Source organism: Carettochelys insculpta, chromosome 3 (assembly GCF_033958435.1).
Source record: "Carettochelys insculpta isolate YL-2023 chromosome 3, ASM3395843v1, whole genome shotgun sequence".
Classification (NCBI taxonomy): domain Eukaryota; kingdom Metazoa; phylum Chordata; order Testudines; family Carettochelyidae; genus Carettochelys; species Carettochelys insculpta.
Genome location: NC_134139.1, coordinates 48,810,287 through 48,954,465, shown reverse-complemented (window position 1 = coordinate 48,954,465; position 144,179 = coordinate 48,810,287). Strand labels below are relative to the sequence as shown.

Here is a 144,179-nt window from a genome sequence, read left to right as displayed (position 1 = left end):
TGAGAGATCCAGAATATGATGCAGGTGGTATCCACTAACAACAAGAAGTCCTGTGTCACCTTAAAGACTAACAGATATTTTGGAGCATAAGCTTTCGTGGTATCCATTGACTTTTTGCCATTCCCTCTCATTGTAAACTAATCTAATCTGCTGTCCACAGTCATCCTAATATCTTTTTTAGCATTGCTGCTTTCCATATATCACCCTCTAACTGAATGTCTTAGACTTGAATCATTATTCACCAGATAAATTAGTTTGCATGATATTTCCTGTCCATATATTTCTATCCTCTGGATCCCTTTTATGCTATCTTTGTCCTCACTGGCATTTTAAATAGTTCCAGTGCACTTTCATTTAATTAAATTATTTTTTCTTTCTCCTCTCATCTTCCAAATACCACATCAGTTGCTCTAGAGATGTTTCATTCTCACAGAGAATTATGACCTCAGGTGAAAAATAAGCATCTGATAACTTGATGAGAAACAAAGATCCTATTTTTATCCAAATATCCCTAGTTCATCTACAATAACAACTGACTTGTCTCTCAAATAAATATTCACTTTTCCAGAAGACACCAGCTGCTGTACTAAAGGCAATAATAATTTCTCCCGTTTCTGTATCAGCATTCATTTCACAATGTGTTATACATTATTCAAAACATTGGTCCTCGTCCTCATTGGCCCCAAGAAACCTGAGAAATTCCTCACTCTTTCTGATCATGACCTCCCAGAATTGTTGGAACAATACAACTAGCAAACTCAGGAAGTCTCAGAGGGGTAGCTGCTTTAGTCTGTAGCATCACAAAAAACAAGCAGCCCTGTAGCACCTTAAAGACAAACAAATTTAGTTAATAGGTAATGAATGAGCTTTCGTGCCTAAGACTCACTTCATCAGATCTGGAGCAGAGATGAGAGCCAATGCTTTGCTAGTCTTTAAGAATGGCTTGTTTAGGTGAACTTCAGGAAGGGGATTTGTATATGATGGCCACCAAGCTATCTCAGGAACTGGCCTACAAATAGGGGACTTGTTCCTGAAAAAGATCAGTCCCAGAGTCATCAGAAAAATACAGTTAACTCCAACGCAAACAGAACATTCAAAATAAAACATAATCCTAGCGAGAAAGGAAAAACAGAAATATCTGTTTCTGTGTGTATGCTGTACATTTGAAAGACACTCATAACATTGTAACGGGGAAGTATAAGAGTTTGTTCACAGAAAGTCAGGTGATTGAGTGAATATTGTAATCAATGGGCTTTTCTGTCTTTTTTTTTTTCCATTGTTACTCTAGTTGCTATTTGCAAATTATCCATGAGGAAAATCACTATTTTCTTGACTATATTTGTCATTCAGGATGATTCTTGGTCCACTGCTTATTCACAAACAATTGCTTGCAAGTATTCAAATTGTGAGCTGTTTTAATTGGCTACACAGATCATGTGATTTTTATCTGTTCCTGGATTGAATGAATGTGACTCTTAGATTAGGTTTCTGTTGCAAACATACATGACTATGCAATCAAAATCACTTCTGCAACATTTGCGTGAGTTAGTGGTTCCACAAACATCCTTCCTGCCCGCAAGCTCTTTTGTTAGAAATACATGAGGAAAGAAGGAGCAGGAGATCAGCCAAACACAAATTCATTTAAATGGTGCATGAACAGTCCTGGGATTTTTTTTTAATTGTCTTACAGTATGTGCAAAAATATCCTATTCTATTGAAAACAATATCCATTAGCTTTAATTTGTATTAATTCACAAATCAACCCCAGCCAAGGATAAAATCAGCCAAAATTAATATTGGGTTAGGTTTTTGCCTTCCTGATTTATACAGGTTGAACCTCTCTAATCCAGAACTCTCTCACCTGGCAACATCCATAATCCAGCATGATTTTAGTCAGTCAGGTGACTACTTAGCATGGGTGTACTCAAGTTTCCCTTGGTCCCATAAAGTTCATTTACAGCCATCAGTCTTGGCTCTCAGTGTTCTGAGCTGTAATTTACCCCAAATGTCTTCTAAAAGTCCAGTAGGCAGTGGAAGTATTAGTAATGCTGCTAGACAATATTGACCTCCTGTGGTCTGGCAAATTCTCTTGTTTGGCACCAGTCAGATGCCAAGGATGCCGGACAAGAGACATTCAATGTGTATTGTGTTTATGGTTCTGGAATAAGCTAAAGTAAATGTGTATGACTACCAGGATTCCCACAAGCATCAGTTTCAAATGAGTTTCCCTGCACTATATCACTTATATTGCACTGAAGGATGCTGGTGAGAACATGACTTTGGGGATACTTGGGAGTATGTCTGTGCATCTCATGAAGCTGTCACAGTGAGCACAGAAAGGGTCAGGATGACCTGTTGTTTCCAATACGTGCTGGTTTTGCTACAGGCTTGGAAATGTGATTGCAAGAAGGTAGCTGGCTTATTTTTTGTCAGTCTTGTTTGCAAGAAAAATGTTAATTGAGCCCTGCTATGGGAAATGCTTCTTACCTCACTTACAGACTTGGTGGAGTTGTGAGTGGTTTTTTAGCACCAGAAGAATCTGTGGTCAGGGGTTTAGCAGTCCTTGAGCCCTAGGAATAGCCAAGAAAGGGGAGAAGCAGCAGGGCCAACAACCTTGCTGGGCCCCTAGGCAAGGTGGGAAGGGAGCTGGCTCTATGCTCCTGGAAAGGACATGGCCTCGGGTGGAAGGGGCAGGGCTGGAACGGCCAGCCCTCAGCACACCTTTCCCCGCATCTTCCAAGGCAGCCCTCACAGCTGCCCAGATCATGCCATGCAATGTTCCAGCAGTGATTAAAAGAGCCCAGGGCTCCAGCCACTGCGAGGCCTTAGGACAACTGCCCCCATTGCCCACCTTCCCCTGTCCCACTCCCCCTTGGTCGGCAGGCCTGGGAAGAAGGATCAGGCTGTTGTTCAAGTTATTTATTTTGTATGATAAAGTTGAACTCCAGAGATTTCTGCCACTCTAGAATGGGTGTAGATAGTGTTTTGGTACTAGCAGGCTGGGAACACCATCTGTTCCTGGGCTCACCGATGAGCACAGTGTGATGTTGATTTACCCGCTCTTTGTCTGTAAATGAGGGCTGTCAAATGATTTAAAAAATGCGATTCATCACAAGATTAAAGTATAGCCATGATTAACTGTAATTTTAATCGCACTACGAAACAGTAACAGAACAACAACAAATTTATTGCAAATATTTTTGGATGTTTTTCTACAGTTTCAAATATATTGCTTTCAATTACAACACAGAAAACAAAATATACAATGAAGATTTTATATTATTTTATTATAAATATTTCCACTGTAAAAAAGCTAAACAAAAGCAGTAGTCTTTCAATTCACCCTATACAAGTACAGTAGTACAATCACTTTATTGTTAAAGTGCAGCTTACTGTAGATTTTTTTTTACATAACTGCACTCAAAAATAAAATAATGTAAAATGTACAGCCCTACAGGTTGAAGCGTGATGGGTTGTATGAATATTTTGCATATCTGGTATATACATACCTGACAACAGTGCCATGTGAATGCCTGTTCTCACTTTCCAGTAACATTATCAATAAAAAGTGAACAGCTTCCTCTCCCATCAACGTAAACAAATTTGTTTGTCTAAGTTGCCTGAACAAGCAGTAGGACTGGGTGGACTTGTATAAGGTGAATTGAAAAATACTATTTATTTTTACGGTGCAAATATTTAAATGAAAAATAATAATGTAACCACTGTATGGCTGTGCCTACACTTACCAAAAACTTTGAAATGGCCATGCTAATGGCCAGATCGAAGAATACTAATGAGGTGCTGAAATGCATATTCAGCACTCCATTAGCATGCCGCCGGCTGCAGCACTTCAAAATTGCCACGTTTCACTCCTGCGCGGCTCACTTACATAGACCCCTTTTCAAAAGGACCCCACCAACATGGAAATCCCCTTATTCCTCATGAGATCATTAGTGGCATGCTAATGAGGTGCTGAATATGCATTTCAGCACCTCATTAGTATTCTTCAATCTGGCCATTAGCATGGCCACTTCTAAGTTTTTGATACGTGTAGACGAAGCCTATGTGTTGTATTATGTTGGAACAGAAGTCCATATATTTTAAAATATAGAAAAACATATATGATATATTTAAATTGGTATTCTAATATTGTGTAACAGAGCAAGTAAAATTGTGATTAAATGCAACTTTTTCGAAATCTAGTTGATTTTGTTTTGCATTAGTTGCGTGCATTAACTGGGATTAATTGTGAGCTCTACCTTAAATGAATAACTCTCTGTTTTCATTCCAAAAGCACAAGACCGTGGCAGGTCCAATTTCCCTCACAAGGGTCTGTGCACACACAGTATTAATAAAAGACTTTGTTTCCTTCAAAGAGCAGTGTTGTCAGATGTGAGAGCTGGGTCACAAATCACTTCAGCAGACATCAGCCACATTTTTTCTGGCCAGTGCTGCAGTACTAAGGCTGGTGAACAAAAAGATGTAGGCGGGCAGCCACAGGAGGGTGGGAATCTCACTCAGAAGATGCCCTGTGTAGGAAATCACCTCAGAGGGGTAGATGGATTAGTCTGTAGCTTCACAAAATCAAGCAGTCCTGTAGCACCTTAAAGACTAACAGTTTTATTTATTTAGTAATGAAGTTTTTGTGGGTAAGACTCACTTCTTCAGAGTTGGAGCAAAAATAAGAATCCAGGGGGAGAAAGTGGAGGAGAAGCAGAAGGAGAAAAAGGGATCGGGGCAGGGCTGTCAAACTGTCTTTAGCACAAGAAGCGAGCCTGTCTGGTGGAACAGGAGGAAGGAGACAGGATGCCAAGGCCACTAGAGCCTACTTATGTCTTGACTGCAGGGTACAGCCACTCTAGTGCCAGTCTGGTAGGTTTGAAGCCTGTATGAACAGTACTTAAGGCTATTCCTTAGTTTCCTCCCTCCCCACTCACCACACCAGCTGTCACTTAGAGCAGTGAAACCCTAAACAGATGACACAGGAGCATAGAAATGCTCACAACAAAAACGGTGAGTGCAGTTCTTTCCTCATTTACATCAGTATGACTCCACTGGGCCAGATCCACAGCTGGAGTATATTGGCATAGCTCCATTGACTTAAACAGAGCTCTGCCAGTTTAAACTAGCTAACAAGATAACCCCAACACCTTCATCCTCAACTCCAGTGGAGTTACTGTTAATTTACATGGGATAAGTTAGAAGAGGATCAGGCCCCTGTTTTCTGTCATTGGAAGAGCATGTGGAGGGACCTTGAAAATAGAGCAAACACTGATCTCATCCCAACGAGCCTTTGGGTGACTTTTCAAAGGAATTACCAGAGATTTACTCTGACTCTTCATTACCTTTGGCTTAAAGGAAGACAAGCTATTTCTCCTTTTGGGGGAGTTATCTGAGGCATCTTTCTTTACTGGCCTTTTGTCTCTTTCCTCCTGTGTGCAGATGAGAGCTATTTTTCTTCTCCCTCTGCTCTTTTAGAAAAAATTAGGCTCCAAATAAATCAGACAGTCTGGGGAATTAGACTTCCAGCCTTAGGTCTCCAGTTCAAATCACATCTGTGTTTTTACTCCACGGATCAACTTTCAGGTAGTTTTGATCCTTTACTGACTGACTGATCTCAGTTCACTAGCTACAGAATCCATGTCCACATCAGAGAAAACATTACAACCAGACTAGCATATTGGTTTACAGAGTTAGCACTATCATCACAGACAGACTAAACCATGGAAATAGTCCTGCTTTTTCATCCCCAGCAGTGCTTCATGTACTCCAAGGCTGAGAAAGGCATTTTTGTGAGAGGTGTGTGTGTGCTGGGGGGATAGAACACAACTTGTGCTGTCACTTGTCTGTTTTGCGCCTCTCTTGAGGTCATGTGGATGAGTCAATCTCCACTGCTGTCAAGCTTGCATCAGTTACTAGCTCCAAATCCATTTTTAAAAGAAAAGAGAGTGTTCACTTTCTTAGCAGTGACATTGGACCTCCAAATGAAACAGCAGTGCTCAGGAGGGCAGGAGTGCTACTTGAAAGGCGATGAAAACGGACAAGGACCATTTGCTGAATTCTCAATTCAAGAAAAGAAATAGCACAGCAAACACAGCGAACAATAAAAAATTGAATAATTAGTTTTGCTAGGTCTGAACTCTTATGTTAATATAATATGCGCGTCCATGGTGCTGTCCCACCAAGGATAATAAACTGCTTTGCAAACATGAATGAAGCCTCACAGCATCCCCTGAATCACAGGTATTACAAATCCTGTGTTCCAGGAGACAAAAGTGAAGCCTGGAACAGCAAGTGACATGGTAGAGGATGCTCAGAAAATTATTGGCAGAGAGAGAAATGGAACCCAGATTGCATCATTCCCAGTCCTGTGATTAAACCACCCAGTGCTGCTCTATCTCCTTGAGTATATCATAATGAACAGCAAAGTCTGTGACAGAGCTAGCGTAGGTTTTTTTGTTTGTTTGTGCCAGTACATGTCCGTACTGAGTAGCAACACCTCAGCAGCCTCAGCCGTGGGACTGGCTGGGGCGGGGAGGGGTGGAGCCAGCTGAGTACCAACTCCTCTTCTTTTTTTTTTTGTACAAAATAGTCTTGGACCGAGCAATGACACTTCACTGAACTAGGAGTTAGCTTTAACCCAGCTTCAGGCCCTCTTGCTTGTGGACTCCAGGGAAAAGCGTGATTTTGGGAACCTCCAGTGTCAAACGGAGAGCGGTGGAGTTTTCTGTTTAATTTACTTTCTTATTATCCCTTAAGAAAAATACCCTGCTGAGACAACAGTTATTTATTGTGTCCTGCTGAATCATTTCCCCCATCTCACAATCCCTAAGGTCTCTGAATCAGTCTCTGAATTTTACATTTACCTTTCAATGCACAAAATAAAAGGCAACCCATTTAAAAGAATTAAGGGAATGTAATACAGGCAGTTCTTTTTCTGCTGGTACTTGGTGGTGGTGAGTACCAGCACCTCAGCAGCCTCAGCTCTGGGATTGGCTGAAGGTAGGGGGCAGGGATCTGGCTGAGTACTGGGCTTTTTTTTTTTTTTTACACAAAAAAGGCACTGAACACAGATATTGACTATTTATTAAATTTCCAGAACATTCCACTCAATTCAAATCAGGACAAGCAAACTGTTTCAGCTGAAGTAAGATTTCTCCACCTCCCCTGTCATTGCTTCTTTTACTCCGGAATCTTTATCCACAGATTTAGATGGTGTTAGCGGCTTTCCTGAGGGTCTTTCATATCGCTGAGCCTCAGCGCTTTCATGGTTTATCTCAAAATGGAATCACTGAAAGACAGAAAAATAGGCTGCCCTTGTAAGAATTCCAGCTCGTGTGAAAGGTGTGTCAATAATCCAGATGAACAGTTACTTAAAAACTTTCAACATTTTGATTAAATGTATTTTCATCAACATCTTGAATTTCCACCAAGACATGGATGACTTTTCGCAATTTGTTTGCGAAAATATTAACCTTTTTAATCAGTTTTACAGATAAGCTTTTGAAGTTTCAGCTCTCCTTATCAGGGAAAGAATCAAACAGAATTCTTGGATTCTCTTCCTGGCTCTTCTACGGACTCATTGGGTGCATCTACACTAGGAACTAACCTCTAAGTTAGGCACTACATGGAAGTAGCCAGCAGAGAGTCCACACACATTTTCCCTTACTTCAAAGTTAACTTCAAAGTAGGGACCCCAACTTCAAAGTCCTCACTCAATTCCAGGAATGGAGTAGCGCCCTTCTTCGAAGTTTAACTTCTAAGTAGGGTGTGTGTAGACATTCTACTTCAAAATTGCTTACTTCGAAGTTTTCCTTCAAAGTAAGCAACTTCGAATTTATTTTTGTCATGTAAACACAGGTATTGTGTGACATTGGATAAGTCACTTAATCTCTCTGTGCCTCATTTTCCCCAACTGCAAAATGAGTATGATATTTTTTGCACATTTTTGTACAACATTTTGAGATAGACAAGTGTGAGATAATTTCTAAGACCCTCATTACCACCTGAACTGAATCTCTCAGCCTTTTGAGTTTTACCAATCAGTAATTCCTAACCTCTTAGTGATGCCATGTGGGCATAACTATTATTATGTATGAATAATTATTTTCTGGTGTCAGGGCTCAGAAACCCTACGCAAGATCCTGATCCCCCCGCCCTGTGACAAGCATGGTACGTACATGGCAGAAGTCTCAGCTCCTGCCCTGCAGAGTTGAAATCTAAATAGACAAGACAGGCAAACAATAGAACAAAAAGCCAAAGATACACCGTTCAGAAATTACTAACCCAGACACGTTTAATAAAGCAAAGCAGGCTGCTCAACTTGAGACACAGAACATGAATACTCAGCTAGCATTTATAAAAGAATATTGAAGTACACTAATATCAGTAGTGTCCAAAAGTACTAAGCAAGGCTTTATATATTTTTAAATACAATAGTTCTTGAGGTTTCTTTATTTATGTCTCTGCTTTGAACATATAGCATAACACCACATAATTCCCCTTCAGCCCCGCCACTGAAGATGAAGGTGCCCTAACAGAATTGACTTGCTCATCGAGGTGGCAAAATGTTAATTAGTTTTTATAGAAGATACAGCTATAGAATTTTAAGTGAATGCATTTTCTGCTAGGGTGCTGGGAAAACTCACCTCAAGACAGCTTATGTTAGCTTATGACACTGGTGTCACTAACAAAGCCTACCTGCTGGTGGGATGACCTGCTTGGTACGGTGTATCACCTCATGCCCCATATCCAAGAGGTTATAGTGCAAGGGAGCAACATAGAGAGAAGAGATGGGGTGCTACTATTTTGCATGCGGCATTAAGGCAGGTTCCGCAAGCCAACTGTTTCCATTGCCTGAAGGCTAACAGGAGAAGGGGCAGATCTTGCAGGCCACATCTACACTAGTAAGTTCTTTCAAACCAGATTGCAAAGGGAGACATCTGAATTGGAGTTCATCCTCAAATTAGGTAATTTTCACCTCAGATTCTAAGATATCAATTACCTTACACAGTACCCGGACAGTTTCCCCACCTTTGTAGTGATCCCAGCCAGCCCACTTAACTCAATAGACACTAGCAGAAACTATTTCTTTTCACCCTCACCTCCTTCTGTCCTATGTAGCTGATTCATCACATTTTATTTATTTTTCTACCTTTCTGTTAAAGTCTCATTGTCTCAGTAATCCTTTCTGAGGATTTTCCAGATCTGAAGAAGTGGGTCTGTCCCACAAAATGCAACACCTAATAAATTCTATTGTTAGTCTTTAAAGTGCTACAGGACTGCTTTTATGCTCCTCCCAGTCTGGAGGAAGAGTGCAGGATTAACCCTATAGGTCCTAGCACAAGCAGGTAACTCTGGAGTAAGTCTGGTAGAGAGAAGGGAAGGGCAGGGAGCAGAGTATTGACCACGGCCAGCCAGATCCTTTGCTAGAGTCAGCCATGATTAACACAAGCTGAGGAAATGCCACTCAAAGTCAAACCTGCACTAGCCAGGATCTTCTACCATTTACATATGACAGCGTGTAGCAGATCACGCCATATAACCAGCTGGCCGAGTGGTCAGAATGGCTCCACAGTTCTCTTCAGTTTGTTTCTTTTGGCTGGGGTCCTGCTTGTATGTCAGCGGTGTCCAATAGGAATTCAAAGGTCACCACACTTGTGGTTGTTGTCTTTCCATACTCGCTACATTATAGAAAATTGTTTAGAGCCAGGCACTCCAAGCCCCACCACTAAATAAATGGTCTCCCCCAGAGCCAGTTACCCCTTGCCCCCTTGTTCTAACTCAAGGCTGGCAACTCACCAAAGCCACTGGGGCAGCCACACGCTTCTCCCACCAAGCAGTGGCATGCATGCACAGAGCAGGCAGACAGCACTCCCCACATGTAGCTCTCAGGAAGAGCTGCATTTAAGGGCTCCAAGATCTGCCTTGAGCTCAAGAGCCGCGTGTTGGCTACCCCTCTATACACCACACCATACTGTCCTATTCACCACATGTGGCAAGTGGCAAACGTATTGGACACCCTACGTCATATATATAGAACAGGCCTCTCCCTCTGCTGTATCCTGTCTTTTGCCCTTAACCTTCTATCATGTCAGATGGGACCAAACCCTGAACAAGGCTCCTAAGAGAATGTTACAGGTCATGGACCACTCCTTGTTTCACCCCAAGTTCCACACCCTCCTGGGACATTTCCTGCCAGGCTATGGCTCCAGTGTGTGTCCGTGTCTTTTGAGTTCCCAACTCAAAATGAGATTGGCAGAATACTTGTCATCACTTACACATAGACCTTTCCAATGCTATAGTCTCAGTGACTCGGACTTTACAGTCAGAAGAGACCATTGTGATCATGCAGTTTAACCTCCTGCTCATTGCAGGACAGAGAAGCTCACCCACCCACTCCAGAAATAGACTCCTAACCTGACTGAGTTACCTACCCATCAAACCCCGGTTTGAAGACTTCAATGTATAGAGAATTCACAACTTATACTGGTTTAACCTTGCAAGTGCCTGATGTCTGTGCTGCAGAGGAAGGCAAAAAACCTCTGAGCTCTCTGCCAACTTGACCAGGGGAAAACTCCTTCCTGACCCCAAATCAGACTCTAGGCAGGTGAGCAAGACCCACCAAGCAGACACCTGGGATAGAATTCTGTCTTGTAACTCAGAGCCCCCCTCGCCCACAGTCACATCTCCAGCCTCTGGGGACTTCTGCTACTGTCAGTCATGGCTGGGCTACATGCCATTGCATGCAGTCCCATCCTACCCTAGCCTGCATAAAGTATCATGTTGAGGCTGAAAGCCAGTTTTGGTTTTTGTGCCCACTGTTGTCTTTGGAAAGCTGTTTCAGAATTTCGCTCCTCCGATGAGAAGTCCCGTGGCACCTTAGACTCTGTTAGTCTATAAGGTGCCACTAGACTTCTTGTTGTTTTTGCAGATACAGACTAACTTGGCTACCGCTCAGATACTCAGAAACCTTCACTTAATTTTGAGCCATTCTCCCTACAGCTCAAGGAATCACTCTGACTTGCTGTTGCTGCCTGTACCTCCTTCCCCCTTGTGCCTCGGCTACCCCTGCACTTTTAAGCTGTCCCTCCGTAACAGGGTATGACTCACCACCATGATGCCTCCTGCTGGTCACTTGGCAATTGGCAAATTGGCCTTTGGACTGTGCTCTTCCGGCCAGTGTCTCATCCACTGTTACCTGTCCATTTGTTCTCACCATTTATGTCACCACCCACGTCCTTTCCAGACCATTGGGGCCCTTTCCTTAGGCTACTGACCTGACACAGTGCCCCGACTCTCTCTGGGGTCCTCCCCTCCCAGGGGACCCCAAACACCAATACCCACCTTGCCTTTGCAACCCACTGCCAGTTTTCTTCTAGAGCCTTACCTCAGGGACAAACTGAAGTTTGAAATGGCCACTCATCATTGGCAAGGGGGTTCTGGACCTGCTGCCTTCTCCTACCCTGACTGCCTCCCTGCAGCCCTAGTACCCTCAGGCCTTCTTTCAGGCTCTGCAATCTGGGAGCTTGCCCAGCCAGAGTTCCCCCAGCTCTGCCTGCCTTTCACCAAGCTCTGCTCTGTGTTAGCACCTGTAGTTTCCCTTGCAACTAGGTCCCTCTTGCCCCACCACTAGAGCAAGAGCCTTCCCTCTCCCCCAGCTTCCTTCTTTTATACCACCCTTTGCTGGGCCCTAATTGGTTGCTGTACTGCTGCAGTTGTTTCCTCTTCAGCCCCAGCCCTCTCCTGGGGCTGGCTTTAACCCTTACAGGGCCAGCACAGGGCAGACACCCCATCACACTCTCCACTTGAACTGTTCCTGAAGAGGCTGAGCAATATGGCCTTCCTGGCCCAGAATTGCCTCTTGCCTTGATCTGATTTCATATGGGATCTGTAAGCCCCATCACACAAAGGTTGTTCCATAATTAACCCAGAATTTCCTGGACTTTGCCAGTTTAAACCCATCTTTGTGTTAACCCCTTGTCCACTAGATTCCGCTGCTGCCCCAGCATAGTGGGAGAAGGCAGTGGGTGTTCCTTGACGGGGCAGTATTCATTAGAATAGCATGAGTTCCCATCATACCTAGTACACGAGGCAGCAAAGAGGCAGAGAACAGATTTTGGAGGGGAGGTCATTTATTTTAATATTTACCATAGCACAGACCAGACAGTGAATGCTGCAGGATCCGTTATTCTTCACAATAAAGCAGCCAATGGCTCCCGTTTGCCCTTTAAAATAAAACCAGTCCAGTAAAACAAGCAAAGAGACAAAAGCACTTGATCTCCTGTTATCTTGCCCATCTGTGTGCTTTCATCTTGGCAACTCTCCAGATGCTCAAGAAAGAGACTCCACATGAAAAGTGAACAGTTTGTGCAAATTCACCAGCACCCTCCCCATCCTGTCCCCTCCTTTCCTGGGCCCAGAAAGAGACAGAATAAATCACTCGATGAAATTGTATGTGAAAGTTTATGGTACTGAATCTTCCCAAGGCTGGAGGCAACCCCAGATGAGCCTGAATGGCTGCCTCTCATACCTAATCCCATGTGCTCCCTGCTGCTAGTGCAACGTATATAACTGTGAGCCAAGTGCTCCAGTTGATGGTGTTGTGTATAACATGCATGCTGAGGCAGAGATCCAAGAGGACAAGAAACTGACTGAGCCTTTGAAAACTCCCTCCTTCAAATAGGAGCCCCATACTGAAGAAGTTTGGGTTTCAATGTTTCTGAAGAGGAACTGAAGAAAAATTTAAGGATCTTAGTTGCTTCTGTCCCTCACTCCCACCATGGCCGCGTGTACACTTGCATTCCTCTTTTGAAAGAGGTATGCAAATGAGGTAGCCCAAAAATACAAATGAGGTGCAAATTTGCATATCTGACTCCTCATCTGCATATTCTTATTTTGAAATAGCTTCTTTTGAAAGAAGAAAACCAGTGGGCCATTTCTACACAGGCCACTTCCTTTGGAAGTGGCATGCTAATACATGGAGTGAAAGATGCTAATGAGGCATGGATGCAAATTCCCTGCGCCTCATTAGCATAATGTCACATGATTTGGAGTCCGGAAGACCGTTCTTCTGGACTCCAAAATGCTGTGTAGAAGCGCAGCCCCGGGGGGGCTTCCGGAAGGAAGTCCTTCTTCCGGAGTCCCCTTCTTCCCAAAAAATTTTGGTAAAAAGGAGTCTCTAGAAGAACTTTCTTCCGGAAGCCCCGCAAGGGCTGCACTTCTACACGGCGTTTTGGAGTCCAGAAGAATGGTCTTCCGGACTCCAAATCACATGACATTATTCTAATGAGTTGCAGAAATTTGTATCTGCACCTCATTCGCATCTTTCACTCCGTGTATTAGCATGCCACTTCCGAAGGAAGTGGCCTGTGTAGAAATGGCAGTGGAGACATGGCTCTTTCAAAAGTAAACCCCATCTTCCAAAGATTTCTTCTTCCCTTTTTTTATGGGAAGAAGGATTCTTTCAAAGATGGGGTTTACTTTTGAAAGAGCCGTGTCTCCACTGGTTTTCTTCTTTTGAAAGAAGCTATTTCAAAATAAGAATATGCAAATGAGGCATATGATATGCAAATTTGTGCCTCCTTTGCATTGTCTACTTACCTCATTTGCGTACCTCTTTTGCAAGAGGGATGCAATTGTAGACACAGTCCATGTGTTGCATCCACTGTAAGACAGGGTTCAATCTTTCCATTGACCTCAAGGGTGCTATTTAATAAATAATGCAAGGCATTACCCCTTCTCTGGAAAGTCCTTCTCAGTCCTGGACCAAGATAATGTGTGCTCAAGGAACTGAAATTTAAAACAGTAATTCCTACTTGGCAGAGGGCAGAGAATAGTACTAAACCACCAGCCTTACAGCAGTGGTGGACAATAATTTTAATGGGGGGGATAGGGTCTGGAATGGAGGTTGGCTGCAGAAAGGAACTCAGGTATGTGAGTGGGGTGGAGGAGGGGCTGTGGTGTTGGGGAGGGAGTTTGGGTGAAGGAGTTGGCTGTAACCTTGGACAGAGGATGGAGGTGTAGGACGGGGTGCAGGGTCCAGGATGGTAGATGGCGGAGGAGAGGATTCTGACCTGGTGGAATGGTGTCAGAGGAGGTGTGGGGGCTAGAAGGGAGTTGGGACCAGCAGCAGGGGCACAGGAAGGGGTTCTGAGGGTTTGGGTTGTGACCTGCAGCAGGAAGCTGGAGAGCAGGCTGGGGTCGGGTGCCAGCTGCAGGCTCTGACTGGGAGATGCTTACCATAATAGGCACCTCCCTGCCAGCAGCCCAGTGGGATCCTCCGCTCTCTGCTTGCCATGGGCCCTTGCCGCAAGTACAACCCAGCCAGTTTCTGGTTAATGGGAGGTGCAAGGATTGTGCTGGGAGCAGGCACAGTGTGAGGAAACCCTCCTCCGCCGCAAGAGGCAAGCACTGCAAAGAGATGCACACACTTGTTCCAGCAGCTACCTGCTTTCATTGGCATGTGGGGCCACAGCAGACAGGGAGTCTGCCCAAGGGTCCTGCTGGGCTGTGGGACATTGTCAGCCCAGAGTATTGGGGTGGGCCAAGTCCAAAGAGTTTGGCAGACTGGATACAGTCCAAGGGCTTTATTTTTCCCACCCCTGCCTGATAGCAACTTTTACCTCATAACGGCATTGAACATGGACATGATACTTCACAAACAGGTGAAAAAAGACACATCCCTGCCCCAATAATCTGGACATCTACAGACTAAACTGTGTGGTAAAGTCACAGTCGATTGTAGTGCATATCTGAAATTTGCTCTCCTCAAGCCTTTGTGCCAGGAAGACTCCAGTGAGGAGCATAGATGCCAAACAAGTGGGAAGAACAGAAGCAAACCTGGTGTGACCTGCAAACAGTGTGCCAGAACCAGGCAATTCACAATGATGCGAGTTCACATAGCACATTTTCCCCATCTTCCTTCTGGATGTTTGTTTACCCTCCCAAGTCCCACTGAAATCAAAGAGTGTCCTTCCATTGATTCTAATGAAGATAGGTCGATCACTTTGTAATTTCCTTGGGGCAGAGGCCTTGTCTTTCTCTCCATCTTTTAAGAGTTGCACAGGTGAGTGAAACTATAGAAACAATTGATTGTGTGGTTAGCAGTGTTTCTGCTAGCTCAAGTGAGCTAACGCAGAGTCAGTCCTACTGTTCTGGCAGGTGTAATGTGCTGGATCTATTTAAAAATAAAGATGCCCTTTTCTTAAATTTAGTTTGTCAGGAGATCTTATGTTCCCAGCATGCATCTCCAGATACCAAGGGTAAACACATTCTGCTTTTGCCTGGGTGTTTGTTTGGAAATGATTGCTGAAATGCCAGCCTGCAACCCAGCTGCTACCTGTGTTTGTTCTGTATTTGAGTGAGGCTTCCCCCACTTCCCCCTGCCCCACACGCACACCCCTTCTGAGATATACCTGTTGCTGTTCATAAGTAATGCCAGTGTTTGTTTTGCTGTGGTTATTCTGTAGAGATTTATCAAACCTTTAAATTATCCACTATCCTTCACCAATCAGTAGTATCATAGAATCATAGAATGTTAGGACTGGAAGGGACCTTGAGAGGTTATCATGTCCAGCCCCTTGCTCTCGTGTCAGGACCAAGTACTCTCTAGACCATCCCTGATAGACACTTATCTAAGCTGTTCTTAAATATCTCCAGAGATGGAGATTCCACAACCTCCCTTGGCAATTTATTCCACTGTTTGACCACCCTGACAGTTAGGAACTTTTTCCTAATGTCCAACCTAAACCTCCCTTGCTGCAGTTTAAGCCCATTGCTTCTTGTTCTATCCTCAGAGGCCAAGAAGAACAAGTTTTCTCCCTCCTCCTTATGACTCCTTTTTAGATACCTGAAAACTGCTATCACGTCCCCCCTTAATCTTTTTTCCAAACTAAACAAGCCCAATTCTTTCAGCCTTTCTTCATAAGTTATGTTCTCTAGACCTTTGATCATTCTTGTTGCTGTTTTCTGGACCCTTTCCAACTTCTCCACATCTTTCTTGAAATGCAGTGCCCAAAACTGGACACAATACTCCAACGGGGGCCTAACCAGCGCAGAGTAGATCAGAAGAATGACTTCTTGTGTGTCGTTCACAACACACCTATTAATGTGTCCCAGAATCATGTTTGCTTTTTTTGCAACAGCATCACACTGTTGACTCATATTTAGCTTGTGGCCCACTATAACCCCTAGATCCCTTTCTGCTGTAGTCATTCCTAGACAGTCTCTCCCCATTCTGTATGGGTGACACTGATTGTTCCTTCCTAAGTAGAGCACTTTGCATTTGTCTTTATTAAACTTCATCCTGTTTACTTCAGACCATTTCTCCAATTTTTCCAGATCATTTTGAACTTTGACCCTGTCCTCCAAAGCAGTTTCAACCCCTCCCAGCTTGGTATCATCTGCAAACTTAATAAGCATGCATCTATTCCAATATCTAAATCATTGATGAAGATACTGAACAGAACCGGTCCCAGTACAGACCCCTGCAGAACCCCATTTGTTATACCTTTCTGGCAGGATTGAGAACCATCTGACCCTCCCTCTTAGCGGGACCCCACTCTTTAAATACCCCTCTGAAACCACCCCTCTACTCGTGCATCTGATGAAGTGGGTCTTTGCCCACAGAAGCTTATGCTGCAAAATATCTGTTAGTCTATAAGGTGCCACAAGGCTTCTTGTTGTTCTCGAAGCTACAGACTAACATGGCTACCTCTCTGATACATATCTCTGAGTACAATTATCCAGCCAGTTTTGTACCCACCTTATAGTAGCCCCATCTAAGTTGTATTTGTATAGTTTATTGATAAGAATATCATGTGAGACCGTAACAAATGCCTTACTAAAATCTAGGTATACCACATCCACCGCTTCTCCCTTATCCACAAGGCTCGTTATCCTATCAAAGAAAGCTATCAGATTGGTTTGACATGATTTGTTCTTTGCAAATCCATGCTGACTGGTCCCTATCAGCTTACCACCTTCCAAGTGTTTGCAGATGATTGCCTTAATTACTTGGTCCATTATCTTTCCTGGCACAGGAGTTAAACTGACTGGTCTGTAGTTTCCAGCATTGTTCTTACTCCCCTTTTTATAGATGGGCACTATATTTGCCTTTTTCCAGTCTTCTGGAATCTCTCCTGTCTCCCATGATTTTCCGAAGAGGATAGCTAATGGCTCAGATACATCCTCCATCAGCTCCTTGAGTATTCTAGGATGCATTTCATCAGGCCCTGGTGACTTGAAGACATCTAACTTTCCTAAGTGATTTTTAACTTGTTCTTCTTTTATGTTATCTTCTCAACCTACCCCTTCCCCACTAAGCATTCCCTATATTGGGCATTCCTTCATCAGACTTCTCAGTGAAGACCGAAACAAAGAAGTCATTAAGCATCTCTGCCATTTCTAAGTTCCCTGTTACTGTTTCTCCCTCCTCACTGAGCAATGGCCCTACCCTGTCCGTGGTCTTCCTCTTGCTTTTAATGTATTTATAAAATGTCTTCTTGTTTCCCTTTATTCCTGTAGCTAATTTGAGCTCATTTTGTGCCTTTGCCTTTCTAATCTTGCCCCTGCATTCCCGTGTTGTTTGCCTATATTCATCCTTTGTAATTTGTCCGAGCTTCCATTTTTTATATGATTCCTTTTTTATTTTGAGATCATACCTGATCTCCTGGTTAAGACAAGGCAGTCTTTTGCCATATTTTCTATCTTTCCTACGCAGAGGAAAAGTTTGCTTTTGGGCCTCTAATAATGTCCCTTTGAAAAACTGCCAACTCTCCTCCGTTGTTTTTCCCCTCAGTCTTGCTTCCCATGGGATCTTACCTACCAGCTCTTTGGGTTTACCAAAATCCGCCTTCCTGAAATCCATTGTCTCTATTGTTCTCCCTTCTACCCTTCCTTAAAATTGTGAACTCTATGATTTCATGATCACTTTCACCCAAGCTGCCTTCCACTTTCAGATTCTCCATCAGTTCCTTCCTATTTGTTAAAATCAAATCTATGGGTAGGAAAGAAGCATATAAAGGAACTAATCCTGCAAAGGTCTGCAAGCCAGCAGTGGTTGTGCCCATTTATCATCTTGCAGGATCAGTCCTAGCAAGAGAGGAGTGAAAACCATTGCTGGGTGGTAGTGTTCTTGAAAAATGATTTTCTTTTTGTCAGAAAAAGCCAATGTATCGAAGCTGAAACAATTACTGGGAAAGGGTCAGTTTCAATGAAGTTTTCAGTGGAAAAAGCTTTTTAAAAATAGTTTCAAAATTGTCACAGCATCCTATTTGATGTTTTCTAAATGTAAAGAGATCCAGTTTAGAGTCAAAATGATGGCATGAAATTGAAGTTAATTTACAATAAAAAGTGGGACAAAATTACAAGTTCAAAACAGAAACAGACTATTTCATATTTATCGCAACAAAAGGTTTCAAGTGACCCAATCTGAAATGTTCTTTGGTTTGTCAGTATGCAAAATGATTGAGATTTCAGCTTTTCCACCTGATCTGGAACAGGAAAAAGTTATCAACATCTCCACAATTCTTGTGAGATGGGTAAAACAGTTCCCTACCCAGCTCTAATGAAATATCCCTTCTGCCTGTTGCCATTTGTTTGCCACTGGGACAGACTCAGAGAACTGTATCATTCAAATTGCTCAGTCGTCACAGACCCACCAAACAGCTAGTCCTTCTCCTTGCATTCAGATTTATTACCATGTGGCACTGACTTTTATGGGACTTTAATGCTTTTGCCTTGATTTAGATTCTTTCCAAATACCACAGTCTATTAAAAGCATCAGTTCATCAAAGTCCACCAGTGTTAATTTAAAAGGAAAATTCCCACAGGATTTTTTTTCTAATATTTTTATTATGAAAGCAAGCTTCAGCTTGAACTAACAGAAGATTATAAATGGGAGCCTAACACTAATTAAATCATGGATTCCAGTGACAAGGCCTGTTTGGCTGTAATAAATGTTGGTAAACTTTCAACAAAGACTACATTGCAGAAGATAAGCTCCCACAATGAAGGGTGGGTGGTATGAAATCCAAAGATCCCGGAGCCACAGGAGATTCTCTGTTGCATATAACAATAGCTATTGCTTTTACAATGGTTGAGGTAAAAATCAGAATATTTCACAAGCCTCATTCTCTATATAGTACAATGTTTAGGCATAAACTATTATAGGGTGACTTGCCTGACCTGTAGGTTCCTGTGATGGTGAGCACCAGCCCCACACTGGTACTGAGAGGGTTAATCCAACTCCTTGGGCTGAGGAGGCCACAGCCCCCATGGCCTTGTTGGGCGTGCTCCAGCTGGGGATCAGACATAAAAGGTAGCAACCCAGCTCAGTCAGGGTGGATGACTGGAGAGGAAGATGTGTGATGGAGTTACCTGCCAAAGAACTGCTGATACCTTGGCTGGAAGGCACTGCCTAGTGCTCAGAGACAGACCCGGAGGGTCCACTTTGTGGAGGAATCCAGTGACCCCAATGCACATGGATGGCTGCCCCAAGATGGGAAGTGACCCAGGAATGGTGAGGGAGGGGTACTTTCCACTTGACTGAGTCAGCATGTTGTAGTTGGATTCTCCACTGGCCCTATGGCGACCCACCCTTCTGCCATTAAGGACCAAAGGTGAGGCCTGGAGTGCGAAAGAAAACTGCAGTGATTGACTGTGACCATTGGGTACCACTGCCCTGCTGGCACAGGCCCTAGTGTTTGACTTGGGCCACTAGGCCTTGCTGCCCTGAAGACAAGGGCTGCACTCACTGATTTTGGCAGTGATTCTGTTCACTGGGCAGCACTGCCTTAAAGGCAAGAACCACTATACCTGTCTCTAGCCAGTAGGCATAACTGTCCAAAGGCAAGGGCCACAGCAAGTGAGTGCAGAAACAGACTTAGACCATAGGGCCATGGTGTCCCAGATGTGAGGCTGGGATCCTGGGGAGCATACATACCTCCTCTTCACTCCAGGTGGGGGCAGGATGCAGTAAACCTTGACAGTCCCCCGATGGTGAGTGAGATGCTGTAGTCTGCCCCGGGGAGCCAAAGGGTGGGGGAAGGTGGCTGCATGCTAACCTGTGTTCGAGTCTGTGCCCAGTTTCTAGCATCTCCAAAGTCTTGTTGTGGCGGTTAGAGATTATCAGAGCATAGCATTGCTCCCACCAATATTCCCACTGTTGCCTCCGACATGCCACCTTGCTGCTTTTTTTGGAACCTAGGAATCTCTAACCTATTCAGCTAAAAAGGCGGCATGGTTCCCAGGACTGGTCTCATTGGTAGCTGGCTGTATGAGTAGTTGGACCCCCAGCCTACACTGTAGAAGACAGGTCCAGGCTTTCATGTGACAAATAGACACTGTTTAATCCAGTCGGGTGTCCTGCACTGGCACCTCCTTGATGACAGCAATGGGGTTATTTGAATGAGGAGAGAGATAATCAAGCACCAAAGAATTGTACCCTCTGGTGACGGATACTCAGAACAAGGATAACAGTGTAGAAAGGTGTTTAAATGCTAAGCAGTAGATGATAGTTGTATTAAGATGTGATAAGCCAGATAGAGGCAGGGCTAAGTGGATGCCACAGCAATCATTTATTGTAAAGCAGGTATACAAAGGCAGAGCACAGATGAAGAAAAATTAGCAGTTCCCATCTGGGATTAAATTAGAATTGTTATGCTCAATTTCTGTGACACTCATTGTTTTTTGAAGGCAGCTTATGTTCTGGTTTTGATTTCTAGTTATAGCAAAAGACACTCTCATTGCTATGCAGGTTGCTGAATAGTATTCACCTTTTAAGCGCACTGCAGGTGGCTGGACCTTAAAATGAATTTAAATAGTGGACAGAATCCACAACTAGTGGCCAGATTTGTTGTGTGTGCAAGGAAGTCTCAGACTGAAACCCTCATGATCATGAAATAGCATTTCAAACAGGACACCTAAACATGAACCCAAAATAAAGTGCCTCCATTTGGCCTGGCTTATAAGACTCTAAACAAATCTCAGTTCACACATTCTCAGTAGAGACTTGTTGGAACTTCACAGCTAAACTCTGAAAATAGATTAAACTCTGAAACTGAGCAACACACTCCAGCTCAGAGCAAAAAGGCCAAGCAGACCTCCCCCTCAATTTCAGGTCTGGATGCAGTTGAGCATCAAAACTGAGAGTCGAGACACTGTCTCTCCTGCACTCTGAGACCCCATTTCTGGCACCCAGACAGTCTGGAGGAATGTACCGGGGACCAGAACTAGAGCAGTATGTGGGGAGAAGTAGTAGATTGGGACAAGGAGCCTGCAAGCAGGGAAATGGGACTGGAAGTTGGCAGGAGGGGGAAGGCTGAGACTGGTTGGGTAAGGAGATGGGGGACAAAGAGTTGATAGGTTAGAACAAGAGCTCAGCAACAAGACTGACTCCAAAACAGCAGAGGGAACAGGAGTATGTCAGCTATTGTGTGGGGAACATCACTTTTGTATCTAAGTGGTTCATTAATAATAATTGACTTATCTTCACAACAACCCATGTGACGTGAGGAGTTATTGTTATCCCCATTTTACAGAAGAAAAACTACAGTGCCTATAAGATACGAAACCCATAGAAACAGTTTCCCATTGAAATGTGACCTCTAAACCCTCACCTTCTGTCATGCTGGCAAGATCTGGCATAGACATGGCATTGGATAAGATACTCATTTTTACTTACGTTATATGGCTATCACAAATGTTCACTGAAATGGTGTCTTCCACATATCATCACCACCCTCCTTAGGCTGTCTATAATTCTTTTCAAATATGGATCTCAAAGGGCTCTGCACAGGGTGGCAGCAGTATGATTCCAATTTTACAAATGGAGAAACTGAGACAAGCAGAAGTTAAATAATTCAATCTTCTAGCTGGTGCGGAGCTCAAGGTAATTGAGCATAGTTCCTCAGCCTAATGAAATGGTGGCCTCAGCAAAGAAAGAACGTGCGCTGTAGGAAACAGAATACTGGGGAGGAATTCAGTAGAGCCAGGTTGTTTCCTTTTATCTGGGCATGTGGATATTCTAGAAAGGGAACTCAGTGACTTACTATCCACCATTTTTTGGTCAGCAGTGGAATAAATCCCTAAGAAATGTAGGGGATGGGAAAGAAGCAAATGGGAGTCCCCTGATGTGACTGACTACATGGGGTTTATGTGAAATATGCGAATTCCTGTGGTGTGTGTCATTTTCCCTCAGAACTTGCCCTGGCTCCCTTCCTTTTGCACATTCAGCATTTAGAGCATAATTCACATCCCTGCTCTGATGGCTTTGGAATGGATGTGTTTCTGGCCCCTGCTGCTGGGAACAGCTGAATCTCACAAATAGGCAAAAAATGTAAATTTGACTCCTTAAATTATTTTTCATTGGAGTCTTTTAGTGAAACTTGCTGTGCTCCTCCGAAGCTACCTCATGCAGGCTTACTAAGGGTCATTTGCCTATAAAATGAAGGGCTGCAGAATTCACTCTCTGACAAAGACACAGACACTGGGGCTTGGGAAGGTGAAAGGCAGCAGCCTAACAAGTCTGTCACTCCTAGGACAGTGTCAGTTCTCCAGAGGTACAATGTGCTGCACCTGCTTGCAACATGTTCCACTCTTATGCACTGTAATGGACTAATTCACAGTGATTGAGATCATATCAGTTCCCATTCTTATTTACAATAGTGCCCCTTTACCCTGATGTGGCAGTGGAAGTGTGCCTTAAAGTGAGTGAAAACATAATTAAACCCTTAAAGGGTCCTTCACATTTCTCAAGACATCAGTGTAAAGGAGCATGAGGCCTTCATCTTCGGGGCTATATAGTAGGTCCGGAAAGCCCTAACCGTTAGGGCTGCCAAGTATGGAGATGCAACTGCCAAAACTGGGCATGAGTCAGAGGAATAAATCCCTACTCCTATTCAGGCTAAACTCCATTTATGAGAGGACCTGAGTCATGGCACAACTCCAAGGGGAACCCTTCAACTGTTAAGATAGGGAAGGAGATAGTGCCTCATGCAGTTCCCAGTTGAGTAGGGACCTTACCATAGAATCCATCATCAAAACTGCCCTATGCATTGAGAGATGCCAAAGACTGAAAAGGTTGTGGTGACTGACCCCCTTTCTGGTCCATAAAAATCATTCTTCCAGGTCACAATGTTATTGTTTGCATATCTTAGTGCCTAGAGGCCCTATATTTTCTAGGCACAGTAAATGCACATGTTGTAGAAGTTTCCAGTGCCTGTCCTCCAAAGGCTTACAATCTACATGGACAAGAGATACAAATGATGGAAGAACGGAAGTAACATTATCCCTGTTTTATAGATGGGCACCTTAGACATAAAGGCTACGTCTACACTAGCACACTACATTGAAATAGCCTATTTCGAAGTAAGGACATCGAAATAGGCTACTTCGACGTGTATCATCTACACATCCTCCAGGGCTGGTGCTGTTGACGTACCATGTCAAAGCAGCGATGGGGAACATTGAAAGGAGCCACCCCGGAAGGAAATGTGGAGCGTCCACACACACAAGCGCTCCCTGTCGAAATAAGGGGCCAGCAAAGCCCCAAGCCACTCCCTTAAAGGGCTCCTCCCAGACACACTTGCCCTGCACAGCACAAGATCCACAGAGCCGACAACTGGTTGCAGACCCTGTGCACGCAGCATGGACCCCCAGATGCAGCAGCAGCAGCCAGAAGCCCTGGGCTAAGGGCTGCTGCACACGGTGACCATAGAGCCCTGCAGGGGCTGGACAGAGCGTCTCTCAACCCCTCAGTTGATGGTCACCATGGAGGACCCTGCTATTTCAAAGTAGTGGGACACAGATTGTCTACACACGCCCTACTTCAACATTGAACTTCGAAGTAGGGTGCTATTCCCACCTTCAGATGGGAATAGCGATTTCGACATCTCACCACCTAATGTCGATTTCAGTATCGAAATAGCACACGGCACATGTAGACGCGACGCGTGCTATTTCGATGTTGTGCCGGCTACGTCAAAGGAGCTGGCTAGTGTAGATGCACCCAAAGTGACTTCCCCAAGACCTGTTGAAGAATTAGTAATCAAACCTGAAGTTCTTGAGTTCCCACCCACAGCCTTAACAGCATTACCACATTTCACAGATAAAGCCATTTCATAAGGAAACTAGAGCAGAACAGTTTAAAATACATTATAATTTATGAAGATCACCTTCATACAATGAACTTTTTTTTCTTATTTGTGGAGGGACAGATGACTGAGAAGGAGATTGAAAAGAGAAGTTAATAAATGCACCCAGTTCCACATAACAAATCTATGTATCTGTTAATTATTAGCTGTATAAGTAAATACTGTAGCTTTTGCTGCTGTCATAAATTACTGGCTTATATGCTATAAAAACCATGACGAATATAATTTGAATTACCATTACTGGCATTTATAAGGTACCTGTCACCATCTCTGCATGCATTTTACATAACTGACTGTTCATTAAGAATTATAACTAGGAGCAGCAAAAAATCATCATATTTCTCCACTATAACTCACAGGTTTCAGGGAGACAAGAAGGGTTTGGCTGGGTGACTAAGACTAGGAGTTCATAGCTACCAATTGGTAGCCTAGATGTAGAGGTGTATCTTGCAGTTCTTTCTGAGCATGACCAGACTAGAATTTTAATGGCTGCTAACTCCACTTCAGACCCTGGGAGCTGTGACACAACCCCACCTCGGACTGCCTGGTCAGATCCCGCTTACCCATAAGGAAGGCTGCTGTGAACTCCACCATCCCGGAACAGACAGCTAGGTGCATCCAGATCTCATCATCACTGATGAGGGCTGGAAGAAGATCACCATGGTGGACGACACAATGCCCTTTTGAGACCATGTCCCCAGCCTTCTGCAATGCTGATCCCAAAAGCTTGAGAAATATAACCCTCTGTTCAACACAGGGCCTACAAGGCCCAGACCCACACATTGATCAGAGCCCTGGGTGCATGGAACCCCAGTAATGAGTAAGTGCTGAAAGAATGTGGAGTCAGTCAACACTATACTCAGTTCATGAAGCAACTCATAGCGTCGGATGCCATCAGGTGGTTGAGAGACATCTACGTAAAACACATCAAGGAACATCAGCAATACCAGGAGGATAAGAAGGAACACCAACAAGATGCACAGCCAGAAAAGTAGCTCAAATATTTCCAGGCTGGACTATATTTTCCAAAAAATAGCCTATCCTAAATTCTGACTTACTGAGGAACAATCTCCATTCATTGATATATTTGCGTTCCGTGAGTGATGTACCTGGATATTTGGCTTCTAATATCCAAGGAGTATGGTTAAACTTGGTCACCTATATCTTGCTTATTGCCAATTATATATCATATGTCTGATATGGCTCTTAAGCAAAACTTTAATCGTTGGTAAGCCAAACAATGACATCCAGATGTACAGAAACTCTTTTTCTCAACTGTGTACTTACATACAATTACCTTAGAAACATTTTGTAGATGCTTAAGAGATGCAGACCTATTATCCACCATGTCCAGCTGCCCGCAACCAGGACCTTCATCCTGCGGCTAGTCATTTCCAGCATTCCAGGTGCATGTTGGCTGTGTAACTGAAATAACTTGAGCACCCACTCTGGACAAAAGATCTCATTCATCATCATCATCATCATCAATAACCATGGGCTCAGCGCCCATTGATGTCTGATGCCTCTCTCACTATTTCCTTCCATCTTCCCCTGTCCAGTGTGGAGTGGCTTAGTTTCTGTAGACTAGCTCCACACCAATCTACTATATCATCTATCCATTCTCTGTGGGGTCTGCCTCTCCTATGCAAACCGTCCATTATGCCGAATACCAGGGTCTTGATTTTTCGTGCATCATTCATTCTGCAAATATGCGCAAACAGTTGTAGCTTCCATTTTATAAACTTCTGCAGCAGGTTCTCTTTCAGCTGTATCTTTCTATATAATTCCTCACTGGTGACCTTCTGCATCCATCCTATTCTCAGAATCTTTTTCTAACAACTCCTTTTGAACACCAATATTCTTTTCAAATCTTTCATTATCACCCCTATCCATACAACATGCTGCTGAATATACATGTTTTCAAGATGCTCAGCTTTGTTCTTAAGCTAATTGCTTTGCTTTTCCAGATCTTATCCATCGCCTTCAAACTTGTTCTTGCTTTTGCTATTCTAGTCGCTATTTCCTTCTTACAGTCTAGATCGTATGTTAAGTTGCTCCCAAGATATGTGAACTTCTCTACATTGGCCACACGGAAAAATATGGAGCTGTTACAAAGTGGTGCCTAATAGCATATTTAAATTTCCATGAGCCCCTAGAGCTCAGGACAAGCACTGCTAACCTACTGGTTGCAGAAGGAATATATAATAAGCTATGTGGGCATCCATGTTGTTGCTGGCCCCCAGAGTAGATGAGGCATCTGATTTAAAACTATATAAGACAGAGTGTTAGAAACCTGCCTCTTTGGAGTGGACGAGCTAAGCATCTAATTCCAGCTCCTTGGGAATGTGAGTTAACAAATTGTATCTGTTGTTGGCAGTTCAAGGTTGCTTTTGCCACTTGTTTCTGAATTTTGGCAAAAGGCGTAGGGTCTGCCTGCACTGCAGTTAAAAGCCGGTGTCTGGCTCAGCTCAGCTGACTCAGGCTTGCTGAACTCTGGGCTTTAGGACCCTGCACAGTGGGAAGGTCCCATAGCTCGGGCGGCAGCAACTGGCTCTCAGCTAAGGCTGCAGGGGAGATTCATTCTTTCTCTGCATAAATGGTGTAGGGGCCACAACATGGGACAGTTAACCACACCTAGGTTTGTGGGTTACACACATAGCATGTCTCCCTTATCAAACCATGGCACAACAGTAACCCTGGGGTAAAGGCTTTTGGCTATTAGGATCCAGCTTCTTTCTGACCATGACGCAACAGAATTTGTGGTTAGATACATCAGGACTTACTCTGGCAATTTCCCTTTTATTACCATTGACACTTAAGGCCAAAATTCAGCCCTCCTCAGTTTGAAGGAAAATGGCATCAGCTTACAAGAGGGTTGACTTTCATCCCATATCCCCCAGCTGATGATATTCCTCAAAGAAATGAAGCACCAATGTAGTTAGTATGGACTACCTAACCGTGCTCTCTCAAAGTCCAGTAGCTAGCCTCCTGAGAGCATAAGAATCTTTCCCAACTCAAAGAAGATATTCCTTCAGCTCAAGTGGATAGCAGCCTGTATTTTACTGCTGCAGATCCCAAGTCCGATCCTTCCTGAATATTGCTGTATCATCAGCAAAGAGTTTTTCCTCATGCCTTAATTTTTATGACCACCTGTTTGCCATTACCCCAATATTTGTGTCATCTTCAAACTTTACAGTGCTGATTTTATTTTATTCAGTGACTATTTTCATGTTTAGAAATGTTAAATAATGTAATGCCAAGAACAATGCCTGCAAGACACCACTAGAACCACACTAACTCTTTGGTTCTCTGTTTTCAGTTGTAGATTGAGATTTAACAGTTAGTCAGTTTTCAATCCATTTAAGTTGTGTGTGACAGGATGAGCCAGGTCCTGATGCCAAAAGAAGGCCACAGAGAAATCTTCTAAGGAGGCTAGAGTGGCGGCAGAGAATCCAGCCAATCAGGGGAAAGGAAGGCCTAAAAGAAGAAGCTGCAGTGTCTCTGTATCCTTGAAGAGGTCTGAATGGTGGGTGTGAGGGGGGTGGCAGCGGCAGCAGCAGCAACAAAAACAAAAACAGCAGCACCACAGCACAGGGAGCTCCATGGGGAGAGCTATTGTGGACTATGGGACTTGAGAAACTAGCCCTGAGGCAAAGACAAGGAAGCTGTCTCCAGCAGGGGAAGCCCTGGAGGCACCACTCTCAGTCAGTATGTGAAACAGACAGAGAACAACTGAGGGACGCTAGCACATGGCACCAACATGACCCTGGTTATACATACATTTTGGAAGGGGTGCTTGATTCACAGAGGTATGTGACTTGGCCAGAGGTCTGAGTAGCTGCAAAGGCTGATAAACTGAGGCAGTACAGGCACACACACTTGACCAGATAAGGACATTCAAGGGAGGTAAGTGCCACCCTGTTACAGTGTGTCATGTTACTTTTGTATCAGGCTAGTTTCTTAAGCAAAAAGCCAAGTCAAATGCCATACAAAAGTCTAAATATATCAGACATTTTCCTCTGTGTTTGTGCAGCTCCCAGAACAGTGGAGTTTTATTCCTTGACTGGGGCTTCTAAGTGCCACTGCAATGCAAATAATAAATAGTAATAAGAATAATTGACATTAATACATTTGTCAGCTAAGCAAGTAATCTCATCAAATATAGCCAAATAGAGTGATAAAATATATTTTCCATAAACTAATGTTGATTGTCATTAGTTATATTTCCTCCCTTAACTTCTTTATTTAACTGAGTTCTTCCTTAGGTGTTCACTTATTTCCATGTAGGGAATTTGAATTACGGAAAACTGGAAAAGGGAAGCAGGTTCAAAATTAGCAAGTTGCAGGAGAAGACATGTGGCCTGGACCCTTAAGAAACTTGAAGGTTAGCATACTGCAAAAATCCAGCAGAGAATAGGCAACTTCTAGTCTCAGAAGTACTTCCTCAGCAGGTGGTGGTGATGGGGAAATCAACATCACCTGAAGTCTGGCATTTTCGCTTTGAGTTTAAAATTAGCGCAGGAAGATGCTCTATTCTAGATAGTTCGGACACTTATCCTGCTGTATGTCACTCCTATAAGAGCTTTCACAGTTGGCATCCACATTCTGTACTTGTACCCTCCACAGGTCAATGCACTGGCTTTGCACATAAAATTAACACCCATAGACATGCCATTTCACTGCAGCTTTACCAACAAAAGCAGCACTTCCCCTGCAAAGCACCATGCCAGTAAAGCTAGAGAAATTATTAACGTGTAGTCTCTTTAAAGAATGAACATTTTTTTCAGGAATCCCTGATGCCATCTCTCTGTAGTCTTCAGCTGAAGCAGATGTTGGAGGAAACCTACAGCTAATTTTCCTAAGTGTGCAGCAGGAGAAACGGTCAAGTGTAATTGCACTCTGAGTCAAGGTTAATTGTGTTTGAAGGTCCCCCCGCTGTGAAGAATTGAGGCCATAATACAACAACTATAAATTGGAAATCATGATGAAGACTGATAGGGAAATTGAAGATGGTGAAGGCACGAAAAGTTTGTAAACATAAAAATTGGGTCAGATTTTATGAGGGCTTCCCATCTTCATGCTTCAAGCCAAGGACTGAAAGTTTGTGGGGGATTGAAAAGAAATTATCTACCCTATTCTCCATGGTAAAGTTGTACCGTTTTCCAGGTTCATATTGGCTTTTTGGATCCAGTACAGGCTGCACTGTAGATGGACCAAGCCTCTGATTTCATTATGGAATCTCCTGTGTTCCTAAGAGATGGTCATGTCTGATCACCTGAAAATAGGGAAAATATTCAGCTACTGGTCTTCTGCAGCCATAAGGTACAGGAGCTGAAGGTGTGGCTTGTAAATTGACTGATAACCAAATGGCCCAAGCAGAACATATGGACAGTTTGAGAAACTGGAGCCTGAATACTAGGTAAGGTCAAAAAAAATAAATGTGTGAATAGGAAACCAGGCCAACATTTAGAATGTCATCTTAAGCAGGTATCGGAGGGGTAGCCATGTTAGCCTGTATCTGCAAAAACAAGAAGTCCTGTGCCACCTTATAGACTAATAAGTTTATCAGAGTATAAGCTTCATGGGCAAAGGCCCACTACATCACATGCATGTGAGAAAGTAGATCTTTGCCCAGGAAAGCTTATGATCCAATAAGTCTGTTAGCATATAAGGTGCCACAGGACTTCTTGTTGTTTTAGCTTGAGCAAGGGACTCTTGTCACGACGCACCAAGCATAAAGAATCTCAAACAACCAGTAGTTAGAGGAATAAGCTTTTATTGAGAAGAAATACCAGTGAATGTACAGATCTAATAAACACAGACACCTGTTAGAACAAGTAGGATGAATGTAAGGTAGGAGAAACCAGGGGTGTAGATGATGATGATCGCAATGTTATACTTCATTTTTGCACAGTAAGCCTCATTTGAGCATTGAATGCTGCTCAGTTTCCCTTCAGAGGCCATCCATGGCTTCAGAGCTTTCCCACACGCGTACTATAATGATACTTCTAGTACTGCCTTGTGTTAATTCTATGGCCTGTGTTCTGTGAAAGGTCAAATGAGAGAATTAAGTTTTAAATTATCTGTAAATCTGTGGTGAGGGTGCCTACTTTGGTTGACAGGTAGACTTAAGACATCTCCTGAAATAACAATTTCTTTTGGCGTTCAGGATTGGAGTAAAGGTATCTATTCCCTGCATGGCCCATGAGAAGGCTATTGAAATCAATCTATGTGAATTTGTAGTTTCAACTTTTATACTTCATGAAGTTTAAACGTTAATTGTGCAATCGTTACATTACCTTTGTGTCATTTGTTGTGTATCATGGCTTGTAGAAGACAGAAAAAGCCTACTAAGACCTCACAGCCCTAACCCAGATATTCTGCAAGTCTGTTCACTCCACCATTCTCATTAATTTCTCACCTCTCTTGTACGTACATTTCTGTAGTAATGGTACCTAGACCACCTCCCTATTTTGCTGTCAAGATGCTCTGACTATGGAGAATTTTTTTCCTGATATCTCTTCTATGTATTTCAGATAATTTCTTCCAGTCCTGTTGTTTTCTGCATCTGGGAATAGTTCCTCTCCTCTGCTGTTATTATTTTCATAATTATTAATCAGAACATGTTTTCTATAAATAGTAGCAGTTCAAATTATAAATATTTGAGGGTGAACATAAATGGTCAAAGAATAAATAGTTTTAAACTCTATTCAACGTATTTATTTTGGGCCCACCACTTTGCAGTATATTCATGCCTTGGTTGGGAGAGGAACAGAAAACGCTTTAGTGCACAAAATGGACTCAGCTGACACCATGTGCATGAGACTCACAGAACTATAATCCTGCCTTTTGCTTTTAGAAGTTAAGCTATTTTCAACACGGTAAAAAGACTCAGGAGGATAGCCGTGCTAGTCTGTAGCTTCACAAACAACAAGCAGTCCTGTGGCACCAGAGAGATTAACAAATGTATTGAGTTGTGAGCTCTCGTATATCTGAAGAAGTAGGTTTGATGCAAGTGGAGTGGAAACAGAATACAGGGTTTATAAGAGCAGGGAGTGGGAAGGTGGAGGAGAAAAAAGAAAGTTCCCTGGCAAAGAGGAAGACATCTGAGTTGGAATTCATTTACACGTTTAACACCTTCAACCTTGGCCTGAATAGAGATCTTAACTGGCTTATGCAATACAAGGGCAATTTCCATACCTTTGATATTTGCAGGAATGAGACACATCTAATTTCCTTTTTTTCTTCCACTGTCTCCTTTCCCCCAACCCCACCCTCAAGTGAAGATCCCTGCAATATAAACCCTGGATTCTGTTTTTGCACTCCATTGAAGAAGTGGGGCATGGCCGCAAAAAACTCATGACCCAATACATTTGTTGGTCTCTAAGTTGCCACTGGACTGTTTGTTGGTTTTTTAATAGTCTGTGATTGTGTGTCCCCACACATGACTTGAACAAGAAATATAGGCCAGTTAATCCAAGATGCTGGACCTGGAGGCAAGCCAGAGACTGGTGAGGTATAATGACTGGTAAAGCCTGGTTGGGGGAGAAGCTAGGATAGGTATAAAGAGAGAAAGTTGATGGTAAGGACGGGCTGCAGAGAGTAGGGGAGTTTGCAAGAAACAAGGAGTTGTAGGGGGAGTGACCCCTGGGATCTGGAATGAGAATGAAGATTCTGGCAAGAACACAGGAGGGGATAAAGTAGATCCAGAGGAAGCTTGAATGGCAAGCCAGATGAGGATCATAAAATAGAGAAGAAAGGTAGGAAGGGGTCTAGGGAGATGGTGACAGGATTTGGGAGCAAGTGGACAATAGCTGCTGGAGAGAGGATTCCTGGACCGGAACCCAGGTTAGTGGGCTGGCCTGGGTTCCCCTTCTGGCAACTGAGAAAATGGCACAGACTGCATTCAGTAACTTGGAAGACTGTCTAAGGGTACATTTCAAAATCTTTTGTCTAGACGGGTTCTTTCAGATGTCCCAAGCAATGGATCTTCCACCAGTTTTCCTAATAACTTGTTCCACAGGCTTCCTGTTACCCAGCCTACATGTGCCTCTTCTGAATTCTTCCCATCTCGCTTATTTTTGCCCCTTTAAACTTACTTTAGATTACTCCTTTGTTCCCTTGGGGTTTACACCTGTCAGGTGGATTTAGAATGTTTTAATCAACACATTTAAGATTGCTCCCTGCTCCCTGTTCCACCCTCCACAAGGACCAGTCCCAGAAGTCTACTGAAGATTCCAGCCATGCCAGAACTGGGACTGCCATGGGCTTGCAGCAGGAAGGTTCTTTCCCCTCCACGCCCTGCGGCGGTCCCCAACAAGTGTGAAGATTTGGCCTGTGCACTGCACCCTGTTGTTTATATACTACTAGTCAGCGTGAGATGTGCAGCTGTTTCCAGTCAAGAATGGCTTTGGGCAGCACTGGTGTGATGTCAGGATGGAAGGAAGGAAAGGTTTAAACAACAGTGGAAAATCTTCCTCAGAAGCCTGAGTGAAGACTTTCAGAAGAAGCAAAGCAGAGCAGTGAATGACCCGGTTTCTTTTGATGGTTTTTAGCAAAGTCTCCCTCTGGAGCAGTGGCGTAAAGCCTTCTGTCTGAGTATGCTGAGCAACGTGTAGAAGAGATCAGCATGACGCTGTAGCCTGCAGGGATGCTCACCAGGGGAGAGCTGTTTCTCTTCATCTTAGTCAACGTAGAACCATGGCAAGGAAAATGTCAAGTGCTTTTGAGCCCATTTCAATCAGGGCCTGTATCTTGCCTTGAGAGAGGAGTAGAGGGGACAGCTACAGCACTGATGTTAACTATGTGATGAAGCTACTATAGTCAGGAAGGGACAAGTTGGATATAGCTTAGAAGATTCCCCCACCCCACCCCCAAGAAGATGCAATCAAACATGAAAGATGATTTCTGTCTCTTCACAGACCTCTTTGGGAGCAGTCTCTTTGAGAAACGAATTAGCCCAGGAGACGTAAAAGGAAATCCATTTAAGAAGCCACCATCCAGATGGATTGTGCTGCCTCTGGGTATGTCTTAGCTACAGTGGCACAGCTATGGCAGTGGATCTGTGCTCGCATAGCGCTTGTAATATGGAGGCTTTTCAACAGCAGGGCTTTTTTTTCTTCCAGTATAGCTAATTCACCTCTCTGAGAAGCAGTACTTCAGTTCTGTAGAAGAATTCTTCTGTCGACCTAGCTGCATCTACAGTGGGGATGAGGCTGACCTAACTATGTCATGCAGGGTGTGAAATGTTTCACAGCCCTGACCTAGGTAAACCTAAGATTTAGGTGTGGATCAGGCCTTGGAAAAAACTAACAGAGCTCACAAATGCTTAAATGTGCAGCAACTGGATAATTCAGGGGACTGGGTGCTGCTTCAGACATCGCCCGGGCAGATTGCAGCAAAAGCTGTAATCATCCGGTGGCTGTTCCATGGTCAGTGAGAAATTAGGGGGCGTCTCTTACTCCCACACCTACTGGGCTGATGGAATAATAAAATTACTTGGCACCAATACAGCTGTTTTCAGCTAAGGATCCCGAAAGATTTTGTATACATCACATCTAGTTTTCACCAGCAATGTCAGCAGAGAGCACAAGAATTAAATGGGTCTGAGGCCTGAACTTCTGTCTAATCTACATCAGATTTGAAGAGACACTTGGGCTATACCGGATCAAACCATTGGTCAAGCCAGACTGATCATCTGCTTCCAGCACTGGCCAGCACCTAAAGCTTCAAAGGAAAAGAAGGACTCTGCTTTGCACACCCAGCTACAGAACATCTTATCCATTAGAGCACTGTTTGGAGTCAGGGCGTTCTGAAGAGGCACCGCCCTCGGGAGCTCTGAGACACCAGTTGAAAATATATAGATTCCCAGGCCAGCAAGGAACACTGCAGTCATCTAGACTGGCCCCCTGTAGAACCCAGGCCTTAGATTTCATGTAGTGATTCCTGCAACAAGCTCAATCACTTGTAAGAGTGGGAAAGGGGACTTGGTCGAATTGCTTTATTGGAGGTGATACACACAAACCACACAGTAGACAGAGTGTAAAGGATTCAGTTCATTAATCCATGTAGCAGATCATCTAGACAATCTATTCCCTGTGTCCTATTTCCATTTTCTCTCTGCCCTTTACCCTGGCATCTCTTTTCAAAGTCCATAATAATCATCTTCAGCTTCTAGTTTGAACACCCACATTAACTGAATTCCAGGGAGCCACCCTCGCAACATACAGGGGCAAGCTCTGCTGCTGTCCGTAGCTGGCCCCACCACCCAACGCAAAGAAGGGTTGGCTCTGCTTCTCCCCCACACCTTCCCCCTTTGGAGAGTAATAACAGAGAGGTAGCTGTTTTAGTATTGTAACAAAACAATGTACCTTTTAAAGTGCGACATGACTGCTGTTTTGTTCCCTTTGGAGAGATTAGCACTTAGAGGCACCAACCCAGACCAGCCCTGTGTGGAGTGTGAAAGGGCCAAGGGCTTATTTGCTCCCTCCACACTTATGCATCCATTCTACGCACCTGCCACAGCTTGGGGTGAAAGCTTCACGGCTGTACTTAGGAGAGGACATTACAGATACAACTCTGAAGCCAAATTGGCTTACATGGATGGTACAAGGCCTCAGATGGTTATAATCTAATCAAGTCCTTTTGAAAACCTAGAAACACCTGCAGCAAAGTGCCTGGGGAGTGACATGAGAGAAGCTTTCAACACCTCTCTCCCTGCTCTGGGGATAAAGAGGAAACAATACTCATCAGCCAATCCAGGGCCATTTACTTTAACCTCATTTAACACTAATTTATAATATGAGTTTTTTCATTGTAATCAAACAAAGGGGTTTTGGGGGGAAGGTTAATTAAAATAATTACAGGGACATTTCATTTAAATAAATTGCTCCCTGGAATTCAGTTAATGTGGGTGTTCAAACTAGAAGCTGAAGATGATTATTATGGACTTTGAAAAGAGATGCCAGGGTAAAGGGCAGAGAGAAAATGGAAATAGGACACGGGGAATAGATTATCTAGATGATCTGCTACATGGATTAATGAACTGAATCCTTTACACTCTGTCTACTGTGTGGTTTGTGTGTATCACCTCCAATAAAGCAATTCGACCGAGTCCCCTTTCCCACTCTTACAAGTGATTGAGCTTGTTGCAGGAATCACTACATGAAATCTAAGGCCTGGGTTCTACAGGGGGCCAGTCTAGATGACTGCAGTGTTCCTTGCTGGCCTGGGAATCTATATATTTTCAAGAGCCTGATACTCTGAGGTTGCTGTCTGGGGGGAACCCGGCCCCCACCCACTCGTGCCAGGTTCCAGCCAGTGCAGCTGTCAGTGGGAGGAGCTGACTCCTTTAGCCCTTGGCAGAGCAGCTCTCCTCACTTGTCCAATTCCCCTGGTACCTTTTCCAGGCCGTAGCAGTCATGGGTCTTCACCCTTGCTCTTGTAGAAGCTCCCACTCTCCCTCTGTGATCTCCGGAGTTCCTGCTGCTCTCCTCTGCTCCTCTCAAACCTGTTCTCGTTCTCGTTCTCGTTCTCTCTCTCTCTCTCTCTCTCTCTGCCTGTGATTGCCCTGCAGGTCCTTCTGCTTGTTTGGGCTCCCTCTGAGGGCCCCTTCAGGCTGGCCCTGCCACACCACTCAGGCTTGGAGGGCTCCAATTCAGGAATGATTTAATTGGTGTACACACTTTCAAGCCTAGGCTTCAGTCCACATTCAGGGACTGCTTCTATTTAAATCAACCTCAGGAACAAGAATCTGTTCCTGCAGCTGGGGTCCCCTGCTTACAGCTGTGCAAGCTGCTTCTCTGGCCTGACCCTAGTCTCCTGGTAACCTGACTTCTCCACACAGAAGCAGTGTGATATAGGCAATTGGCATCAGGGAATGGTGCACAATCCCCCAGCAGTAGCTCAAAAGACTTGGCCAGGCACTAATTTAGGAAAGTTTTATTTAACATTCTTTTCTAAAGCATATTATTGTATTTGGAGTAATAGTATTGCAGTCTGGAGGCAAATTAGAAAAATAAATCTTTTATACGAGGAATTCAATTCGACTACAAAAGCAACACTGAGGCGTGCGCGGTTTTGAATGGTTTACTGAAGTGTCTGCCCAAACATCTCTCGTGGTGCCAATCTTTCACAACGAAACACAAATGAGAAGAACTGTGTCATCAGAACAGCTATTGATTGATCAGTATTCTTAAGAACAGGACACTGTGATCTATTACTGCTATAGTTATTTGTGCTACAGTAGTCCCTCGAGACTCCAGTTGTAGAGATTTAGACGTTGTACTAACATAGCCTAAAAGATGATACCTGGCCTGAAAATTGAAGTTTAAGACAAGACACAGCAGATAGGTGAAAGGAGCAAATGTGGGAGACAGAGAAAGGAGAACAAGAGAACTAATGTGAACATGTTTTATATAGACTACCTATAGGCGTAAGCAGTGCCTTTTTTGTTTTAAAAGAGGTGCCAGTTCTCAACCAGCTCCTCCCTCCCACCCCCAGCCGGTCCCATGGCTGAGGCTGCCAAGGTGTCAGTACTCAGTACCGGCACAAAAAAAGCATTGTGCATAATTAATAGGTAGTAGGAGGGCTTTTAATGCTTTGTAAGTCACCTAGTAACTGGTTTATCCTTTCATGGGTGTTGTACAGGCAGGCAAAGGCCAAAGCTCAGTTAATATCTGTTCTGAATTAAACTTAACTGGGTGTGTCTGTTGGACAGTTGAAAGCATAAGATGAAATGTGTGGGTGTTTTCAAGACATATTTCAACTTATTTTATTAAATGTATCAACTACACAGACAACTGAATAAACAGCTGTATTTATGTCAGTCTTTTCCACAGTGTACATAAAAGTAATCAACAAAACAGCTCACAAATCAATGAAGCACTTTTCATAGACTACATCTTCAATACATTGAGCCCCAAAGGTCCAATTCATTATATACAAGTTACATTAAAAAAAAAAGATGCTAGTCTCCAGTTCCCTATTAAGAGGGCAGGGAATGAAAGCAATAAGGTCAGGTTTCCAAAGTACTAGGTGTGGATACACACGTATGTACTTTGTATACACAATTTTCCTAAGTGCACGTGTAATTCCAGTGATTGTACCCAGGAACTGTGTCTGCAGCAATGGTTTTCTGCCTGTGGAAATAAAGGATTACTTGAAAATAAAGTTTCAGATCCCAAAGAAGGTATTCTCTTTTTCTGGTCAATCAAACGTACGGGAATGCCCCTAAGTATTATGGCCAAAACTCGAAAGTGGTGTTGTTACCACAGGAGCTCACAGGTTAGCATTCTTGCTCATGCTGCAGCAAGTGCCATGCTGAGCATGCACATCATTTATAGCTGAATTCAGTTTTCTGATTTCTAGGGTAGGGGTCCACAGACCACAGATGGAATTGCAGAGGCCTATACCTCCATCTGAAGTCTTTTAGGGGGCGGCAAGTGAAAAATAAGGTTGCAAACTGCCAGTCTAGAGCAGAGGTTCTACTAAACCAACTCAGAGATGAGTCTGTCATAAAATATGTATGTACAGGTTCCCCAGTTTGCCTTTTTTAAAGTCTTACCTTTTGTAATTTCAAGAAGTCCTCAGTCATGGTTTATTTGTGACTTTCCCTCCAGAGGTGGAAACACAAAGGTCCCAAAGTTGCAACCCAGGGTAAACATTTTGATAAAATGTGGTGGGGCTGGAGGCAAAACCACTGCCTACCTACAGAAAGATTGCATTTATAAAGGCAAGCAACAGACAGCTTAAAGTGGGGGAAGTTACTTATTATAAATCACTGCTCTCATCTGCAGTCTCCTGAGGCTAGGATTCTCCAGACAGTTCAGGTGAGCTCTTTAGAGTAGAAAGAAAGAAAGAGGAAAAGCTCAGGTAAGGTTACTGATAAGGTGGTTCCAAGAAGTGGTTGAAGCAGGAGTCCAAGAGTCCAGACACCTGGATTTTTTTCCCATCTGTGTGATTCCCTGTGTGGTTTTGGGTAAGTCAGAAAACCTCTCTATGGCTCCATTAACCCTTCTCTACAATGGGGATAGAGATGCTTGTCCATCAAGCAAAGAACATTGAGATCTTTGAGGAGAGAAGCTGTCATATGCTGCAAGTGAAAAAGAATCACCACTAAACATGGTGATCCTGAGAGAGCATAAAGTAACATAACTCAAATTCAACAGAGCGATGCCTGTTTACACCAGCTGAGGATATGGCTCCAGGATTTTAAATATGTACCTTGTATATCTTAATTTATTAAAGGAATTCCTTTATTGGAAATACTTACAGACTGAGCCACAGCTTATTGAAATGAGTGCAAAAATATTCAGTGACCTTTGAAGCAAGTCCTTAGGCCTCTGTTCAGCAGAGATCTTAAGCAGAAACTTAATGTTGAGCACCTGGTGAGTTCCAATGATTCCAAAAAAACATACTTACTTGCTTAAATTAAGTGCCTGCTTAAGCGCCTTGCCAATTCAGAGCCTTACCACTTGATCCTGCTAGTTGCTGAGCAATCTGGCCCTGAGGCAACAGAGCATATATGTACATGATTAACTTTAAGCACTTGCATATTCCCACTGAAGTTAGCCGGACCATACAGTCAGTTATAATTAACCACGTTCTTAAATACTCTGCTGGAGCAAGACATGCTCAGTACCTTGCAAGATAGAGCTATTATCATGAGAGATTATTGACCCTTTGGATAATTTAGACATGGAGCCAAACCCTCCTCTCCTCATTTATATTAATGTAAATCTAAACTATCTCCGCTGAAGTCAACAGAGTTACTCCAGATTTACACCAATGTACCCGAGAGCAGAATTTGGCTCATAATGGATAAACTGTCTCTGGGGTGTTCTGCAGTTTGAAAGCTACCTTTTCTAGAGCTCCTAAGTTTCTCACAGATGCTGCAGAACTATATTATTTTTAGCTAATCAGAAAGTTGTTTTCCATCTCTGTAATATTAATTTATGGACTTTTATCAGCCTGGCCCTGAGAAAGAATCTTTTATCCTTGTTACACAGATCACCTGTTATGGATAAGTTCTCTAATATGTATAGTGCTTTTCTGTCCACTTTTGAATTGAATCCATTTATGCAGAAGTTACTGTTTCAATCTTTAAAACTATACCTCAAACTCCAGGATGCTATTTTTCTCATGATTTCCCTTTTGCTTTCTTCCCCTCGTAATCGTTTGATCAGAGGCCAACATTGGCTGAAAGGGCTCTCAGAGGCATCTAGCGGTTCTGGTTAGAAACTGCATTATCATCCTTTTGTATGTTATACCAGTTGCCTCTGGAGTCACTGGATGATGATCACTGCTGTGTGACAGGGTGTTTAACCTTTTCCAACTATAATCAATATCGTGTGACTGGGAGCCAGGGAAAAACAATCAGTCTTTTACCAGTGCTTATATGTGCCAAACATTTATTACACCTGTGAAATTACAGCTGCACACACAAAACAAGCTGGAGGAGAACAGGGATCACTCTCCATACAGCACAGTTGGTGCATGTGGGGAACAGACTGCACCTGGGTGTGGGGGTAGTACTATGACTAGGGTGGCAGGAGGCATGAAGCTGAATTCTGTCCAGTTTGCTGGTATGATCAATGGCGCACATTAAAAGTGAAGCTATTAGAGCACAGAACACTGCTGATGCTGGTATTGACAGTCCCTCAAGGGCAGAAATATTGCAGGTTGAGCAGAGCTGCCACACATGCATGCATTCCCCTCAAAGACCCCACTCAGTCAGTCACCCCCCTAAATGCAGCTGGTCGGTCCATGGGATTAAGAAGCAATCAAAGGATTCTGCTTGCTTGGCCCATGAAAGCTATACATTAAAGACTCACTTAAGCCACCCTTTTTAAATATCATTATTTGTGTTCCATTAACATCTAGAGGTCCCAGATAAGAACCAAGGCAATTGTCCTGGGCACTGTGCAATCTAAATGAACCTTAGGAGAAAGGGAGGATATTTGGGGAACGGACAGTGTGCACCCCATGTGCTTTGGCAAATCGGGCTGCTAGCCTCACCATTCGACAATGCTTCAAGCAGTCCTGAACTGATATCCAATAACATCTATGGTGACATTTAGAGGAGTGCAACAGAGTGCCTGGGAGTGGGAATGTAACTTCAGTACTGCCATCCAAGCCATGCCATGCTCGAAACTTTTCTTCACCATATTGAACAGCAGTGAGGAGAGTGTGGAGCCAAGCTTATTCAAACATCAATGGCCAGCTTGCCTATTGATTGATGACATTGCAGAGAAACAACATCTGACAAAGTGAGCTGCAACCCATGAAAGCTTATGCCCTAATGTATTTGTTAGTCTTTAAGGTGCCACAGGACTCCTTGTTTTTGCTGAAACTGACTAACAAGGCTACCCCTCTGAAACAGAGAACAGCCATATTGAACAGACAGAGCACACTGAATGCACTTCAAGGAAAAAGTATTTCAGGTAGCAGAAACATTTAACAGGTTCAAAAGATGTATATATGTTGTATATATGTTCCAGAAATTATCTGGAAATGGTGATTTCCATTGAAGGATGTGATTTGGTCCCTGGAAAGCTATTCACGGGAGATAAAGCGATTGAAGATTAAGTTAGATGATATAAAGAATAAAATGATTCAGAGGCACATTTGGGTGGTGGGTGTCCCTGAATGGATGGAAACAAGGCAAACAAATCACATATTTGCTCCAGCATCGACAGTTGCGAGACTCCTCAGAGAAAGTGGAAAACGGATATATCCTGTCCTTAGCTATTCTCTCGGGGGGGCCCAAAGTCTGATCTTGCAGCATGCTAAACCTCAGGTGCCCTCTTCTTGTAAAGGCGGGGGCAGAAAGTAACTGAGCGACTGCTGGTGATCTCAGACAAGAAGTAATTTCTTCGCATCTGTCACAAAGAGATGGGTAAATGCTTCAGAAAAACCCCCATGGATATTCATCCTTGTTTTGAAACAGATTCTTTTGTGTCCACCTTTCCAGAACTGCCTGTTCAATTGAACACTGCCAGGACAAATATCAACAGAACGTGAACTGTAAGCTTGTCGGCTCAGAGCCCGAAAGAAAGCCATGGTAAACTTGCTTTCTATGAGCCTCAGGTATTTCCTTCCCCTCTCCTTTCCTTCAGTTTAACAGGAAATTTCCTTCCAATGTTCTCCAATCAGCTTCTTTACTTCCACCATCCACCTCTTTTCTTCTTCCTGACCCATTTAGTTGACCACTATACCCCATGGGCACTAGCAGGAAATATCCCCAGCACTCAGGTAAGCAGAAAGGCTACAAGTGGGGTCAGGCCATCCACAGGGAACACAATAAGTGGGGAAGTTACTTTTGTGTTCATCCACACAATTTGTGCCAGCTCTATTTGATTCTGGCATTAATGGTAGTATGACCTAGTAGGATGACTATGACTAAAGACTTGGAAGCTTCTGGGTTCTAATCCTAGCTCTACCACAGACTACATTCCTTTCAGTCTTGAGTGACTCTCATATCTCAGTTTGCCATCTGTGAAATGGGCATAGGTAATGGGGCATGTATGCCACAAATGTTCCAGTAAGGTTAATGTGAGTCCCACTTAACATACTACACTACACCTGGAAAGGGAACAAGGCTTAATGAAGGATGAAACCCAGATAGGGAGGAGTTTGGGGAAGACTATAAACAGAGAGAGTCAAGAGCAAAAGAGAACTTTGGGTAGAGAGTCTGCTTTCTCTGGGGGATTAGAGAGAGCAGAAAAACCCAGCAGAGAGGAGGGAGGAAGTTAATCCTCTCAGGGAAGGTTCTGTGTAAGACAGACCGCAGAAGGCCATAGACACGGAATCAATCCCAGCCTGGGATAGGCTGTGGGAGGTGGCAAGGGACAGAGAAGATGTTCTAAAATGTCGATGTTCCAGGAGAGGAAGGAATTAGGAGAAGCCAGAAGTCTGAAAACCAGAGCACAGGGTCCCAGGCTACCAGGAAACCGCACATGGGACCTGAAGCTAGGAAATAACTCAGGGAAACAGCAAATCTAAAAGACAGATTTAGCTGCCAAATGTAGGTTCCCTGGGCTAGAACTCAGAGTAGAGAGTCAGATGGAGTTTCCCTACAGCCCTTGAGAAAGGAGCATAGAACCCAAGGTGCTGTGTACAGAACACAGGGTGGGGCTGAAGATGACACCTCAAGGATGAGCTGAGGAATAGCCCGCAAAGACTGAAGGATTTTTTATGCTAGAACATTTTTGGACTTTTAGTTGGACTTTTGTTATCCCAGAAGGGATGGGGAAATAAATTATGATCTGTCTGAAGGGCCAAATCATGGGAAGAGGTAGATCATGGGAGGACCAGCATGGGTGTGGGCAAAGGGGACCTGAACAGGGAGAGAGCTACTAGCAGCTCCCCTTCAAAGTTAACAATTTCAATTCAGAGTTGTCCCATACGGCAGTGCTTCCCAAACTTTTTCATCTTGAGGCACACTTTTAAGATCCCAAACACCAAAATTAAAAAATTAGTCAGCACAAGAAATAACTCATTTCAAAATGAAACATAGAGATATTACAATATTAATTAAAACAATGTTTAACTTCACATTTTTTTACTAGAATTTTAATATGGAATGTGATCTTGTTTTAATGAACACAACTGTTTAGTATTCGGCTCAAAGCTGGAAAGAGCTACACGGAGCTCCTGAGCCACACGTTTTAAATATTATCTCTTCTCATTTTTCATAAGTGATAACGAAGAAAAACAAAGTTCAGAACGGTAGGTGATTAAAAATGGCAGTAAAATTATTGCTTGATTTGAAATCAATGGATTTCTCACATGTAGCCCAAACTGATCCAGTGGAATCTTGCTAAATTTGAGCTCAAGGGTGTGATCATTTCTGACATTCAAAAATTCTTCCTTTTCCTTCTGAGATAAACTCATTGTTGATTTCTGCAGATGATGCAAAAGGACATCCAGGCAAGCAGAATCCTATTTCTTGGGCAAATTATATACCACTGGCCAATAATATATAGATTGTAGCTGTTGTACATTATTAAAATACCAAAACCAAAAATCAGTCAAGTAGCACGCAAACTTTTAAGTCATTAACAAACTGGCCCACTCCATTAAAATGTGGCTGACCGGTTTGTGGATCAGGAGTGCTTTTATGTCTGTTTTGTTCCCATTAACTCTTTGTCTAAGACAGTCTGAAGTCTGTCCAATATACAAAGCATCTGGTTAGGTCCAGTGATAGTATCTCCAGACTAGATACGTGGGCAAAGCTGATTAAGGATAGGTTGTAACCTATCCATAGGTTGTAACCTATCCTTAATCAGGATGCCACACTCCAGAAGGCCCTAGGTGACAGGCCTGTTCCTTCCTACAGACAACCTCCCAGCCTTATGAGGATTCTCACCCACAACCACAGTCTATACCACAGGAACACCAGTCCTGGAACTTTTCCTTGCAACAAAGCCCACTGCCAGCTTTGTCCACATATCTATTCTGGAGATACCATCACTGGACCTAACCAGGTTATTCACAGAATCAAGGGCACATTCTCATGTTCTTCAAATAACATCATATATGCCATCATGTGCCAACAATGCCCAGATGCTTTGTAAGTTAATGACTTAAAAGTTTGCTTCTTACTGAAGAGGAATTTTCACAACAGTCTTGAAAGAGAGGCTGCTGAACTCTCTTTTATATTCAAATGTGACACATTGATACATGGTTTGAACCCGGATGTGAATTTCCTGGGTCATTATAGGAGCTCTTTTGCATACTTGGCTTAATCTAATTCTTGACTCCCTCCCCGCCCCCGCACCCCGTCTGCCCCTCTACTCTCTGATTTGCTCACCCTGATAATTTTTTTCTGATTTTCAACCTTGATTACTATTTTCGGTTCTCTGTGCCTTAACTGTTGAGTCTGTTCTGGTCTGGCTATGGTCTGAAGAAGTGGGTCTGTCCCACGAAAGCTCACCTAATAAACTATTTTGCTAGTCTTTAAAGTGTCACTTGACTGCTTTTTTGTTTTGATAGTGTATAGATGAGCACAGCTTTCTCTCTGTTATTATTAAAATACCTTTCTTTTAAGAGGAAAAGTAAACCTCCACTCTTGCTGTGAAATAAACTTTTCAAACCAAATGCTGTGAAATCAGCTTTTCTTACCAAGCCAAATGCTGTGAAATCAAGTCAAGCCAGCATCAATTGCACATGAATATGTCGTCAAAACTACTTCATGGTGCAGATTTTAATTGTCTCAGTATGAGAACACTTGGACTGAAAAAGGCAGAAATTACTAATGTATTGAGGAAAATATAAGGAAAAAAAACTAAATCCAAAAAGGCTAATTCATGACAAGAGATTTAGTTTTCTAAATTCAAATTCTCTTAATGATGGAAAGATATCTGCGGCACACTTAAAATCCCTCGGTGCCACACCAGTGTGCCGCAGCACACAGTTTGAGAAGCCCTGCTCTAGGGGATTAATGAATGTCTGCCAAACGCTTTGAGCACAGAAAGCACTGCACACCAGTAAATACTAAAAGTCTAGGAATGAAGAGGCCATTTAGGGCACCAAATCCTGGGGAACTGAGAAAAGTGAAGGTTTTTCTCAAAGTTTGAGGGGCAGGGATTGTTTGGTTTTCTTTTTTAACTAGGTCTCCTGCCTCTCTGCCAGAGTCCCCACAATGAATAGAATTAGCAATGGCCTCAGATCTGCACAGCTAATCAGAACCCATTTCCTCAATAAAGAAACTGTCTTATTTTTTATTTTATTATTTGTTTCATTTAATGACATAAACAGTTTCATGTGGATTTCTTACTGATTTTGACATCTCTAGAATATATGGACCTTCTGAGAATATCAGACAGAGCGGGATCAGAAAACAATCCTATGACTGCAGCCAAAGGAAATGGTCTAATAAGTCCCCACAGCAGAACCTAAAAAGACTTCACTGTTGCTTTTTGGCTGAGTGACAGCACTGATGAAAGGCAAGTGGACCAATGCCAGCTTTCAATCCCCCATTCAATCAGAAGTTAGTCACTCTAACTTCACTCTCTAGAACATTTACAAAGACTCTGCTTCCCTCTAGCTCTCTCTTTTACAGAGAACCAGAAATAATGACTAGAATAGAAACTGACCATGTATGTGAGGTTCCTCTGAGCAAAGATTCTGTTCAGCCCTGGTTCGGAATTCCAGTGTCACTCCATAGCGTAATAAGTTCATCCTCTTTCTAAAACCTTCCTTTCTCTCCCTCTGATGGGACAGTTGGGTGGTTATCTGGGTATTATTCTGTATTCTGTAGAAAACATTCAAAGGGGGGAGAGTTTTGTCCTGGGGCTAGAGCTAGGATTCTACAGTTCTACTCCTGTTTGTGCCGCTGTCTTGCCATTTACCTTACAAATGAGTCTCTTAACCTCTGTTTCCTCTGCTCTGGAAGCAGGATGTAATTAGTAGTATCTGCCTCACAGGGATGATATGTGCAGCGATATGTAATGGCTTAGCACTGGCACAGCTCTTTGTGAGACACAGAGGCAAATCTTGATAGAAATGTAATGTATTGTTATCACACAGGATAAATAAGTATTCCTCAGATCTAGTGCCTCCTGATTCATGGCCTATTAAAAACCATGAAATGCGGGAATTGATACATCACTGTAATTCAGACAAACAAAGGGAAATCTGTTTGGTTGATTGTACTATTAATAATGTTGTCAATGTGTTTTGCTGACATCTTCACATGAGAGAAAAGCTCCAAAGTGTTTCAGGAAAATCCAGGACTCTGAGATGGCTCAAATATAGGAAATTTAATTTAGGGCATAATGGACAGCCGCTTTATTCCGGTTCCAATCCACTGAGGAAACTCTATTCTTCTGCTTCATGTGCATAGGGGCTGGGAGTCAGTGGGTTCCCCACCACTCCTGTAATGTCCAACCTTGGCTTCTGTGGGTGAATGATGTCTCCCTCTTGCACCTGGCATACAGCAAGCATAAGGAATCTGCACGAGTTTGGAGCTGAGGAATGACAGCATGTACATAATAATATGTGTAAGAGTTGCGTCCATGGTAGTCAGCATGAGGATTCTTTACATTGTCTCTCTTTAATTATGCAGCTGTAACCGTTTGCCATAGTTCATCTGGCAGCAAGCTACCTTCTTGTCTTCCCTTGTAGAATATTACTCTAGCCGTGTTTCCTGTCCTGCCTGAAACAGATGGGCCAGAGTGGGGGGCCAAGTTCTCCTTACACTGCTTAACAAACATGGGATTGATCTCCAAGTCCTGTGTTTCAGGCTGGGTCAGGAAACGGTTGGTATTCTTGAGACAATTGACACAGCTATGCGTATAATTCCTCCACACCACATAAATCTTGCTCTTCTATAGAGCTCTTTCCCACTTGATCTCAAAGGCTTAACATTTTAAAGGTATATTGGTGTTCTGGTGCTGACAGTGGGAACATCTAAATTCCATTTTCAAGGATTTTAGTCTCCTAAGTGCCTAAATACCTTCTGAAAATGAGACTTAGGTGCTCCAGTTAAGCATTTCTATTGAGCACCACAGCACCCAAATACCTTTACAGATTTAAGCCAAAGTGTCTTAAAAAGTTTGGAAGTAGTACCGTTTCCGTTTTACCAGTGGGGAAACTGAGGCACGGAGCACTTAAAACCACCTTGACAAGGTCACTCAGCAGGCAAAGTCAGGACTAACCCAGGTCTCCAGAATCCCAGGTCCTCTTCGCTAGGTCACACTGCTTTCTCCTTCTTCATCTTCTTTCTTTTACTGTCCACATGGATTCTGATGTGATTTGAATATACAGGTGTCCCCTGGGGGGCTGGAACACAGCTGATGAGTCATTTGCAAGCTTGTTTCCTTACCAGGTGAATGAAGGTAGTGCTTTTCTCAGGCAGCCTGCTTGGTATTATGTATCAATCAAAACTGACTCCACAAAAACATATACAGCAGGTATACAGCACATTGGAGCCCAACTCGACACTAATATGTTTCTCTACCAACTATGGAAAGATTATCGTTGGGAGGGTGATTGCTTCTTCCAGAAAAGTCAGACCCTTCAGACACTGTTCAAGAGAAGGTTTTCTGGGATACTTTTTTGTCATGACATGGGTTTTTAAGGAGCCACTGGATTTCCTTTTTCTTTTAGCATACTGTGCAGACTGACAACGAAAGGGTTAACCTGAACAAACACAATGGCCCCAGGTTTTGGAGAGTATAGAAGGAATCTTTCAAATTATTGAAACCATGACAACTGAATGAAAATACCTTAAATATGTGACTTTTTTTCTGTTGGGCCTTGGTCAGCAACACATTTAAGTATGTACTTCATTTTGCTTATATCTCACTGACTTCAGTAGGCAAAAAAGCATACACTTAAGTTCTGTGCTGAATCAGAGACTTTGTTTAAAGTAGAATTAATGGTGTAGTAGACAAGGCAAAACCTTTTATTTCATTATGAAGTATGTATTGTGAGCCTGGTTCAGAATGTTGACATCAGTGGGATTCTCAAGTGCTGAAAGTTACTAATGTGGTTAAGTACCTCCCTGAATTAGTGCCTGTAATTGCTGTTCTAGTGAAGGCTTCTTTCCCACCTTCTCCCCACACCCGCTGCCTAGTCCGTGAATTTTCCACTCACTGATTCAAATGAACATTAACACTGAAACCTTTACAAAACCTCCTTTTGAACCAGAGCATGGTGATTTGTAACTGACGGTTTTGCAAATTGCTAGATATTGCTTTGTAAGTGTGTTTATGTTGGTAATACAATTTATACTAAACTCTTCTGGAGTAGAGTTACACCTGGGATGTCTTTGGCTTCTGGTGACAGTGAATAGGGCTGCAAAGTATTGTGGAAATGGGACCTGCTTAGGAAATGGTAGTAGTTAGTAGTTCATTATGATCTCTTGCTGCTTTTACACCAGAGTTACTCCATTAACTTCTTTGAAATTGCTTGTGATTACTAGCAATTGTAGAGTATGTAAGAGCAGAATCAAGCTCATAATCTTCCATATAACTGACATAATAAACACTTATTTCTTTATCTAAGGAAAAGGTAACTGGTATTGAATTCACGCATTTTTTGCACAGTATGATAGAATGATTAACAGAGGGTAAATTTTGTTCAGAAAGGTCATAAAACAGCATGAGTTTAACAATACAGTGTTAAATACGAGTCACATAATTAACTGAGGCACCAAGTGATTACCACTGAACACAATGGGTGATATTATGCTAGAAAGAGATACTCGATATTTTTTTTTTCTTTTTATGCAGTTTCTTTTTTTTTACTCCTTGGAAGAGGGACACAGAACTATTGTATTTCATCTTAAAGGCCCCCATGGAACACCATGCTGTGGCTTTCCCACATCATAGGGCAGTGGGCTGAGTGACTCTGTGGTAGGTTGAACCAGTGGCTGTTTGAACTACATAACAACCTCCAATCTGTATATCTGTTGAGTTGCCATTACTCTTATGTCTGCTTGGAGAGAAGCAAGAGTTGGGACCAACCTATATCTCCAGTTGACTGATGGTCTGCTCCCATTCAGGGAAGGAATCACACTCGTTGCTTCAGGGTGGGAAACTACGACTGACCTCATGACAGGTCATTGCTGTGGCAAAGCTCTTTGTGATGACTTTGCTCAGAATGTCTCAGGCAAGAGTGCTACTGGCTCTTTACCATGCATGGATGATGAGTACCACCAGGGAGCTGAAAAATATGTCCTTATAGAGAGGAAGCATCAGGGAAAAGAGTAAATACCATAACAATAGATAAGAAAGAAGGTGCATGTCTAACACACTAAGCACATTCAGGAATCCATTGCTGATCTTGCCTCCTTGTCCCCTTCATTGTAAATCATGGACCTGGCTCCTCTCTGGCTCCTCCAGTGCTGCTGTGGCCATGCACTGTCTTGGCCTGGTTTCCTCCTCAAGCTGAGATTGTAGGGCAGCATAGCAGACACTAACTCGTGGTGGAAGAGTGACCAGAACAACATCTGGAGATTAGTTTACAGTGCCTTGCTTCAGAGACCTTTGTCTGGTTACAGAACCTGGACATCAAGTTCTTCAATCTGCAGGGTTTATGGTGCCTTATGGGGTTGGGGGGGCCTGCACTCAGGGCAGAAGCAGGGCAGGGAGGCAGAGGGGCAGGAACCGGGGGGTTCTGCATCACCCACAAATTGTACATGGCTTGTGCTGCTGCCCAGGACTCCACCACTGGCCCCAAGTCTGGGGTCCCAGCTACTTCCTGGGGCTCTGCTGCTGGCCCTATGTCTACCCCCAGCCTTAGCCTCCAGCCCTTTCTGGGTCCCCATCTCCTAGAGGCATGGCCCTGCTCCCAGCCCTGGCAAGATGGAGCCAGAGACCAGCAGCTAGACACGGCCAGCTGGAGCTCCTATTTTTGGGGCTGGCCACCAGAGCCAGCACTGCCCACATCTTGCTGTCCCACCCTGTGGTGGTGGTGGTGGTGGCCCTAGGCATATGCAGCACAGCTACCTAGGGCACCACTAAACTTGGGCCACCCAGTGCCCAAAATTTAGCAGTGCCCTACCCAGCTGTGTATTCTGCATCTGCCTAAGGATGACCCTGAATGTCTGCATATGGGAGAGGCAGAAAAAGAATGTGAAGTTTTCATTTTAAAAGGGCAATAAAGTCATATTTGGGTGCAGCGTGATAACCTTTTCAACTTTCTAAAATGAAATGTATCCTCTGCTGTGTATGCCTGCCACTTTTATTTAAAGGTAGAAAGTATGAAAATCATTAATAAAACTGTCACACTAGTAAAGAAACACACAGACTCTGCAAACCCATATATGAAAAGTAAATTGGTCCAGTTTTGATCCCACTAGCATTGGCATGTATTGCAGGGTGGTGGCAGCCACTCCCGAGTTAGAACTGCTGTGATCTTCCCATTATAAGCCTGACTTCTCACACCTACCCTCTAACTGACTGAACAGGACAAAGCTTATCTCCCTGAAATGTTCTATGCCCAACTTAGGCCACGTATACACTAGACCTTAAAGTCGACTGCAGATATGCAATTCTAGCTATGGCAATTGCATAGTTAGAATCAACTTATCTACAATCAACTTACCTGGCTGTCCTCACTGAGGGAGATCCATAGGAGAAACTCTCCCGTTGACCTTCCTTACTCCTTGCAAGATTGAGGAGTATACAGGTTGACTGTCGAGCCCAGATGGTTTGAGTCACATGTCCCCACTAGGCCCATGAAATCAAACCCTAGGAGATTGACCTTGACCAGGTTGATCTTCCAAGTAGTAAAAACATATCTTTAGTCATGGGGGAGCGGTGTATGGAAAGTGGATTGGATGATCCAATGGCTAGGGCCTTAGCTTAGCTCTTGGAGACCCACATTTTACTCCCTGCTTCAGCATACTACCCATGACACCTTGGGCAAGTCCCTTTCTGTATGTTAGTTTCCCATCCCAAAAATGGGGACAGTAGCACAGCCCTACCTTAGAAGGGCACTGGGAGCATAAGCATTGTTAAATCATGAGATCTTAGTGTAATAGAAGCCGCATAAGTGCTGTTCCCAGTTCGAAAGTGAAATTTGTCATAGTCCAGTATTCTTCTGATGCAGTTGGGTTTATTCATGAAGAAAGCACAAAAGGCTGCTTTTCTGAATGCAGAAGGAATCCAATAGTAGAGGGGTGGTGGGTGTTGTTGGTTTTGGTTTTTTGTCCACCACTCTTAAAGTGTTCCTTTCAGACGTCGTCCCTGAATGACAGGAAAAAAATCTCTCCCTTGTTTTTTTTTCCAGGGTCAGCCATTGTTCTCCTTCAGAATCTCTGTCTTTCCCAGGTAATGGTGGTGTTATTTTTGTTTGTTTGTTCTGTCTTCACACTCATATCTACGCCTCACTCCAAAACAATACTCAGCAGAAACTCCTGGATGCACTCACCTGTTCCTTTTGTTTTAGGCTGAAGCTTATTCTGATAGCTCTGTTAATTGAAGCAAAAGGTTGCCTTCAGTCTCAGTGGGGTTTTAACGCGACCCATAACCTACATCTTAACTTCGTAGAGAGAAGGGGCTGCTGCAAGACACAAATAAGGTGTAATGGAGAGCTCCATAGAGTGTCACATTAGGGTTGAGACATGTGGAACTTGCAAAGATCCGCTTCCTGTCTGAACTACATAAGAACCTCCAATCTGTATATCCAATGATTTGCCATTACTCTCATGTCTGCTTGGAGAGAAGCAAGAGTTGGGACCAACCTACATCTCCAGTTGACTGGTGGTCTGGTCCTATTCAGGGAAGGAATCACACTCCTTGCAATGATCTGCTCACTTCCTGTTTGAACTACATAACAAGCCACCTGGATCAAGCCCCTTGTTTTGATAATGTTTCTAAAACCAAAACACCACCAGTAATGAATGATAAGAAAATGCAAGCAACTGCTTTTGATAATCCTATTATGGGCATCCATGTGTTCTGCTAGGATCAAGGTGAAAGAAAATGTGATTAGAAGCAGCTGCCAAAAGTGGAGGATAGAAGGAAACGAAACTTCAGAGTGAAACAGAACAGGAGGGAGAAGTGAACAAAGCCCACTGAGATTATATCACGTTTAGGCTTTTGCCACAACTATAAATAAAATATTTGGTTATTATTGCAATCAAATGGTGGGCAGATCCCTGAGAATTTAACATAATGAGACAGCTAGTGACAGCAGAACAAAAGGTAATGTGCAGAGATGAGTAACGCAGGACGTGGCCTTCACACAGCATATGGAGAAAATAAAGATGTCAGAACAGAGCTATTGTTTCTTTTGTTTATTTTGCTGGGGATTTGGGCACATAAAGGATTTTTGATGGGTTCTAACGCAAGAGGCTGCACGATAAGAGATACAAGTGTCTTCATTTATTAGTATCACTGCAATATGTCAATGGTGTGAATACTGTTTTTACCAGCAACGCACAGCGTTAGGGTATGATGTTTTTATTTTCAAATGATGCTGTGTTTCCCTATAAATACAAGATGACTCTTTTATGTCTGAATAATGTGAAGTGTCCCATTTAAAACCCATCTGCACCCAGGTTTTAAAAGGCAGGTACAGTACCTCTTGCTTTAACTATGGCATTTTGAAATGGAGAAGAAACTCAATAGTATGCATTAAGGGTAGAGTGGGTGAACATTTGATGAATGAACAGAATACAATATAATGTGATCCTATGGAGTGTCTTTCATGCAACACTCTGTCTGAAAGCACTTTACCACGTTAAATCACAGCAGAAGGAGTTAGACATTAGGAGCTCAGTGAGAAAAGATGCACGTTCAACAGATGACAGAGACGTTAAGTATATGTCAGAGGGCAGAGCCATGGAGGAGACGGTTCTTACACTAAAAGTGGTGAGATGGTTTAAAGAGAAATTCTAGATAGAGGAGAAATAAGAGGGGAGTCCATAAAGGAGATCAGAAGGCTTTATAACACAAGGAAGACAATTTCGAACTGGCTCCTGAAATGTGTCTGTTCTGCAAATCCCAGAAGCCTTTGCACAGTTCCTCAGCAGCTCAAGGAGTCAGTGGGAAGGCTCCACCGAGAAGGCCCAATAAGAAAGTTGGTTGTAGACCAACCTGGCAGCATCCCAAATGGTGGCAGTGAAGTAAGCGGGATAGTGGCCTGCCAGTATGTCCTGAAAGCCCCAAGGGAGACGGGACAGGTGGAGGCTGTGCTTTGAATCTAGGATAGCTGTCACATTTCAGATCTATGTCAAACTCTTGGGGTCTGGAGTCAAATTTCTCCAGTTTAGGGATCTGTCCTGAAGCATAAGCCCATCTTTATTTCAGTCAAATATAAAACAAAAACTATTGTTATCAAGTGGTAATGGGTACATAAAGAAAACAGAAACATTTTTGTGGCAGCTGACAGGTGCAGAACCAGAGATAATAATCCCTAATTCTTTTCATCAGTAGATTTCAAAGTGCTTTACAAAAAAAGAGTCAGCATTATACCTATTTTACAGATATGGAAACTGAGCCACAGAGAGGCTAAGGGCCTGCTTAGGGTCACACAGCAGGACATTGGCAGGGCCAGGAATAAAACCCAGCTGTCCTACATCCCCATGCAATATTGTATGCATAAGGCAATGCTGCTTCCCTTAGTCCCACATACACCCTCATGTACACACACACTTTTTTTCCATGTACATACACATGCTAAATACTGAACCTAGAGCAACTGCTATGTATCTGCTTTCATAGCTGAGCACCAAGAATTGAACAAGAAATAGGGATGGGTCACCTTAGCGGCCTGAAATGAGAGATTTCAAGGTAAATCTGATCATTACAAAAAAATAAGCTTTCCGAGAGGGATGTAATCACACATGTGTTGTACCTATATGGGACAGTCTTACTCTTAGTAACCTTTCTGTTTTCATGGATAACAAAGAACCTCCTGGCTTGTATTTTATTACTCCTTCAAAATCCATAAACAATTCTACACAGTCTAGACCACAATCTATTGACACAGTTTCTGTTGTATATACATACACACAAATCCAAACAGCACTCAGAACTCTCATAACATCTCTCTGTCTACAGCTTCGTCTACACTGGGATGCTACATCGAAATAGCTTATTTCAATGTAGCGAAATCGAAATAAGCTATTTCGACGAATAGCGTCTACCCATCCTCCAGGGCTGGTGCCGTCGACGTTCATCATCGACGTTGGACAGCACTACATCGAAGTAGGCGCTGCAGGGGAGCGTCTACGCACCAAAGCGGCCCAAATCGAAATAAAGGTGCCAGAAACAGCTGCAGACAGGGTCACAGGGCAGACTAGCACTTCCGGGGCAACAGCTAGCCGCTCCCTTAAAGGGCCCCTCCCAGACACACTCAGCCTGCGGTCTGCAGAGCCACGAGCATGCACACCCCGTGTAAGCAGCATGGACCCCCAGCAGCGGCAGCAGCAGCAGCCAGAGGCCCACACACCCGCCCCTGGAGAAGCAGTGGTTGCCCTGCTCAGTGCCATGCAGGAGGCAGCTGACCACCTTTTATTTGAGGAAGATGAGCTGTCCTCGGGGGATGAGGAAGCAGCCCCAGACCTTGCTGCCCTCCCAGCACACCCCCCCCGCGGCCGCACACACTGCCGGCTGTGGAGATACCCCACGAGCACGGACTGGTGGTAGCGGCTGGTGCTCAGCGAGTGGGACAATGACCGCTGGCTCTGGAACTTCCGAATGAGCTGGAAGACATTCCTGGAGCTCTGCCAGTGACTCAGCCCTGCCTTACAGCACCAGGACACCCCCATGCGACATGCCCTCACCGTAGAGAAATGGGTCGGCATCGCTGTCTGGAAGTTGGCCACTCCAAACAGCTACCGATCCATAGGGCAGCAGTTCGGTGTGGGCAAGGCCACCATTGGGGCTGTCCTCATGGAGGTAAGAGGACCTGGGGGGGGAGCCCGGGGGGGGCCCTGGGGGGAGCCTGGGCGGGAAAGGGAGGGGGGAGCCCAGGCAGGAGGGCCAGACACACCCTGCACACCCCTCACCGGTGCTCTCTCATGTCCTTCCCCTGCAGGTCATCCACACAATCAATGCCCTGCTCCTCCACAGGCTCGTGCGGCTTGGGGACCCGGATGCTGCCATCGTGGGGTTTGCCAGCCTGGGCTTCCCAAATTGCTTTGGGGCTCTGGATGGGACCCATATCCCCATCCGTGCCCCAGAGCACAGCGGAGGACGCTTCCTCAATAGGAAGGGATACCATTCCGTGGTCCTCCAGGCCTTGGTGGACAGCCGGGGCCGCCTCTTGGACATTTATGTTAGCTGGCCTGGCAGCAACCACGATGCCCGGGTGTTCAGAAATTTGGGCCTGTGCCTCCGGCTGGAGGTGGGAACCTACATCCCCCAGCGGGAGATCCCTGTGGGGGACACCACTGTGCCCCTGTGCCTCGTCACAAATGCAGCGTACCCCCTCCGGCCCTGGCTCATGCACCCTTACACAGGCCATGTCACAGCCAGCCAGGAGCGGTTCAACACCCACTTGAACCATGCGTGCCAGGTGGTCGAGCGAACTTTTGGCTGCCTCAAAGGGCACTGGAGGTGTCTCCTCACCCGCCTGGATGCAGGCCCCACCAACATCCCCCAGGTTGTGGGCATGTGCAGCGCACTCCACAACCTGGTGGAGAGCAAGGGAGAGGCCTTTTTCCAGGGCTGGGCTGTGGAGGCTGGCAGGGCCGACATCCAGCCACCCACTGCCCCCAGTCACCAGGTCAACCCTGAGGGGATCCGGGTCCGGGAGAACCTGCAGGCCCATTTTGACCAGGCCGCGGGGTGAACGCTGGCAGGGCCAGCTGCGGGTGAGCCACCCACTGCACCCCCCCATCCTCCGCAACACTCCCTGCCCCCACGCCCACACCACAGAGAACCCGAGAGCACACCCCCCACACTTCTGTGCAATAAATGGAATCTTTTTTTTAAACAAAACCCTGCAACCTTGTATTATTAATTACTAAAGCAGAAGAAGAAGGGGGGAACTATGTACATGGGGGGGCAGGTACAAAACAGGGGTAGAACAAAAACTATTTACAAAGATGGGGGGAATAAGTCCAAAGGAGGGGGCCTTGGGGGGCAACGTCCTCGGCCACGCACCCCTATTGTCCTGCGCCTGGTGTTGGGGGGTGCGACCCATGTCTCGGTTGGAGGCCTGGTCGAGGCTGCGTGGGGGCCGGGAGAACTGGCAGATAGGGCCAGGCGGAGTCCACAGGCCCATGGTCCCCCTCAGTGGCAGGCCCCAGGACGGCTGGTGGTGGAGGGACGGCAGGCGGAGTGGCGGGGGGGAGCAGCTGGCGGGGGCCAAGTGCCGCGCGATGGCATCGAACGTGCGCATGAAGGCCCCCCAAGCCGGAGGGTGGCGAGCAGCTGGGGGTCCGTGGACGCCCGCAGATGGCTCCGCTGCTGTCGGGCTCGTCCTGGGGCTGGTCCATGCTCTGCCGAGGGGCTGGCCTGGTGGGATGGCCCTGGTGGGCTCTCCGGGACCACAGACGGCGCGCCGGTGCTCTCCGGGCCCTCCAATGGTGCAGCTGCGGAACAGAGGAGGGAAGAAGAGTGGAGACAGCCGTTAGTCTGGGCCCTGACCCATGGCCCTTGTCCCCCCACCCCTCTGCTGCTGGTTCCCCATCCCTGTCCCCCGGAGATGATGATGATGATGATGATGGGTGTCCAACACACCCCCCACCCCGGGGGACCCTAGGTTCCGCTCCACCCATAGCCAGGGATAGGGCATGGCGCTGTCCTGCTGGGGGGCAAGGGCTGATGGACTCTTCTCAGGGACATGCCACTGCTGTCCTCGGGGCCATGGTCATCTGGGTGTGTGGAGAGCCCTGGTCATGTCTCTTGTCCCCGCCCCTTAACCCGGGGGTGTGCACCAGGGGGTACATACCTGACGGTCCGCTCCTACGGTCAGGGGACACCCACTGGGTGGATGCCCTGCTGGAGCTGCGGGAGGGGAGGTCAATCTGGAGCCCCCCGTCATTGGATGCCCCCTCCTCCTCCTCCTCCAGTGTCCCAGGGGTGGGCTCTTGGGGGGGCCCTGGGGTGCAGGGCTGGCCTCCAGGGCGGACTCCATCTCCAGGGCCTGCTGGGGCTCGTCGGCTGATGTGTCAAGGGTGGCCGGGGGGAGGAGGTGTACCAGGGGCCCAGGATGGCCCTGAGCTCCCTGTAAAAGGGGCAAGTGGCAGGGGCAGCCCCAGATCGGCTGGCCATGTCCCGGGCCCGGGCGTAACCCTGCCGCAGCTCCTTTACCTTACTCCTGACGTGGTCAGGAGTGCGGGCAGGCTGACCCAAGGCAGCCAGGCCCTCAGCCAGCCGAGCAAACGTATCCGCGTTCCACCTCTTGCTCCCCATTACCTGGAGCACCTCCTCCTCGCCCCAGAGCCCCAGCAGGTCCCGGATCTCGGCCTCCGTCCAGGAGGGGCCCCGCTGCCTCTTCCCCTGCTGGCTGGCAGGCTGGGAGCCCTGGGTCCCCTTGTGGGGGGTGCCCTGTGGGCTCTTGGGGGGCTGGATGGATGCCATGGGGTGCAGGATAGTGGGTTGGGGCTGCTGAGGGACGTGCAGGCTGGGCACATGGCTGTGCTGCTGCCTGCATGAGCTCTCAGTTTCCTGCACAGGAAATAAGGGGGCGGGGAGCTTTAAGGGGCCGCTGCACGCGCCGACCATAGAGCTCAGGGGCTGGAGAGAGTGTCTCTCAACCCCTCAGCTTATGGCCGCCATGGAGGACCCCGCTATTTCGATGTTGCGGGATGCAGATCATCTACACGTGCCCCACTTCGACGTTCAACGTCGAAGTAGGGCGCTATTCCCATCTCCTGATGAGGATAGCAACTTCGACGTCTCGCCGCCTTACATCAATTTCAACTTCGAAATAGCACTCGGCGCGTGTAGACACGACGGGCGCTATTTCGAAGTTGGCGTGGCTACTTCGAAATAGCCAGCTAGTGTAGACATGGCTTATGACAGGCAACTTTCCTGCTTTTCCATTCTGTGCCTCTTTGATTGGCCTCCTGAGATTTTTGTGCTGCTAAATATTCTGGCGTGTGCTTTGCCATCTCCTGGAAGTCACTAATAGGTGAACTCCTTTTGTTGCCATCTCCCATGTATCTGCATCCAAGAGGCAGGACTCATTTAAACAACTGTGCCTTGTTTTTTGTTAGGAAATGGTGGCTGGGACACCAGAGCTGTCCTTTCCTTAGTTTCTGCACACGTATTCTTCCCCATGTGGTATTACTAAATGCTGCTAATATGGTCTCTGGCTGACCAGGAGCTCTCTGGTTCCTTTTTCATAGTAGCGTTTGGCTTGTCGCCACAGAGTCATTTCTTCTGTCACCTTTTCCATTTCCTATAGGCAGCAGCACGTGACACGGGGTGCACAGCGGAGCTGCTACTCCTGCCTTTTGTTAGTGTATTTTTCCAGTCCAGTAATGCCATTCACAGACTTTGTTATCTTAGTTTACCTATTCAAAACAGTTCCTTAGCAGATTTGACGACAGCTTCTCTTTTGCCAATAGACGGCCCAGGGTGCAGAGTACCCATCATTCTGCAGATTCTGCAAATGGTGCAATTTTCCAACCAGCATAGTGAGGTTCATTACCTTCAAAGAACAGTCTCTGGAATTTCTGGCCAGAAAAACAGTGTTCAGCGTCACAAGCTGCTATTGCTGTATTTAAGTACTCTTTCCCAGCAAACCAAAGGTATGCTTCTTGAGTGACCGATATACATAAGGCCTTGAAGAATCTCCAGTTTGCCACTATCCCCATACATCTGCATTGTAGCAGGGAGCAGAACGTTGCTCACGGCCACAGTGGCTTAGTGCCTTGGTTTGATCGCCACAAGGAAATACAGGAGTAAAAACTCATTTAGTTTCAGTATCATATTAACAGCCACACAGGGGAAGTCTTTTGCAATACACAGTAACAACAACAAATGTTACTGGCCCTACAAAATCCACCCGCAATGCTGCATGTTCCTGTGTACCATCTCCTGGCACTCTCCAGCTTAACTCTTTACATGGGTACAGAAATAAAGCACTCTCCAAACAGCTTGTAAGTGACCATCCAATGCAATTCCATTGAAAAAAAGCCACCAGTAACCAATGGAAATAAGTGACAAACCCAAAATTTGGCCATCTGCTAATGCTGAGAAGTGGTCAAACTGAGTACCCATTTTATTGTGCCATGCTTTGCTATGGGGCAAGGACTTAAAAGTGAAATCAGTGGGAGTTACACATCTAAATACATGTTGAACCTATCTCATCCGGCACCTCAGGACCTGACAGGTGCCAAACGAAAAAACTTGCCGACCACAGGAGGTTAATATTGTCTAGCACGTTGCCAACATTTCCTCGGCTTACTGGGTTCTCTTAAGAATTTACAAGAAACCCTGTGGCACCTTATGGACCGACAGATATTTTGGAGCATAAGCTTTCATGGGCAAAGACCATGATGCAACTGATGAAGCAGGTCTTTGCCCACAAAAGCTCATGCTCCAAAATATCTGTTAGTCTATAAGGTGCCACAGGACTTCTTGTTGTTCTTGAAGATACAGACTAACCACGCCTACCTCTCTGATACTTAAGAATTTAGGGGTAAATTAGAGCTAAGTAACAGCACACAACACTGAAAACCAGCACTGGTGGCTGTAAACAAACTTGATGGGACCATGGGAAAGTTGGCCACACCCGTGACAAGTGGTCACCCAGCTAACTGAAATCATGCCAGATTACAGATGTTGCTGGATGAGAGAGCTCCAGATTCGAGAGGTTCAGCCTGTCCTTTTGAGGATCTGAGACCAGAGCCTTTCATTTGTGCACAGTCGTTAATCAGGTAACACTCCCACAGAAATCAGTGTACATTTTGCCAGAGGAAGGACTGCAGGATTTGGCCACCACAGAGCAATAACAATGTGTGGGTGAATAATGAGAGACAGCATTACAGTAAGTACCATAAGATGGTATTTCTTAGCAGAGAACAGCAACACTAGCAGATGCTTTTCTCATTACCATCTTCACTTGTAATTTGATTGTCCTTTCCAAGTTCCATGCGATAAGGATAATGGAGTTTATCATGCCACTAGTCATTCATTTATGCTCAAGGAGCCTTGACTGGAGAAAGCAGGCAAATATACAAGACAGTGCAGATAAGCAATAACTAACAATTTTCCATGCAGCTGCTGTGTACTTGTTTCCATTGCAAATGCTGCTATAAGAAAGAAATATGTCAACAAGAGACAAATAAAAAGCTGGAACACAAAACAAACACATCAGCTCCTCCATTCCTGGGACCTACATCTCACATCGCCTGTTAAGAAGAGGTGTGCCAAAAGCCATTATTTCCACATGCCAGCCGGGTAAGAAATCTCTCCCGTTCATGGTTCCATGGAATGTTTTAGATAACACACCACAAAGGAGGTACGTAAATGAAGGTTGTAATTCCATTCTGGCATCTCAGGCTTTACTCTTGGGATTTATGGTGTCACTTAATAGAACCCCAGCACAGTGTGACAGTCCATACAAATGCTAATGATTTGTTATATCATCCATTAGCTGCTTATTTGCTTTTTGTCTGTTTGTTTGTTTGATTCATCTCATAAATGGACATTGGGAGTTTTGATAAAAACAGATGGGACTATTTTTCTCATGCTTTTTCTAAGTGTATCTCCTGGGACCTCTGGGTAGCTCTGCTCATCTGTTTATAACTCTCTCGCATTATTAACACTTTGAACATTGGCATTTTCCAGACTGTCAGCCAGATAAAAGCTTAAGAGGATATAACACATGCACACATTCTCAGCAGTCACAAATGCCAATGTTTGAAACAAAGTTATCTCATGGATGAACCAGTCTGTAAAGGATTCATGCTCATCACTGTTCAATCCTGAAATGAGTTGTTCCTCTTCCAGTGGTGTCCCTCTGGGTGCTTCATTCGATGTGTTGGTGCGTCCTAGCACCCGTCAATCAGAGACTTTCACTAGCATTGCCTGGCTGTATCACATATGTGCAACAGTTGTACCCTGGTGCTGTTGGTGTCTGTTTTGCATGCGTGCATCTTGTCCCCAAAGTTCCTTCCCGACTGTCCTCAGTAGCAGACAGAGCCACCAGGCAGTGCTGACTCCTTCACACTAAAATGCAAAAAAAAACAACAAAAAAACAAGAGTTAATCCTTCCGCTAATTTTCTTCTCCACTCCCCAGGCTTCAGACTTTAAAAAAAAATAACCTTATTATTTTACCATACCAACCCCCAACCCCATCCTGACAAAATGCTTGGCTTTCCTGGATTTAAAACAAATTGACCCTTGCTGCAAAGCTATGCCAGTCTCTGATGGCCATTCTTCCTGTGTTTGGTGCATAGGAGAAGCCCATAATCCCCAAAAATGCTCTCATGGCAACAATTTAAAAGCCAGGGCCAGAGGTGAGAGAGTTTCATCTGAAGATGATGCTCTTGGAGAAATCTCTGCAACTCTCTGACAAAACTCCCTCTAGAAAGAGTCCCATAAAACCACTACCAAAGACAAGGTTCAAACTTCCAGCATAAAGTCATTGAGATTGCATCAATACCACAAGCTCTGCTCCTCAGCACTGACTGCTCACCGAAGCAGAAATCTGACCCACCTCCCTTATCTCCTGCTCCCCAAACAGCAAAGTGGAGGCGATGGGACAGCCAGTTCTTCTCACAGCACTCCTCGCCCACTCAGAGAAGGCCCTCTTGTGAGTCCCTCAGACCTAAGACCACCCATAACAGATCCGTGCACTTGCCCAAAGTGGTATCCTCAGTGCAAGCGACTACCACAGCATCATCTGGCAGGAAGGTCCCAACTGTGAGAACGTTTTCCCCTACCTCCACTCAATGGAATGTTCTTCCCTGAGACTTTCATCATCCTCGGCAGCACAGAGATGGTCAGACCAGAGGTTAGACTGTTCTACTATATCCCAGAAAGTCTCATCTATGTACCTCTCTGTCTTCCTTAGGTAGTACCCAGAGGCACTGAGACCTCATCTGGAGTGAGTGAGGTCTCTGCTTTACAGCCCATACTGACAGCCAGCTGGCCTTTAGCTCAGGTGGTAGACTGGAGGGCTTTAGACCCTCTGCTTACAGGTTCTATCCCTGGTGCCAGCAACCTGGGTCTGTTGGCATTACAACTGGTGCATTGGCTGGGAAGAACTGCTGGAAGGTCTCAGAAGCTCAGAATGTGCTTCCTCAGCTCAGGGAACCATGTAGTACCCAGAGGCACTGAGACCTCATCTGGAGTGAGTGAAGTCTCTGCTCTGCAGTCTCAGCTGAGAGCCAGCCGGCCTTTCTCTCATGTGGTAGAGTGCAGGGCTTTAGACCCTATGCTTGCAGGTTCTATCCCTGTTGCCAGCAACCCAGGTGTGTCAGCATTACACTTAGCTCCACAAGTTCAACCACCCTGGCCTCCAAAACCCATAAACGGCCCCTGAGGGCCAGGAGCTCCTTGCATTGAACACACTCGTATGCCACCTGCCCACAGGGCAGGTAATTGTACATGCTGCATTGGATGCAATAAACTGGATAGCCCCCACTCTGTTGCTGGACTTCTGCCAGCATTCTCATTTTATTCCTGCAGCTCATTCCTTTGTTGTTGTTTTTATCACTTTTCTTCAACTTTAAGTTTAAACAATGTCGAGTGTATCTAGACCCCTCCCCATTCAAAACTGCCTCACTAAACTCCTGGTTAGCTGCTCCTCTGGTCACATAGGTGTGGGATTTTTAAAGCCCTGTTCTTCCTGAGTAGCCCCGTCCTCTGGTCAAGGGTTCATGGGTGCTAAACAGCTTAGGGATCAAAACGTCATGAAGAAGCCCACAGACTTGCTCAGCAGGCCTCTTGGCTCAACACACAGTCCCCCAAACCAACAGATTACATGGTGTGTTTCAGTGAGGCTGCAAGCACACCACAAACACAGATACACACACTGCAGACAACACACTCATCCCAAGGGTCACATAATGACTCCTTCTTTCACCTGGAGAACTCCCTCGAAAACTTTCTTGTTAGCTGCTCCTGTTTGCTAGCCAACTTTGTGTCTGATGCTTTTGCTCTTTATCGTCATTCCAACCAGAACAGATGGTAATAAAGTTTGGCTGATTGGCCTATAGTTGCCAGGATTGCCTCAGGAACCTTGTTCTATTAGCTGTCCACCAGTCATCTAGTACAGAGGCTGCTTTAAGCCATAGGTTACATACCACAGGTACTCAGGCCAGGACGATGGTGCAGACTTATGACTACCTCACACAGAGGTGTGAACCATCCACAGCCCCTGAGCAATGCAGTTATACAGACCTAACCCTCTGTGTAGACTGCACTATGTCAATGGAAAAGCTTTTGCCCTCAGCACAAGAGAAGTTCTCTTGTCAGCATAGGAGCATCTTCACTAAAGCCCTACAGCCGTGCACATGCTCCAGTGCAGCTGTACCACTGTAGCTCTGTACATAAAGATAATCCCTAGATCTTCAGCGCTCGGGGTGTACACCATCTAGTCCTGTCGACTTATTACTGTTCATTTTCTCAATTTGTTCCAAAACCTCCTCTATCTGCCCCTCAGTTAGGGATAGCTCCTCAGCTATGGCACCTAAAAAGAATAATTCAGGTGTGGGAATCTCCCCCACAGCCTCAGCAGTGGAGACCAATGCAGAGAGTTCATTTAGCTTCTCCTCAGTGGCCTCGTCTTTTTGAGCACCTCTATCCTCCAGTGGCCCCAGGGGTTGTCAGGCTTCCTGCTTCAGATGTCCTTTAGAAAACGGCCATTACTTTTTGTGCCTACTGCTAGTTAATCTTCAGATTCTTTTTTTTTCTTTTTTTCCTCTTCTTTTTTTTTTTTTTGGCCTGACTATTTATAGTTTTCCATTTGGCTTCCCAGAATTTCCTTCTATTTTCCTCAGTAGCATTTGACTTCCAATTTTTAAAAGAGAATTTTTTTTCTCTAACTGCCTCTTTTACTCTGTTGGTTAGCCATGGTGGCAATGGGGTTGTGTGTGTCTGTTCTTTTCCCTTTTTTTCAGCCATACTGGCATCTGGGAGGAGGGTCCTGTTACTTCTTTTTTTTTTACTTTGTAGGATATCTACAGGGACAGCCTCTATTGTAACGTTCTTAAAAAGTTTCCAGACACACTACATATGGAATGAAAGTCACTTGGTAGACCAGCATCGTTTTTGTTTGGATTGGTGGGTCAATGGCTCCATCTAGCTGTAAACACTTGATTTTCTTTTTAATTAAAAAAACCTCACCCTGTTGTGCATTAATTTAGCATCTGGCAAACAGAGAACTAATACCATCACCTAGAGATGCAAGTGGATTCCAAACTAGCCCTATCAATTACCTCTAATCTGGCCTACTGCTCTCCTTACAGTTCTCGTACCGGGCTGTATAAACTGTCATTATTGCAGGCTTGTTTAAGCATTGCCTGCTGATGACACAGATATGTTATTATAGCTTTAGTCACGAGAGCTCGGGTATGTACACTGATTTGTTATCATAGGGTTGTTTATGTGTTCAGCTATCGATACCAATTTAATATTATAAAGCTGATTATGTGCACTGAGCTACTGCTTCTTATTTCCTCATCCCCTTTAACAAAACTAACAGGGAAGTATTTGAAATGAGAACACAAAATACAGACATATGCAAATTCAAAAGTACAATCAGCAACAAGAAGCTATTCTCACTGTGTACTAAGGATGCTGGAGACACAACAGCGCATGCACTGGGAACCTTAGTTGCAGTTAATACACTTCCTAGAAACCAGCATAGGAAATGGCTAACAATATAGTCAGACTCGGGGAGCAAAGCAGAGGCAAGGCTTGCTAGAGGTCTTTATGAGTGCCTGATCATTTCACCAAAGAAGATGCTTATGCCTTGGGTCAAACAATAGAAATTTGGCATTATGCTTTCAGCATGTGCATTTGGAGTATAGGTCAGAGGGGTTTTTTCCTTAAAGGTGACATTTCTGGCATGTCATTTTCCTATTCCTTCTGTAGGTAGTGGTGCACGATTCACTTCAGTCATCATGCAAAATCACTTAGGCTACGTCTACACGTGCACCCAACTTCGAAATAGCTTATTTCGATGTTGCGACATCGAAATAGGCTATTTCGATGAATAACGTCTACACGTCCTCCAGGGCTGGCAACGTCGATGTTCAACTTCGACGTTGCTCAGCCCAACATCGAAATAGGCACAGCGAGGGAACGTCTACACGGCAAAGTAGCACACATCGAAATAAGGGAGCCAGGCACAGCTGCAGACAGGGTCACGGAGCGGACTCAACAGCAAGTCGCTCCCTTAAAGGGCCCCTCCCAGACACGCTTTCATTAAACAGTGCAAGATACACAGAGCCAACAACTAGTTGCAGACCCTGTATATGCAGCACGGACCCCCAGCTGCAGCAGCAGCAGCCAGAAGCCCTGGGCTAAGGGCTGCTGCCCACGGTGACCACAGAGCCCCGCAAGGGCTGGAGAGAGAGTATCTCTCAACCCCCCAGCTGATGGCCGCCATGGAGGACCCCGCTATTTCGATGTTGCGGGACGCGGATCGTCTACATGTCCCTACTTCGATGTTGAACGTCGAAGTAGGGCGCTATTCCCATCCGCTCATGGGGTTAGCGACTTCGACGTCTTGCCGCCTAACGTCGATTTCAACTTCGAAATAGCGCCCAACACGTGTAGACGTGACGGGCGCTATTTCGAAGTTACTGCCGCTACTTCGAAGTAGCGTGCACGTGTAGACGCAGCTTTAGAGAGACACCTATTATAAACAGGACCTTTTCTCACCATGTCATCCTCAAAGTCAGTGCAGAGAGCTGGAAATGACAGTGCTACCACAGTTAGAAATGTGCTTTCCCAGAGTGTCACAAGCTCCCTCACACAACTCTGTCATAGGGGGGTTCAGAACATTTATTTTAGGAAGCAGAGAAAAGAGAAAATGAGAGGAAGAGGTCGTAATCCCAGAAGCTCAATTCTCATGCTTCAGGCTTAGAAGATAATTGCCACCTGTTCAAGAAAGAATTTCTTCCACCCCTACCCCTCCCATTGGCTGTGTCTACACTAGCACTAATCTTCAAAATGGCCATTTCGAGGATTACTAATGAGGCACTGAAATGCATATTCAGCATCTCATTAGCATGCCACCAGACATGGCTCTGCAAAAGTGCTGCATTTCGCTCCCACACAGCTCGTCCAGACGGGGGGCCTTTTCGAAAGGACCCCGCAGACTTCGAAATCCCCTTATTCCCTATATACATGGGCACTGAACCAAAGCTCACTTCAATAAATACAACAAAAAAGCAGTCATGTAGCATTTTAGAGACTAACAAAATGATTTGTTAGGTGATGAGCTTTCCTGGGACAGACCCACTTCTTCACATCTGGAATTCTGAATTCTGTCCCAGGAAAGTTCATCGCCTACTAAATCATTTTGTTAGTCTTTAAAGTGCTACAGGACTGCTTTTTTGTTTTGTGATGATACAGGCTAATATGGCTCTGTGACATAAATAAGAATACTGTCCTGCCTTTAATGGCTTTTGGATCAGGCCTATAAACCGATACCCAACTGACTGGCTGTGTTATGAGTAGTTTAAACTTCCTCTGACTCATCTAGTGTAAGCCTATGTTACCTGGATGGGGTGGCACAAAGGTCTCGTCCAGTGTGACACATCCCATAGAGCTGAAGTGTCAGTTACAGACAGAGCTGAGCAAAATTCAAAATTTCCAACGACACCACTAAGAAAAACCCTTTTCAAGCCTGAGCCGATGGTGAACTGCCCCCTGAAACCTTACCCCTCTTTTTCACAGTTGTATCATGGAAGAGGATGTCAGAGGCACAGCCCTTATTCTCAGTTCTTCAAAAGAGAAAATGGGGCTGTACCTGCAGGAGCACAAGCCTGGGCCTTTTCAGTTGTGATCACTGCTAGCAACAGCCAGACCCTGCCCTCAGTGATAAATGTCTTACAGGTACTGTCCTATTGCAACCCGGGTCCCTGCCAGCTCTTTAAATGGCTCCCTGCTGGCTTTTGCTACAGTTCAGCCAGCTCTTGCTGGAGCTGCACACCAGGGCGCTCCCCCTTACTTTTACTTCTGCTTTCCCATCTGCAGCTTGTTCCTCCTGGGATAGTGGTTAGAGCTTCAGTTCTTCTGAGAATATGTTGGATATTGAGTTTGCAGGGCTCACTTGCCAAAAGCTGGACCTGGTGAGCTGAGAGCCATAATATTTTGTCTCCAGCCAAATCTAAACTAGGCAAAGTAAGTCAACCACAGATACACAGTTCTAGCTATGGCAATTGTGTGGTTAAAATCAATGTATCTGCACTCAGCTAACTTAGCTGTCTATACTGGGTAAGGTTGATGGGAGAGTTACTCCTGTCGACCTCCCTTATCCTTGCATCTGGCAAGGAGTACAGGGGTCTACTGCAACTCCAGAGAGGTCAATTTTGTACATCCATACAAGATGCGCAAAATTGAACCCCTGAAGATTGTCCCTGAGTGGATCGATCTTCTGAGGTAGTGTAGATGTAGCCTGCAGCTCCAGATATCTGCAATGTACAGAACCCAAACCAACGTCGCATCTAAACTAACAGATGTGGCTATGTCAGGGAAACAGAGCAGTTTGACAACAGCAATGCCCCGTGTCAGTTGTGGAGACACAATTTCTCTGCTGCCAACCCCAGGCTTTCAGCACACCCTGTTATGAAAAGAGCCCAGTTGGTGCTTCTGCTTTTTGTTATTCACATCACAGTGGGTTATGGAGACACTGCACAAGTATACAGTGAGTTCCTGCCCCAAAGAGCTTAGAGTCCAAATGGATGAAAGGCAGGAGAGGACAGGAGCCAGGTGCCAGAAAAAAAGTGTTTTGCATCCACTATGCAGTGGGTGAGGAGCTACACCAGAACAAGACCCCTAGGTGCCTGATTTGTTGGTCTATATCCAGTCCATTAGACAAAGCTCTCTCCCACTGCCTTGTAACAATGGATTTGAAGCTCCTAAATTTCTTTGACACACACACGCGCATGCACACACACACACACACACACACTGGCAAAGATGACAAATGTGAAGAAGAGACAGAGAAGTGTTAGCAGTGAATGAGACAGTACTTTAAAACCGTGTTTCAGCCTGATGACTTGTTACCTTTGGGGGTGTCAGTCAGAGAGGTTGCACATGGTGCTTGAATTACAAAAAGGAGGTGGTGGTGGAGGGTGGCTTTGTCTCGGATTTTAATTTTTCTTCACATCTGCATCAAAAGATATCCATTTCTAGAATCAGCTTGTGCTGCCTTCCAGGTGTCAATGTCCACAATATGCCACCTAGGGATGCAAAGTCTTTATTGACTGTTCTTACACATTGGCATTAGTGAGCTAGTCCAGGGCACAGAGGGAGTTTGGAGTAGATCTTGCTTCTACTGAAGCCTGTAAAAATGTTCCACCACTAACAGGAATAGGACCAAAGCCACAGAGCTCAATGCAGGATTGCCTTGCACCTCTTGACACGAGTGTTAAGCAACTGCAAATGGTGACATCAGGTACAGGGCAAGCCAATGGTGACTCGGATACTTAAAATTTATTTTCTATAACAAAATGACTCCGTGTGCCTTTTCAAACAGCAACTATATTTACAGCTAGTCCAAACCCTAAAATGACCTAATTTCCCTGGGAGTACAAAGTAGAACTGATGGAAAAAATTCAACGTTTTTCCATCAGAAAATGGAGTTTTGTGGAAATCAAAGCATTGTATGGCAATAGGATGATTTCAACAATTTTTCAGTTAGTAACCATTGCAACAAATTGTTTTGAATTTCCTGTGATAGCATTGAAACATTTAGCTTCAATAAGATACAAGTTTTAATACTATCATATTGTTTAAATTCAAGTAGACTTTTTCCATTATACTGAACTATTAGTTTTGATATGTTTACATACAGTATATCTAATAATATTTTAAAAGTTTGTATTGCAGTCAGCGTTGGGATGTTATTGACCTGCAATGTTTTGAAGTTTCCGGACAATTTTTTTCTGAATACTCATTTTGAGGTAAATTTCAGTATGTTAGCGCTTTATTCCAAATTAGAATATGGTTTCAAAATGTCAGTATTTCCCACAGAACACAAATTCTGTAGCTTCATTACAGATCTCTGCCATGCAAACAAACAAACAACAAACCACCTTCCACAGTAACTGGCCCTATGAATCAAACTTAGAGAAAGTTTGCGACAGGATGGATCCAGAGTAACTCTTGTGGCTAGGATGCTGGCTGGAGGTCCGTGTTCCTGCTAATGTTTTTCTATCCGTGGGTGGAATAAATTTTGTTATGTGCACAAAGGTATGTGTGGATGAGCACCACAGAGCACTGTGGGTGCTCTGCTAATCAGCTATGCAGCACCTGAATATATTGTGGGCAGCCACTCAAGCACTCAGCTTACAGGGAATATTTCCAGAGGCTCAGGATATGTGGGTTCTTTTCCTTTCTGGGTCTGTTTACGCTCCCACCCCTTTGTCTACCTTGTCTATTTAGACAAGGGGTCAGCAACCTTCCAGCACAGGCGCCAAGAGTGGCATGCGAGGTGAGAGCTCAGCCCCACCCCTCCTCCCCCTTGCAGCCTGGAGCTAGCTCAAAGCCAGGCCACCAGTAGATTAGCAAAAGACCAGCTAATGCTATCAACCACCACCTAAACAGTAAAGGTGTTCTAAATAGGACTATTAGTGACTTTAAAAAAATATCACTGGCACTGGGACTGTACACAGAGGTCAAAAGATCAAATTTCAGCATTCTGCCTTGGAAAGGTTGCTGACCACTGATTTAGACTCTAATCTCTTCGGGGAGTGGGCTATGTGTTTAATCAGCCTTGCACAATGGGCCCCAAACTTAGGCCTGTATGCAGCAAGATGTTGAGCACATCGGTAACTTTAAAAGCAAGAGAGAAGTCCCACTGAAGTCAATAGGGCTCCTCATACATCAACTTTAGTATTTGCTGAAATAGCTTGTTCAACTGGGGCCTCTAGGCTTTACCATAATAATAAATGAGATCAGATTCTGGTTGCATGTCTCTTTGCCTTCCTTAAGCCACTGCCTTTAGCTTTCCTCTTTTCAGTATCAAATTCCCTGGCAAACTATAAAAATAAAAGGTAGAGACATGGTTTGTCATGCGATGACAGGTACAATCTGCTATGAGTGTCACTGCAAGACACCTCCTCAGCAGCTGACTTAATCCTTTCTCACTTCTGCAGTTGCTCATCCTTGACAGCATGTGTCTAATCAGCTGCGAGATCTCTCCACAATCCCTTAGGCTGGTAAAATTCTGGAGTCAAACCAGCAGATGAGCCTGCAGGTGACCTTTCCTAAAGCTTCCATGTTACAGCAGCTAGTCGGTCTTCATACAGAGGAGGCTTCTTCGGGAGTCTGATTGTACAAAAGGGGACGCTGCTTGGAAGGCATTTATTTATTTCATTTATCTGATACAGAACGCTGAAGCCGTGTCTACACTTGGCCAAGATTTCGAAAGGGCCGTGCTAATGGACAAATCGGAGAATACTAATGAGGCACTGAAATGAATACTCAGCACCTCATTAGCATGCTGCCGGCACTTTCAAAGTGCCGCGTTTCGATCGTGTGCAGCTCGTCTATACACGGCCCTTTTCTAAAGGACCCACCAAATGTTGAAATCCCCTTATTCCTATCAGCTGATAAGATGTGCTGCAGCTGGCAGCATGCTAATGAGGTGCTGAATATTCACTTCAGGGCCTCATTAGTATTCTCTGATTTGGCCATTAACATGGTCCTTTCGAAATTTTGGCCAAGTGTAGACATGGCCTGAATGTTTGCAAATCTATGTTCTAGGCCCAGCTCTGGTATGGAGCAGGTCTAGTTGTTAGAGCAATGGGACTGGAAATTAAAAGAATTCGTGTCACTGACACACAAATATGGTACATTAGTGCCTCAGAGTTATGAACATCAGAATTATGCACTGACTGGTCAACCACACACCTGATTAGGAACTGGAAGCAGCAGCATTGGAAGCCACCACGGCCCCAGGTGCAAGGGAGACCTAGCACCATACCTTGGAAGGGGCTGGGTCAAGGGCAGAAGGGGCAGAACCTAGGGCATTCAGCCCTCAGTGCTGCCCAGACCATAGTGTTGCCCTCCCAGCCATGTGCAGCAGTGCTGCCACTGCAATTCAAAGGAGTCCGGGAGCAATCACCTGCTTTGCCCCCATCACGTCTCCATCAGGGGGCCTGACTGTAAGCATGTTTGTGGAAGGAGATTAGTTGTAAGAGCTGGGAAGAGAGAACAGAGGCAGAGGAAGAAGTGGTCAGAAAGTGGGAGAAGGTAGACTCATATGGAGAGATGTAAAGGGTTAGTTACCATGTAAAAAAGATGACACCCCTGAGAGGGAGTTTATCTGTATGAGTATCTACCAACTCTTACTGTGTGAATGTGTTACAGTGTACATAGTACCTTAACACAAGATGAGCTGGTAGATACTGATACAGGTACACTCCCTCTCAGGGGTGTCCTCTTTTTGGAAAGATCAAATATGGTAACCCTGAAAGGGGTAAGAGGAGGGGAGGGGTGTTTACGTGCAAGGAGGCCACGTATGGACAATCTTAGTTCTGACATTTACTTATTTTTTTAACACTAGATTTTGTGGCATTCATGTTCTTTAACCTAGAAGGGTTGGTTGTTTCTGGACAGATGGAAGTCGGAGGAGTGTTGAATGCCACTTTCTATGCTTTTTAAGAAAACATCTTTTCAGACAGAATTAATTTGGAACCATTCTGACCTCAACTTGGAATACCAAGCATTAACCAATGATAATTCCATCCTGACTGCGTAAGTCTCTCAGGGGTTTGAAGTGAGTGTAGTATTTTTCTTCACTTCTTTAAACAGAGCTGTTTGAATACTATGAAACAGCTGCCATATTATATCCCAGAGGTGGCTGCTGTTCTGCAGGTGAAGTGATCCCTGTGGGAAAACTCTGGGCTCTTTGGGGAAGAGTTAATCTGGGTGTCACATTCCTCAGTTCATAGGTGGTCATCTCTGGCTTTCTGCTTGCTCTTCTTGGTTTCAACGGCAGCTTTGTGAACTGATGGCTGACTCCAAAACAAAATAAATGTCTCCTTTTCCCTTCCCCTGCTAATCTGTACTCAACCCTTGGCCTTCATTTCATTTTTCCCTTTCTTCCTTGCCACAGTGTATGTGACAGCAGAACTTACCTCTCCTTCCACATGAATTGCATGCAGAGATGAAGGACACTCTGAGAGAGTGAGATGGAAACTGAAAGGCCAGTGCTATCAAACACAAGTAAATACCTTTTGGAGCAGGGAGATTTCACTGAGTGATTTGTCCTCTCCATCCCTAGAAAGAAGCAAATAAGTAAACAACAGCAACTCAGAAACCATTCAGACCGAATTTGTTTTGCTAAGAGAATTCTTAATAGTGTTGAGCTCAGGGATATGTAACTAGATTTCTGAAATTTAAGAGGATGTTAGGAAACAGAAGGGTGAAGAGCCATTACAGCAGCTGCCTGTTTTGCTCACTTTTTCCAGAGCAGTTGTCACAAGATGGTTTTTTACCACCTGAATAGTACCTTTGGGCAATTTACTTAGCCTCCAGAACCATAAAGCAAGCTAATGATATTTATTTCCCAGGACTCTCTGAAGTGTTATGTGATAATACTTTAAAAGTGAAAAGACCTGTATAAAGACAGGCATTGATTTGTATTTGATTAAGAAAATTTATGTAATGGGTATAACAAATCTTCAGTGCAACACCATTCAAGTCAATGGACGCATTGGGCTCAAGTTATTAAAGACTAATTTATATTATTTTTAGTTTCTCATTTGTAAGTGTTTAAAACTAAAAGAATTGGGTGATGAACCCGATTCCCGAGACTGGTACCTTTACTGGTCATGGTAACTGAGTCCAAAGGAAATACGGACCTAGGAAAAAGTTGTCTGTTGTGATAGGGAACTGCCCTATGTGTGTTCCTCTTTTGTAATACCAGTAACCCATTTTCAAGTGCTTACCAAACAAAGGGTTTCAAAGGCCAGGCAGTGAGCAGGTTATGAGGTTTGACCAGCTAACTGAAGTTCATGGGAGTGCCTTAGGCCATAAGGCCTTTTAAGCTTGGCACCAAAAATTAGTGACAACTTTTCAAAATGTTGGACAACAGGTATTTCTGCCACACAATTAAAATCTGTGGCTGGCCCATACCACGTGACTCAGGCTCCCAAGGTTTGGGCAAAGGGGTTGTTTAATTGTGATGTAGATATGCAGGTTTGGTCTGGAGCCTGGTGTCTAGGATCCTGCAGGGTGGGAGGGTCCCAGAGTTGGGGCTTCAGCCTCAGCCTGAATGTCTGTACCACAATTAAACAGCTTCTTATCTGAAGGCCTGCGAGCCTGAGTCAGCTAGCATGGGCCAGTCATGGGGTCTTGAATTGCAATGGAGACATATCCCCAGTGACTTGTCTGAGGTCAGAAAGGGTGTCAGTGTCCAGGCTCATAAATTTCTCGTTCTTAGGGTACCTCTCAATGGCAGTGTAAGCCTGTGCTTGTGACAAGGCTCAGAGCTAACCCCCTTGCATCTGAACTGCAATTGTGCTAATCCAGGGTTTAGATCCAGGGTCTCAGGAATTCACAGGCCTGGAGGGTCCAAGCTCAAGTCAAGCTTGGACCCAGGGGCCAAACCCTATTGCTTTACAATGTATCTTCAGTCCTGCTTGACTCAGGTCCCTCGAGTCAGCTGGAAGTATCCCACAATTCCACAGGACAGTTTACTTAGTGCGCTAAACTGTCTGTAATCCACTCTCTTGAAAAAGAAAATCCCCATCCCCCACTTGGAGAATGGCAGCAGCTCATGTGAGTATTAACCCATTCTCTTCTGATCATGGACCTGCAAAAACACTAGCAGAGAGCCTCTTGGCTTTGCAATGGAGAACCAACCCATCAAGGCTTTTGCAAACCATGCTTCTTCTCTGTAATGTGCAGGGTGGGAAGTAAAGTTTTCCCACAGTGCACCACAATCCTGAGGTTAGTACAGTTACATTTTGGTGTGGAGGATGCTAGGGACCAGGGACTAAGGCTATCCTGACTCAGGGCTGCTCACTGCAGTGTACACCATGGAGGCCTAGGTTGAGCACAGGTTAAAAAAGTCTTAGCTAAAGTTTAAATACAGTGTAGGTCAGAATGGGCAATAAACGGCCCATGGGCCAGATGCAGTTTGCCAGGGTTAGCCTGTGGTAGGCTGCCAGATGCTTGATTTACCTGGGTATCTGTAGGTACAGCCACTGGCATCTCCCAGTGGCAGCAGCTTGCCATTCCCAGCCATTCAGAGCTGCGGAAAGTGGTGATCCAGCCAGCACTGCTTCCTCCAGCTCCCATTGACCGAGAATGCAGAACTATGGCGAATGGGAGCTGCGAGAGTCTGTACCTGTGGACAAGCAGCTAAATAAAGCATCTGGCAGTCCGCCAGGGGATAACCCTAGGGAGACACCTCCAGCCCACGGGCTGCTTATTGCCCACCCCAATGTAGATTCCATAACATGGGTCAGCTGACTCCAGTCGCGCTAACCCTGGGCTTACATTACAGTATAGACATGCCCTCTAGGTATGACTCTCTCTCGAGTCCTGATTCTCCACCATGGCCTTGCAGTATGTTTAATCATGTATTTATAAGCAGCAGGTAGAAGAGGCAAAGGGAGTCAATGCCTCCCCTGGATCTCAGTGATCAACCTTGCTCCTCTTCTTATACCTATTCTGACAATTTCTAAAGACTCCCAACTCAGACTGTTGCAGCTTGCAGACAGGCGACTCTTCCCTGGAAGCGTATCTGTTAAAAGAGAAAAGTCTTTCAGCTTGCAAGACCTATTAGCCATAACATTGAACCTGTGAAAGAGCCATGAAATAGTAATTAAAACCATTTAGCAGGCATGTGCCAACCCTGAATTTACTGACAAAACCAGTTGTGCATTACTATGTCTACAGGATTATAGTTTAAAATTTGCTTTAAATATTCCATCAGTTTGTGGCTGAAGCTTATAAATCACAGCTCTAAAAAATCCCTTAATGGATATTTAGATGCAAAATCTGAGTATCCGGTGTTAGCTTTAAATGCTTGGATCGATCTTCAGGCAGTTTTTAAAAAAAATTCTTCAAAAGCCACCCTTATATAAAATACACATTTTAATTGTAATTACTATGGGACAAAAACTTTCTTCCAAAGTCTTCCTGTCCTTTCTATCCATTCCTGGTCCAGTTTCACCCCCTAAAACAGAGAACATCCCTTTTCTTCCAAATAGCTGGACAGCCAAGTTTCCCTTTTACTTCTGACTATTTGATTAACTGATTTTAAGGGAATCCTCCAGGAAAATCAATAACTCACTAAGATATAATAAGAGAGAGATAGCCATGTTAGTCTATATACTATCAAAACAAAAAAGCAGTCCAGTAGCACTTTAAAGACTAACATAATTTATCAGGTGGTGAGCAGACTATACCACAATAATACCAACCCTGGAACTTTTCCTTGTAACAATCCCTATTGTTAGCTTTGTCCACATATCTATCCTGGAGATACCATCACTGGACCCAACCAGGTTCATCCAAGAGTCATGGGCAATTCTCATGTTCCTCTACTAACATCATATATGCCATCATGTACCAACAATGCCCACATACTTTGTATATAGGACAAATGGTAAACATGCTTCAACAAAGAAAGAATGGACACAAAACAGACATCAAAAAGCTCTTAGCTCACAAGCCTGTCAGCCAGCACTGTAATGGAGTGGGCCATTCTATTGGTGACCTGAAAATCTGTGTTTTACTGGAAAGGAGCTTTAAGAATCACCTGCAAAGAGAGAGTGCAGAGCTCTCTTTTATATTCAAATTCGACACATTAACACATGGTTTGAACTGGGACACCAATTACTTGGGCCATTATACGGACTCTTTTACATACTTTGTTTTATCTGACTCTTGACTTCCGCACCCCCCACCGCTCCTCTTCTCTCCTGATTTGCCCACCTTGATTACAATTCTTCTGATTTGTCAACCTTGATAACTATTTTTGGTACTCTGTGCCTCAAATTTTGAGTCTGTTCCGGTATGGCTATGATCTGAAGAAGTGGGTCTGTCCCATGAAAGCTCACCACCTAATAAATTATTATGTTAGTCTTTAAAGTGCTACATGACTGCTTTTTTGTTTTACTAAGATATAAAATCCTTTGATATGCCTCAAATCTTTGGAAGCATATTTTAACATAAATATAAAGTGCAGTTTCATAAATATGTCTTCTTAAGAAAATCACACAAAATAAATTTGTGTTTCCTTTTTCTGAAAGCAATGAACTTGGCTATGAGCACACAAAACTGCTCTGACTGATTAATTTAAAATATTGTCTGTGTTTCATTGAGTTTAAATATGTAGTAATCTGGAACAATTACTTTATGAAGGCTGACGAGTATATTTAAAATATACAAACAACTTAGAAATGCTGATTAAGAAAATGTAGAATAGAGAAAGGGCTGCATCATATATTCCATAATATTTAATGTTGTATTCAGCAGGACAGTTGGCTTGCCCTCGCTACAAAGTTTTTGCAAATAAATCTATGATAAACTTCAGGGTATATCAAAAAATGTGTGACTGAAATTTTTAGTCACAAAGATAGTGCTTTTATTTACAACAGCAACGAAGGGTCCTGTGGCACCTTATAGACTAACAGAAAAGTTTTGAGCATGAGCTTTCGTGAGTACAGACTCACTTCATCAGATGCTGGTCATGGAAATCACTTAAATAAATAAGCTTTTATTTAAGTACCTTTGCATGTCCAATTGTCAAAACCTGGCAAGCAGTAAAGAACATACTCCATTTTCTTTAGAAAGAAATTTTAGAAGAGTATTCTCCCTCCCCACCCCCAAATGTCAATTGCTACATTTGAGTTCAAGGATTTGGCTAAAATGGGTGAGCAGCAAGAAGAAGGAGGCAGTAGGGAAGGTGTGGAACAGGATGGGCAGGACCCAGACGGGGCACGGTTGAAGTCTGGGCAGGACCACAGGCTGAGGAACTTCACTCCCCAAGCACCAACCTCACCCGCTGCCCATGCATTTACTTGTGAAAAGTGAATGCGAAGGAGGTGTAAACTACTGTCACTCTAGAACAGCAACAAAGGGTCCTGTGGCACCTTATAGACTAACAGAAAAGTTTTGAGCATGAGCTTTCGTGAGCACAGACTTACTTCATCAGAGTGTGTGCTCACGAAAGCTCATGCTCAAAACTTTTTTGTTAGTCTATAAGGTGCCACAGGACGCTTCATTGCTGTTACGGATCCAGACTAACACAGCTACCCCTCCGATACTTATCACTCTAGAATGGCAGTACCTGAGAAGGATTTTACTCTGCTTATTCCTGCACAAGGGAGTAAAGAATGGAGTCCCTAGCTGGAAACACAAAGAACATTAGCTGAACATTATAGTAACAGAATGGTAGCCGTGTTAGTCTATATTCAGACAAAACAAACCAGTGGTCATGTAGCACGTTAAAGACTAAGAAAATAATAGCTTTCATGATATCTCCATATCTGAAGAAGTGGGTCTACCCCACAAATACTCATCACCTACTAAATTATTTTGTTAGTCTTTAAAGTGCTATGTAACTGCTGGACATTATAGTTTGCCTGTCATGTTTGTGTCACATCATCAGATCCAGGTTGTTGGCAGACGGGATTGAACCAGTGATCATGGGAGGCTAAGTTAAAGCCCCATGCTCTACAACATGAGAAAAAGGCCAGGGGGCTCTTAGCCACAGCTGTAGAGCAGGGACTTCACTCTCACTAGTATGTAGTCTCATTGCCACTGGGGTTACATTTGGAAGTGTTAGCTCAGAAATTGATCAGAGGGCAGAAACCAGAAAGAACAGAAGAAGAGCATAGAGTTAATAGGCAAAAGGCTTCTTGCTAGCATTTGTTTGCAAGGCCTGAATGTCCCAAATCAGCAAAGTTTGACTGGGCTGATCAGAGTTCCTTTTTTGTGGTTTGTAAAACTGAAACTGGAGAGACCAAGAGGGAAAAGGAGTGGAGTGCCGAAATGCAGACATGTCTTTTAGTATCTTCAAAAATCTGCCTTTTTGCAATAAATATCTACAAGAATGAAAGCTGCCAGCAAATCATGGGACTGCCCTTATTTTTTGGTTCTTTTCCCTCTTGTAACTTTTTAACACTTTTTAAATACTTTGAATAGTAACTTTTTTGATTTGACCCACTTCTTCAGATCTGGAGAGAGTGCTGTACTGGAAATAACATGACAGTTTTATAACACAGAGATACAAAAAAAAAAGAAATAAAAACTGACAAATCAGATACATAGGACAGAAGGTGGAACAAAGGGGGTGGGGAGAAGAGGAGAGAATTATTAACTGAAAGTGTCCTCCCTGAGATCACTAATGCCTGAAAACACTTACAATTAGCAATTCTCTCCCTTCCTCCATGCCCCCCTTCAGGCCCTTCCTTCTGTCTTGTGTATCTGATTCGTCAGTTTTTATTTCAATTTATTTTTTTGTATATCTCTGAGTTATAAAACTGTTACACCATTTCCAGTACAGCCCGATCTCCAGATCTGAAGAAGCAGGTCTGCCCCATGAAAGCTCATCACCTAGCACATTATTTTGTTAGTCTTTAAAGTGGTACATGACTGCTTTTTTGTTTTGCTAGGATATAGACAAACATTGCTACCTCTCCGTTACTATTTCTTGATTTGGTGTTTGTTACAATTTCACTTACCCTGAGAGGGGAACTGCAGGTGCTTTAACATGTAGGTTGAAAGGTTGCCCTGCTTCACTGAAATACCCCTATTCAAGAAAAATCAGTGTTTTTGTTGTCTGTGTTCTCTGCCATTGGTTTTTAAGCACTCTACGGCCATGTCTACAGTAGCCAAAAACTTCGAAATGGCCATGCAAATTTTTTGAAATAGCTGCTTTGGAAAGAAGAAAACCAGTGTAGACACTGCTCTTTCGAAAGTAAACCCCATCTTAGAAAGAATACTTCTTCCCTTTTTTTATAGGAAGAAGGATTCTTTTGAAGATGGGGTTTACTTTCGAAAGAGCAGTGTCAATGCTGGTTTTCGTCTTTCGAAAGAAGCTATTTTGAAATAAGAATATGCAAATGAGGCATCAGTTATGCGAATTTGTGCCTTATTTGCATTTTCAATTTAGCTCATTTGCATACCTCTTTTGAAAGAGGAATGCAAGTGTAGACATCGCCTATTTAAGCTAATGGCCATATCTACACTAGCCAAAAACTTCGAAACTGCCATGCAAATGGCCATTTCAAAGTTTACTAATGAAGCACTGAAATACATATTCAGCGCCTCATTAGTATGTGGGCGGCTGCGGCACTTCGAAATTGATGCGGCTCACTGCCGCATGGCTTGTCCAGACGGGGCTCCTTTTCAAAAGGTCCCCGGCTACTTCGAAGTCCCCTTATTCCTATGAGCAGATGGGAATAAGGGGACTTCGAAGTAAGCGGGGTCCTTTCGAAAAGGAGCCCCATCTGGACGAGCTGTGTGACGGCGAGCCGCGTCAATTTTGAAGTGCCACGGCCGCTGACATGCTAATGAGGCGCTGAATATGTATTTCAGCACTTCATTAGTAAACTTCGAAATGGCCATTTGCATGGCCATTTCAAAGTTTTTTGGCTAGTGTAGACGTAGCCAATGTGTGATTTTCAGCTAATGTATTTGTACTGGTATAATCCCTGTGACATTGCACCCTATATTCTGTATGGAAGAATGCTTATGAATAGGAATATGACATAAGTCAAATATGTTTTATGTAAAATAATTCATGTGACATATAATGTTAGATGTTATAATCTGCTGAATGTGCATATTTCTTTTGTGTGTTTCATTCCTGTACTTGAAGCTGCTAATCTAGATGTGCTAAAAAAGGGCCTTTAGTAGTCCTCAAAAGAACTTAATGGAACAATGATATGCAAATAGATTTGCTTTTTCTGCAAGCCTGGACTATGATTGGTTCAGCCAAGAGATGTGGCCAGGTGACCTCATGCTGCAACCCATTTTTGGATGCTGTTCTCTTCCATAGAATTCATGAAAAAGATTGAATTGAATACAAAGGAACCACGTCTTGGGCAAAATCTATAGGTAGGCCAGGAACCAGGTGATAGGGGCTGCTGACAGACATCGGGAGGCTCCTGCTTATCACCCAAAATGGCTGCTAGAAACATCTAAGTCTGAACAGGGGAAAGGCTCAGGTCCAAGTTGGGAGGCTTCCTAGCTTGTAACAAAAGATGATTAGACCTACCGTTTGAGTAAGAAATTGCATGTAAGTAATAGGCTTAGATGGCATGTTTTATTTTATTTTGCTTAGTCACTTATTTTGATATGCCTGCTAATACTTACAACCATGAAAATCCTACTTTTCAGTCCTAATAAAATCATTTTTGAAACCTCTTCCATTGATCAAGTTGGTGAACAACTTACGAACTTGCTCTTTATAAAACTTTATGCAAAGAAAGATGGATTTATCTGGGGTTTTCATCCCATTAGGGCTGTGCACCTGAGTGCTGTGTCAAGTCCCTGTGACTGAGGTTTCCCAGAGCTGAGCTGACCTCAGTGTCTATATGACCAGGCTGTGGGCTGTGACCCCTCAACTCCAGGCCATCAGTGGAGGAGACCAGGGAGCCTGTCTCAATGGAACAGGGTGGTGGGATGAGGGCAGGTAGGTGGACTCAGTGACATTTCAGCGTATCAATGACAGTGATAAGTGGAGTATCAGGCAACGTTTTCATGATCTGAAGATCCTTCAGTTACTTGAGTGACAAGCCTTTTGTTGTTACCTTAATTACCCTACCTCTCCCTGCTTATAAACAAACTCCACATCCCAAAGGCAAAGCGGAAAGCAGCTAAACTCTGTTGTAGTTAAGTATCAGTGAGGTAGCTGTGTTAGTCTGTATCTTCAAAAAAAAAAAAAAAAACAAGAAGTTCTGCGGCACCTTGTAGACTAACAGATATTTTGGAGCATAAGCTTTTGTGGGCAAAGATTCACTTCATCAAATGCAGGTCTTTGCCTATGAAAGCTTATGCTTCAAAATATCTGTTAGTCTATTAGGTGCCACAGGACTTCTTGTTTTCACTGCAGTTAAGAACTGCCTCTGGAACTAGGGCGTGTGCTTTAAGCAGACTTCAAGTATGAAATTCAAGGGTTCAAATGTTAGAGGGGGAAACTGCCTCCCCTAGCTCCTCATAAATGGTACCCTTGTAAGAGAGATGAAAATAGGGGCCCCATGGAAAGAATTCCAAAAATTATCTTTAGTACTGAAAAATATTTGTTTGCTTAATTAAACAGCAACTATCACAGCCATCTGCTTAATCATAATTAAACACATTGATTTTTTTTTAGCTCAAAAGGTAGGCATTTAAGCTGTTCATAACAGAAAACAGGACTTGATCTACAATATAGAGGCCTAGTCTTCAATTTTTGCTTATATACAAAATGTCCACAGTGAAACATTATACTACAGAGAAAAACAAAAATAGAAAGGAAAGATATTGTACCAGCATATTGCCAGCAATTGGATCAAATGTATGCTCTTGTGTGTTCTATACAGTTAAATGGAAGCATGATTATCAGTCTCCACAATTAATGGTTATTTTTTCTTTCTTTCTTTCTTTCTTTCTTTTAATTTAGAAGCTGTGAGTAGATAACGTTTTATATTCCCTGTTTTTGCTAGCAGACCCATTGGAAAAATGGATTGAGAGATTTCTTAGTCCTTTTGAAGGCTTTGAATCTTTGACAAAGTCTGACAAGTGTCTGGCTAGATTCGTCCTTAGGCTTACACTGTAATGTCGGACACCTGAAAATTTTTGTCCATGTGGCAATGGTATTTCTGATGTCAAAATCCCTGCCAATTCTCATCAGCTGTTTGGAGGTTTCCAGGACAAAAAAAAAATGTGTGTGGTTTTCGTTGTTGTTTTTTCCCCCAGCATCTTCTTGATAGCTCAATCTCTTCCTCCGTACTGTCAGATGTGGGTGCCTACATCTGAATAACTGAGATGTTGAATGGTTTTGCTTTGAACTGCACGACCATCATTCTTGCACTCACCAGTTTGTATCCTAATAATGCTCTTCTAGCTGTTTTGCTAAGAAGGAATCCAACTCCTGCTTCATGCTTCGTTTCTTTTCCTGATCAAATGACTTCACAACTGCTTATCTCTCCTGATCCCATCCAACGGATCTCTGTCAGTCCCAGCATATCACATCAGTATCTCTCCATTTCCTTCTGAAGCAGCTCTAATTTTCCAGTTGCCCACAGTGTTCAGACGTTCCATGTTCCAATGTATAGCACATCACTGAGGAAGATGAGGAGAAGCTAGCGAAAACAGTGTGGGTGTTAAACAAAGAAAGGAAGCGTTACAGACTGATTATGAACATTGATAAAACAAGAACTATGGTATTTGGAGGTAAGGAAATAGGAAGGAAGATTAGTGTCGATGGTATTGAATGAAAAAATTTAGAGAAGTTCACATATCTGGGGAGCAACATAACATGATCTAGACTGTAAGAAGGAAACAGCGACTAGAATAGCGAAACCAAGAGTGAGTTTGAAGGCGATGGATAGGATTTGGAAAAGCAAAGCGATAAGCTTAGGAATGAAGCTGGGCGTCTTGAAAACGTATATTCAGCATGTTGAACAGATGTGAGACATGGGTGATAACGAAAGATTCAAAAAGAAGAATATTGGTGTTCGAAAGGAGTTGTTATAGAAAGATTCTGAGAATAGGATGGATGCAGAAGGTCACCAATGAGGAATTATATAGGAAGATACAGCAGAAAAAGAACCTGCTGCAGAAGGTTATAAAACGGAAGCTACAACTATTTGGACATATTTGCGGAATGAACGATGAACGAAAAATCAAGACCCTAGTATTCGGCATAATGGACAGTTCAAATAGGAGAGGCAGACCCCACAGAGAATGGATAGATGATGTAGATTGGTGGGGAGCTGGTCTACAGAAACTAAGCCACTCTGCACTGGATAGGGAAAGATGGAAGGAAATAGTGAGAGAGGCATCAGACACCAATGGGTGCTGAGCCCACAGTTATTGATGATGATGATGATGATGATCCTCTTGATATCATGAAAAAGTAAATGAGGGGCCTATTCCTGGCATTACATTTAAGTGGGAGCATGTGATTGTATGAGCGGGACGACATGTCCTAGTCCCCCTTCTATTCTGCCTTTGCAGGTCACTGTTATATAAATGTAATAATTTAATTAAAAACATGCCCTCCCCTTTGAAAAAAGACAACTGCCCCACAACGCTCCTCTGTTAGCTGCAGCAGCAGGCGTCAGGAAGCCAGGTAGCTGGCGGGCTGCCTGAACAGAGCGCCTAGGATTAATCTTCACCTGCCAGCTGCGCGGTGCCACCTGTGTCTCCGGAGCGGGTTCAGAACTACATCTCCCAGCATGCGCCGCAGCATCCTGAGCGGACCCCACACTGCGATTGGCTGGTGGCGCCCCTTCCTTGCCACGTGACTCGGGGCGGATGCCTGTGCTGTCCCGGGCAGAAGCTGTTCGAGTTGCCCTGCAGGTGTCGGCTGCAGGCGGGACACGCTGCGTTAGGGCTTATGGCAGCGACGCGGCGGGTTCGCGGGTGGCTGCTGCGGGGGCCCCTTTGTGTCCGGCCGGGCAGGGGCTGCAGCTCCGGGGCTCCCGTGCGGCAGCAGCAGCAAGCGCTGGTGGGCGCCCCGGTCCCGGCTCAGGTCAGTGGGGAAAGCCGCAGCCCCGCGGTGGGACGGGGCTCCTGGCAGGGGTCTGGTTCAGCGGGGAGTCATGTGGGAGCAGCTGCGGAGAAGGGAGTTGAAGGGCCCGGGGCTTTCGGGAGGCAACTGGGGAGAGAGAGGCAGCCGGGGTGGGGACTGGAATGGATTTGAAGATGAGATGGGTGCCAGCCCTAGGGATTAGATGCACAGGGGGTAATGGAACGGCAGTTACATAGGAGGAGGGTGTTGTGGAACCTGGGGATTCCCTAGCTTTGAGAAGGGCAAAGGGGATCATACCCTACACGGCAATTAACGCTGACACGCAGCCAGCTCTGGGGTGAAGGGTGTCAACAGGCAGGGAGGTGAGGTTTTTAGAGAACATATGGACACAGCCCCTTGTTCTGGCAGAATGTGCCAGGAGACCTTGAACAGCTGTGTAAAGGCAGTATCCTTCTGTAAATGCCCCTCACAGAGAGCTGCAGAATGCTGTCTGTCTTTCTTGGCCAGGTGTACACTAGGAGGTCATGCTGATTTTAGATACATACACCCAGCTGCAAAAATTGCATAGCTGGAGTTGACTTATGTGAAATTATTATTTTTTTTTGCCATTGTCCTCACAGCTGGAGGTTGATGGGAGAAATTGTCCCATCAACTACCCTTACTCCTTCCCAATGTCAGGACTACTGGGGTCAACGATGGCACAGTCACAGTTTGATTGAGTGCATCCCCACTAGGCATGATGAACTGAGCTTTGGAAGATCAACTGCCAGTGCATCAATCTTTCCAAAAGTGTACCCGTACCCTTAGAAAGCTGAACTGCACAGTCAGCTACTTTGAGAGGGAAGGTGAGAAGAATTTGGCTGAAGTAGACTGGAAGTAATGTCACATAGCTTAAACTCTAGGCATAAATATTGTGTTTAGTAATGTATTTTTGCTACTTTTTTAAATGTGGTTTTATTCACCATATCTGGTTTCTGTTTAAATATTCCTTTGGAGTAACTTGCAACTGTAATATCCTCACATTGTAACTGAAATTGACTAAAAATGATAGTGAAACGGAATAGTTCTCCATTTGCCCAAGATAAGGGGAAAAACAGGTGGTTAAATAGTATGTGTGGTGAAAAATAAATCAACGTTTTAATTCATTCAGTATTTATAATCTATCATGTTACTAGGAAGAAATCCTGTGTATTCTAAAATATTCAGCCTTACAGTGCTACTTTATAATAGGGGGAATGGAGGTAATACTACTTACTGTTTTTGTTTCAAGTGTAATAATAATACTTATCTCTTAATTACAGAAATAGTATTCTCTTGTTTGATGAAATTTCATCTCCCTTATCCATCTCATAGCAAATAGGTTACTCGGCAAAAATGTCTTTCTTTTCTGGGCATACTTTACACTGTTCAGAAGCATGTTATCTGTAAATGTCAGAAGTGGCCATCTTTGTTGAAGCTGGGCATCTGATGAGCAACTGGATGTAACCCAAGTAGTAAGAAGGCTGTTTGTTTATTTTGCACAGCTAGCTTGAAATGGAATTTCCTTAGGCAAGATGTTTGTCCTAGTGAGGTTGCTTTCAGAGTAACGGTGAAATGCTTCAAAAGTTAATTCCACTTTCTCTGTGCCAGACTGGGTGTGGAAAGGCACAACAGAAATTTGCAATGTACAGTATAAATGTCTGTTGCACTTCTGCAAAAATAGGATTTGACATACAGAATAATCACAAGTTTTACATAGCCTCTTAATAAGCAAAAAAAAAAGGCTGCAGCTAGGTTTTGGTTTCTGGGTTACGGCAAATCAGTAATACTTTTAAATTGACAAACTATCAGTTTGATTTCTTGTTAAAAAAAAAAAAAAAAAAAAAGTATTAAGTTATCAGGCACCTTACATGTCAGTAAAATTGGCTTGGTAATTTTGGAAAATGGTGGTTTTGTGTTTTGAGGGGAATCACTTTTTTTTCCCTTGAGTATTCTTTCCCTTGGACCAGGCATTCCCCTTCACTCCCCCGAACGATGGTGCAAGCCCCACCCCGGGCATGTATCCTCACTCTCCATGGGTCTGGATGAACTTTATACTTCACCCCCAGCAAAATCCTTTACAAATGCCTCTTTGGTGACTTGTCAAGATTAAAAACTAAGAAGGGTTTGTAAGTATCTCAGAGAAGTCTGCTAAATCTTTATATGGTTGCTGGAAATTGAGGTGGAGAATGTAGGTCCTGGATCTCTTAGAAGTAGGATTTGGCAAGTCTGATGGTGTGGAACCTTAGATTCAGATGATGAAATGGAAGAGGGTGTGTGTGTGTAAAAGTAACAGTTTGGGTCCAGTTATCCCCAAAAGAGAACAGGGGATGTAAACCCTGAAGAATAACTAAATGAATCAACCAGTGATGTACCATATTCTTGTGTATAAATGCACAGAGAGAAAGGTCTTTCTGGAAAGTTTGCAATTTTCTAACCTCACTAGGCCTGATGAAATGAGTGTATCATCTGTGGGTGTGTATTTATGTGTACTGAAGACTGTTTATAAAAATTTGGCTCCCTTTCAAAGCAGGACCATGAATGATCAGCTAAGGAGAGGTGTCTCCTAAGCAAGGTGTCTACATACAGCTAGATTTGAGAAACATCCCTTGTACAATCCAGGAGAAGTAAGCAATGAAAGCTATTGAGACAACGGAGGGCAATTCCCTATTTAGTGACTGAATTTAAAAAAGGAGAAAAAACCAAAACCTTTTAAAATGGAAGAGGCTTAATGCAAAAGGAATCCAGAAACTTAGAGCAGCCTTAGGCCATATGGTTACACTGAAGTCAGATGTCTGCAGTGGGCCTGTGCCAGCTGACTCAGGCTAAGGGGCTATTTCATGACACTTTAAGTGTAGCTGTTTCAACTCCAGCTGCAGCCTGAGCTCTAGGAGCCTGCCAACTTGCAGAATCCTAGAGCCCAGGCTCCAGCCGAACAGCTACGTTGCAATGAAACTTTAGCCTCTTAGCCTGAGTCCGTGAGCCTGAATCAGCTGGCCTAGGCCAGCTGTGAGTTTTTAATTATAGTGTAGGCATGCCTGAAGTGGGAAGCTATCTGTGAAATGCTGGATTCCCCCTGCAATTGGGAAGTATTGCAAGGAAGCTATTCAAAGGCAATGAGTAACTTTTATATAACAAAAATATTTATCTAGTACACAGAAGTATAAAGCCAGAGATTGCATCTTTGCTGCTGTAGCTTGTGCGTGTTTGCTCCCCCCCCACCTTTGTTTTGTTTTTTTTGACACCCAAGCTGGTCTCTGTTGTGCAACCCATGGAGAGTCTGTATGCGCCCAGCAGAAGCTGGTGTTATGCCTTCAGGGATGCCAAACCTGGTGTGGGGAGGGGAGTGTGAAGAGCTTGGGAAAGACTAGGGACTGGAAGGGCTGGTGGTGTCACCTGGCAAGGAGTAACCGAGCTACTGAAAGCCAGGGTGAGACCTTGTGCTTGTGGGCAGGCTGGTGTTGCCAGGACCTGAACCAAAGGCACACAGTATAAAGGGATGCAAGGTTACTGAGCAGGTGGTGACAGAACCCTTGCTGTGCCTGGCTGGGTGTCAGCTCCCTAGTGCCACCAGTCTAGCAGGCATTGAAGCGCTCTCCTCTTGGCTGAGCCATCCCTGCCTTTGTCATGTGGGTTAATGATAGGTGCACCCCAGTCCCTTTGAAGCTCTCCCCTGTGATGCTCAGCTGCTAACACTGGCTTCTCACAGAAAACTCAGGTCTGCTGCCTCCAAAGTGCCACAGTTTTACCTTAAATCACGGCTTTGTGTAGCCCACAGCACTTGTCCTGAAACAAAAGAAGCTTTATTGAAGAAAGAATAAAACATAGTTAGAAACAAGAGAATGAGGGAAGCAGGTGGTAATAAGTGTCTACTCTGAGATGAGTTTGCTGTAAAGAACAGGACCCTTTGCCTAATGCCTCACATAACTCTCCCACCATTTTGGCCTCTGAACTAACGACTTCTCTCCTTGGAGGAGCAGGGTGAGATTTAATTTTAATGCTGTGGAAACCTTCCTCCATAACCCCTCCAGTAGCAGCACTTCGATTGGATGAAGGGAGAGTGCGTGGCTCTCCAAAAGTATACCCCCTTTCAGTAAATGTCTTCAACATCTTGAATTGAAGGCTTGATTTCATTTGGCTCTTGATTAGTTAATTAAAGTTAATCTGGAGCTGGACAGACTCTATTTCCACCCTAAGATTAGGAGCAAATCAAGTTTAAGTGAACGGGGAGGAGCCCGGTGTTCTGAGGATGGATTTGGTTCTGGCCATGTGCAATTCTTGGACCAGTAACATCAGATATTCCTATCCCATGAACTTCATTTTGCAAGTTAGTGGCCTGAGTCCCCCTCCAGATGGTCCACTCACCTAGGTCCCAGTTAGAATTATCCAGGGGCATATGTGGTTACACAAGTCCCACAATTACGCAGCCTCTCTAAAGCTCAGAAGAGAGTCCTCTAATACATACATTGCCATGGGGAATCATTTATCTTCTCTTCTCCTCCCCAAACTTTTCTGTTCTAACCATGGCATTTCAACCATTCCACCTGCAAATTCACTTAGTTTCCAGGGTACCTCTAGAATAAACACTGCATCAGGTGTTTGTGCCAGCTGAACAAGTGCTTTAAGTGCTGTTTCCTGACGCGAAAATGCAGCTGGAGGTTGGATGCAGGATGAGGACTCTGCTTGATCTTGTCTTTCCAGAATCTCCCTTGTCTGAATGAATAGCATGCTGGACAAGGTGAGCATTCTGCTTTTCTGCCCTCATCTCCTGTCTTCCCCTTTTGAAACCAAGGAATCAAAAGAGCTGGACACTTGTTGCTGCCAACTCTGAGGTCCGCTGTGACAGCTTGGTACATTAGGCTCCGGCTACGCTACAGAGGTATTCCAAAACAGCTATTTCAAAATAACACAGCTACGCACAAAATGTATTTCGAAATCACACCCAGCTATTTCTGGACACACAGTGAGGGTTTGAAATAATGCCTTTGGGTGCAATTATGGCTTATTCAAAATAGTGCTATTCTGTGTCTTAATAGCACCTATTTTGAAATATCTGTTGTGACATAAGTGTTGTTCCTCCTGCAGTGAGAGTTACAGATCTCAAAATAACATACCCACTATTTCAAATTTATTTCAAATTTATTTTGAAAGAGGATATGGATAGTGTAGATGAGGCTAGCAAATCATTTCAAAATAACAGCTGTTATTTCAAAATAACTCTGTAGCGTAGCCATAGCCTTACTGTCCTACTGCTTTTTCTAGTACATTGCCACTTTATCTTTTGAGTACCATAAGCTACACTACAAGAAACCAGTGATGAGACTTGATTAGATCTCCTGTCTGACCATCGGCTTTTTCTACCTCATTCCCACTGTCTTGCATAAACTTTCATGGCATTGGGGCAGTTGTGATCCTTCATGCATTCTTCCTGTGTGAGTCTGATAACCCATACGCGTGCACTAGGCCAGTGGTGTCCAATAGGAATTTCCCGATTGCTGCCCTCTCTCTCCACCCAGAGCCAGGCACCAGCCCTCCACAACTGCCACTATTATATATGACTCGCCAGAGACAGAGCCAGGCTCTGCCCCCATGACTGCCGTGCCCCATGGCTGGGAACTCGTGCCAGGCCCATGGCTGGAGCTGTGGCTGGAGTGGCACTTAGCCGCTGCTGCCAGGCACTTTTCCCACAAAGTGGTGGGGCACGTGTGTGGAGCTAACGGCGCTCCATTTGACACTCCATGATGTGCCGTTTAGTATTAGACACCCGCGGCACAAAGCCATCTGGTCATAGTCCTAATGAATGTTAATATTTCGGGTGGTAACTTTTAATTTTTTGGTATTTGTGGAAATATTAATCTCTGGGTAGCACAATCTGACTGACTGAATCCAGAGGCTTGATGCCCTGTCACAAAGACTTACTGGAATAGCTGTTTGAATATTTTTTAAAATGAGTCTAAACCTCTAAACTCTAAATATTTTAATGCTAATACAAAGTGGCAGATTGACAGCTCAGGAGTCCAAAGTCCTTTGTTCACAGAGCAAATAGCAGTACAGCCAGTAACAGAGCAGGCTTCCCCGGCTCACCCCTTCAGGGTACTTCAACCCACCTGGAAGACTTGCCTTCAGATGGGATAAAAATAGTTCAGGATCCATAACTATTTAATCCTGAGCCTTTCTACTGAGACGATTGAGAAGGTCAGTGAGTGCCAGCTGATGAAGTGGTTTTTGGTAACATAGACAAACAGGCCCACTAGAAATTGGAGAGAGAATTACCCAGCTCGTTTCACGTGTCTGTGAACAACCATTAGTTAGTGGGAACTTGCTATCCTCACTAACTGGGGCTGGATTTGACCTGGTAACCTTGGTAGTTAAAAGATGGATCACTTGATGATTAGTCATTCTGTTTATTTCCTCTGAAGCACCTGGTGTGGGCTGCTCTCAGAAAACAGGATTCTGGGCTAGATGGACTTTCAGGTCTGACCTAGTCTAGCCATTTTTATGATTCCTCCTATTACTAATCCCCTAAACCAGTGAGGGCAACCTAGGCTAACGGAGAGATGGCGTTTGTGGCCCTCCTTCATCTCAGTGGGCTGCAAGATTGACATAAGATGGTTTCCCAGGATGGGGTACTTTTGCTAACTACACTTGGGTAGCTAGAATTTGTGGGCTGTGCCAAATGAACCGTAGCAGCCCCTCGATTTTATGCAGAGGGAGGAGTCAGCACACACCTCGCTAAATGTGCCCTTGTGAAAGTGCGTGTCGCTTTTATAACACCAGTAGGGACAAAACAATGCAGACAAAAGCCAGCAGAATCTGACAACACTGTGCATGAGCATTGCTAAACAAATGTGTGGTGGGCCACACATAGAAACCCAGTGGGTAGCAGGTTGCCCACATCTGAGCTAAACTGTATCCTGGGATAAGGATATGCCAACAAGCTAAGGAACGGGAAGTTCTAGCTGTCAGGATGAAATATGAACTCTGTTTTACACAAGCCTGTCTGCTATGCACCGAGCAAAAGGTTTTTAATTGTGTCCTGGGGTACTTTTAAAGGGACCACATCAACATATGTCCTATGCATCTGTGGACTTGAGTTAGTGGTGAATCTGTCAGTTTGCATCACTTGGGCAGAGGGAGAGGGACAGTTGGAGTCAAGCTTTCACTAGGTGAAGCACTGGGTACTGAGCTTCCCTCTCTCCATTCGTTTTAAAGTTATCAATCTTTTGTAACCTCATGTAACATCAGTCTTCGCATGTTTGTGGTGGTGATTTTTGTATGGATTCTAAGGTTATAATTCACTTTCACATTTATAATAGGCAAAGGTTGTTGATTATCTGCATATATGTGAAGCAACTAAAGGATGAGAAAGAACCACAAAGTTAGCTGGAGATACACAAAGGTTAAGAGTCTATAAACATGGCTGTATGCGCTGTTCCTTATGCCTTGACTGCTTTAGGGAATTTTTACTCAAAATTACCACCACACCTAAAGGTGGTTAATCTTTCCGTATGAGCTGCAGGCCTGGGGTAGCACTCCCTAATGTCAACAAACCTTCACAGAACTGGTAGACACACAACGCGGTCTCTCTGCGGTGCCTTGCTCTGGGAATTAAAGGCACACTTACTCCACTCCATGCTGGTTGGAAGCCTTCCTAGTGGTTCTCATAGGTGAATCATGTAGAGGGTTTGAGCTGAGAGCTTGACTGTGAATTGATGGTGTCTGTAGTTGTTCGTTTCACCTATGAGTAGATACAAACAGAGGGGACTAGTATTGACACTCGAGACGGTTCTGTTTTTCAAATTGAGCCTGGCGTCCTTTTTCTTTTTTGTAGTAAGCAAGCTTGAATCAGAAGGAGGCATAGATTTCCTTTTGCCTGCTGAAAATGGGTGACTTAAGTAATGGTAACTGAGGGCATGGCTACACTGCAATGAATAACCTGAGACACAATTGCAGCTGGCCTAGGTCAGCTAAATTGGGCGTGGGCGATAGGGCTAAAAACTGCTTGCCAGACATTTGGTTTAGAGCCCAGTCTTGCCAAGTTTCAGGGCTTGGGTTCTAACATGATCCCAGAGACCAGGATCAGTCTAGGAGCCTGGACTCCAGCTGGGGCCCACATATCAATGCTTCAAATTTTCGCTCTGCAACCTAAGACCCTCAGCTGACCGAGGACCTGGGACTCTGTGTGGTGGGGCTTTTTAAATTGCAATGGAGATGTACCCAGATTGAAGTAATGGGCCCCTTAAGGTAAGCAGCAACGAAGGGTCCTGTGGCACCTTATAGACTAACAGAAAAGTTTAGAGCATGAGCTTTCGTGAGTTAACTCACTTCTTCAGATGCTGGAAGTGAGTTAACTCACGAAAGCTCATGCTCTAAACTTTTCTGTTAGTCTGTAAGGTGCCACAGGACCCCTTCGTTGCTGCTACAGATCCAGACTAACACGGCTACCCCTCTGATACTTAAGGGAAGCGGACACTTGTGCTTCATGCCTCTTACCAGACCACTGGCCAAGCTGCTGTTAAGCCCTCTAGACTCTTGCTATTTTATTACACATTCTTTGCGGGTGGAGAGGTGAAGTAAATTGTAGATCCTGGATGGTACGCGGATACAAATTTAGTATCCATGCAGAGCTCTACACGTGCAGGACCATGAAGGAGGGATTTCAGATAGTAACTAGTCCTACACGTGTGTGCCTAAAAGTACTAAAGCATAACACAAGGAGAAGTAGACAGCACTGTGATAGTTACAACTTTTTAAAAACACTACCCTATTGCTGTTAGGGTTTTAGCACTGCCTCCTTGACTAGTGTACGCAGGACCTTTCAGCTGGGAATCATGTTAGCTAAGCCACGTCCCCAGCACAAGGCTTCTAACACAATTCAAGCTGGAAAACCACACTATGAATCTACTGGCAACAGCTGTATTAGAAACAGGTCAAACTGGTGCAATTTGTTTTTACATTGAACAAGGCCTTTTGCTTCTTACTTGAACATTCACTGATGAGAGGATAGTGTTGTACTGTCAGTTCTAATAGTTCTGCAAGGCAGGAAAAGGCCTGAAAGGATCATGCTTAGGTTGAGGGCCACAATGAGGGCTTTTGGGTAACTAGTGGGGTGTATATATTTCTCCCTATTTTTATAGATTTCAGGAATCAAACTGTCCATGCAAAATACTTGCTGAGAGAGCCTACAGCAATTGCTACACAAAATTGCTAATTTTAATATGGTTCCTCTTCCTGTATTTTAAAAATGCAGCATGGTGCAATGGAATTAAACAGAGAATGAGAATACGGGAAACTCTTGAAACTCCTAGATTGTTTGTTCTTGGTCAAAATAACTTTGCTTCCGTGTGCCTTTGTTTTCGCTTTCTGTAAAAGGTGGCTATTTTCCCTGTGAAGTTTAGACTCAGTTAACATTTTTTACAGTGCTTTGAAGATGAAAACAGCTACCCTTTGTTTTATTCCTTTTTCTCCCCAGGAATTGCAAAGCACAAGAAGAAAAAAATTCCTAACTGAACATGCTTCCCCGTTCTCTGCTTTCCTGACTGACAGCTTTGGCCGTCATCACAACTACCTGCGGATCTCCCTGACTGAGAAGTGCAACCTCCGATGTAAGTCTGTCTGTCTGTTTGGTTTTTTTTCCCCTTTGTGTCCCAGTGAGGTTCATGTATTCCACAGGATATGGAGGCCCACTTGAAGGAACTAGCACTGGAAAATTTTTTTGAACTAAAACTCTTCTTGGGTGAAAAATAGAGATTAGGCAACACAAGTACTTTTGCTGTGAGTTGGCCTCTGTCCAGATATAAGTGGCAAACTTGATTTAGAGACTTATCAAGTAGCTGTAACATAGTTCTTTGGATTAAGCCAGCAGCCTTGTGTGGGGGTTGTAGGTTTGACTTTACCTGCTGCCTGTATTTCTGCAAGGTGCATCCATTCTCACCAGTGGCTGAGCCATTTCTTTGCTAATCCTTCCAGTTGCCCATTTATTTCTTGATTGCTCCCTCAGGTCAGTACTGCATGCCAGAGGAGGGAGTTCAACTCACCCCAAAATCTGAGCTGCTCACTACCCAGGAGATAATCACCCTTGCCGGGCTCTTTGTGAAGGAAGGAGTGGACAAGATCCGATTGACAGGAGGAGAACCACTTATCCGGCCTGATGTGGTTGATATTGTAGGTGAGTTCCTGGTCTGACTTCATGTTCCTTTAAGAAGCAGCACAACTGTGTCTCAGCCCACTGGCCAAGCTTCTCAGGTTGCTTAGGCTGTGTTCTCAGGGCATGTTCTCTACCCTCACCTGAGACGCCTGTTGGTTTAGTCAAATGTTCATAAATTGCCTTTCCTCCTGCACTCAATCTTTTTCCCTTACCCTTAGCCGGTACACACCAGGCTGGGTTGTTCTGCACAACAATCCCTCCCCGCCCCCCACTTTCCACAGTTCCCTTTTTAATTCTCCAACATGAGAGGGCTTCTTCTAGCACACATCCTGTGCCAGCTGAATCCTGCCCATTGCATTTGCATTCAGTTTCTGGCATCATGAATTTCAGCAGTCCAGCCCGCAGGTGTCTGATACCTGGGTTGCTGTAGGCAGGCTCTCATCCAGGAGGAAGGGAAGAAGGCACTTTTTAGATACTGGTGCTTCTTGCTCATCCGAGCGGTCAGGGCTGCTCCCCGCTCCGAGTGCAGAAAGTGGAGTCCCACAAAATCTTTTTTAAAAAAAAAAACTTGCCTATTAAAGGCTTTGCTTAAAAAGTTCCCCAAGGTCACAGATTCCCTCACCCTGGGAGACGAGTAGTTTGTACCACCACCCGAGTGGGAAAAGACCCCCTAACCCAGGAAGACCCACTTGGGACATCTTTCTGTGGGGTATCCCAAGCTCTTAACCCTCCCTCAGGAGAGAGCTTAGATACAAGAACTGTAATGGAGTAGCTGAACTTTCAGTCTAAGGCATACATATACACTGACCCTTCTGAAGACACAGGAATAATTTCCTTTTTTTTTAAAAAAGTATGCGTCTGCATACTTAACTCAATCTAATTCTTGATCTTCCCCCCCACCCTTCCACTCTCTGATTTGCTCACCTTGATTATCGTTTTCTGATTTGTCCTCCTTGCTTACTGTTTTTGGTTCTCTGTGTCTTAAATATTGAGTCTGTTCTGGTCTGGATATGGTCTGAAGAAGTGGGTCTGTCCCACGAAAGCTCACCTAATAAACTATTTTGCAGTCTTTAAAGTGCTACTTGACTGCTTTTTGTTTTGCTAGTGTTTAGACGAGCACGGCTTCCTCTCTGTTACTAATAAATAGAGTAGTATGGGTCCCTGTGAGATTGCACAGGTGAGTGCCTTTGGAGAGGACAGTCAATTGTCTACTGCAGTCAGTCTGCTGGAGAAGAATAACTGGAGTTACTGTAGCATTGGGCCGTCACTCCTGCTACATTATATAGCTAGATTAATGATACCTTATGGTTCCCTTTGCAAAAGCACCTCAGAAGTCTAGCCATGTGCATGTGGAGGTCTTGTGTCCATGGTCTTAATATCACTTAATGCTAGTGGAGCTGCTTATTTGCTGAGCCCTGATTCTGAGGCATTTATGGTATTGGCATCTAGGGAATTCCAGCAATCCAACATTCAGGTGCCCAAAACTTGGGTTGCTGTAGGCAGGTTTTAGATTTGCCTGGTAGCAGCTGGGAATCCTGCAGCTGGTGCTGCCAGCCAGGGCTCTGGCCCCAGCCCGCTCCCAGCTGCCGGGGTGCCAAGGGTCCCTGCCCCAGTTTTTGGAAATCTTATGTGGAACAGGCAGCCCTGGCTGGGGATCCCATTGGTGGGGCTGCCTGTCCCACATAAGTTTTCCAAAAGTCTGGCAACTCTAGCTGAGAGGGGTTTAAGCCTGGGGGTAGAGGACAGAGGGTTTAAACCGGGAGGTGGGGGGAGCATTTTGAAGCTGAGAGAGGCGTAAGCAGGGGGGCGGGGATGCATTTTTCCTAGGGGAGAACCTCTTCTCTTCCCCCCCCCCACCAGTTTTGAATTGCCTTGGGTCACAGTCCTCTTGAAGTGTCAAGATGGCTCCTCATCTCAAAAAGTTTGAGAACCACTGGGCCTTGTATTTGTGTGGCTTGTTCTCCTTGCTGATTTGAAAAACCTAATAAATTCAGGGGTCTACGCGTACACTTTTTTCTTCTTCTTCTTCTTACACGTTGCCCGTAATATACTGGTGCATGTGTCCAGTACATAAACACAGTTCCAAACTAAGTGGATTGTAATTAAAAAGGGAGGGAGCTTTTACTGCAGCAAGACAGGTTCACTGATGTGTCTTCTCCAGTCTCCTAGGAGACATGCCCGAGGCACCATTGCTGCAGCTGTTTGAGAGCAGAGGTGTGGATGGGGAAATGAATGGCCCTGCAGTTGAAGCAGGCAGACTGGATGGCCCTTTTCAGCTCTCTGTTGCTTGTAACTTTTGATATATTCAATTTGCAACTTAGCATTTCTGGGCAGAGTCTCTCATGATAACTGTCTGCTCCAGGCAAAACTTCAGTCTACGGGCCTTGGTCCAGACAGCCTGTACACCAGAGCTTTCCTCCTGGGACTTGTGGTGGTGGGAGCTGGCCAGGGACTGGGGAATGCTGGTTTGGTAAGGAGTGGGTTAGGTGTGTGGGAGGAAGCTTGGGGTGCGTCTGCATGAAGCAAAGGTGCTACTAATTCATTCTTTCCACCTCCTGTGTGCACGCCCTTGTTAGATGCAGGTACCTGCTGCCTCTCCCTCCTCTACCCACTCCCAAATTTTTACCTGCCTGGCTAAGTGAGTTTCTGTGGGGGGAGCACTTTCCGCCATCAGATCTGGCAGTACTCCTGGAGTGTGCGTGGGAGCGGGCCTCTCCAAGCAGGTCCCAGTAGCTTGCCTGACCCAAATAGGTTGTGCAGTTCACAGCCCTTCTCTCAGAAATCTGCACCTAACTGGTCTAGAACTAGAGCAGGCTCAGCTTCTGGGATGGATTCTCTTTTCTAGCAAAATAAGGATGCCAACTTGCACAGGGAGTGCAAAACAACCAGGGAGTCTGGTTTTGTCTCCAGTAGCTTGACCTGTCTGGCTAGGATGTTCTTTCTTGGCACCACTGAGGGGAGATTCAGTTTTCAGCTGAATCTTGTTGACTTTCCCTAGGCTTTAAGTAGAAATCATCAGGACTCAGTGAAGGAAACGTTTTGTCAGAAGGGAAAGTGAGAGGGGCAGTCATGATTTACTGGCACAAAAATGGGGCTGAAGTAAGGAAGGAGTTGTCCATGTTGAATTGTTCTGCGTTGATATAATTCATAATACAGTTCTCCGGGTACTAGAGAATTCCTCATTCAGTATTTTACTGATCTTTTTTTTTTTTTTGTAATTGGAGCTGAAGGTACTTTGCTAAATAGATTGAGCAATTGGCTAGTTTTACTGTAGCTTAAAGGGAGTCAAATAAAAGGTATCTGTGTGCGGGGAGTGGTACAGAGAAAATATGGTATTGCAGCTACAAAATCTTCGTCAGCATGAATCTGAGATGGCTGTGTTTTAACTCATAAGAGATTTCTGCATGTTTTCTCAAAGAAGTGAAAATAAAAACTTAATAGCAACCCTGATATCACATATTTTGTTTAATGCCTTATGTTTAGTCTACTTTCTTCTTATTTTGCTTGCTTGTCTTTGGCTTTTTCATACAGCCTTTTCCTCTTTGAAATACCTTGGTATTTATAGAAATGATGCAGTTAGTATGTGCAGCTCTTAGTGACTTTTGCAAGGCTGTTTATGCTAATAGGTTGAAATGCATTAGCACTGTAAGGTCCCCACATTCGCGACCTTAATGTTCGCAAATTCAGTTATTCGTGAGCGGCTGCTTCTTCCCAGGGCTCCGGTGGGGAGTGCCAGCAGCTGCTGGTTCCTGGGGCTCCAGGGCAGGGAGTGCCGGCAGCCATCACTTCCCCGGGGCACCGAGTGCCACCCGGATTCGCAAAAATCAACATTCCAAGGGTTCTGAACATGGAACTTCTGAGAATGTTGAGACCCTACTGTACTTCAGAGGTTGACATGTGGTTTTTGTGTGTGTTCCTGATCACACCTGATATAAACTGCAGTCATCTTTGGGGGTGCAAATGCTGCAGGGAATTATATTGTCTCAGCAACACTAAATTATGGATACGTAAACTTCTCCCCCCAGTGTCGATTTAGTTGGCAATGTTACTGTTTGCTGCCGCTTCTAAACAAGATGCATTTTACCAACAATCTGCACCTTTCTGCAAAGAGCACTGTACTCTGTGATGCTGTTTGAAAGCGGTTTAACTGCTTGGTGGCACAAAAAATAACTCCTTGTTTTGGAAGTCTTTAGACAGAGAATGTGGGAAAGCCTTGCCTTCAGTTAATGAGTAAATGTCTAATATAATAGTCTTGATGTTAATTGCATGAAACAAGTAAATGTTTCATAAATTAGTGGAACACTGTCCACATAATTCCAGTGTGTTTGGAAATCAAAACCCAGGAATAATCTGAATCTAATTGAACACAGCTATGTAAAACCATCAGTGACTGGTGTTAGAGAAATGGGATTAGAGGAGTTTAAATTCCAGTTATTACCCTTTTCAACTGAAGTATAAATCATATCCTGCAGACAAAGGTTTGGAATTAGTAGCTTAAAGTGGCCTTTGCAAGGCGGCCATTAAAAACATACACTTACCTGTAGGTCTGATTTACATTTCTGAATTTAGCTATTTTAATAATCTTGTGATTAATCATTGGTGTGTTTGTTCAAAATGGACACTGGAATGAGTTGGTCTATTTCACTTCCTGTCAAAACAGGTTGAACCTCTCATCTGGAAGTCTCTCATCCAACATCATCTGTCATCCAGAATGATTTTAGTTAGTTGCATGACCACTTTTCATGGGTGTAGCCAAGTATCCCATGGTCCCATAAAGTGTGTTTCCAGCCACCACTCCTGGCTCTCAGTGTTCTGTGCTGTTGTTTCATAGCAATTTACCCCTACAATCTAAATGCCCAGTCAGCAGTGCAAGAGTTGGTAATGCTGTTAGACAATAGTGACCTCCTGTGGTCTGGCAAATTCTCTCTCGCGTCCAGCACCAGTCAGGTCCTGAGAGTACTAGATTAGAGACATTCATCCTGTAGTTAATTCACTTTATAGATTTCGTGTGTTTAGTACAGTGCAGTTTGTTTCTAGCACTGTGGGAAAACATTTTGCATTATTTCTTAACAAAACCTATGAAGTCACTTTTAATTATTTTGGATTTTGAAACACTTCTTGTGTGCCACTCTACTTTCCAAGACACCTCACAAGTCCTGAGCATGACTCACCTTCCTGAGAAGCTTTCCTTAAGCAGCCTGCAGTGCCTAAAAGGTGTTAGCTCTATTCAGAGCACAAATATTGCCTAGTTTTCACTGAATAAATGTTCTCTCTATATGAAATGTAATATTATTCACTTCCCCCCAAATTCAATGGGGAAATAAGAATAGGGCGCATTGTGGGGCGCATACCTGATTGTATAGTTTGAAATTAACCAAAATCAGTACTCCTACTGTTTGGGGGAGCACCCCACTAACATATATTCTCAAGTTACCACGACCATCCGCCTACTCAAATCTGGGGCACTATATATTTCCCCTTATATTCTCGAAGTATATAAATATGCCATCAATAAACCATCTGCCTTAACTCCCCACCCCTTTCCCTCCTGCCTTCCACCATAATTTATGTACATTACTCACCAGCCACATACGAGGCACTACTTTTATTCTGAGCAACATGGGCCTTTAGTTTGCAACTGTCTCCAGCCCCCCCATTATCCAATGTACCCTCTCTCTCCCCATCCCAAATGCCTGCCCCCAGATACCCAATCAACTTGACTAGTGTTAAAACCTACTTGCAAGCATTCTCTTAAAAAGGGTGTCTCTGCTAAGAGTTAAAGTCCTGCAGTGTGTAAAGGATAGAGGAAAAATCAGTACTACATCCTGCTAAGATGCTGGGTCTGCACTTTTTTGATTCCCTCTCCTACCCCCTGCAGTACTGTGGCTTGAAGCCAGTGTGGGAAACAAGTTTCTTTCATCCTTTTTTTTTTTTCCTGCAGGCGTGCTGCAACTCTTCAGATTATTTAGAAACTCACATACACCATGAGTCAGCAACTTCTGCTTGCTGCAGGTCATGGCACGTTCCTCTGCCTGCTCTGAGTGCAAGTTCCAGAGTAAATGGGATCTAGATAAGGCTCTACCTGTTTCACAGCCATAAAAGAGAGTCATGGACTGTGAACTCTGATCTTCCCCATGCTGCTGAGAGCACACCTGGGAGGGTGCGGAGGGGCAGAACTTTTTTTGCCATCCATGGTCAGCATAAGTTTAGTTATGAGGCCTGAGGCATGTGTGGAGGTACACCACCCATAGAAGCACATGCTGCTCTCTGTGGGTGTTCGGCTAATCAGCTGAGTAGTACCTGAGTGTCTCTCGGGCTGTTGATCAAGTGCTCAGTTTACAGGGAACCCTGAGGGGGAGAAGTGAGGGAGGGGCACTCCTAGCAACAGTACCCCAAAAATTACTTGAGTAAAAGTACAACTTTTTTTTTCTTGGAAGGGGACGTAATTAAGTAAAAGGCAGTGTGCCCTTCTGCGAAACAGCTTGTGCAAAAGTGGAAAAATGAATCGCATCTTAGTGGTGCTAAGTTATCCAGAAGTGAAAAGTAGCCACCCTATGGAAATCCTCAGATACTTAAGTACGATTAAGCCATGATGCTTTTGCACCTTTACTCAAGTAGGTTCCAGAAGGTGCCCCTGACGTTTACTTAATTACAACCCGCCAAAAGCAGCTGTACTTATACTCAAGTAAAGTTTTTGGGTACTTTTCCCACTTCTGGTCCCAGCTGGGCTGGGAAGGGACAGGATTTGACCTTCCCCTGCCTGGTTGCTCTGGGGAGAAGATGGGGGATCAGGCCCTCCTCATCCTGGACCTTTTCGGTTGGGACCCCCACAGTTACACCACCCAGAAATTTCAGATAGTCTCTGAAAATGATCAAAATGGTTCATGGATATAACAGAATAATATGCACACAACTTGTTACCCAGACACTGCGACTTGAACTCATTGGATTAGATCAGTGGTTCCCAAACTCCTTGGTATCATGCCCTGCTTTTGATATTTGAGAAACCCTCATGCTATCCCACCTCTTTCCCATCATCCAAGCCCCCTTAACAAAAAAAAATTCAATCCGTAATTTAAAATAAACACAAAATATTGACATAAAAATATTTAAAATTAAAAATAAGCACAAATAGTTTTTCTTGGCCTAAAAATGTAATAAAAATGTAATTTCACATCATAAACAGGAGAAACAAATGAATTTAGTGTGAAAGATGCTGCTGCATTTTCTTCATAAATTTGGAAATCCTGAAAAACTGACTATGGACCATCCAGGCCTACGGTACAGGCCCCACCTTGTGGGTGCCTGGCATAGCCCAAGCTGGCCAGCTGCCTGAGCCTTGCGTTGCTGGGGCCGCTTGCCCAAGCCCTGCGCTGCCAGAGATGCCTGCCCGAGCCCTGTGCTGCCAGAGATGCCCGCCCGAGCTGCGGGCCAGCCACCCAAGCCCCCACGCTGTTGGCGCCAAACACCTGCCTGAGCCCCTATGCTGCTGGGCCCAGCCGTCCACACTGTCTGCCCAAACCCCCTCACTGCCGAGGCTAGCCACCAGCCGCCCAAACCACCCAGCTGCCAGCCACGGGCTGCCCGTCTAGCCCCCTGCACTCCTGGGGCCAGCTGCCTGCAAGCCACCAACCCGAGCCCCTCCACTCCCCCAAAACCAAGCACTACTAGCCCCCCCATCTAATCCCATCCCCCCCCCCCCCCCCCCGCAACCCAACAAACCCAACCCACATTCACTCACCTCTGCAGGAAGTAGCTAGCTCCATGTGGGCCTTTACCAGCTGCCTACTTTTTGTAGCAACTGCACCGGGCTGCCCATGTGAAATGGCAGGGACTGAGAGCTGAAAGCAAGGGCCTGCTCTTTCTTGGGGTTGGAAGAATGATGAGCAGGGGGCTGAGTTGCCTCTCGTCCTCCCCCCTCCACCCCCCCGGAATATCTTCATGCCCCCCAGTTTGGGAAACCATGGATTAGATAAAACAATAAAACAAGTTTATTAATGACAGAGAGACTTTAAATGAGTACAAGTAATGAGGCACCAAAGTCAGAAGTGGTAAGAAGAGAAATAAGAAAATGTTTATTGATGCCTAACAACGTTCAATTCCAAGAATGTTTTCTCACTGAATGCTTTCAGCAGTCCTACTGAGCAAGCTTGTCAGGACCCTTCCCTTAAGAGTCCCACACCTGCTTCCTTTATCTCTTCGCTGATAGTGAATTTGACAGGCAGCGAGCGTGAGAAAGAGGTGCTCCTTGGGCTGGTAATTCTTCCATGTTATAGTGGCTGTCCCCTTGTAGAAAAACATTTCCAGCCGAGAACCTGGAATCAGTCTTTTTAGAAGGATGTTCCTTGCTGCATTTTTTTTTTTTTAATACCTCTTTGAACTTCTCTTGTCTTCCCTGCCTGCTTGATGACTCTGTTTACTGCGTCAGTGCAAATTAAACAGGACGCGCAATTCCTTTGTTTACAGAAGATTTTCTTTTCCAGCTTTTGTGACAGCAGGGTGGTGAAGTTTGGAACCTGTTGTTCACAACCTACAAGGGAATCTAATAATTTCGTGTACAGTGTTGCCACATCTATCTTACTAGGACAATACTGCTCAGCAATTTGTGTTTACAAGTGATACCTTACAAGACATACCTTGTACCGAGATTGTTATAATAGTTTATAGGGTGTAAACACAAACGTGTATTCCATCCTAGTCATTTGTTGGCCGATGGTCCTTTTGTAGGCAGTCTCAGAGGAGAGAGATAGTCCTAAACACACAAGAGCAGGAGTTGATGCAGGGTGTTATATTGGGTATTTGTTATCTGTAGAAGGAAATTTGTCTAAGAGGGACTGTGCTGGTGTCTCTGGCTAGTAGCAGGATCCCTGCAGTAAGACATGTCCAAAAAAAACCCAAGTCCAAACTCGGATTTTGAGTGCTCGGTTACACGTCTCTAAGTAATTACTTTTATCAGTGTCCTTGAAAACAAGAATCTTGGTCTCTTTGGCTGAGTCTACACTGCCGCTTTATTGCACTGCAACGTTCTAGCTCAGGAATGCAAAGAACCTACCTCTCGCCTCCCCACCCCTCATGCTGCAAGCTACAGTGCTGTAAAGCACCAGTGTAATCCAGGCTGTAGTGATGGGAGCCTCACTCCCAGCACAGTTAGCTACTTTCCTTGTTGAGGTGGTTTATATAGGGCACTAGGAGAGCACTCTCCCAGCGCTCCTTCCACAGCTGCACTTCCATGTTAAAGCCCTGCCGCAGCTGAGCTTTAATTTTAGAAGTGTCGCCCAAACCTTAGACTCTTAGAACTGGAGTGACTCTTGAGAGGGCCAAACACTGTGCATTCTAGACTATGTCCGACAAATGTTTGGCTAACCTGCACTTACACTTCCAATGTTGGAGATTCTACAGCCTCCCTGGGCAATTTATTCCAGTGCTTAGCCGCCTTGAGAGCTGGGAAGCTTTTTCTAACGTCCAACCTAAACTTCCCTTTGCTGCAGTTTAAGCCCACTGTTTCTTTTCCGGTCATCAGAGGGTAAAGAGAATAATTTTTCTCCCTCCTTGTAGCAACCTTTTAGGTACTTGAAAGTTGCTTCATGCTTGTGTGCACACTCCATTCTTCACCCCCCTCCTCCCACCTCCTGTGGCTGACAACAGCAATAAATAAATTTAGCAGAAATGTACCTTGGTCTGGTTGTTGCTGTCCTGGAGCTGGTATACAAACATACAGGGCACACCTGAGGAGTATCCTGGATTATATTTTGTTAGAAACTCCTTTGGAACACTGTTGAGGGATGAGAGAGGAGGTATTTGTTTTTAATCTGCTAAAATATTTATGCAACGATTTTATTAATATTTTCCTAGAGGATATCCAGGCCGATGCTGAAGATTGTATGAACTATTTGCAAAATAAAGAATCGCTTTATGTATACAACCCCATTAACACAGTGTGGCATTTTAAGAACAAATAATGAATTGTACAAATCTGCATGTTTTCCAGATGCAAATAAGTTAGTCTTGCAAAGCCAAATCAACTGAGTCTAAGTTAAATTATCTTTTTAATACTGGTGGTCTTGTCATCCAGTGACTGAAAACCAGCTATCACCTGAGTGTTGAGAGCGAGAGCTTAGAGTGGTTCTTTGTGGGTTTTTTTTAGTTCACTTTTGCTAGGAAATAGCAACTTTTGACATGTCAGTATGAGAGTAGGCAGCCATTGAAAGAGGATATGCCATTTTTAGAGAGAATGTTCTGATCATAAAAGGACATTGAATGTAGAAGTGGTTATCTTCTTTGTTTAATGTTAAAGCACTGGCACCTCTGATAACCCAGTCAGGTGGTCTGGTCTCCTCCTCCCCACCCCATTATATTGGGTCATTCTGCCATTTGGCTTTATAAAATATATATATATTTAGCTGCTAGGTTTTTTTCTGCTGAAGTGGTTATGGCAGGCACAAAAGCAGCCTTACTGCACACCTCATGTCTGTATCATGAAATCATTCTCTAATCCTTACTGACCTTACCAGTCCAATAATGCAGCATGACACAAGATAGTGGCAAATGTTTCACGGCTGAGCTTGCACAAATAAACAAGCAGGCAAGGATAATGGCTGGTCCTGGAGAATAACAGCAGGCCCTAAGGATTAGTTCTGTCTCTAATTTCTGGTCTCGGGGTTCAGGTCAGTCTGTTTAGCTTTTTTTGCAATGTAGCGCCCTCCATCAATCTCAAGCAAACTTCTTCTTTGTGTAATGGATACGCTACTAAAGATCCACTGGGACAGCCACATTCTGTCCTAATGAGCTAAAGTCAGCTGGTGCCTTAATAGTTTGGTGCTGGAGTCTATCCATTTCAGGCTGCAGCATGAAAGTCTGATTAGACTCTGCTTAAACCTGCACATACTACAGCACTGGCCACCAACCAGTAGTTCAGGATCTACATATAGATCTGAGCGCCTCTGACACGCGATCCTGATCAGTTTGTCCAGGAGGCTATCAAGTGCCAGCATTTCAGCTGCCCCTCTTTCCACAGCCCGGCTGCTTCTGCCCTCTGCCTTGGAGCTACCCTGGGCATCCCATGCTTGCTCCATCTCCAGGAAGGGGGCATGTGACAGGATGTGGGATGGAGGGAGCTTGCTGGCAGCTGCTCCTATGTCTGAACATGTTCAGCATACCTAAAAGAGCAATGCAGATCTCTGTCAGTCTCACACACTCTGTCACTCACACAAACACACTTTCACACTTGCTTCCAGACCCAACATGTACTTTTTAATACTTTTACTATTTTTCAAAGGGTGTTACTTTAGGTTTTTGACTGGCCTGTGCATATTATAATTTTTATTTCTCTCTTATGCCTCAGTTTAATTCTTGGAGCAGTGAGTTTTGAAATGCCTACCCTGTCATGGCTGGAATAATTATTTCTATGGTAGTATTTTAAAACCGTATATCAAGGTGGTTGGTTTCTAGTGATGATGCACATAGCAAAATTTATTCCCCTTACTTTTTCCCCCCATGAGTAGAACACTGGCCAGGAGTCTCCTGGAGTTGGGCTCGATCTCCTCAAGGCTACTGCAGCCAAATCAGGAGATCTGCCACTATCAATCTGGCAACACAATGGGACTAAGGCAGACTTCCCCCTGCCCTGGACCTGTACCACTCCTGGAAGCAGGTGGTACATCCCTGCATCCCCTGGGGGAGGCAGGCCAGGGGGTCTCCACATGCTGGCCTTGCCTGCAGGCACTGCCCCTGCAGCTCCCATTGGTCAGGAATGTGGAACCATGACCAAAGGGAGTTATGGGGGTGGTGGCATTAGCTGGTGTTTCTCCCTCACTGCTGAAAACTGTGGGCTCACAGTGGTCACCCCTTCTCTGGTCGCTCCCGCCTGGTGTTTGTGGAAGGCTTGAGATGTCCGGAAAGGAAAGTGAATACAAGAGTTGGTTCTTAGTGCACATTGCTATTGGCCCTCTGTTTTCCTGGTACTGTGTATAGGTCTTCGAAGCCTCAGCCTTGGCCCCAAATTCCCTAAGGTTGACTGGTGAAAGTATGTCTGCAGCTCCAGCTGGAGGGAATAGTCCCAGCGTGAGGAGACCATACTACGCCTCATCGCACTAATGTGCTAAGGTTAGAGGGGCAATACTCGTGTGTGAGATCTGTATCCAAAGAGAGTGAATTTCCTTGTCATGAGTTAGATGACGAACCGAACAAGTATCCAAAGACCGAGAGAGAGCACGGTGGGAGCAGCTAAGGGCTTTGAGTGTGCACCTCTCAGATGCTAGGTGCATGTCATGTTGGCTAGCCCTTCCAGACACCTGCGTCATCCCAGCTGCCTTTCCCTGTTCACACACTAGCCCAGTGAGAGGAACCAGCATAGAATCGAGTGCTCGCTCCTGGAGCTAACACACCTGAGAGGCAGGTAAGCTTTTATTTAGCAGGCCAATGCTGAGGCCAGGTGGCCAGCTATGATTTGACCACTACGCTTTGTACAGGCCTGCTCTAAGCAAATTTAGATGTCAAAGTGGTAATAATGCCAGTAATTCCTGCCCACACTAACATTTCCTCTAATGTCACAAAGAAGTAGCTGTGTTAGTCTGGATCTTCACAGAACAAAGCAGCAGTCATGTAGCATGTCAAAGACTTAACGGTGTAGTTTATTAGGTGATGAGCTTTCAAGGGACAGACCCACTTCTTCAGAACAGAAAATTCTGGAATTTCTAGCATTGGGTCTGTCCCATGAAAGCTCATCACCTAATACACTATTTTGTTAGACTTTAAAGTGCTACATTTCTTCTAGTGGTAATGCAGTAGTGAGGAGAGTCCCAGAAAATGTCTAATAAAGACACAGCCAGCCAGTGTCTAATACAGACACAGCAGGGACTAAACCTACCGAACAAGGTGCCACTTTTACACGGTTGTGTCTTGCAGCAAACCAGCACTTGAAGGAGAGGAGAAAAAGATGTTTTTGGAGAAGTATAACTGGATCACACTTATTAATCAAAACAACATAACATATACAGTGAAAACCACACGCAGTGAACCAAGTTGTAGTGAATCAACAGAAATCCCAAGTTATTCCAGTGCATGAACACTTTTATTTTTCAAACACCTCCCCCAACTCCCAGCTAGGTAAATCTCTTGCTTAGAAAAGCTGTTTCTATACATGCAAAGCAGATGCCTTCACTATAAAATGGTTCTGGTGTGTGAAACACTAAACTGACTATAAAGATTTTTTGCAAAAAGACTATAAAGAGAGGAAGTCAAAAGCAGAAGAAACGGGAGTGATACAGGAAATCCAATTTTTAACTTCTTAGTTTGCTGACAAATTGCCCGTTATAACCTTTGCATTTAACTCAGATGTTTCAGGCAGGTTTCGGTGTCACATGAGTCCCTCTGGGGAGGCTTTGCCATGTCTGGGAAAAGTCTCATAACATTCAGGCCGAGGGACAGGTTGGATACTCAGCTTGCTACGGCTAAGTTACATCTACACTACGAGATAAATTTTGATTTTTTTTTTTAACATTGTTCTTATGAATTTGAATTCGTCTACAAACCTTAAAATTCGATTCATCATTTTTCTGTGTCGAGTTTCTGCACTAGATCCTATAGTCACAGTGAAGCTCATATGACCGGTGCTAACGTTGGAATTGTGACGCTCTAAATTGCACATTAGCCACATTTCAGGACTCCAAGTATTTCTGCACACAGTTTTGGAGGATGCTGCTTTTGCTGTGACTTGAACCTTGGGATCTTTATCTAATCTTTCATATGGGGTTTCAATAGCTGTCCTGTTGTGGGTCTTGCACTAGCACTGTTTGATCACTCAGAAAGGTGATGCATGTATTAACACTAATGACTGGCTTTGAAGATTTCAGCCTCTAAGGTATACCACCAGAGTGTGTCTTAGCCTCCTTCAATTCCCTGTACAGTTTTTGGTGGGCACAGCATGCTTTGCTAGTATCTTAAGTTGCTTGTATGACGTTGCTTCGAGCTGTTAAAGTAACTTGTACTGTCTCTCCAGAGACGTGATTGCATTTCGGAGGTGAGTGAAGCAATTTTCAGGGAATGAGATGTACTGCGCTATGGCATATAGAACCTTTAGGGCAAAAGGTGCTGTCTAAGTGCAGGTAGTTCAGTGTCTGGGTCCTGTCAGAGCCTCAATAAAGTGATATATTGAGTGACTGACCCTTTAGCATTGAAATTCAGCTTTCAGAACTGGGCAGCCGGTAGATAGTCCAGGTTAATTGAGTCCATGGGGCTTCGTTCGCCATTAAGGCACTTGTTTGCTGTAATAATGCAGAAGAAAGTTAATCTGTAGCCAAGGCATTTTGATGAAGTTATTAAAATCGCTGCAGCTTGCCACAATTTAACTCCTTTAATAATCATTTGTAGCTGGGTTGCGCTTTTATATATTAACCTAGTAATAGGGTGAGTACATTGCCCAAAGTCAAACACAGGACACTGGCCTCCAGGGATGCGGGGCTGCTGTACCATGTCAGGGCTTTTTAGCGATGGGGGCAGCTGCTCCACAGGGAGGCACCAGGGATGAAGGCTCCTCAGCCTCCTGATGAGGGAGAGTGGAGGACGGGGGCTCCACAACTTTCCAGTGGGGGGCACCCCAGAATGAAGAGGCTGCCCTATGGCAGATCTTAGTGGCAGCAAGGGCTGCCTCTGTGGGCTGCCAGGGAATGGGACAGCCACCTAGCGACGGAGCTCCCTGGCAGCAGGGCCTGCCGTCTTGAGACACTGCATGCCAGGGAATAGGATCCCCACTACGTACAGGACAGTTAGCCCATTTTCTTAAAGTCAGGATGCCTGTGAGACAGCTTAAATAAGAAACTGTCTTAGGAAAAACAGGATTGATGGTCACCCTACTAAGCATGGCTCCAAAGAGAATGAGTACAAAAATTTGTGGTGATTGTCAACAGAGGCCCCTCTCTGGCTGTCTTGTGTAGTGAACTGGTAAGTAATGGGGTGAATGGGTAACTTCCATCTGGCAGACTTGAACCTAGAACCTCTCAAGCTTAGTGCAGCAGCTTCTGCAGTTTGAGCTAAAAGCCAGTCTGCTCTCAGCTAAGGCTGTAGGGGACACGTATTCTTTCTCTCTGTAAGTGGTCTAGGTGCTGTAACATGGGGCAGAGAACCACACCCAGTAGGCGTTTGGGTTACCAATAGTCTTGGCAGATGGAGAGATTTGGGCTCTTGGCCATCTTCATGTAAAAATAACTTTGGCTACGTTTAGACTACAGTTGCTATTTCAAGTTCGGTGTTCTGGTTCTGCTACCCCTTGTCATGAGAGGGATAGAGGAACCTTCGAAGTAGGCACTTATTTCATCTTTGGTGATATTTGGACTGTGCAAAGTTCAAAGTAAAGTATCTTGAAATAATGTACACAATTTACATTGTGCAAATTGCCTAAATTATTTCGAGTTAGGCGATGTCTGGATGGCAGTTCTTTCTCCTTCCTCTGGGTGTGGCATGCCAGCGGCTGCCAGCTTCCAGGGCTCCCTACAGCTGCTGACTCCACTTGTGTCTCTGGAGGCTGCCACCACTTAAACAAAAAAAAAGAAAAACCCACCACCCCGAAAGCCCCTTTTAATAGCAGGCTTTGTTTAAGCAGTGGCAGTCTCCAGAGCCTCCCCTCATGTTCCTTTTCCTAGTGATCTAGAATGTTCTCTAATGGTTCCTGTGCATCTTGTGGTTGAACTCTGGCCATTAAACTATCTCCTGCTCCCTGCTGTTTCCTAGCTCAGCTGTACAAGCTGGAAGGGCTACAAACCATTGCTGTCACAACCAACGGGATCAACTTAGCGAGGCTGCTGCCACGGCTGAAGGAGGCAGGGCTGCATGCCGTTAACATCAGTTTGGATACGCTTGTTCCAGCCAAATTTGAGTTCATCGTCCGGAGAAAAGGTACAGAAATTGAACTAACCTCTCTCTGGTTATAGAGTAACATTGTCCATGTGTTTATATGCCTGTTTTTTTAGCCAGGCTCTTTCACTTCCCTCCCAAAAGAAGTTTGAAAGTCTCTTTTTTTAAGACCTGCCTAAAACATCAAAGCTTGGCTTGAGTTTGATAGCTGGCTCTTTTCCCAACCTCCTTCATGGGCAGAAACCCTTTTCATGGTGGAACAAAGAATGCTTGTGATTAACAGTTTGAGGTAGGAGGTCTCATAACTACATTTGTCAAATTTTAGCTCTACACTGTTCTCCTGTTCTAATGTTTTCAGCCAGGAACAGAAACAATGCCTTGAAATCAATTTCCCACTATTAATAATCAAATGAAGGCATAAAATGACTGCCAGCTTGTCCCCCGCCACCCACAAAAACTGAAAGTGATTCATACAGCTCAGTGGTTGTTAACCTATTCCTTGCCATAACCGATTACAACTGACAAAATCTTTTGTGATAATCCCACCTCCTTGCCTGTCTAACCATAAAGAAAGAGTATGGTCACAAATCCCTGAAACCCATTGGGTTCAGAACATATTGTTTTCCAAATACTGGGTGATATTTAATACTGAATATGGGCAATCTTGTCTTAAGCAACCAATTTTAAATGTCCTCATATGGTGTGTTATGCTGTGTCTATTGACTCTTTCAAATAAGTCCTGGTGGCCTGTGAAATGAATTAATGGCTTAGCCCAGTTCTTCCTGAGCAATATTGAAATTAGCTTCAGAACTGGCACTATTGGGAACACATCAGCAGCAGAAGAGGTCTCTCCTGGTCATGTTTGAGGTATGTTTAAATATGTAGTAAGACACTGTTATAGGCACAAGAGTAAATTGTCCCACTATGGATGAAAAATAGGGTGGTTTCTTACCATACTGCCTCGCTTAAGCAGAAGATTTTCAGTGACCTGAAATTTAAAAAAAATCACACAGAAGCCAAAGCTAGGTCAAGTTACAAAGGATGAATGTTTTTTAAAAAAACAAAACAAACATAGGGACACAATTAGAAAGGCCTAGGCACAAGATGAGGCTAAATTAGCTAGAGACCTAAAGCGCTTGTCTACACTTGCCCCAGCTTCGAAGGGGTATGTTAATCAGCATGATGGGAGATTACTAATGAAGTGCTATGCATTCATTGAAGCACTTCATTAGTTATCTCCCATCACCCTGATTACTATGCCCTATTCGAAGCTGGGGGCTAAGGTAGACCCAGCCAAAGAGTAACAAGAAAACATTTTTCAAAAACATTAGAAGCAAGAGGGGCAGACCAAGAACAGAGGAGGCCCACTACCCAGTGAAGAGGGAAAGACAAAAGCAGTCAAAGCATTACATGTCTCTTTTGTTCATTGGTACTGAAAATGTTAGAAACGTGACTGTCAGAGTGGGTGGGGTAGGATCTGACACTAAACTAGGGAAATCACAAGTTAAGAATTTCTTGGACAAGTTAGAGGTCTTCAAGTTGTTACCTGCACAAATTTCTTTATCCCTTTCACACTGCAGGGACAGACACACCTTTACCCAATCCCTAGGGCTCAAGGTGTGACCCTGTTAATTTAAACTCCCACCCTTACTCAATTTCTAGGTTCAGGACATAATTCCCTGTGGGTATGCAGGGTCTGTGCCACTGAAAAAGCCTTACATAGTAATATTCTTATTCTGTATTTGCAATTACCAAGAAAGTAGAATACATATTAAGCACACAGTGTCATGCTCACCAATGCTACTAAAGGCAGGCAGACTTTCCCTGTTGGGGCACATAAATTCTCTCTCTCTGGATGGTGGTTGCTGCTTGTCTTGGGGATGAGTCTTCCCGGGTGTGTATGTGTGTGTGTCTTGGACTCCAGTTTAAATAGTGAAACTTGAGTCCTGTGTAGCTACACCTTGACCAATATAATTTTACTAACCAGTCATAACCTACTGTAACAGAATTACCTAACCAATCACACCCCACCACCTTCATTTGATTTACACCTAGCAAAATTAATTATGCAGCTGGTGGAAACAATTACAAGCCAGCAGAGATCATACAGAAAGCAAGAGAGAGGTGAAGACAATCATCATAGAATGGCGATTCCGCAACCTCGGTTATTGATAAGTACACTCATCTCTCATTAAACGAGTACTTTATTTACGAGTACTCGCTTAAATGAGGGACACACATACTGGCCTTTTGTCCACTGGACAAGTGAACTCCCCCCGCTAATATGAGACTTACCCCCTCCCTACGGCTCCAACCTGTCACAGCCTGACCCCCTTGCTGGCCCCACAGACCCAAAACATGGCAACTTAAACAACCCCGCCAACCCCCGCACACCCAAACCACAGCAACTTAACCCCCACTCACGAACCCCTGTGCACCCAAATCGCCACAACCTAAACCCCCGCTGTCAGCCCCCGCATGCCCAAATGGCAGCAACTTAAACCCCCTGCTAGCCCCTGTGCACCCAAACTGCCGAAACTTAAATCCCCCTCTGCTCTGCGCACCGGAACCGGTGCAACCTACCCCGCTGGCCCTTCAGACCAAAACTGTCGCAGACTTAACACTCCGCCCCCCACCTCCCGCCAGCCTCACAGACCCAACCTGCAACAGCCTGAACCCTGCCGCTCCACCACATGCAACCCACCACCATCTTTTAATCCTCCCTCCCACTCATGTTGTCAAACTGCACCCAGCCTTTAAACTTCCACAACCCCAGGTTCACTTACCTTTCAAAAGCAGCGCCATTTGCTGCCACTCCAAGCACTTGGAGCCAGAGATGGTTACACATATTTTAATAGGAATTTAGTGTCCCTCTTACGAGTTTTCGCCTAACAAAAAGTTAGGAACCAATTGCGCTCATATAGCAAGGGATGAGTGTAGTTTCTTGCCAGACAAAATGCTGTTAACTGAGTTTTCTTTACCCATCTTCAGATCTGCTTTCTTTTGTTTGGTGACAGTGCGTGGCATTAGGATTTGGTCTCCTTCTTAACAAGCTGTGACACTACTGTAATGAAATTTAGATGGACTGTGCATATGTGACTGCTAGGCCTACAGTTAATGACAGGTGCTGCACTTTATTCTGGCTGTAGAAGAAGGCTTCAGACCTCTCAATATGGTTATAGAAAAAACATGTTTCTTACACTGTCAGCAGGCCCTGATGAAATACATCCTAAACTACTTAGAGAACTGACTGAAGAGATCTGAGCCATTATTAGCTGGTAATTTTGAGAACTTGTGGAGGATGAGAGAGATCCCAGAGGGACTGGAAAAGGGCAAATAGAGTAGCTATCTGTTTTAAAGAATATAAAGAGAGAGAAGGGGTGGGGAGGGGAGGGATAAGGACACCCTGGAGAATTATATAGCAGTCAGTTTAACTTCTATTACTAGAAAGATAATGGAGCTAATCAACAACCAGTTTGTAAGCCCCTAGAAAATATTAAGGTGGATAAATAAGTCAGCATGGATTTGTCGAGAACAAATCATGTTAAACTGACCAAATATTTTCCTTTGACAGAGTAACAAGCCTTGAGGATGAGAGGCTGGGTTGGGATGGAAGAGGGAGTAAAGAAGTAGATGTGATATCTCCCTTTAGTAAGGGGTTGTCCACACATGAAATGCTACAGCAGGACAGCAGAAAAAGTTCTGGGGGTTATGGTGGATCACAAATAAGATGTAAGCCACAAATGTAGCACTGTTGTAAAATATGTGGTTCCCTCCCTACCCCTTCTCTCTCTTTATATGTTTTTAATATATATATTAAACTTGTATTAAAAATGTGTGGTGACAGGTGTGTTATGAGTAAGCCATGGTAAGTAAATCTTCCCCTTAGACCTGATAAGGCTTCAGCTGGAGGACTGTGTCCAGTTCTGCATACCACGGTTCAGGAAAGATGTGAGTAAATTGGAGAAAGTTGCAGGAGAGCAACAAAAATAATTAAAGGTCTAGAAGACATGACCTGAAAAGAAAGATTGGAGGAAAAAAAAATTTAGTTTGCAGAGGAGAAGACTGAGAGGGCCCATGATAACATTTTTTAAGTATATAAAAGGCTGTAAAGAGCAAGGCCATAAATTGTTCCCTTTATCTACTGAGGGCAGAACAGGAAGCAATGGGCTTAAATTGCAGTCAAGATTTAGGTTAAACATTAGGAAACACTTCCCAACTGCAATGGTAGTGAAGCACTGGAACAAATTACATATGGAGGTTGTGGATTCTCCATCATTGGCAGTTTTTAAAAACAGATTAGACATACATCTGTCAGGGATGGTCTAGAAAATCTAGATGGTGCTTAGCCCTGCTTCTGTGGAGGGAACTGGAGGAGATGCCCTACTAAGGTCCCTTTCACTCCTACATTTCTGTCATTCCATGTTGGTTTTGTTTGTGCATAATTAGTGCTGCTGGCCATCCTCCACTTCTTAAATGTGCCTAAACAGAGCCTGGAGTCAGTGATGTGGGAGTATGGGTCCTTTTACTTGTTTTCTAATTAATAAAACTAAATATAAATTTCAGAGACCTAGAACAGCCACAGACACAAATTGTGATGGTGATTGCACGTTAAAAGTTCCTTTTATGTGAACCTTAATGCTTAACATGAAGTTCAACTCCAATTTTTCAGTGTGGTCAATCTAGTTTCGCACACACCCTTCTGTTTTGACTGCAAAGCAAAATGAAACAAAACCTTCACTGGTGTGCAGTGGACACTGCTTATCAGAGTAAACCATGGGCAGACCGCCAGAGAGGTTGTTTACCTTGCATCCTGGTTCATTACTGCTGGGCAAAGGGAGCTGTGGAAAACAGTGCAGGGCACAAGTACTTGTTGGCTGCTGCTTCCCAGAGCTCCCTTTGTCGAGGACAGCAAACCACAGCCAGTGGGAACTGTGAGTGGCCGTACCTGTGGACGCAACAGCCTGTCTGGCACCTGCCAGTGGCTTAACTTGAGAAGCCATGTGTATCCTGCTGGCTGCAGGTTGACCTACCACTGACCAATATGGACTGCTAGTTTAGAGACAGTGTCTTCCCTTAGCCGCTAGATGGTGCTGCAATACAAATAAAATCGAGAAGAAACTATTTAAAACCTGGCACGGCGGCAGAAAAGTAATCATAACATACCGAGCTCTCAACCATTGGACTAAGGCTTCACTGTGTTCCCCAACCAAACTAAAGCTAGAATTTAGCATGGCCTGTGTCTGACTGACAGGTGAGGACAGATGTACGCGCTCTCACTCTTTGGATACTTGTTCAGTTAATCATTTGACTCATGATGAGGAAATTCACTCCCTTTGGATACAGATCTCGCACACATGAACATTGCCCCTCTAACTTTCTTATCGAAGGAATGGTACTCGTGTGGTTGCCCCCGGAAGATAGGTACAGGAAAATACCTGAATGTACCGAGGCACAGTTGGAAGTCCTGTCCATGCTTTGCTTCTCGCTCTGTGCTCTTGAAGACTAGTTGGTTTCAGGCACTTGTTGGAAATGTGTTCGTTCTCCTCTGTTGAAGGGGCAAAGTTGACCCTGCAGCTTCCTGAATTATATGGCAGCAGCCCCAGATATCTGACTGGAAGTCTGTAGGAATGTGCTGCTTATAAACTACCTCTCACTAAAATTTGCTGAGGGAAAGCTGTAATTATATATTAACAGAGAGAAAGACATGCTAGTCTATATACTATCAAAGTCTTTAAAGTGCTACTTGACTGCTTTTTTGTTATGTAATTATGTGTGTTTTTTAAAAGTCTTCTAACCACAGAGAGGATATCTGAGGAGTGGTGCTGAGCCCAAATGTGTAGGGAAAGGATGGGGATATTCCCAAGGGCTTAAATAAAAATGTATAAAAAGAAAAGTAAGAGTAAAATTACTGGCTTTCTAAAACTTTGGATTAAGGAGAAATAGGGTGAAACCAATAACTCCAAAAAATGGGTGATTTCCTGTTTTGTAATGGGCGAACCTAAAGTATTTTTGCATTACTTTAGGGCACGTTTTCCAGTGAAGGGAAGAGTTCAACAAAGAGCTGAGTCAAGTTAAGAGCATAAGAATGGCCATTACTGGGTCAGACTAACGGTCCATATAGCCCAGTATCCCATCTGCTGACTGTGGCCAGTTCCAGGTGTCCCAGAGGGGGTGGACCAAAGACAACGATCAAGCAATTTTGTCTCCTGCCATCTTTCTCCAGCCATTGAGAAACAGAGGTCAGGGACACCATTCCTACCCTCTGGCTACCGTTCCCACCCCCTAACCTCCATGAATTTATCTAGCTCTTCTTTGAACTCCATTATAGTCCTAGCATTCACAGCCTCCTCTGGCAAGGAGTTCCACAGGTTGACTGTGCACTGTGTGAAAAAGAACGTTTTTGTTCATTTTATACTTGCTACCCGTTAATTTAATTTGGTGTCCTCTAGTTCTCATATTATGGGAACAGGTAGATAACATTTCTTTATTCACCTTCTCCATACCACTCATGATTTTATAGACCTCCATCGTATCCCCCCTCAGTCTCCTCTTTTCTAAACTGAAAAGTCCCAGTCTCTTTAGCCTTTCCTCATAATGGGACCTGTTCCAAACCTCTAATCATTTTAGTTGCCTTTTCTGAACCTTTTCTAAGGCTGAAATATCTTTTTTGAGGTAAGGAGACCACCTTGGTTCACAGTATTCAAGGTGTGAACGTACCATAATTTTATATATGGGCAGTAAGATATTCTTTGTCTTGTTTTCTATCCCGTTTTAGATAATTCCTAACATCCTATACATACATATTTTTGATGGCTGTTGCAGACTGCATGGATGTTTTCAGAGAACTATCCACAATAACCCCAAAATCTCTCTCCTGATTAGTTGTAACTAAATTAGCCCCCATTATATTGTATGTATACTTGGGGATATTTTTTCCAATGTGCATTACTTTGCACTTATCTACATTAAATTTCATTTGCCATTTTGTTGCCCAGTCACTCAGTTTGATGAGATCTTTTTGAAGTTCTTCACAGCCTGGTTTCATCTTGACTATTTTGAACAGTTTAGTATCGTCCGCAAACTTTATCACCTCACTATTTACCCCTTTCTCTAAACCATTTATGAATAAGTTGAATAGGATTGGTCCTAGGACTGACCCTTGGAGAACACCACTCATTACTCTTCTCCATTTAGAAAATTTACCATTTATTCCTACCCTTTGCTTCCAGTCTTTTAACCAGTTCTCAATCCATGAAAAGATCTTCCCTATCCCATGACAACCTAATTTATGCAAGTTAGATTATGAAAACACAATGAGCAGACGCTTTGGGGGCAGGTATGCAGAGAAAGGGTTCTAGTCCTCTCGGCTCAGGGGTTTTCCCAAGGCTTCGTAAACCCATTTCCTGGGAACTTTTTCAGTATCTGTGCTGGAGTCTGAAGAACAAACTTGTACATTCAGGAGAAAGAGGAGGTTCAGTGTTTGGGTTGTTAACCTATGAGTCAGTTCACTACTCTGCTACAGATTTCCTGTGAGACCTTGGGAAGGTCATTTAGGGTCAGAGCCTCAAAAGTATTTAGCCACCAAACTCCCATTGGTTTCAGTAGGAATGGGATACCCACATACATTTTGGGGATCGGGGCCTTCTGTTGTCTTTCTTTACCATGAAGACAATAGTACAGCCCTACCTCACAGAGGTACAGAGGACAAACGCACTAAACAATATGAGATACTCTGATGCTTGAATAACAGGGGCCATGTAAATAACTTAGATGCATGAAAATGTGGGACATGATGTCTTAGCTCCTTCCTGCCTTCCACCTCCTATGGAACAAACCAGTAGGGGATACCTGTGTTTTGCTGGTCTACATTGGTATACAACCTGTTGCACGGTTTTAGATGGCCTCTGGTGGTGATGAGATCACAGCATCCCACAATCACACTACTGACTTTGGGGCTCCAGGGATGAAATTCGCACAGGGGAATCCCAGCTGAGACCAACCCAAAGGGGTTTGTGAGCATAAACATTTGCCTGGATAGGATGCTGCCTCGGAGAGTCTGAGGAAGTTGGTGTGTGGCTGGGACCAAAAGGAGAAAATGTAAACGAAAAGGGTCCATATGTCACAAGCTGTAACCCTATTCAGATCTTCCCTACCTAGCTGAGTCCAAGCGTGACAAGCATTTCTGCATGCATGGTGTGTTTGATCTGCTGCTTCTGGCTGTGTTGATGTCTGGATGGCTTGGGGGTTCAGTTAAGGATCACATTTGGCATTACCGAAGGTTAGTTCTTCTGAGAAGTTGCTGGGCTTCTCAGTCCTGTTTGTGACTTTGGGGCATGTTTACAGCAGCACACTACAATCTCCCCTGCCATGTTTAGTCTGCAGCTCGCTTAATGGAAATAAAACCCACTGTTGAGGTCACAGGCTTCCTAGGTACCAGCAAAGAAAACACTCTTGTGAGGAGGAAAAAGCAAACGAGTTAGGAATTCAAGCAGCTGATGTGTACGGCAGTTCTTTAGTTTTACTGACCCTGTGCTCTTCACCCCTCCATCCCATTTCATCCTTCCATTTTACAAGACTAGCCTCTAACTGTTAGTGAGAAAAGATCACTGGCACTGGCATTCTCTGATTTCCTCCCATGCACCCGTTTTTGATGTGCCCAGTCTGAATTAGCCAGGGAGCAGGTGTATTAAAGCTCCCAGGTCTCTGCTCTTCCTGATCTTGTTCGTGACCTTCTTTGTATATCTAGTACTGGAGAAAGGGACTGGATGGGCAGCCCTAGAGGCAGAAAGCCACTTGCTTATTTCCAGTAGCCTCCACAGGGCACTGCCCAACCCAAAAGGCATGATCCCTGCTCTAACGACCTTGGGCAGATAAGCGAGCAGAACACAGTTAGGGGAAAGAGCAACACATATATAGGACAAGAACATTCTGTTCACCCCAGTAAGGGAAAGCACTGGCGGTGGCTGTGCCACCTTCCCATGCACTCCACGCCAGTGGTGGCGGCGGCATTCATTTTTATTGCTGTCCCTAGAAGTCCCGAACACAAACCAAGACCCTGTTGTTGTACAAACCCAGAACAAAAATATGGCCTGGCCCCCAAGGACCTTACAGCACGTGGTGTGTATGGACCCCTCAGTGTTCCCGCAACAGTGGCAAGGGGAGCTCCTGTTCTATGATGCTCACTGGTACCACTGCTTGGACTGCCAGTGGGCATGGGGAGGGGCATTCAGTGCTAATCATGAGGTGTCCTTTTGATGGGAACACTCGTCCCCTAGGAACTAGACTGACCACGACTCAAGTTGTGGTAAGTTGTTCACAGCAGGGAGCAACTTTTTGTTGTTCGTTCTCTTCCAGTTTCTTTGTCGAAGTTAGGGCTATCCCTTGGTGTGGGGCTGTAGGGAGGGTGGGAAGGGAGTTCAGCTTTCCCCAAGGCCCTTGGAACCATGAATTGTCTAGCTGCTTGGCAATTAGGAAGAAGCGCACTGTCTGGAGGTAGGAGATGGGTAGAGACTCAGTATGAGAGGATGAGGCTAAGTACTTCTCCTACTGCAATCCCTACAGTTTGATTCTTCTCTCGCCCTTTCAAGAAGCTCCAAGGCCAGGGTGAATTGGTTTCCTAAAAGCTCTTTCAGTGTGCCAAGCAAACTGATGCATCAAATTATTCATCAAAGGAGGATGCCTTGAAAAGCTGCTTGTCCCTTTAAAAGCAACGTCAAAGCCATTCACTTTTCCAGAAACGAGTATAAATCTGTGGTGAGGGGCAAGTTGGGATTCTTCAAAATTTTGTCCATTTATTGATCCATTTAGCAGCTTATTGCAGCGTGGTCAACTTAGAAAGGGATGTTGTGTTGTCTTAGCAGAGGCAAAAATGCAACAGACACCTCTCCTGATGGTCACTTTTAAAAATTCCCCTTAGCCATTATGTATTGCAGATTTTTCCTTCCTTAAATTTGGAATCACTTTTTATAGATGCTCATCCAGGCTGTGGCTACACAGCAGGTGATTTCTTGGGATAGAGCGATATCCAGAAAGAGCTGCCAGCATCTCAGAAATGCACCCATTTTCTCAATACATTTTTCAAGATAAGGAGCATGCTGTTTTGGCATCCATGTACACCTCAAAATAGTTTGTTTCAAAATCTGCTCAAAATAAGCTACACAATTGCATAGCTTATTTCGAAGTTAGGATGCTGTGTAGACATAGCCCACTGTGGTGAAACGGGGTCTTGATGGGCCAGGCTGAAGCACAGAGAAGTTAAGGGTGAGACTTTTGAAGGTATTAGGTTCTGTATAATGCTTACTAACTTCCTCATCTACCTTTTTAAAAGTCTGAATTCTCATTCCATTTTAGGTTTTCATAAAGTAATGGAAGGAATCCAGAAAGCCATCGAACTTGGGTACAACCCTGTTAAGGTAAGGTCATTTGATGCATAATGTCCTCAAATCCCATGTTTCAGTTTGACTTGATGCTTTGTCTTTTTGGTGTTTTTTTTCCTTCAGAGGTTGGCAAATTTTGTAATAAAGAAATTTCCCAGAAGCATCAAAGTGCCTTCCCAGGATGTGACAGGATCTCACTTCTTCACCTTGTGTGATTAGGTTGTTTTTAACCCTGAGCCTCTGCATTGAGATCTTAAGTGGGAGGCATGAGCATCAGGAATGCCAACCTGTGGTTTCAGTTATTTCTCTGCCTCCAGGTGAACTGTGTAGTGATGAGAGGCCTCAATGAGGATGAGCTGCTGGACTTTGTGGCACTCACGAAGAACCAGCCGCTCGATGTGCGGTTCATTGAGTACATGCCCTTCGATGGTGAGTACACCTGTAACTGCCAAGGCAGTTTTGCCTTCTCACAGGGGAGTGAATCTGGCTGACAAGTCTCTGCTTCTTTTCTGAAAAGTGATTGTGTTAACTGACTGCTACAGGATGCCTGAACCGTTACTTTAAACCTAAGAGAAGCTTAGTGTAAAGCAGCCCCTTTAGTTTTCACTGCCGTGTCTAAGGAAGCAATGCACGCAGATGGCAGGTCAGCGTGTAGTAGAGTTGTGTGCCCTGTGATGGCTAGGGTTGGAGGAAGGGTCTGGCTTGTTGCATGCTGGCATTGCCTTTCCTTTAAAGGAAATCTCACAGAAACAGAGTGGTGTCATGGTTCAAATATATTCTCCATCTGTGACAGTGCCTTACCTCCCTCCTGGCATCCATTTTCTATCACTGTAACTGTCCATGGAGTAGGCTATTACGCTCGTGGTGTGTTGAGACATGGGGTACCTCTACACTGCAAAGAAAAACCCATGATTGTCCAGTGCCGGCCAACTTGGGCTCAGGCTGAGGAACTGTTCCATCGTTGTGTAGATTACCTGAGCCAGAAAATCTACACTGCAGTGAAACAGTCCTTCAACCCAAGCTCCACGAGCCTGAAATGGTTGGTACTGGCTTCCAGAGGGATTTTCCTTGCTGTGTAGACGTTTCCATTATGCCCTTCTAGACTACAGGATTCTGGCCTCTTTGCTTCTCATGCTCCTTAAAGTATCAATATTGGTTTGTTTGGTGTTCTGGCGAGGAGAGGTTTTGGGAGGGTGAACCTTTCATGCTAACTCTTTCCAAACAGGCCCTCCATATCCCTCTTCCAATCATAGTTCTGAAAAACTGGGGCCAAGTCCACATGCTATCCCATTAAACAGTGCCAACACAAAGGCATAAGCCACAAATGTGTGCCAGAGATAGCAGACACAGAGCCCCCAGCCAAGACACGTGGCCACTTCATCAACACAGTTGGTCTGTGTCTCTCTCTTCAGATCCTGGCCCTTCTGGACAAGTCTAGGTTCATTGCATCCTCTTACCCAAAGAGACAAGGACTTCTAAACTTGTCTGACGTTGCTGTAGCCTAGAAGAGTCAATATGGACCTTCGCTGTTTGGGTGCTGAAAGAGGTGATTGAAATTGAGCTGACAGGACTTCCTATTCTTTCATAGTTAAAAATAGCTAAATATGTCCTGCTGTTCAAACCTAGGCAACAAGTGGAACTTCAGAAAGATGGTGAGCTATAAGGAGATGCTGGATACAGTCAGGCAGAGATGGCCTCACTTGGAGAAGCTGCCCTGTGAGGTGTCCAGCACAGCCAAGGTGGGTGCAGGCAAAGAACAGTAGGAAGGGAGACCCAGTGCTTCAGCAAAATGTGTAACAATTTGTGTTTGGAATGGCTGGAGTGAAGAGGGTTAGTATATGGCATAAGGCTCAAGAATCACGTATATAATGGTCCCAAGGTTATCAATCAAACTGCATTCCTGCAGCCTCAATGAGCAGTAGTCATTAACTTTACCAATGGAAACACCAGATATTTGGCTTAGGTGTGAGTGTCAGTGAGGTAGAGATGTTAAGGCTAATTTTTCTTTCTTTTTTTTTGGGGGGGGGCGGGGGTTGGTATTCCAAGCAAGGGTGTTCTGGTTGTGTTGCTCATGGTGGCTTCCAAGGTATCAGTAATACTAAACCCATATTCTCTAGCCATATCTTTATTCCCGTCTTATTCTTGATTCAGACGTGGGATCTAGCGGTGACAAGTCTTAATCTCTCCCTTAATTCTGTATGTAATAATTTAAAAAAAACAAAAAAACACAGGTACCCATTAAACTTATTAAAATGTAATATGTTTCTGATTTTTAAAAATCATTTTCATATAAAACAATTTTAGGTCTTTGCACAGGTGGTTGTCATTTCATGTTTAATTTTAGCCAACTTGATTCAAAAGAAGAATGTACCTAATTTAAATCACAAATCAATTAAAAATGTCAATAATAAATTTTATCCACCCTGATGCATTCTTCTGTCTTTGGGCTGCTTCAGGCTTACAAGGTACCAGATTTCCAGGGACAGATCAGCTTTATTACCTCCATGTCCGAGCACTTCTGTGGATCCTGCAACCGGCTGAGGATAACAGCAGATGGGAACCTCAAGGTAGGCAATGAAACAAGATGCCCTTCACTTACTTACGTCTCCAGTAGGGGATTGAATAACTTCTCTTAGGGTATGTCTGTGCTTTGGGGCTGGGTGGGAGGATGATGGACCACGATCGATCTTCCGGGGATTGAGTTTTGCCACGTGTCTGAAGATTCCTGATCTACACCAGGGAACAAAGTCGATCCTGATATGTCAATTCTATGTATGCTGATGGTATAGCTAGAATTGCAGAATTGACTGTGTTGCCTGGTGTAGACCAGCCTTACACAGAAAAGTGTTAGAGATGAAAGAGGCAATAGTGGAGTGGAGAGGGGACACAAAATGAGGATGACATTGAGAGGAAGGGAAGGGGGCAGTTGGGGGGGGCCAGGAGAAGGGGAGTTCAGATGCTGACTGTAGCTGTGCTGTAAACTGCAATGTAAAGAGAGGGATTGGTAGCCCAGGAACTGCTCCATTGTGTAGCACTCAGATTTGAAAGAATGATGTCAGTGTGAAATCTTGTCAGTTTTTAAAAAAAAAAAAAAAAAAGTTTTGTGGTCTGCTTGCCTGAGTCCCCCTGGTAATGTTTCTGGTTTTGTATTCACAGATTTTCCTCTCTGATTTAAAAAGAAAAAAAAAGTGTGTTCTCTGTTGACACACCAGGGACCCTGACTGCCCAGAGGTCAGAGTGACACACAGTGATTTCAAATGCAGAAAGTGAAGGGAGGGAAGGCATTGCCTTATTTTTTCCTTTAAACAATCTTGTGTTACTTGTGACAATAGAAAACTAAAACACTTTGACAGAAATAATGCATAAGTGGCCACAACAGGATCAAACCCACCCATTTTAAATGAGTGCTTTTCCACATGACTTTGATTCTTGTAGGTCAAGATCCATTCATCAATGTTCAGGGTCCTTTGCTGAGCAAAACAGTAGGTGTCCTAGAAGTTAGCTGGAGATGACGCAGTTGTACTGAAGCTACTTGCCTGGGAGCAAAGTGATCCCCTGAAAGGGATGGCAACTTTGTACTGCCATCATATCAGTCTCTGTGCATTCTCAGCAACTGCAATACACTTTAAAGTCAGCGCATTAGTTGTGGAACTTCTTAAAAAGTGTTCTGCTGGAATATTTGCTTCCTGGATTCTCCCTGGGAAACACATCGGGCATCTCTCAGCCCTGCCAAGGTGCAAGAAGACCATACAACAGTAGGAGAGATGAAGGGAGGAAATAAACCTCATGACGTCTCTGCCAGCTTGCTGTGTTTCCAGGTGGTCCCATTCTATATAATCCTAAACTCAATAGCTGGTTTGTAGCTTTAAGAGTACTACAGTTAGTGCTATTTGATGTTCAGGTAAGCTGCTGCAGAAAGGGATCCTATTGGTTTCACAGCCAATCACAAATCTATTTAAAAATGTAAACATTGTTGACTTTTATCCACTCTGAGTTATTCGTGGAGCCTGTTCTGAGTTAAATTCTCTGCCTTGCATGTCACTGACTCTGGTTATTCAGTGGTCAGTTGTCCAGGCCCAGTACTGCAATGACTTTCTAGTTGTACAGCCCATCCTATATAAATCTTTTCCATGCCACTGTTTAAATGCTTGAAATTCCCATAAGAAATGCTCATCCTTCTAAATGACCTTGGAGAGCTGGGTACTGTAGAGCTGGCTTCTGACATATCCATTCAAAGGCCAGTGTCTGCCATTTAGCTTTTTGAAGGATGTGGAACTGCAGGTTCTTCTACGAGTGTCCCCATGGGTGCTCCACAATAGGTGTCGGGCTCGCCCGGCGCTGCAGATCAGAAACTTTCCAGCAGTTTCTCCTGGATTGCGCATGCGCCGGCGCGCACCGCTCCCTTGCGCGTCCCCGGCCACGTGCGCAATCCGGTCCCCGCCAGTTCCTTCTCAACCGCCATCGGCTGCAGACGGAATCCGCTCAGGCTATGGCCAGAGTCAGACTAGATAGAGTTTTTACGTGTAAATTGTTGCTTTTCTTTGCAAAAAAAGAAAAGAGAGAAAGCAAGAGAGTAAAAAAAAAAAAAAAATAATAATAAAAAGAGAGAGAGGAGCGGAGAAGACGTGTGGACATGAAGGCCAGTAGGCCTCCCGCTGCTGCAGGCTGGTGTCCGCGACGGGTAAACAGGCACGAATTAAGTGCTAAGTGCCCTATTAACAGCAAAAAGACTCAGCGCGATGTCCTCTTCAGGCTTTAAAAAGTGAGAGTCCTGCCACGAAGCTATGCCGGCCTCCGATGGGCATAGCGAATGCATTCGGTGCCTGGGGGAATCACACGTTACCCAGAAGTGTTCCCACTGTGCTAAGCTCACAGCCAGGGCCAGGAAAGACAGAGAAATGCGGCTGAAAATGCTCCTGTTTGATAAGGCTCTCCAGCCTGACTTGCCGGAGAGGCCTCAACCAGAGGGACCCCCTGGGCTCCACAAAAGGAAGGCGGCTTCCCTCACCCCCTCGATGCAGAAACGGAGGAAGCTCTCTCCAGCCTGATCCCTGCCGGCAGTCTCAGCGAGCGGGACAGGCGGAGCACACAGCCCCCAGCCGCATACTCAAACAAGTGGCAGCGCAGCAGCGCATGTGGCAGAGGCTGAGCCTCCGATTACCAAACAGCCGGCACACGCAGCACTCAGAGCGGCGGCCAGGCAAGCGCCAGAACCGGCGGCACCAACCCCTGCGGCGCCAGCGGTGCAGGGCCAACAGGCACAGAGCCTGCCGGCACTGGAGGACGTTATCCACGCGGCACCGCAACTGAGCAGGCCAAGCACGGTGCCGACAGTGGGGCCGAGATCACCGGCACGGGAGGGGAAAGGCGAGAGCAAAAACCCAGCACCGCAGCCCTTCTCCAGACAGGGCTGCAATGCTGCTATCAACAAGCCCTTCCCTTATGCTGCACACGCCACCCAGAAGATCTGGGTCTCCACCAGCCTATCCAGAGCCTCCTTCTCCGTTCCTCCAACCAACGTCACCATGGCTTGGGCCACCTTCGCCCTTTCTGGGATTGGATCCCTTGGAGTACTATCACAAACCAGCTTCACCGTTATCTGAATCGTCGCGGAGATCTCGCTCTCCCAGACATCGGGGGTACGCACCCCGAGAGTGGTCCAGGTCTCCATCCCCGGACCCGTGCCCGTGCTGCCATGGTCATTCTTATCATGCTGGACACAGACACCCCAGGCATACACCTAGGGGCAGGTCCCCCCCGGCCATCCAATACCCCCGTGGCCACTCCCGGCCGGGGATGGAAACACAGCTATCTCAAGGGGAGTTAATTGTAGAACCCCGAGACTTTCCTTTGCTAGCCTCCAGTGAGCGGGTGTACCATCGGCCGCAAGAACCTGAGAGTTCGAGGGAGGTTTACCCTAGTGGTTCCTCCTCGTCCTCCCCGATGAGGCCACGGCCCCCGGGGACGTTGCTCCCCCTGGACAACCTCAAACAGTTTCAGGAGATGTTTAAAAGGGTGGCTTTCATGCAAGGCATCCAAACGGCAGAGGCACGGGAGAAAGATCACAAACTCCTGAAAAATTTGAGACCCCCCGGCTTCGTCCAAAATCGCTATCCCGCTCGACGAAGCCATTATGGAGTCAACCACTACCATATGGCAGACCCCAGCCTCCGCTCCGCCTATGAACAAGAGAGTGGATATGAAGTACTTCGTCCCGGCGAAGGGCATGGAGTTCCTCTTTAGTCACCCACAACCAAACTCACTGGTGGTAGAATCGTCTCAGCAGAGATCAAAGACTTCTCAGTACAAATCGGGGGGTTCAGACAAAGATGCCAAGAAGCTAGAGCTGTTTGACAGGAAGGTATATTCCTCCTCCACCCTGCTATTGAGAATGGCAAACTATGCAGCACATCTAGCGAACCATAATTTTGATAATTACTCCAGGCTTACTTCTCTCATGGATTCGCTTCCGGGAGATAAGAAGCCGGTGCTAAAGGCGATTGTGCAAGAGGGCTACGCGCTTCGAGGACGGGAGTCCAGATCGCCCTGGACGTGGCGGACACGGCGGCACGCTCAACGGCTACAGCGGTGGTCATGCGTAGAGAATCCTGGCTCCAGACATCGGGTATCCTGAGGGTTCTGCAGGCGAAGATTGTGGATCTTCCCTTTGACACACAGAAGTTGTTTGCAGACTCAACCGACTCGGTCCTCCACTCCAGTAAGGACTCCAGAGCTACACTTAGAACCCTGGGTATTTATACCCCTCCATATAGGAAGAAAAAGTATTACCCTCAGCAAAGACAATACCTGTACCAACCACAGCGTGCTCAGTACCAACGGGGCTACGACCAAGGGCGACATCAACAGCAGCAACAGTATAGAACTCCCAGGCGACGTCCTCAACAAAGCCGCGCATCCTCGGGGCAGGCCCAAAGGCAACAAGTTTGACGGGCAGGTCGAGGGCTGCACTATCACTACCATCGCGCAATGCCATTCCCAGCTAATGTTCCATCATCGCCTCCGACCGTTCCACCCCCAATGGCAAAAGATCACCGCAGACAAATGGGTACTGGAGATCATAGCCACGGGTTACGCGATCCCCTTCCAGTCGCTCCCACCGCCGAAACCTCCGCCCAGACCCCACCTCAGGGACACTTCCCACGAGGCGAGACTCAAACAGGAGGTGGACCATCTTATGTTCATAGGGGCGGTGGAAAGAGTGCCGGAGCAATTCCAGGGGAAAGACTTTTATTCACGCTACTTCCTTACAGAGAAGAAAACAGGAGGCTGGAGGCCCATCTTAGATCTTCGGGGCCTCAACTGGTACTTGCGCAAACAACGTTTTCGGATGATCACAGTCGCCTCCATACTCACGGCACTGGACGATGGAGATTGATTTGCAGCCCTCGACTTACAAGATGCTTACTTTCATATAACGATCCACCCAGCGCACAGGAGCTTCCTCCGTTTTATGGTCGGCAAGGAGCATTTCCAGTACAAGGTTCTTCCGTTCGGCCTCTCCTCGGCCCCCAGAATCTTTACCAAAACCCTGGCAGTGGTGTCAGCCTACCTGCACAGACGGGGGGTATTTTATATTCCCATACCTGGACGACTGCCTATTGAAAGGGGCCTCGAAGGCAGAGGTCCTACGCATGATACGCGTAACAGCAGACACGTTTTCTTTGCTGGGCCTAGTCATCAACCTCGCGAAATCAAAGACCGACCCCACACAAGACATAGAGTTTATAGGGGCACGTATAAACTCTATTACAGCAAGGGTGTATCTACCCGACACCCGCTTTCACGCCATCAGTTCGCTGGTGCAAGTCATTACATGCAGCCCCATGATGCCGGTCTTAACGTGCTTGCAGCTACTAGGCCACATGGCAGCAGCGACGTTTGTGGTGCAGAATGCCAGATTGCATATGCTCAGCCTACAACATTGGCTGGCGAGCGTCTACAAGCTGGCATCCCACACTGTCCACAGGGTGGTGTCGCCCACGACAGAGGTGCGCAGATCCCTGCAGTGGTGGGTAAACTCGAAGAACCTGCTAACAGGGGTACCCTTTCACCAACCACAAATCTCTATTTTTCTTACTACCGATGCTTCCCACATAGGGTGGGGAGCACACATTGGCGACAAGGTGACGCAAGGACTATGGTCCCCTGCGGAACAGTCACTGCACATAAATATACGGGAGCTCAGAGCAGTGTTCAACGCCTGCAAACACTTTCGAGACCACATATAGGGCAAAGTAGTCGGGATCAATACAGACAATACCTCCACCATGTTTTATATAAATCGACAAGGAGGAGCCCGATCCCGTGCCCTATGTGCGGAAGCAGTCCGACTGTGGAACTGGTGCATCGCCAACAATATAATGTTGAAAGCCTCGTATTTGCCGGGCGCTCACAACGTGAAAGCAGACCAGCTGAGCAGGCGCTTCGCACTCACGCACGAATGGCAGATCCGCTCCGATCTGCTATGACCGATCTTTCACACATGGGGGTTTCCCCAGATCGACCTGTTTGCCACTCAGCACAACAAGAAGTGCCCCCAGTACTGCTCCAGGGCAGGATTGGGGCGGGGGTCCCTGGGGGATGCATTCACGATTTCATGGAAGGGCCCCCTACTTTACGCATTTCCCCCCACAGTGCTCATCCACAAGGTCTTGCAGAAAGCCAGAAGGGAGAGAGCCCGCATGATTCTAGTAGTCCCAACGTGGGATCGACAGCAATGGTTCCCCTTGCTCCTGCCCATGTCGGACCGCCCACCGCTCCCCCTTCCGGTGGCGCTGGACCTACTCACGCAGGCCCAGGGGTCCATAGTGCACCCACACCCCCAAGGTCTGCGCCTACAAGCATGGCTAATCCATGGCTCAGCTCTCTAGAAAGCACATGTACGGAGGGAGTACAACAAGTCCTGGAAAGGACCTCCACCAGGAAGACCTACAAGCAGAAATGGACTCAATTCACTGCATGGTGTTCCACCAAGCAGTTGGCTCCCCTTGACGTTCCTATACCTGTAATACTAGAATACTTATTGGACCTCAAGAGGGGCGGGCTTTCCCTATCCTCGCTAAAAGTCCACCTCGCCGCTATATCTGCTTTTCGGCATGCAGAGGAGGGGCCCACGGTATTTGCCCATCCTATTGTTACCAGGTTCCTGAAGGGGCTGGTAAACCTGTACCCCCGCCCCTCAGAAACCGCTTCCACCATCATGGAGCTTGGACTTGGTGCTCAGCACGCTAACGGGTCCACCTTTTGAACCATTAGCCACAGTTCCCCTACGTCTCCTTACGATAAAAACAACCTTCCTCCTTGCAATTACGTCAGCTCGCAGGGTGAGTGAGCTCGCAGCAGTTATGGCAACGCCGCCCTGCACAGTATTCTCAAAGGAGGCGGTAACTTTACGGCTGCACCCAGCCTTTGTTCTGAAAGTTTCTTCAGAGTTCCACCTTAACGAACCCATAGTTTTACGCTCGTTTTACCCGAAGCCTCACAGCTCCAGCAAGGAGGCACGCCTGTATCTCCTGGACGTGAGGAGGGCGTTGGCCTTCTACATAGACAGAACTGAGTCCTTCCGGAAAACGGACAGACTTCTAGTCTCTCTCGTTCCCAGGTCAAAAGGAGAGGGTCTCTCTTCACAGCGAATCTCGAAGCACATTGTGTCCTGTATAAAAATGTGCTACGAACTTCGAAAGACTCCTTTGCTGGCCCCGCCTAGGGCTCACTCCACCAGGGCGGTGGCAGCGTCAACAGCCTTTTTCAAGGGCATCGCGTTAAAAGACATCCGTAGAGCGGTGACCTGGTCATCCTATGACACCTTCGCCAAACATTATGCACTACATCGGGTATACCAAGAGGACACCCGTCTGTTGACAGCAGTCCTTTTGGGGGCAAGCTGCACATAAACCGATTACCCACCTCCTTACTTGGGTTACTGCTGGGTAGTCACCTATTGTGGAGCACCCACGGGGACACTCGTAGAAGAAAGAGAAGTTACTCACTGTAGTAACGATGGTTCTTCGAGATGTGTCCCCGTGGGTGCTCCACCACCCGCCCATCCTCCCCGCTTCAGATCTCTGTTTAGTGTTTTTCAGGAGCATCCGAGGTGGTTGGTCAAGGAACTGGCGGGGACCGGATCGCGCACGTGGCCGGGGACGTGCAAGGGAGCGGTGCACACCGGCGCATGCGCAATCCAGGAGAAACTGCTGGAAAGTTTCCGATCTGCGGCACCGGGCGAGCCCGACACCTATTGTGGAGCACCCACGGGGACACATCTCGAAGAACCATTGTTACTACGGTGAGTAACTTCTCTTTCCCCAGTCTGCTGAGACCTTCAGAGCTGCAAGGGGCTATGCAAAGATAAGACCACAGAGACCCAAGCACAGTGCCTGGGAAGTGAATGCTTCTTTCTTATTATTTGAATGTACACCTCACTGAGTTTTTTGACACAGGATGCTGACATTGGTTGTAGTAGAAACTGTTACCTGGCTGTTTTTATTCACCTTGTCTCCTCTCTGACCTCCCCTTGGTTTATTGCAGGTGTGCTTATTTGGGAACTCAGAAGTGTCCTTGAGGGATCACCTACGATCCGGTGCTTCAGAGGAGGAATTGGTTCAAATCATAGGCGCAGCAGTGGACAGGAAAAAGAAACAGCATGCTGGTATGTTCATTGTATCAAGTATTAATGAGGGGCTAGGAGAAACAGTATCCTCTCCTAAAGTGAGGTGGATGACTCTCAACTCTCAGTAGCAGGAAGGGAAGCGCTACTTTGTGGGATTACAGTGACTCAGGAGAGGACACCATGAGATTCTCATTTGATTAGGAGCATTACATGCCACTGGTCTCAGTGAGGCCAACCTCAATGTTCCATGGTGTGTCTGGAGTTTGAATACTTCTCTGAAGCTTTCTTGCCCTCTTCTTGGCTGTCTTGTTACTGTGTGGACATCTGGTGTCTCAGCAGGGTTCTAAATAGGACTCACACTATGGCTGTAAATGAGTACCCTCCTCGCAGGTACCCCTTTGAGGCTTTGAAGGAGCCCTGCAAGTGGTCCCTCAGCTCAGCTTCCCTCTTGAGTAACCCAAACCACCTCTACTTCAGGCTCAATGTAAACACTACTTCTGCTGGGAAGCCAGTGTATTCAAACAGCACAATCCATAACAATAGTCCTAAAACACAGTCCTTATGACCCCACTGCACACAGTCTTTGTTTTCACTATCCCTCAATGTCTTCTCCAGGCTCCTTATCTGTCCTCCTCAGTCCCTCTGTCTGGGCAACCACCCCAGGCCTGCCTTCCAGGAGGCACCCCTACTCTTCCCTGCAGGAAGCCCCATGGCCTCTCTGTATCCTTACCAGGGTGCATACCTCACTGTTCCTTAGGGTCCAGTGGCTAAATCCATCTGCTGCTCTCCTTTCCTTTAGTCCTCTCTGGCTCAGAATCAGCAGGCAACTCCCTGTGCTGTTGCTCCTGCTTTTAGCCCTTTGGCTTATGCATGTGAGCCAGCAAGCAGCTCTTGCTCTTCAGCCTTATTTCAGGAGAACCACTTCTGTGTCTCTGGCAGCTTATCTCTTGCCCCTTTCCTCTCTGGTTATTACCATCCCTCACAGCAGCCCTGTAATTTGCAGTCAACCTACTGTCTTGTTCCACTTCGTAGCAGTCAGTGAGATCCACCTTTTTCTCATTAGAATTAGGGTACCAGAGGTAGGCTGCTGATCCATCTCATCCAGTGGTAGGCACCCTGCAAACTAGGACCGTGCGCACTGGGGTGATGATAACTGTCCTAAAGCACAGACCTTGTGGACTATGTTGTTGTAATACACTGGCTTCCAGTGGAGGTGTTTAAGTAGAGCCTGAAGAGGCCTACTGGGGTTTTGTGCGGCATAACGAGACTTTTTGTTTACTGTTGCTTAGACCCGGGGTTGCTAGATTGTGCTGGTTTCCATCTGCGTAATTTTCCTGCTGGTATTACTACAGTGACATGCATGTAAAGCAAGGGCATGTGAAATGAAGCACTGAGATGGAGAGCCACTCATGCAGCCCATTCTCTAGCCTAGATTGCCACCGCTGACCCAGTCCAATATCTTGCTTCTGTTGGTGACCAGTGCTGCTTCTTCAGAGCATGCTGAGAGACATTGTGAAGGCGCAGCAGATCCTACAGCACTGCCCCGGAGATGGGGAGCAGTTTCATAACCCCTGTGGTGATACATTTACACCCTGATGGTAGAGATGAGATTATTCTTATCTGAGCTGGCATGCTTGCGAATGAGCATGCTCACAAATTTTCTCTAGCTGCCTTTGAAAGCTCGGCTGCAGTATGGAGCTGACCTCCTGTGGAGTGAATCCTAGACACTGATGCTATGACTAGAGGACACATTGCCTCTTTTGTTCTAAATATACTTGCCATTAACTCTGCGTGACTCTTTTTTTCTCTTTTTCTACTAGGCCCCTAACCATTGTCATTAGTCTTCTCTAGTCCCAGTAAATCTAGTCGCAGGGGAGGAGACCAAAGCTGAGTGCTCTATCCCAAATGAGGGGCTAAATCCAGGTCTTTTGTCTTCTGTCAGCCCAGTCCTTTGTTGAAAGCCCCAAACTTTCTGATGCTTTTCTTGCTTTTCCGATGCTCTCTCCTGTGTACACAGAGCAGACATAGAAGAATACAGCACTCCTCAGTATATGAGCACAGACAATGGCGGTTTGTTTTTGCTTTTTTTAAAGTAAAAAAAGGTGGTGGAACTCAAGCTCCAAACTGTCCCCCGGAGCCCCCAGGCTTAAACCCTGCCCCACCCCCAGCTCCAATCTGAACCCCTTCTTGCCCCCAGGTGACTTAACCCTCCTACAGCCCCAAATTGCCCCCAGGCTTCACTCCCCCGTAGCCCTGGCCCCCACTCCCTGCTCTAAATCAGTGCCCTCCACAGAACCAGGCAACCCCAGTCCACCCCAACCCTCTAATTCAACCGAACTCATTGGAGCGGCCAGTGGAGCCCTGGCTGAAGGCACTGTGCCAGGCCTCCCACACCACAGGTGCTGCACCACACCCCAATGCCTTGCCAGGCCCTGAGGCTGAGCCCCAAGGCTGCTCCCAGCTGCAGGCACCGCAGCATCATGCACTGCGCCAGGCCACAGCTGCCAGGCTGCAGCAGGAGCCGTGCAGCTCCCAGGTGGAGCGCAGGAGCCATGTTGGGACCAGAAGAGCTGTGCATGTGTGTGGGGGGGATGGGGGGGCAGACTCAATGTGTGTGGCTCTACTGGGCTGCATTTTTCGCCATCTCCCCCGCCCTGAACTGGGAGCGTAGCCCAGCAGTCCGCCAAAATGGCACCACTGGGAAAAACAGTTCCGGAAGGCCATTCTGCGGCATTCCGGCTGAAGAAAAGCCCTGACCATAGACTAATTCTCATTGTGTGCACCTTGTACCTAAACACCATTTCGTCTGTCACCCTGCTGTCCAGTAACTCTCAACTGAACCTCCAGCTGGAGTCTTTTACTCGTCAGAACAATTTGACATGATTGGCAAATGCTGGCTCAGTGTTCCCTTCTGCCTCCAGATCATTAGTAAATGCTTGTCAACCCTCGCTATTAGCCGGCCTTGTACTGCAGGACGTGCAGGCGTGTGTGACTCCTTTACCTATACAATGAAATTCCATGCCTGCTGCTAAGTATGACAGTCTAAGGTACTTAAAATGCCCCCTGCCTCACCATAATATCTGAATCTCTCTCAATCTTTTGTTATTGCAATACCCCTCCAAGGCCATATACACTATTATCATTTTTGTAAATGAGGGCATCCATGACTTGCCCACATAACACAGGAGGTTTCGTGGCAGAGCAGGGGCTTGAACCTTGGTTTCCCAAATCTTAGGCTAATGCTCAAATAATTGACCTATCTTTCTCCAGGCTGCCTAAATTATTTGACAGCAATAACATGCAGCGGGTAATTCTGGTTATAGGAGACTTCATGGTAGAAAGACTCTACTGTCTGATGCTTGCTGTGTATTCGGGTACTTGTATATTGTTCTTGGACCATGTTTCACATTTCAATGAGTTAATTTGTATTTTCTAATTTTGGGGGCTCTTGTTTTATTAGGGTATGTCTACACAGCAGCCGTATTTCAAAATAAGCTATTCCAGAATAGCTATTCCAAAATAAGTGCTACACAGAAAATTGCATTTCGAAATAGCACTTAGCTATTTTGAAATACATTATCTACACACGCACCGCCTATTTTGAAATAGAGCCATTCGACGCACTATGGCTTATTTCGAAATAAGCTATTTCTCATGAAATGAGGGTTACCTATTTCAAAGTAAGTCAACCACTATTTTGAATTTATTTCAAAATAGCAGTTGTGTTGTGTAGATGTGAGGATAGTTCTTTTGAAATAACTGTGCTGTATAGGCTTGCCCTCAGTATGAAGGTCGGGAACATGAAGACAAGGGACAGCAGAAGAATGAATAGCACATGGGAAATCACTTAAAATGTACATGTGTGGAGGGAGAAACCTAGTAATTTTTATATGTAAATTTTCTTATTTCTAGGTATGTTTAACATTTCTCAGATGAAGAACCGGCCAATGATCCTGATCGGTGGGTGACAAATCAGTACGTAATATACCCACACCCACACCCACACCCACACCATGGTTTTATTAGATTTACATCTCTGGGGCCTGGAAAGGGTCAGGCTGTCATCTGTGTTGTTTTTCCTCAAAGCTCAGTACAGCTCTGTTTTACTTGGGGCAGAGAGTAACTGATTTTTAGAAATGTGTTTGTTTTTGAGATTGTCAAAGAAAGCCGAGGGTGGTGGAGGGAGAGGGTTAGTGAATCATCTGTCAGCTTCAACCTGTGTTCCTGCCACCTGTTGAATGGATTAGTTATGTGGCTGTCAACAGTCTGAGAACTTAAACCTGCAAAATTGTAAAGTCAAGTTGGCCTTTAGCTTTGGTACTCCCTCTCCAGCTTGCATTAAGCAAGACCAGAACCATGATGGTACAGTGTCTCTAGGAGTTTCTTATAAAACAGGATCTGGTGGAGATTTTTGGTACCCTGAATGAATTGCACCATAAACATTAACTTAAAGGCTGTAGGCATCGCGTGATTCCTGGGGTAGCATTCCTAGATGCTGAGGCACTGCCAGAGCCCCAGAGCTCACTGGTGTGGCATTGTTACCACAGGTCTACTCCTTCACTGTATTCCCTGAAACTGGCCAAATGGCTTACGAAAACTTGGCATTTCAGTGAATGTGAAGATTCACTTGCACAAACCCTGGAGTGAGCATACCACTTACTGTTTGCAGCCTAGTATCTGCTGGGTACTTCTGTAACACATGGTGTCTGAGGCCCTAATACATTACACTAAACTGGATTAAGGCTCAGGGGAGCAGCGAGCATATTATTAGTCCTTGTCTTCCTGGGGATGATATTGGTATTTTGAGTTCCTTGGGTGAAAGGGGCTCTTAGCATCATTTTCCTTGTTTAAAGAAGTTCTGATGTATCCAAGGGGGAAAGCACTTTATTGCAAGCCCACTACTTCTCTTCCAAGAAGATCAGTATATCAATCATTGTGCATATTCTACTATAACCTGTTAACAATGCCTGAATTGCCGTACCCCTTTGTGGAAAAGGGGGGAAACGGCTCAATTTGTAGCAGTCACCCATGCTGCAAAATGAAGGTGAGCTGGGTTTGTGAATGGGATGAAGAGTCTTCTATCTTACCTCCCAAACTGGACCTCCATCCACTGACGCTCATTAAACTTAGTTGTGGGGCTTCTTTTCAGTATTAAAATGGCATTTGGAAGAGGAAGGGGAGGGAGGTTGGGATACTGAGATGGGATCCATCTGGCCTGTTTTGGAACAGAAGTCTGGGTTATGTGCACTCTGTTCCATATGAAATGGTAGCAGAAATCTAGCCTGTTCTTCCCCAGCTTGAAAAGTAACCACTGGCATTCTCTGCCTACAGAGTACAGGCTCGGTGCAGGGAGATGAATGGCAGATGACACAATCTGACGTGCAGACCAGTGGATGCATATGGAAAGCAGACCAGGGGATTTCACAATTTGTGTGTTTAATTGCAGGGTTCAGTTAAAGCTAGGGTGTGAACAGGCTGAAGGCAGGGAGAACAAGGAATTAAATCTAAAGCAATGGAAATGATTGATGTGTCCTTGCAAGCTACACCCAGATTTTCTGAATTATCAAAGCCTCAACCCCTCCTTTATAATTTGGTCGGTCTTATAACTATTTCCCTTAACCAAAATATTCAAAAATAGGCTGCTTTCATCACAGATTCACCTTAAGGATGGGTGAGTCCTTGTTCACCCTCTTCTCTTCCAGCTGGAAAATTTTCAAGTTTAGCTTTGCAGATTTGCTAATAAGGTCCAAGCACAGAACTTAATGATGGATGTCAGCCATGAGTTTACTAGCGCATTGTACCTATGACAGGCATGAAAGTTCGTGGTCTCACTCTTTGCTTTTTTATGTTATGTGAGCAATTGGGGTGAGGACCGGAGGTACCAATGGGGTGAGATTTAAAGCAGACTTCCATAAAAGAGGCAGCTTGGGCTGCACCCCTAAAGTGCAGGCTGCCTCATCAGCTGTCTCCCGTCTCCGTCATCCAAACTCAGCTACTCAAAACTTCCGCTCAGCCGGACCTTGGTTAGGTGCCTCCACCACCACCAAGAAACCCCCATCCCTCCCACCTCAGTGTACTGACTGGTGCTCCAGTCTCTGTTCAGGCACACAGCATGAGTTGAACTTCTGCCTCTGCAGCTCTTAGGCCAGCTGGGGGAGGGAAGCTGTCACTCACCTGACGTTTTTAATTTCTTATTTTTTTTTAAATAAAGGTTCGGGTTGGCTTCTGAGACCCATATGAAATCAAGCTGCTCCTCTGTTCTGTTGGGCCACTGGTAGGGAGGCCATTGCAGCCCAGTAGGTCCCATCGCATGAAGTTTCCCACTTAGTGTTAGGGAGCTTGATGCACCCCATTACTCCTAGTTAATCACCCGTTAGAATCTCTTTTTGCAAATCTATCACTCACTGGTAGCAACAAATGCAGCTCTTGTGTGGACACACCTCTAGGGGAGCTGCTCCTGCAGTCACCATACCCAAATTTAGCCCATTGTCTTGTTTAGCAGCTAAGGACAGTTAAACTCTAGCCCTTGTGGATTGTACTGAGTTGCTCAGAGCACTTGTCTCCCAGAGTCAATGGAAAGGAAGTGCTGTTGTGTTTGGTATCTGTTGAATCTCTCCCTCTGTCTTCCCTCAGAAGGCTTTGCCAGCCCAAGGCAATAGCCCCAGTACAGTGTGGTGAGAGGCTCCTCACACACTCTCCTGCACTTGGGATTCTGTACAAGAAGCAGTGACGCAGGCAGAGATCTTTCCTTTTCTTTGGGAAAGACAAGAACTCCTCTGAGAATAGCTCTTGAAGTTGCTGTTTCCAGAAAGAGGCCTACTTACCGGAGGTCTGGAGGGGGCATGCTGATCCACGGGAAAAAAGTCAGACAAAAAAAAAATAAATAAAACCCCAAACAGCAACATATACAGGCAAAACACAATGAAGTCATTTAATCAGCTGTCATAGCTGTGAATGAGTAACATTGTCCCTGGTATTAATAACATAAAATATATACCATCAGTGTATGAGATCAAAAGTGTCAGATGCTCATGGCACACCTGTGAGTTGTTCATGGAAAACCAGTGTTCCACAGAGCATAGTTCAAGAAACATTGCTCTGACATAACAGCATGTCCAGCCCCGGCCTTCGTAAGCAAATCTAGTTAATAACAAGCCTACGAGTGTGGGAATTGGGAACTTCAGTAAGGAACCGGAGCACTGTTCCAGGCTTTCGAGGGCTTTTTGTAATGTGGAGAAGTAGGAGTAGTGCTCTCTGATTGGGTTCTAATTAGTAGTAAAAGCTTTTCTCTCGTTTTTATTTATCCTCCTTTTCAGAGTCAGCGTCGAGATCCACCTCACTACTGCAAGATGCCCTGCAGAATTTCCCCAGTTCAAAGCAATGGGGCTGGAAACGTGGCCACCGACTAAGTCCAAGAGCAAGTTTATCCAAGCAGATGGGAAAAGTATTTAAGAAAAATGTATTTACAGCAGAGCATGCCCTGCCAGGGTTACACACTGCACAACAGCAGCTTGCAGCAGAAATTTCACACACGCAGGCAAGCAGCCTTTGCATCTTCCGAAGGAATTGGAGCTCTAGCTCAGACAAAAAGTGCCTTAGGACAGGAAGTCCTTCCTTTAAGCACACCAGCCAAATAGTTGTGGACAGTCCCCCTGGGGCTGCTGCTGGAAACCAGTCAGAGGAAAAGGGCCCAGAATCTGAATCCAAAGCCACAGGTTCTGGTTTGTGTACCAGTGAAGCTGGTCCCTCTGACCGCCTGACTCATGTTGACCAAGAGGGGCGGGCAGCCATGGTTGATGTTGGAAGGAAGCCCGATTCCAAGAGGACGGCCGTGGCCAGTGCTGTGGTCCGCCTGGGTGAGAAGGCATTTGGGATGGTGCAGAAGAACCAGATGAAGAAAGGGGATGTGCTAGTGGTAGCCCAGATTGCGGGGATTCAGGGAGCCAAGCTGACCAGCCAGCTGATCCCACTGTGCCATAACATCCCTCTGAGCCACGTGGACCTCTCTCTGAGCTTGGACCAGAGGAGGTGCGCTGTGGTGATCCAGGCGCTCTGCAGCAGCGAGGGTAAGACGGGCGTGGAAATGGAAGCGCTGATGGCCGCAAGCCTTGCTGCCCTGACTGTGTATGACATGTGCAAAGCAGTTACTCATGACATAGTCATCGAAGAGGTGAAGTTGCTGAGCAAGACGGGGGGGCAGAGGGGAGACTTCCAGCGTGGCTAGTACTTACCCTGTGACAGGAGCGTCCCCAAGTGGGCACTGAGGGTGGTGGCTGCTTTGGTGCCATGTCTGCAGTAAGGCTGGGGAAGCAGCAGCAGCAGCAGCAACAGTCCTATGAAAGAACATGACAGTCTCTGAACAGGTCAGGTCATCTCAACTGCTTGGTTAGCTAAGACAGCTCACTAGCATCTGGTCTATGTGAAATTAGATTTGTCCAATAGGAACAGTCTCCGCAGGAGGCCATGATCACCTTTAGCAGCCTTGCCAGTAGCAAGAGCAGAGGAGCCAAGAGCTCAGATAGGCCATGGCCTCTCACCTTATTGCCGTGGGTCAAAACTGAGGCCCATGACCCCACTGGTGTCACGGAGGCTGGGCTGGTTATTGAACTCATCCAGTGCCTACAGTCGGGTGCTTGTCAGTAACTCTGAGTTCCCTCAGCAAATCAAGAACACAGTTAGAAAGAACTGATTGTATCTTTGATCAATGTCTGTGGCTTAAGAATAGTTCCATTCTCCACATTGAGGCGGAAGGAGGGTAAAATTTCAGGAGGAGACAGTGGGGGGATCATTCTAGAGTCCTGGCCACAGAGCAAAGATTTTACTAAGGGACAGAGGCTCATCAGCTAGAATTACTCAGCTCAGAGTTGCTTAGTGAACACCGGCTCACAACGGCTTGTGTCGGAAATGGGTCTGATTGGGATCACAGCAAGAGGAGGGGAGCTCATTTCCATGAATTGGCAGACTGCACAATGCTACTGGTGTAATAGGAACAAATTTGCACAGCCCGCCATTATAGCCAGCTCTTTAGATGTCCCTGGCCAGTGGGGAGTCCATCTCTGTCCATCAAAGCCACTTCCCACATGGGCCTCCTTCCATGCGGGGTCCTGAAGGGATGCCCTGCTGAGGTACCTCAAGCAACCAGCCAGCAGCATGACCAACATTGGGTAGCCACGACGGGCTTCTGGATAGAGCCGTTATGGGCCATGGGCCGTCAAATGAGTGACCCACTTTAAACAACTTTCATACATTTTTGTACTTGAGTGTGTTTTTATGGTCTGTGCCTAAGGACTATTGTGGAAGTCCCTATGTCAGGGGCTTCCCACATAGGAGCAGAATCAGGCCATTATCAGTTTTATTTCTGGGATTTTAAAAATAGGCTCCAGCAGATTCTGATCTTGTCATCCACCTGCCTTTCAAGACTGTGTGTAGCCCTAACAGCATGTCATGGAATAACCTAGTGTCATGCTTACTTCTTTGAGAACTCCCAGCCCAGCCCTCCAAAGCCAAAAGCAGGTCTTCCATCAGTCATGCTGGCGTTGCTGAACGTGGCGATTTTTAAAAAAACAAAGAGGGCCAGAAACATCCCTTTGCTGTGTTGACTCTGCTCTAGGGAGGAAGAAGAAATCCTTCAATATTTGTCAAGGGAAACCAGCAGAGGGGCAATTGGAATAGGTCTGAAAAAAATCAGTCTTCTAAAGGTGAAATCCATGATGTTGCTGAGGGTTGAACTCTTTTGGGTTCTAAAGCCTGAACCTCAAGTGATGAGACAAAAAACCTCAGCTTTAAAAAAAATGAACAAACCAGCGTAGGTCTCCTAGTGACAGAGAAATATTTGGAAGTATGACCTGAATTCATCCTAAAAGGCAAACTGAGAACCCTGTGCAGTCCTAGGGGATGATTTCTAAATGTTTGGGGTTGATAACTCAGCACTTGGCAAGATTCCCCTTGCTAAGAATGATCTTCAAAAGCAGGAGTTAATTTTGCATGGTTGTAGAGGGGAGAGGGAATAGATGCATACTGATTTGTCATTCTGAATTGAAAAACAATTCTCCCTTCCCACCAAAGGTCTTTCTACTGCCACTTTTGATGTCAAACAGAGCCAAGGAGTCCAGTTCTCTCTGCCAGTGTGCATACTGGTCCCCCACCCCCCAAGCTACAGTTGTCTAAAGACAGAAGTATCTATACTCAGATCTTGGCAGACCAAGAGTTTTTTTGCAGTTTATAAACCTTATGTTTAAAAACAAAGCCAGGGCATACATACAGTCTATTGGGTGGAGGACTATGTCATCAATACCTTTGTTTAAGTGGCTATAACAAATACTCTCAACTCCTCTTTGTTTTAACTTGCTCACCATGGCTGTGTTTTGGATTTAAACAGTAACCTGAAAGCTTTACCTAACCCTCAAAGAACAGAGCTCCCAACTTGAATTTATGGCATGTTCCTGGGGCTTAAATTTCCATCCCTTGGATATCAGTGCCCCCTCCCCTTTGATATGCTCATCAGAGGAAATTTTACAGAACAGCCTTATTAACCTCACCTTCCTATTAAACTAGAGCTTTCAAGCTGCTTGCAAGAATTCTTTCTTGTGGTTGATTGATGGTACAGCCTGCTCCATAGAGTTGGGTTTCAAGAAACACTTTTTCCAACACTGAGTCTCTGCATGCCAGCAGCAAGCACATGCCTGTCACTTCAAAGCCACTTAGCTCAGTTTTAGTGCAGCAGACTGGGATGGCAGGGTCAAATTCAAAATGTTTAACTTATACAGCTGATTGCCCATGATTCTGTGCTTTCCAAAGCTGTCTTTTTAAATTAATTGTGGCTCCTAAGAAGTACGAGCACCAAAGAAACACGTTGGAGTTCACTGTGGAGTCACTGCATTTTAAGCCATTCTGCATGTTAGGCTGCAATTAGACGTTGCTACAACGACTAAGTTCCAAATTCCACCATGAGAGATGCTTTATTCACTTCATGGGGCAGCTGCGTGGAACCAGCTGGCACAGGTTCGTTCTGATACACCTGTAGCAAAGGGAGCTGGCAGCATGTTTGTTCAGGGAAAGAAGGCTTCAGTTAGCACTGCTCTTAAAACTCTAGCTGAACATATCTTAAAGGCAGATAAAAATTATGTAGCTGTGGGAGAGAAGTGGTCTGGCCTATGTGAAATGCAGACATGCTCGTGAGCTGAAAGTATCTGTGTAGTCTTGCAGCTCAGGCTGTCTTCTCCTACCATGCAAGAGCCTCAGGCCCTGGGGTAGGTGAGAGCCTGACCTCCAAAGCATTGTCTCCTCAGTTTTAGCATATTTACATGAGTCTCTAGACCTGGGCTGGAATGCTAACCTCCCAGGGGGCTAGTGTTGAATTCCTATATGATTCCTTTTCTGCTTCTCCCTATCCCATGCCCCTACTGATGTATAAAGGGGGCAGTCTTCCTTACAGAGAAGCACTGTTAGGAGCCAAGTTTATACCTCAAGTTTTGATGCAGGTCTGAGTCTCTGTCATTCATTGTCAGTGGTCTAGTTTCTAATTCTACATTAGGTCAAATACAATTTAAGGTGCTGGTGGCTTCATTTCACCTGTCCCCTTCTATTCAACTCTCAGTTAAGCTGGGTGTTTATAGGGCAACTTTCTTAACATTAAATCAGGCTTCCTCTGTGTCGCACCACTCAAAAATGGTGGGTTTGTCATACCTTCGAGCTGGTGATCACATGACAGGTCAGCAACCTGTCAGAGGCAGAGGACTAAAATTTGACATTTTGACCTCTATGGGCGAATCAAGTGCCCCTGATACCTTTTAAAGTCACTAATAGTTCTACTTACAACAGCTTCATTAAAAAATTAAGATGCAGAGCTTTGCTGTTTAGGTGGTGCTTGGTGACATCAGCTGGTCTTTTGTTAATCCAGGCTGCATGGCTCTTCCTGACTTCATGGGGGAGCAGGGGTGGGATTGAGCTCCTGCTTCACATATCCCTATTAGCACCCATACTGAGCTGCTGACCCCTGCCCTGAGAGGTCCAGCTCAAAGGTGTGGGAATTGGTTTGGGTTTTATTATTTTTTACTTGTTTATTGTATGCAACTCAAGGACTGAATTCCTTAGCAAAGCCAAAAGTGGCACTTATCTAAAAGCACTTTGAGTACTTAGTCACATCTCCATGGTAGCGGTAACAGCCCGCACCCCTACAGTGAGGCAATAAAAAGCCACACACACCCTGGGTGCTCAAATACTATAATTCTGCACACAAGGTTCTGTTTCTACACTGAGCAACATGGATAACTTACTTACTTATAGCAGAGAATCTCTGCTAGTTGAAGACGACTGTTGGTTAGCACACAGAAGATGCCCATTGCAATCCCTCATACCGAGCTGGGCAAGAAAGGAGAGTCAGGCAGGGAAGCACATAAACTTCCCTTAGGCCCTGCTCTTCCAAAGAATGTAGGCCCCGAACTCCCACAGCCATTAGCAGCAGTTGGGTGCTGAAATCCTAAGGGGGTGGGGGGGGTTGGCCATTGATGATAGACAGCCTTAAAACCCAATACAGTGGTTTCTGCATCTCAGGACTGAAGTGAATAGGCTGAGCTAAATAGGGAGGGGACACCTGCCTCCACTCTGCTGTGCCCACAGCAAGTGAGGCAGAGTTGACTTGGTGATTAAGCGCTTTGTTCATCTACATTTACAGCTTTTTAAAAGAATTTCACAGCCTGCTGCATGATGTTCAGAAAAAAACAAAATGCACCTGTACTGATTCAAGGGTTTGAGGAATGATGAGTCAGATTCCTCGAGAGAAGTTTAAATCTGAGGTGATGGTATAGCTGCACACAGAGCTTCTCAGCATCCGAAAATCTGCTATGATGCTGTCGTTGATTAACAAGCCCAGACCTACACCCAGACTTTCAGTTTCACTCTAATTTCAGCCCAGGAAGGGAAGAAGGGGAGATAGGAAGGCAGGCTCTTAGGTTGACTAGTTGGAGCAGATTGATAGCTCAGCTCCATAACATTTTCTTGTTACATAATCAAGTCTTGGAACTATGCAGTTCTTTTGCCTAGATGTTGAATTAAGTATGTGCGTCCATATATTTTTATGAGATCAGGTTGCCAAGAGGCACTTGGCAATAGTGTACAGTGTGGTGTTTGTACCCTTGCTCTAACACACCATGTGTGTTATCAGTTACACACAAGTGAACTGGGTCAGAATTTTAGAGGCTTATTTTGCTCAAATACATTTTTAATAAATTGTAATGGAAACGAAACTCTGTGTTGGCTAATTTTTGAACATAAGCGTTACAAGCTTAAACACCCTTTTACAGTTTTCAGTTAGAGTCTGGCCTCAGGAGAAGCAGTCTTGTCTGAATTTTTCCTAGCTCATCAGCTCAGGTTTGCTGACCTACATGTAACAAGTTACTACAAGGGACAGCCAGAGCTTGGCAGTGATACCACCTTCCTCACATGTGACCATGATTCCTCTTTCCCTCTAGAACTTGCTTGGGTGGTGCTTATAAGACATGCCAATTTACAAAACTCCTTAGAATTGAGCCATGTCTGAGTGCCAGAACTGAACAATCACATTGCCTTTGTGCCATAACATTTGTCATTCATAGTTTCACTTGTACCCCGCTTCCTTGTCCATAGTCTGCCTATCAGGCTCACCCTTTCAGTCTATTAGCTGGTATTATGATGCACAGTTACCCTTTCACATGCTCACCTTGCTCCCGCTACCTCTCCATAAAAACAGCTGTACTGGGTCAGGTAACTGGTCTAT

The 144,179-nt window shown here is 45.0% G+C and overlaps 1 protein-coding gene across 2 annotated transcripts; it reads left to right on the top strand.

The window, feature by feature from the left end:
• Positions 1 to 83,213: 83,213 nt before the first annotated feature.
• On the top strand, positions 83,214 to 143,664 carry MOCS1 (molybdenum cofactor synthesis 1). Of its 2 annotated transcripts, none has more exons than XM_074989807.1 (11): positions 83,214 to 83,406; positions 92,897 to 93,029; positions 93,425 to 93,592; positions 109,295 to 109,459; positions 119,771 to 119,832; positions 120,114 to 120,225; positions 121,423 to 121,535; positions 122,253 to 122,363; positions 130,345 to 130,465; positions 134,339 to 134,386; positions 137,743 to 143,664. In XM_074989807.1, the coding sequence occupies exons 1-11, from the start codon at positions 83,272 to 83,274 to the stop codon at positions 138,648 to 138,650; spliced, it is 2,076 nt and encodes a 691-aa protein (XP_074845908.1). In that variant the 5' UTR covers positions 83,214 to 83,271; the 3' UTR covers positions 138,651 to 143,664. The 2 variants fall into 2 exon arrangements, with proteins under 2 accessions (XP_074845908.1, XP_074845909.1); XM_074989808.1 differs by having other exon boundaries at positions 134,339 to 134,401; positions 137,743 to 137,876.
• Positions 143,665 to 144,179: the final 515 nt, after the last annotated feature.

Excerpts from the sequence above, each read along its gene's own strand:
- MOCS1 (XM_074989807.1), top strand. The coding sequence starts at position 83,272 with ATGGCAGCGACGCGGCGGGTTCGCGGGTGGCTGCTGCGGGGGCCCCTT. Across the intron at positions 93,030-93,424 it reads TGAGAAGTGCAACCTCCGAT|GTCAGTACTGCATGCCAGAG; the intron begins GTAAGTCTGTCT and ends TTGCTCCCTCAG. Across the intron at positions 121,536-122,252 it reads AGGTGTCCAGCACAGCCAAG|GCTTACAAGGTACCAGATTT; the intron begins GTGGGTGCAGGC and ends GGGCTGCTTCAG.